We start from the raw sequence: 118,334 nt of genomic DNA on the forward strand, positions 1-118,334 counted from the left end.
CATGCTGTTTGGTATCTTACTACACAGCCTATTCCAGGCCTTTCAACTGTGATTAGTGATCATGGTTCAACCAGTGATTCAGGTATGTACAAAGCGAATCTGCACTGCCTTATGTGAGAAGTGGGAACAAGGGTGTTTTTTTCAAAAAAAAGAAAGTCAAGACAAATCATGTCAGTTTAATACTTTTAAAAAAATTTCTTTGACTCTCGTTTTCTCTTCTCAGATTCTGACAGTGGATTTACACATGGACATATGGGATATGTATTCTCAAAAACGTATAATGTGACAGATGATAAATACGGATGTCTGTCTGGGAATATCCCTGCCTTAGAGTTGATGGCTCTGTATGTGGCTGCAGCCATGCACGATTATGATCACCCAGGAAGGACTAATGCTTTCCTGGTTGCAACTAGTGCTCCTCAGGTAAATCTTTAGATTTTGGTTAGGAGAACTAATTTAAAGATTTCTCAAGAAAGTGAAGTTGAGTGTGATTTATAATAGGCCCCAAGTTAATATAAGCCAAACTATATATAGTCTCATGTTAAAATTCTCAGAGACCATGCTGATTCTGAAAAGAAACCATGGATTCTTCCAAGATTCTAATAGCAGGTATACAACTTTATTATCTGTGGGAATCATTTCTCAGTTTTCTTCCTAGGAAGAAAACCTACTTGAATTCATGTTAATGGACCTCTTCAACAAACAAAAGGCAACCTATACAAAAGCCCCTTTCTGAAAAGATTAGAGAACCAAGTATTTCTTGGACTTTTAAGAATGTAAGGTTTCTTTGTATATAAATACCATTCCTTTGAAATATATTCATTATAACGATTATCATTCTTATGACATATCTATAGGTTGGTAGGATTTTAATATCAATTTATTTCACTGGAGGAATTTTTTTTTTTTTTTTTTTTTGCCTAAACATAGATTCCAAAAACAGTGAATAAATTTAAAGTTCATCTTGGTGTATAATTCTATCTAAGTAAAAAATTCGTCACTGAGTATCTAGACATACCCATTTATACAATCAAATTTAGCCCCTAATTTATTTAATTAGCTGAACCCAAGTTACTAAACATTCTGAGATCCTCTGTTCTTCTACAAGATCTAGAGGCCAGTTTCATTCGATACTGACTTTTCTGTTTTCTTCTTTGCCTCTTATGTTCTATTCCACTGCTTTCCATTTCTGTAGCTGATCTTATGGACTGTTCTATAGTTTTTCTTGAATCTATATACAATAAAAATTATCTGGTAATTTTTTTCTTGACTGTCTACCTTCTTTCCACTTGTCTTTCATACACCAAAATTGTTTTTTCTAAATATAGGCAAAAATCCACTGGCCAGGATAATTTGCCATTCAGATTTTTTTACACATCTACATTTTTATATACCTCTATATTAATATTCAGTGCTTAGTGTTTTCTTTGTGTCCTGTCTTTTTATTTCTCCATAGGCTATCTTGCACACTAGTGTTCAGGCATTTTGTAGGCAAAATTTTAAAAAAATTCTCTAATAAAACTTCTCTCTGCATTATTAGAGAATTTCAGACAAGTAAATGTCATTTTATGTCTTCAAATACTAGATAAAAGGTGATATTTCCTGTGGAGTGGAGTGAAAATGTTTTAAATCAGGAGCATTTGGGGGATTCCGTTCATCTTTAATAGCTATATGTGTTTAAGAGGAGGTAATGCTTATGCCAAATATAGAAAGTAACCTAGTTACCTCTTGAGGTATTGTAGCATTGGTATAATTACATATTTTATATATGTGTATATATATATATATATTTATATATATATTACATATAATTTACATATATATGTAAACATAATTTTTTTCTTCCTCCCTCCTCTTTCTTTTCTATTTGTATATATTTTTTACGTTTAAATTCCTGTACCCTACAAAGAAATCTAAAGAAAAAATCTTTAAAAAAAATCTATTAAGATAGGCTAGTGTCCCCTCACAAGAGTTTGCACTAAGTTTTCAAGGAAATGAATTTATTTTATAAAAAAGGTAAATTTAATCAAGAAAAATAATACCTATTGTACAGTAATAAGTGATTCTTAATAAGCAGGAGTCATATGATTACATTTCTTTGTTGTATGAATAAAAAGCAATTTCAAAAGCATTGCATATGCTCATGATTTTTATGCTTTTTTTCCTTAAAAAGTTAAACTCTTAACTCTCTTATTTTCGTAGGCGGTGCTATATAACGATCGTTCAGTTTTGGAGAATCATCACGCAGCTGCTGCATGGAATCTTTTCATGTCCCGGCCAGAGTATAACTTCTTAGTTAACCTTGACCATGTGGAATTTAAGCATTTCCGTTTCCTTGTCATTGAAGCAATTTTGGCCACTGACCTGAAGAAACACTTTGACTTCGTAGCCAAATTTAATGGCAAGGTAAATAGAGCTGGACCAGTCTTCACTTTTTTTTTTTTTTTTTTTTTTTTTTTTTGAGACAGAGTCTTGCTCCGTTGCCCAGGCTGGAGTGCAGTGGCACGATCTTGGCTCACTGCAACCTCTGCCTCCTGAGTTCAAGCAATTCTCCTGCCTCAGACTGCCAAGTAGCTGGGACTACAGGCTCATGCCACGACACCTGGTTAATTTTTGTATTTTTTTTTTTCAGTGGAGATGGAGTTCCACCATGTTGGCCAGGCTGGTCTCAAACTCCTGACCTCGTGATCTGCCTGCCTTGGCCTCCCAAAGTGCTTGGATTACAGGTGTGAGGCACCGTGCCTGGCTACACCAGTCTTCATTTTATAGACACATTGAAAGATATCATGGAAGTAAACTGTTGAACAAAACATGTTACTATCAACTCTCATATGTCAAATGTGAAAATGGAATACAATAAAATGTTTAACCAGAAGCAGACATATAGGTGTTGATCTGAATCTAGATGCCCAAGAAGCTGAGATGCTTCGTCTATGGATTATGCTTTGTACCACAGAGAAATAACACATTCTGTCATTGTGGTTTTTGATTGATTTAATTTGTTCTCATCTCTATGGTATATTTATATAAATTATCTGGCAGCAGTACAGATCAAAATCTTGAAGCACAATTTTATACCTCAAGAGTAAATGCCCAAATATTAAGTTATGACAATTTTTTATGAACTGTAACTATATTATTTTAATAGTCATTGATAATAAGGCCAAGCGCAATGGCTCACGCCTGTCATCTCAACACTTTGGGAGGCCAAGGTGGGTGGATCACTTGAGGCCAGGAGTTCGAGACCAGTCTGGCTAATATGGCGAAACACCATCCCTACTGAAAGTACAAAATTGGCCAGGTGTGGTGGCGCACACCTGTAGTCCTACCTACTTGGGGGGCTGAGGCAGGAAGATTGCTTGAACCCGGGAGGTGGAGGTTGCAGTGAGCCAAGACTGCACCACGACACTCCAGCCTGAGAGACAGAGCAAGACTCTGTCTCAAAAAAAGAAAAGAAAAGTAATTGATTATATATGCCAGTTTTAAAAAGCATTTGTTGCTAATTCAATAATTAATGATTTTTTTAATTTTCATTTTTGTAGGTACATAGTAGGTGTATATATTTATGGGTTACATTAATAAATTCATATAATGTGTAATAATCACAACAGAGTAAATGGGGTATCTGTCACCTCAAATATTTATCCATTGTGTTACAAACAATCCAGTTATACTCTTTTAGTTATTTTAAAATGTATAATTAAATTATTTTTGACTACACTCACCCTGTCACCCATTATTATTATTTTATCCATAATTCATTATTTTACTTTTTCATGAACTTTTTTTTACCATTAATTTACACAGGCCAATAACATTTTTAAGTAGCTACAGGTTCCCAATTATTTGGTATTATGATCCCTGTATAATATGAAGACAATAAATGTTCTATTGTTTTCTGTTCAACTTTTGTTTTTATCAAAGCAAAACATATTTTAACTTTGTCTCTCAAATAGGTAAATGATGATGTTGGAATAGATTGGACCAATGAAAATGATCGTCTACTGGTTTGTCAAATGTGTATAAAGTTGGCTGATATCAATGGTCCAGCTAAATGTAAAGAACTCCATCTTCAGTGGACAGATGGTATTGTCAATGAATTTTATGAACAGGTAACTGACAACTGTTTAATATAGCTTAATCTATACTTACAGGTTGCTCATGAATTGCTGAAAGCTTCTAACAGCAATGAAAGTGTGATCACTCAATTTATATTCATATTTTTATCAGAAATTGCACTGGTCAATTTTGATCAGGAGATAAAAAGTGACATGTAAAAATTGGACTAAAATATAATCGTAGAACTCTATGATAAAGTTACTTGCAAGCATTTGCGGGGGAAGAAGATACTGAGATAGTGGAAGTCAGACATTAGGAAGATCCTTGAAATACTGCTCTTTATAGATATATTTATTATCATAGAAGGTAGTTTAAATGTATATGGAGTAGCTTATATGTATATGGTAGTTTAAATGTATATGCATATCACATTAATTTCACTTGCTTTCCTAAAAAATTATTTATTATCATAGAAGGTAGTTTAAACATATACGGAATAGTTTATATGTATATGTATATGGTAGTTCAAATGTATCTGCATATTAGATTAACTTCACTTTTGTAAAAAAATTATTAACAGCATTATATGAAAAAGCTAAAAAGAAATAGGCTTTTCATTTGACATGATAATGTGAGAGTTAACAGACTACTCAAAAAGCTACCACAGTTACATAAGCCGGGGTTGATCCTTCTGACATTAGCCTACACCAATCAGAATGCACTTGAACCTTCCTGTTTGGTGCTGTGAACCACTCTTAAAAATAATGTGGAGGTGAAGGAGCATGCATAAAGGACAGGAATAAGTGACAGAAAAGCACATGAAAAAAATGAAGATATTTACTCTTGGGGAAATATAACTGTTTTCAGATATTTAAAGGAGTGACATACTAATTTAGAAATAGGTTAATCATAACATTGCTGTGGAGATTAAAGAAGATAAATTATGTAACATACTTAGCACAGGATCTGATTCATAAAAAAAGTTAGATCCCTCTCTACTGCCCTAAAAAAGGTATGAATATACCAGTCTATAGAAGTTATTGGGAGGTAGAGTTCAGGTCAATGTCAGAAAGAAATTTATATTGCTAAAGCTGTCCAAAATTAGGCTGAGATGCCTTATTAATGATAATAAATTGACTGTCATTGGACATATTTAAACAGATTAGAATGAAATTTTATGGTTACTATAGGTAGGATTCATATATAGAATGAAAGGTTTGTGTTTTTAAAAAATAATGTATTGCCCTTCCTAAGAATGGGATTAATTCATAATCATTCCTGAAATATGGAAATGCAGAAAAATGTAAATTAAAGGGAAAATTCATGTATAATAATACCACTTCTTAGGCGTAATTGTTGCTGATATTTTGGGATGTTTTTAATTTTGCTAGATAACTACTGGTTAAAAATCTCCCTGTTTTCCTCAGAAACATTTGAAGCACTTCAAAGTAAAACATTTGTACGGTAATATTATTAAACATATAGATAAATGAGAATATCAGAAACCACACAATCACAGGAGGTACATTAAAAATTCAAACAAAATCTGGGATAAGGTAACCCCTTGAATTGAGCAATAAATTCTTTAAAGCTTTCTGGAAGCCACAACAAAAAAGGAAAATAGTCTACATTTACATATTTTTAAAGAATTCTTCTCACTATTGCATTTTGTTTTGTTTTGTTTTGAGACAGTCTCACTCTGTCACTCTGTAGTGCAATGGTGTGGTCTCAGCTCACTGCAACCTCCACCTCCTGGGTTCAAGTGATTCTCCTGCCTCAGCCTCCCGAGTAGCTGGGATTACAGGCGCCTGCCACTATGCCCTGCTAATTTTTTGTATTTTTAATAGAGATGGGGTTTCACCATGTTGGTCAGGCTGGTCTCGAACTCCTGACCTTGTGATTTTCCCACCTCGGCCTCCCAAAGTGCTGGGATTACAGGCGTGAGCCACCGCGCCCAGCCTCACCATTGCATTTTAATGCATTTATATTCTCTTATAAATGTGAGACACTGACTTGTGTGATAAAAATATCATCTACTTATACATTAGAATTTAGACTTTCTGTATTTCTCCTTGATAAAAATCAAAAACCTCAAGATCACAAAAGTACTAATTAGCAACAGTGTTTCTATAGGAATCTTAGCAATTGAGGTATGATCCTTTAGCAGTCAAGTAAAGAAATTTGTACATTAATGCCTGGGGTTTTGCATATTTACAAATTTCAGACGCCAGGTGAATGTTGACTTCGCTTGTATTTTGTTTCCAGGGCGATGAAGAGGCCAGCCTTGGGTTACCCATAAGCCCCTTCATGGATCGTTCTGCTCCTCAGCTGGCCAACCTTCAGGAATCCTTCATCTCTCACATTGTGGGGCCTCTGTGCAACTCCTATGATTCAGCAGGACTAATGCCAGGAAAATGGGTGGAAGACAGCGATGAGTCAGGAGATACCGATGACCCAGAAGAAGAGGAGGAAGAAGCAGCACCACCAAATGAAGAGGAAACCTGTGAAAATAATGAATCTCCAAGTAAGTTCTAAAACCTAGTTCTAATGTGTTTTCCCTGGGATTGCTTTCTTACTTTAGATGAATGTTATGCTTCTCATGAAATACAATACTCCAGGTCTACACGTCATTTGCCGAGTTTGATTACAGGTAGCTCCCTTCGCCAATATCATAATAATAGAAATTCCAGACTACAGAATCTATAATAATAACACATATGGTAGAAAGATGATACAAAGATATCTTCTCCATCATGAAGTTAAAAAAAAAAAAAAAAAAAGGATTTGAAGCCTATTCTTCAGGGTAACTGCTTTTTGGGGTTTTTCTTCGGTTTTTTTTTTGAGATGGAGTCTCACTCTGTCGCCCAGGCTGGAGTGCAGTGGCGCCATCTCGGCCCACTGCAAGCTCCACCTCCCAGGTTCACACCATTCTCCTGCCTCAGCCTCCCAAGTAGCTGTGACTACAGGTGCCTGACGCTACACCGGGCAATTTTTTTTTTTTTTTTTTTCTGTATTCTTAGTAGAGACGAGGTTTCACCACGTTAGCCCAATGGTCTCAATCTCCTGACCTTGTGATCCACCAGCCTTGACCTCCCAAAGTGCTGGGATTACAAGCGTGAGCCACCGCGCCCGGCCACTTCACGTTATGTTAGTGATTTAAAAGTGAAAGAGTTTCAGTTACCATGAAGACCAATCATAGGTTTTTATTGGCTTGGTTAGGGGAACTCCATGTGAAGAGATAGGTGGTAGTATTCATTTGTTCATTCAACAGACATTTATTGAGCACCTGCTCTGTGTCAGGCATCCTTCTAGGTACTAGAGATAGAGCTGTGGGGAAAAAAGACCAAAAAAAAAAAAAAAAAAAATCCTTGCCCTTATAGAAATACATTCTAGTGGGATCAGTAGACAATAAGCAAAACAAGTGAGTATATCTATAGTGTGTTAGATACAGTATTATTTACTGTAGTGATAAATACTGAGAAATGTGAGAGTAAAAATAAAAGGAGGGAGATATAAAATATTATAGAGATAGGTTAAAATTTTAGGTAAGATAACCAGTGATAGGAAAGATGTAAACAAGGGAAAGATTTGTAAAAATAAAAAGAAAAGACCTGCAAGAAGTAAGGGAGTGCCCCCTGGGGCTCTATGTGGAAAGAGGATTCCAAAGAGAGAAGAAAGCAACCCGTGCAAACGTCCGGAGGTGTATCTTGGGTGGGGTGTTCACGGAGCAGCAGGAGAACTCGGATAGCCGGAGCAGCAAGACAGAGGCAGTCGGGAACCAAGCTGTCCAAGGGAGAGAATACAGTCATGGGTTCTTAGTTTCTGTTTCTGGTTGGGCCAGTAAAGCCCCTTCCTCATCCCTCTGTTCTGCTTATCACTAGAGACAGAAACTAAAAACCATGGTTTCAGGTGCTGAAAGCCTAAAACAAAACAACACAGAAGAACAGCAACAACAAATAAGTCAGCCTGGACAAGCTTGGAAGATAGGACTCTATAGGTCACGGTAAGAGTTGTGGCTTTTACTCTGAGTAAGATGGGAAATCGTCAGTGGTTTTGAACAGAAGCGTTAGTAGACTCAACTTACATTTTAACTGGACTGCTTCAGCTGCTCTATTGAGAATATGCTTGGGATTGGGAAGGGAGCAAGGATAGACATAGGGGGATCAATCAGTTAGGAGACCGCTGAAATTATCCAAGTGAGAGATGACTGTGACTTTGGACCAGGGCAGTAGCAACAGTGACCATGACAACCTATCACATCTGGTAATTGGCTGGAGTGCATCATGTGGCCAATCTAACCTATTTAGCTTAATCGACGATAAAATCATTTTTATTTATGCCTCTAAAGCTACTCTCCTATTTATCCTGTCATGAAACAAACAGTGACTAATAGCATAATTAGTAAAAATCCGTGACCCTTACAATGACATTACACAAATACTGTTCCTGTTTTTGTAAGAACATAGTATGTGATTTCTGTTTACCTTTACAGATAAAGTACAATCTTAATATTCTTAAAGTTCTTACCAAAAATACAACCAATGAAAGACATTCTGATCATTTTGTGCCTATTTTTATCACAGTCAGGATAATGCACAACTTGGTTCATTCCAACCATCTTGTAAGCAGATTAACCTTATACTGATCCATTTTGCTCTCATATAAAGCACCTTGTTGTAGGCACACATAAGCAAACATAAAGAAGTCATTATCAATTATGAACTTATGAGGTAGAATTTTACAAATTAAACTTTAGGTCAGATCTGGCCTGTGAATGATTTTTTGTAGAATGGGGGAAAATAAAATTTGTTTTTCTTCAATATGCTACTGTCAGAGTAATTATATTTTATTTATCTGATGCACATAAAAAGACTTCCATTAGAAAGTTTGTACTGATCTTGGGATTCAGAGCTAGAAGCCAAGACTTGGATTTCATGGGTTATTCATTCATTTTTTTCACTCAATAAACATGTATTAGTTTTCTCTTTTCATTTGTTTTCATTTCGAAGAGCCAGGTAGTTTGCTGTCTTACTAAGAATAAGACAGTTTTTCCACTGAATGAAGGTATTGTCGGCTTAGCCTCTGGAAAAGCTTTGTTCCCAGGGGCCCTGACTTACTGCTATTTGAACTCAAACACATGGAAAATACAGACACATAGAAAATACGGACACATAGATCCAGGCATTGGGAATTGAAGGACCCAGGCCAGAAGATTTAACAGGCTCAACTTGTCAACCTAGCCTTTAGCAGCAGATGCTACAACCACATATTGCATTTCTTTCTGTTCTGAAGGGTTGGGTTGTCATGCCTTCCCATTTTTATCAAGTTCACTAAAGCAGGAATGAGAGTTTTTGGGGTTCTGTTTGCTCGTGCCTTCCAAAAGTTAACTGACCACATTATATTACAATTTAAAAATATCCCATCCACAATGATTTGATATGTAGCTTTGGAAATAATATCTTTAAAGTATTTCTTTTCAACCAAGAAAATGGTAAATATGGAGCAACATTAGTATTTACTAAATATTGGCCACGTAGAGTAACGGAACTTTAGAAATGAAGGGGGAATCGATGCTTATCAGTTTAGCTGCCTCACTTTACAAAAGATTAAAGTAAGGCTCAGAAATTTAAATAACATCGCAAGGTTGTAGAACCAGAAAGGGAACCTAGGTTTCTTAATTTTTGACTTCAATGCTTTTGGCTCTTAGTAATTTAAATTTCAGAATTCATATTGGCTAAAATGGTTACCTTGACTTTGCCTAATACTTAGGTTTCAGAAAAAAATAAATATGCACAGATATGTTCTGTAGTTTGTAAAACTTGGAGATGTCCCAGGAAACACAGAATAAAATGATTCAATATGGTATCCTAGGAAAAGAAGGTTTTTATCCCACCTTATAATTAAATCTGAAAGATTCCTACAGCGAACTAAGAGGTTTCTAATGAAGTACTAAGCTGCATTTAGAATTTGAGTAATGAAAGGCTCTTTGTTCTCCTTTCAAAAGGTTCCAGTACTGAACAATTTGGCTCCCAATACAGGCATGTTTTAGACCACCTGCGGACTCTAATCTACGCAAATTTATTTGGTACAAACTTTCTTCTACGTCACCTTCTTATTCAGTATAATTCCAGAGAGGTTTATTGCTAACATTTAACAGTATTAATAAGAGGACGCTACTCTCAGGGGGACTGCCCTGGAAGGGAATAAGAGGAAAATTGAGCTTTTGTTAGCTTCCTCCCTATGAATGCACTTCCATCAATGTGTATAACTTTAAGATGAAATAATCACCTTGAACTGAAGAGTGTTTGCTGCAACCGTGATTCAAACCTGTCCATCACACAGGGGTCCTCTGCAACTCTCTTGATTCAAACGATTAGGTTAAAAAGTATATTAACATTTAAAAATTTCTCAATGGAATTTGATTTATAACAAAAACAAAGTAGAAATAGACAAGTAGAGGTAGAAGAGTAATTTTTAATTTGCTTTTAAAAAATCTGATGTATTAATGTATTTTATTGACTTTCATAGAAAGAATTCAAATTTATTTAAATTGCAATTATATCTACTGCCCTTGTTAGGAAGCTTTCAAATGGAAGAACTGATATAAGGAGTCATAGCCTGTGGCCCATACACTTTTGCCTGTGTCCCAGTTCTTCAAACTTTGCTTGGAATACTGCTAGCCCCTTTTCATCCAGTGTATTTAATTCTCATTACTTACATCCAGCCCAGGTACCAGGTCCTTTAAAAAAAATTATACCTAATTTTCCACAGTTTGAGTCTTTTGTGTTGACATGGTTTGATGTATCAAAGATAAATTGCACCAGACATTTGTTAAAAATGGCAACGAAGGCTTTATTCAAGACTCTTGTAATAGGGGAGACAGATTGAACTCTGTTGAAGCAAAAGGCGGGAGAATTGTTAAATGCTGCTGTAAGCTAGTGAAAAAGTGCTGGAAGACGTTATGGGAGCACTGGCTAGTATGATTAAGTCACCTGTTAATTGGTACTTACTAAAGTTAGGCTCCTCCCTCCCCACAGAGACTAGGAGATAGGCCTGCCTGCTAGCCTACCTTTCTTTTTTCCTTCCATCCTTCCTTCCTTCATTGAAATTTTTTTTTTAATTTTAAAATTTAAATTTTATTTTGTAAGATTGTAAAGCTAGTTAGAGGCTGGGAGAAGATTTATCTATATTCCAGAGGGACAGAGAAATAATTTGCTGTTTCAGGTTTTCTAAAGTAAATGCTCTGACAAGAGGGAGGTCAGGGTCCTGTAGTCTAGAAGTCTAAAATTGAGTCAAACTGAGAGAAATGGCAAGCCTGTCTTGGTCACAAGAATATATCTGTCATAAAACATAGCACTTGTATTTCAGTTTTTGTCTTCTTGGCGCGCTCTCTTACAGAGAGTATAAGCTCCTTTAAGGCAAGCTCTGAGCTTAATTGATCTTTGTTTCCAAAGTATCCTGGAAAGTATTTGCCAGTTAGTTTGAGTCTATCTCATGCAGAAATGATGAATATCATAAATATATTTTTTTCCTTTTGACTCTGCCTGTGTTCATTTCCCTCGGCACTCATTCAATTTAATAATTGTCATTCTGTGTCCGTATGGTTCAAAACTAATTCAAGATAATTTAATGTCCTTTTTCTGCACTATGTTTTAAAAATTAATTTTGTTGTTTTGTAGAGTACAAGAAATTTCTGCAGTGCATTGTAATAAAACTGTTAAAAGAATGACTAGCACTTCCACAAAGATGTTGGTAGATGACCTCCAAGTTTCTTTGTCACCTATAGAAACTGACTTTGTTTTTTTGTTTCATTATTGTGCTATTAATACTTTTCTTCTTTTTTTTCTTGCTCCCAGAGTAAGTCATATCTACCTCATTAAGTAGACCCAAATATCCCTTTTGATCTTCCTGCTAACTTGTACTTTTTTTTAAATTGTTTATTTACTTTTGTAGAGACAACAGTCTCACTTCATTTATTTCTGTAGAGACAGGGCCTCACTATGTTTCCCAGGCTGGTTTTGAACCCCTGACCTCAAGTGATCTTCCTGCTTCAGCCTCCCAAGTAGCTAAGATTACAGGCAGCATGATCCACCATAGCCAGCTTGAACTATTAACTCTTTAATGCAGTCTCAATTAGATCAGGATTTCCTGTAGACCACTTTTTCATATTGGTTTTATTTTACCACTTATCAATACTTCATCATTTACCTGGAAATGTGGAACAAAAACTAGAGAGAAAATTACTCATTTAGTAAACTTTTACCAAATGCTTTACTAAAGTCTAGGTCTCCACAGATATTATATATACACAAAAGAAAAGAGAAAAGCCTATATACCAGGTGATATGGTTTGGCTGTGTCCCCACCCAACTCTCATCTTGAATTGTAGTTCCCATAATCCCCATGTGTCATGGGAGGGACCTGGTGGGAGGTAATCGAACCATAGAGTTACCCCCATGCTACTGTTCTCATGATAGTGAGTGAGTTCTTACAAGATCTGCTGGTTTTATAAGGGGCTTTTCCCCCTTTCCCTGGCACTTCTCTGTGCCACCAAGTGAAGAAGGATGCTTACTTCCCCTTCCACCATGATTATAATTTCCTGAGGCCTCCATAGCCCTGAGTCAATTAAATCTCTTTTCTTTCTGAATTACCCAGTCTCGGGCGTTCTTTATAGCAGTGTGAAATGGACTAATACAGTAAGTTGGTACCAGAAGTGGGGTGCTGCTATAAAGATATCCAAAAATGTGGAAGCAGCTTTGGAACAGAGTAACAGGCAGAGGTTGGAACAGTTTGGAGGGCTCAGAAGAAGACAGAAAAATGAAGGAAAGTTTGGAACTTCCTAGAGATTGGAGGGTAATATGGTTTGGCTGTGTCTCCACCTAAGTCTAATCTTGAATTCCCATGTGTTGTGGAGGGACCTGGTGGGAGGTAATTGCATCATGGTGGCAAGTCTTTTCTGTGCTGTTCTTGTAATAGTGAATAAGTCTCACAAGATCTAATGGTTTTAAAAAGAGGAGTTCCCTTGCACAAGTTCTTTTTGGATGTTGCCATCCATGTAAGATATGACTTGCTTCTCCTTGCCTTTCCCCTTGATTGTGAGGCTTCCCCAGCAACATGGAACTGTGAGTTCTCCATTAAATCTCTTTCCTTTGTAAATTGCCCAGTCTCGGGTATGTCTTTGTCAGATGCATGAAAATGGACGAATACAGTAAATTGGTACTGGTAAAGTAGGATGCTGCTGAAAAGATAATCACAAATATGGAAACTGGGTAACAGGAAGAGTTTGGAACAGTTTGGAGGGCTCAGAAGAAAACAAGAAAATGTGGGAAAGTTTGGAATTTTCTGGAGACTTGTTGAATGGCTTTGACAAAAAATGCTGATAGTGATATGCACAATAAAGTCCAGGCTGAGGTGGTCTCAGATAGAGATGAGGAATCTGTTGAGAAACTGGAGCAAATGTGACACTTGTTCTATTTTAGCAAAGAGACTGGCAGCTTATCCCCCTGCCCTAGAGATTTGTGGAACTTTGAACTTGAGAGAGATGACTTAGGGTATCTGGTGAAAGAAATTTCTAAGCAGCAAAGCATTCAAAGGCGACTTGGGTGCTTCTCTTAAAGGCATTCCATTTTATAAGGGAAGCAGAACATAAAAATTCAGAAAATTTGCCATCTGGCAATGCAATAGAAAAGAAAATCCCATTTTCTGAGGATAAATGCAAGCCAGCTGCAGAAATTTACATAAGTAATGAGGAGCCAAATGTTGATCCCCAAGACAATGAGGAAAATGTCTCCAGTATATGTCAGAGGTCTTCATGGAGCCCCTCCTATCACAGGCCTGGGGGCCTAGCAGGAAAAAGTGATTTCATGGGCTGGGTTCAGGGTCCCCGAGCAGTGTGCAGCCTAGGGACTTGGTTCCCTGCATCCCAGCCGCTCCAGTTGTCACTGAAAGAGGCCAAGGTACAGCTTGGGATGTTGCCTGAGAGGATGGAAGCCTCAAGCCTTGGCACCTTCCACATGGTGTTGAGCCTGTGAATACATAGAAGTCAAGAATTGAGGTTTGGGAACCTCCACCTAGATTTCAGAGAATGTATGGAAATTCTTGGATGTTCAGGCAGAAGTTTGCTGCAGGGGTGGGGCTCTCATGGAGAACCTCTGCTAGGGCAGTGCAGAAGGGAAGTATAGGGTCAGAGCTACCACACAGAGTTACTACGGGGGCAGTGCCTAGTGGAACTGTGAGAAGACAGCCACTATCCCCCAGACCCCAGAATGGTAGATCCACCAACAGCTTGCACCGTGTGCCTGAAAAAGCCCACAGACACTCAGTGACAGCCCATGAAAGCAGCCAGGAGGGAGGCTGTACCCTGTAAAGCCACAGGGGCAGAGCTGCCCAAGACTATAGGATGCTCCTCCTTGCCTTCCACCATGATTGTCAGGTCTCTCCAGCCATGTGAAACTGTAAGTCCAGTAAAATTCTTTCTTTTGTAAATTGCCCAATCTTGGGTATGTCTTTATCAGCAGCGTGAAAATGGACTAATACAGAGGACTCAGAAGACAGGAAGATGTGGGAAAGTTTGGAACTTCTAGAGACTTGTTGAATGGCACTGACCAAAATGCTGATAGTGATATAGACAATAAAGTCCAGGCTGAGGTGGTCTCAGATGAAGATGAGGAACTTGTTGAGAACTGGAGTAAAAGTCACTCCTGCTTTGCTTACCCTGCAAAGTCACAGGGGCAAAGCTGCCCAAGGCTGTGGGAGCACACCTCTTGCATCATTTTGACCTGGCTATGATTCATGGCCAGTTTTGAACTTTAAGGTTTAATGACTGCCCTATTGAATTTTAGACTTGCATGGGGCCTGTAGTCCCTTTGTTTTAGCAAAGAGACTGGTGGCATTTTTCCCCAGTCCTAGAGATCTGTGAAACTTTGAACTTGAGAGAGATGATTTAAGGTATCTGGCCAAAGACATCTCTAAGCAGCAAAGCACTCAAGAGGTGACTTTGGTGCTATTAAAAGCATTCAGTTTTATGTATTCAGAAAGACATGGTTTGGAATTGGAACTTAGGTTTAACAGGGAAGCTGAGCATAAAAATTCAGAAAATTTGCAGCCTGAGGATGTGATAGGAAAGAAAAACCCTTTTTTTTTAGGAGAAACTCAAGTCGGCTGTAGAAAATTTGCATAAGTAACAAGGAGCAAAATGTTCATCTCCAAGACAATGGAGAAAATGTCTCCAGGGCATGTCAGAGACCTTAGCAGCAGCCCCTCCTATCATAGACCCAGAGGCCTAGGAGGAAAAAATGACTTTACAGGCCAGGTCCCAGACCCTCTGCTGTGTGCAGCATAGGGACTTGGTGCCATGAGTCCCAGCTGCTTCAGCCATGGTGGAAAGGGGCCAATGTACAGCTCAGTTCATGGCTTCAGAGGGTGCAATCCCCAAGCATTGGCAACTTCCACATCATGTTAGGTCTGTGGTGTTCAAAAGACAGGTATTGAGGTCTAGGAACCTCCACCTAGATTAGAGAGGATGTATGGAAATGCCTGGATGTTCCAGCAGAAGTTTGCTACAGGGGCAGAGCCCTCATGGACAACCTCTGCTAGGGCAGTATGGAAGAGAAATGTGGGGTTGGAGCCACCACACAGAGTTCCCACTGGTGCACTGCCTGGTGGAGCTGTAAGAAGAGGGCCATTGTCTTCCAGATCCCAGAATGGTAGATCCACCAACAGCTTGCACTGTACACCTGGAAAAGCCACAGGCCGTCAATGCCAGCCTGTGAAAGCAGCTGGAGGGGAGGTGCTGTACCCTGCAAAGCCACAGGGGCAAAGCTGTCCAAGGCTGTGGGAGCACACCTCTTGCATCAGTTTGACCTGGATGTGAGACATGGAGTCAAAATAGATCATTTTTGAACTTTAAGGTATAATGACTGCCCTATTGAATTTTAGACTTATATGGGGCCTGTAGCCCCTTTGTTTTGGCAGATTTCTCCCATTTGGAATTACTGTATTTACCCAATGCCTGTACCACCATTTTATCTGGGAAGTAATTAATTTGCTTTTGATTTTGCAGGTTTATAGGCAGAAATGACTGGGCTTGTCTCAGATGAGACCTTGGACTTGGACTTTGGGTTAATGCCGGAATGAATTAAGACTTTGGGGGACTTTTGGAAAGGCAAGCTTGTGTTTTAAAATGTGGGAATATTAGTTTTGGGAGGGGTAAGGGGCAGAATAATATGATTTGGCTATGTTGCCACCCAAATCTCATCTTGAATTGTAGTTCCCATAATCCCCATGTGTTGTGGGAGGGACCCAATCGGAGATAATTGAATCATGGGGGTGGTTATTGTCATGCTGTTCTTGTGATAATGAGTTCTTATGAGATCTAAAGGTTAAAAGGGGCTTTTCCCCCTTTGCTTGGCACTTCTCTCTTCCTGCCGCCATGTGAATAAGGACATGTTTGCTTCCCCTTCCACCATGATTATAAGTTTCCTGAGGCCTCCCCAGCCCTGTGGAACTGTGAGTCAATTAAACCTCTTTCCTTTATAAATTACCCAGTCTTGGGCAGTTTTTTATAGCAGCATGAGAATGGACTAATACACCAGGGAAATTCAGTCTAATGGGAGGATCTTAGCTGAACTTCTGAACTCTTGGCTCAAGTCTAAAGTCGTCACTTAGATGACGGTACTGAGAGTTACATGATATTCTGGTTTCTTGGAAGAGAACAGACCTCTCTTCTAAGCTCTCTACCAGCTGCCTACTTTACCTCTCTACTTAGAGGTCTTCCAGACACCTCATGTTCAGAATACCTCTTATTCATTTTCTTCTGATATGGTTTGGCTGTGTCCTCACCCAAATCTAATTTTGAATTGTAGCTCCAATAACTTTCATGTGTTGTGGAAAGGACCGTGGGAGACACTTGAATCATGAGGGCAGTTTCCCCCATATTGTTCTCCTGGTAGTGAATAAGTCATGGATCTGATGATTTTATAAGAGGTCTCCTCTTTTGCTTGGCTCTCTCATTCTCTTTTTGCCTGATACCATGTAAGACATGCCTTTTGCCTTCTGCCGTGTTTGTGAGACCTCCCCAGCCATGTAGAACTCTTAGTCCATTAAACCTTTTTTTCTTTAAAAATTACCCAGTCTCAGGTATGTCTTTATCAGCAGTGTGAAATGGACTACTACACCTTCAAATCTACTCCTCATTCAACCTTCCCTTTCTCAGTGCATCTTACCAACATGCTCAACTGCTCAGGTCAGAAAACAGGGTTGTCTCTGATTCCTCCCTCTTAATTGCCTACCTCTCATCAGTTGCCAAGTCCTGTTGATTCTACCATACAAATATATCTCATATTTATTGACTTTTCTTCATTTTCATTACCCCTGTCCTAATCCAGCCACCACCTTCATACAATATTGTACCAACTGAGCCATTTCCTTCCCTTTCTGCTGACTTTCAAAGACTCCATAAGACTCAGTATTATTGTGCCTGCTTGTTCACTATCTTTCCACGAGAGTAAAAGCCTGCTGCTGGCAAGCATCATATTTATCTTGTCTGTCAGAGGGTCACTAGAACTGAGGACAACATTTGGTACATACCAGGTGATTCATAAATAAATAAGGATTTAGAAGCCTAAATAGTGAATGCTGATTAAACAGTCTTCTTTAAAATATCTTGTACTTTTTTCTGTTTAAATTGGGTTTATTATTTTTCCTCAGTCAAAGGATATAATCCTGTGAAAATTATTGTTAATATTTCCATGTTGAAAACTCTGAATGATTTGGTCAAAGAAAATGTATTTCTTTTTTAAATGCATATTTGCTGATGTGTCAGATCTGTACAGGTGTGTCCAAGGCTCCCTCAAAGACCCTATAGTCTAGAAGAGAAACTGTTTGGAATATATGAGAATAAGATTTGAGTTTATATTTTTTAAGTAGGGTACTCATTTATTCAGATTAATAGACAGAACTGAATAATTTTCCAAAGTACATGTAAAAATGTATATTCCTATAAGCAATATATTATTTCTAATTGTTAAATTCCTTGTCTACACTTGATTTTTTAGAATCATTTTCATTTTAGCTATTCTAAGTAGGCATAGTTTTCATTTGCATTTCCCTGTCCTATAAGCAACTTTTTGTATTTTTAATCAATACATATTTGTACATATTTATGTGGGGCACATGTGATATTTTGTCACATACATGGAATGTGTAATGATTAAATCAGCATATTTAGAGTATCCCTCACTCTGTTGCCCAGGCTGGAGTGCAGTGGTGCATTCTCGGCTCACCGCATGCTCCACCTCCTGGATTGAAGTGATTCTCCTGCCTCAGCCCCCCAAGTAGCTAGGACAGGCATATGCCACCATGCCCAGCCAATTTTTGTATTTTTAGTAGCATTGGAATTTCTCCGTGTTGGTCAGGCTGCTCTTGAACTCCCGACCTCAGGTGATCCACCCGCCCCGGCCTCCCAAAGTGCTGGGATTACAGGCATGAGCCCGGAGCCACTGCACCCGACCATATTTATCATTTCTATGTGTTGGGAAGTCCCGTCTTCCCACTATTTTGAAGTATGCAATACATTATTAACAGTAGTCACCTTACTCTGCTATCGAAGATAAGAACTTATTTATTCTAACTAGTATGTCTGTACTAATTAATCAGTACCTCTTCATTCCTCCTAACCCCAACCATATACCCTTCTCAGCCTCTGGTGTCTGTCATTCTACTCTCACTTCCATGAGATCAACTTTTCTAGCTCCCACATAAGAGTGAGAACATGCGATATTTGTCTTTCTTTTCTAGGTTTATTTCATTTAACGTAATGATCTCCAGTTCCATTAATGATGCTGCAAATGACATGATTTTATTCTTTTTATGTCTGAATATTATTCCATTGTGTATGTATACCACATTTTCTTTATCCATTCATCAGCTGATGGACACTTAGGTTGATTCCATACCTTTGCTATTGTGAAGACTGCTGCAATAAATATGGGGGCGCAATTATCTTTTTAATATACTAATTTCTTTTCCTTTTGATAAATGCCCAGTAGTGGGGTTACTAGATCATACGGTAGTTCTCTTTTGAGGTTTTGAGAAATCTGCATACTGTTTTCCATAGTGGCTATACTAACTTATATTCCTACAGTGTTATGAGTTCCCTTTTTGCCACGTTCTTGCCAGCATCTGTTGTTTTTTTGTTTTTACTAATAGCCATTCTAACTGGGGTAAGATGATATCTCATTGTGGTTTTGATTTGCATTTTCCTGGTGATTAGTGATGTTGAGCATTTTTTCATATACCTGTTGACCATTTTTATGTCTTCTTTTGAGAAATGTCTATTCGTGTCTTTGCCTACTTTTTAATAGAATTTTTTGTTTTTGTTTTTTAATTGTTTGATTTTCTTGTATATTCTGGATATTAGTCTCTTGTTGTAAGAAAAATTTGCATATATTTTCTTCCATTCTATAGATTTTCTCTTCACTGTGTTGATTCCTTTGCTGTACAGAGGGTTTTAGTGTTTAGTTTAGTCCCATTTGTCTATATTTGTTTTATTTGCCTGGGTTTTTGAGGTCTTAATCATAAAATCTTTGCTTAGGTCAATGTCCTATAGAATCTCCCTTATGTTGTCTTCTAACCATTTTTTAGTTTTGGCCTTACTTAAGTCTTTAATCTGTCTTGAGCTCATTTTTGTATATGGTGAGAAATGGAGTCTAGTTTCATTCTTCTGCATGTGAATATCCAATTTACCCAGCACCACTTAATAAAAAATATGTCCTTTCTTCAATATATATTCTTGGCACCTTTGTCATAAATCAGTTGGCTATAAGTACATGCATTTATTTCTGGAGTCTCTGTTTTCTTGGCCTATGTGTCCCTTTTTATACCAACACCATGCTGTTTTGTTTACTATACCCTTGTGGTATATTTTGAAGTCAGGTAGTGTGATGCCTGCATCTTTGCTCTTTTTGTTCAGGATTGTTTTGGCTATTCAAGCTCTTTTTTGGTTCCATAGAAGTTTTATAATTGTTTTTCCTGTTTTTTGAATAATGTGTTGGTCTTTTTTTTTTTTAAATAAAGATTGCATTTAATCTATACATTGCTTGGGTAGAACAGTCATTTTAAAAATGTTAATACTTCAGATCCATGATCATGGAATGTCTTTGTATTTGTTTGTGTTGTCTTCAACATGTTTCATCAGATTTTTGTAGTTTTCCATGTAGAGGTCTTTATCTACCTTGGTTAAATTTATTTCTAATTATTTTTTAGCTATTGTAAAAGGGATTGCCTTCTTAATTTCTTTGTCAGCTAGTTCATCATTGGTGTATAGAAATACTACTGATTTTTTGTATATTAATTTTTGTATCCTGCAACTTTACTCAATGTATTTATCAGATCTAAGTGTTTTTTGGTGGAGTCTAGGTTTTTCTAGATATAGGACTATATCATCTACAAAGAGGGACAATTTAACTTCCTCTTTTCCAATTTGGATGCCTGATTGCTCTGAGTAGGGCTTCTAGTACAATTTTGAATAGCAGCAGTGATAGTGAGCATCTTGTCCTTTTCCAGTTCTTAGAGGAAAGGCTTTCAACTTTCCATATTCAGATATTAGCTGTGGTTTTATTATGTGTGGTGTTTATTATGTTGAGGCATGTTCCTTCCTAGTATTTTTAGTTTTTATCGTAAAGTGATGTTGAATTTTATCAAATGTTTTTTCTGCATCTATTGAGAGGATAGATAAAGAAAAAGCATTTTTATGCAAAGTCATCCAGTAGTAGACTTTTTATTGTTGGGAGTCTTTATTGTTGATTTAATGTGATTACTTATTATTGGTCTGTTCAGGTTTTCTATTTCTTCCTGATTCAATTTTGGCATATGTTTCCAGGAATTTATCTATTTCATCTAGGTTTTCTAGTTTGCTAATACATACTTGTTCATAATAATCTCTGATAATCTTTTGTATTTCTATGGTATCCGTTATAATGTCTCCTTTTTCATTTCTGATTTTATTTTTGGAGGCCTTCTCTTTTTTCTTGGTTAGTCTACCTAGTGACTTACTCATTTTGTTTATCTTTTCAAAAAACCAACTTTTTGTTTCCTAGATACATTGTGTCTTTAATTTTCTATTGTATTCAGTTCTCTTCTTATCTTTATTATTTCTTTTATTCTACTAATTCATGGCCTAATTAGTTCTTGCTTTTCAAGTTCCTTGAGGTGCATTATTGGGTTGCTTATTTGAAATATTTTTAGTTTTTTGTTGTTGGTATTTATTGTGTTAAACTTCCCTTTGACTACTACTTTGTGTTGTTTCCATTTTCATTTGTTTCAAGAAATTTATTGATTTATTCCTTAATTATCTCTTTAACCAAAAGGTCATTCAGGAACAAATTTTCTAATTTTCGTGTATTTATACAGCTTCCAAAGTTTGTCTTGTTATTGATTTCTAGTTTTATTCATTGTGGTCTAACAAGAAACTTGATATGATTTAGATTTTTAAAAAATGTGTTGAGACTTGTTTTGTGTCCTAACATCTGGTCTATCCTGGAGAATAATTCCATGTGCTAACAATGAGTATTCTGTAGCTGTTCAACAAAATGTTCTGTAAATATCTGTTAGGTCCATTGGTCTAAAATGCAGTTTAAATCCAATGTTTATTTATTAATTTTCTGTCTAGATAAGCTGTCTAGTTCTGAGAGTGGGATGTTGAAGTCCTCAACTATTTTTGTGTTGAAGTGTCTCTCTCTCTCTCTCTCTCTAGATCTATTAATATTTGCTTTGCGTATATCTGGGTGTGATATTGCTTCTCGGCCTCTTGGCTAAGATCAGATTTAGTATCTGGGTGTTAGTGCATATATGTTTAGAACTATTTTATCTTCTTACTGAATTGATCTCTTTTTCATTATATAATGACTATGTCCACTTTTTACTGTTTTGACTTAATTTCTGTTTCATCTAACATAAGTATAGCTACTCTTGATTGTTTTTTGTTTTTGTTTGCATGAAGTATATTTTTTCTTTTACTTCTAGTCTATATCTGTATTTTCTTTTACTTCTAGTCTGTATCTGTCTACAGGAGAGATGAGTTTCTTAGCACATAATTAAGTCATGTTTTTTAATCAATTCACCCATTCTGTGTCTTGTAAGTGGAAATCTTAGTCTGTTTACACTCAAGGTGATTATCGATATATGAGTCCTTATTCCTGTCATTTTGTTAATTGATTTATAATTGTTATGTATATCTTTTGTTCCTTTCTCTCTCTCTCTCATTGTTTATCATTGCAGTTGGGTAGTTTTCTGTAGTGGTAACATTTGATTCCTTTCATTTCCTTATTCATGTTTGTTCCACCAGTGGGTTTTACGCTTTCAAGTGTTTTCATAATGGTAGATACCATCCTTTTGCTTTCATATGTAGGCCTCCCTTAGGTATTTCTTGTAGTGCTGGTCTAGTGGTGATTAATTCTCTGAGTTTTGCTTCTGTGAAAAAAGACTTTATTTTTCCTTCATTTATGAAGGATAACTTGGTTGGGTTTATGGTTTTTTCTTTCAGCAGTTTGAATATATTATCCCATTATCTTCTGGCCTGAAAGATTTCTGCTGAGAAATCTGTTAGTCTGATGGAAGTTTCCTTATAAGTTACCAGATACTTTTCTTTTACTGTTTTTAGAACTCTCTGTGTCTTTGACTTTTGACAGTTTGACTACAGCGCACCATGGAGAAGACCTTGAATTGTATTTTTGTGAGTTTCTCTGAGCTTCCTGCATCTAGATGTCTAAATCTCTGTTTGTTAGAGTTGGGAAGTTTTGACCTATAATTTTGTTAAACAGGTTTTCTGTCCCTTTCATTTTCTTTTCACCTTCTGGGACACTGAAAATTCAAATATGTCATGCAAGCTTTGTTCATTATTATTATTTTTTATGTTTTTAATGTTCATCTGACTGGGTTATGTCAAAAGACCCATCTTCAAATTCTGATTCTTTTTTCAACTTGATGTAGTCTATTGTTAAAACTTTTGAATGTATATGTATTTCTTTCAATGAATTCTTCATTCCAGAGTTTCTCTTTGGTTCCTCTTTTTTCTTTTCTTGATACCTGTCTCTTTAGTAAATTTCTCATTCATATTACGAATTGTTTTTCTTCTTCCTTATATTAGGTATTTCCTGTCATTTCTCTGTTGAATTCAAAATTATATTTTAGATGATAAGTCTGATTACCTACTCAGTCCATTGGTTCTTCTCTGTGGAGGAGGCAAGTACCAGATGTCTCTAGCCTACCATCTTGAAGATGCCAAGATAAGTGTCTTTTTTTTTTTTTTGAGACGGAGTCTCACTCTGTCGCCCAGGCTGGAGTGCAGTGGCCGATCTTGGCTCACTGCAAGCTCCGCCTTCTGGGTTCACACCATTCTCCTGCCTCAGCCTCCTGAGTAGCTGGGACTACAGGTGCCCGCCACCACGCTTGGCTAATTTTTTGTATTTTTAGTAGAGACGGAGTTTTACTGTGTTAGCCAGGATGGTCTCGATCTCATGACCTCATGATCCGCCTGCCTCGACCTCCCAAAGTGCTGGGATTACAGCCATGAGCCACCGCACCTGGCCCAAGATTAGTTTCTTAAAGGAGGTATACTAAGGTAGAACTTTTTTTTTTGTTACAAGTTATAAAATTCCAATGGAATGAGGATATACAAAAAGTGAACATTATTGGTTCATGTAAACATGATGTTGGCTATTATCAGTGCTTATTTGTTCTTGCTTTTGTCTCTGCCTCACCTGCCTAACAGCTTGTTCTTTCAGCTTTGCTTTCTTCATGAGGCTGGAACTATAGCCAGCTGTAAGTTCACTTCATTCCAGATGCATAAGCAAAGGAGAAAGGATCTCCAATTACACCTCTCAAACCCACATTCATTATGTGCAAATGGGAAATATCTCAAGGAAGGACTCAGGCCCAACTTGGGTCACCCACGCAACTATTGGCCAGTCACTGTGATACAATTTTGTAGACCGGTTGTGAGTAAGGAAGTAGAATTTAAAAACCTTTTCTAGAACCACATAATTGAAGGGAGGGGGAAAAGTTCTCTCTAAATGATTTTGGATGCACAGTTACCAGAAGAAGAGATAATAAGGAGAACAAAAGGGAAAAAATAAAAACAGAAACAGTATATACTCTAGGAGGCATATATGGAGTAACATAGAAATTTAGAAGAAAGAGATTATTTCTTAGAAGAATTCAGTGAAATCTGATGGAGTCTTTAAAAAATGAATGGATATATACTCTCAGTGGTTGCAAAGAACATTTCAGAAGGATAGGTAGTACCAGCTTGAAAATATGAGTTCAGTGTAGATGTTTTAAAAATTAAAAAAGCAGGGTATAGTTAACTACATTTTGAAATTAATTTTTTTTTTAGTTTAGTTTAGTTTAGTTTAATTTTTGAGATGGAGTCTTGCTGTCTTCCCAGACTGGAGTGCAGTGGCGCAATCTTAGCTCACTGCAAGCTCCGCCTCCCGGGTTCACGCCATTCTCCTGCCTCAGCCTCCCGAGTACCTGGACTACAGGTGCCCACCACCACACCCAGCTAATTTTTTGTATTTTTAGTAGAGATGAGGTTTCACCGTGTTAGCCAGTATGGTCTTAATCTCCTGACCTCGTGATCCGCCCGCCTCAGCCTCCCAAAGTGCTGGGATTACAGGCCTGAGCCACTGCGCCCAGCCTGAAATTAATTATTTAGTCCACATGAAGCAGATGAGGAACATCAGAACCATCTTTAAATATATCAGTCTTGTAGATGTTTGTGAATTAAATTGACTGACAGAGACAGACATAGCAAGAAGTTATTTCAATGATCTATGTAAAAAGCCTTGAGAGCCTGAATGTAAGGAGAATAATACCAAGATAAAAGCAGAATCTTGCTCTAGACATTGCCAAATATTAAATACCATCCCTAGTTATTTGTGAGTGATATTTTAATGATTATTGCCATTTTCCTCTTTCTTCCCCATTCTCCAAAACTGCATTATTATAATATACAAACCAAGGTTATGGATTACCTCCTCTTAATTATCTTAAAAGAGATAACATTTGTGTGCTCAGCACACAACTAAGTAGTCTAATTTAGTGCATTTTATTTTATTTATTTTAGAAAAGAAGACTTTCAAAAGGAGAAAAATCTACTGCCAAATAACTCAGCACCTCTTACAGAACCACAAGATGTGGAAGAAAGTCATTGAAGAGGAGCAACGGTTGGCAGGTGTTGAAAATCAATCCCTGGACCCGACCCCTCAATCGCACTCTTCAGAACAGATCCAGGCTATCAAGGAAGAAGAAGAAGAGAAAGGGAAACCAAGAGGGGAGGAGATACCAACCCCAAAGCCAGACCAGTGACAATGGATAGAATGGGCTGTGTTTCCAAACAGATTGACTTGTCAAAGACTCTCTTCAAGCCAGCACAACATTTAGACACAACACTGTAGAAATTTGAGAAGATGGGCAAATGGCTATTGCATTTTGGGATTCTTCGCATTTTGTGTGTATATTTTTACAGTGAGGTACATGTTAAAAACTCTTTGCTCAAAGAAGCTTTCACATTGCAACACCAGCTTCTAAGGATTTTTTAAGGAGGGAATATATATGTGTGTGTGTATATAAGCTCCCACATAGATACATGTAAAACGTATTCACACCCATGCACGCACACACATACACACTGAAGGCCAGGATTGCTGGCTCCACAATTTAGTAACATTTATATTAAGATATATAGTGGTCACTGTGATATAATAAATCATAAAGGAAACCAAATCACAAAGGAGATGGTGTGGCTTAGCAAGGAAACAGTGCAGGAAATGTAGGTTACCAACTAAGCAGCTTTTGCTCTTAGTACTGAGGGATGAAAGTTCCAGAGCATTATTTGAATTCTGATACATCCTGCCAACACTGTGTGTGTGTGTGTGTGTGTGTGTGTGTGTGTGTGTGTGTGAAAGACAGACAGAAGGGAACGGTTTGAAAGGGTGCTTGTGTGCATGTGTGTGCATATGATTTTTGTGGTTTCAGTAACTCATAGAATAGCTGTAGCAAATGACTGAGTACATGTGAACAAACAGAAGGAAGTTCACTGTGGAGTGTCTTTGGGAGGCAGCCATTCCAAATGCCCTCCTCCATTTAGCTTCAAATAAAGGGCCTTTTGCAGATGGAGGGCACTGAAGGGCTGGGTGAGAGGGCCACATGTTTGGTATTACATTACTGTTATGCACCACTTGAAGGAGCTCTATCACCAGCCTCAAACCTGGAAGACCGAGGCATTTTCCAGTCTACTTGCCTAATGAATGTATAGGAGCTGTCTGTGATTATGGATGTCACTCAACTGAGATCAAATCACCATTTAAGGGGATGGCATTCTTTATCCATAAACACCTAGGAAAGAGTCAGAGTCAGGTCTTTCAGTCAGGTTAGAATTCTAAATGATGCCAGAGAAGGCTTGGGAAATTGTACTTCAGCGTGATCGCCTGTGTCTTCTTAATTTGCTGCAAAATGTGTGGTAGAGGAAGAAAAGGAAACAGAAAAATCACTCTGGGTTATATAGCAAGAGAGGAAGGAGATTATTTCAACCCAGGGTTTTTGTGTTGATGTAGGAAAAGCCTGATTCTTGGCAACTGTTGTAGTTTGTCTTTCAGGGGCAAAGGTCCCGCTGACAACCCCTGTTGTGGTATCCACACGCCGTTTGTCGGGGTAGCCTCCATCGGCAATCTGGCCCATTGTCAGTCATGCTTCTTCTGGCAGGGGAGATTATAGAGAGATTGTTTGAGGATCGGGTTATTATTGAAAGTCTTTTTGTTTGTTTTGTTTTGGTTTGTTTGTTATCTACACTTGTTTATGCTGTGAGCCAAACCTCTATTTAAAAAGTTGATACTCACTTTCAATATTTTATTTCGTATTATTATATATGTCATGATAGTTATCTTGATGTAAATATGAAGATTTTTTTGTTTCTGTAGATAGTAAACTCTTTTTTTAAAAAAGGAAAAGGGAAACATTTTTATAAAGTTATACTTTAATCACCATTTTTATACATTGTAGTTCTCTCCAAGCCCAGTAAGAGAATGATGATTCATTTGCATGGAGGTCGATGGACAGCCAATCATCTACCTATTATAATTTAAATGATAATCTGATATAGTTTTTTTTTTTTTGCCAATTAAATGAGGATGCTGCAAAGAATGTTTTTTTCACTAGTAACTTTTGCTAACTGAATGAATTCTGGGTCCATATCTCCCAGATGAAAGACTGTTAGCCAATACCATATTTTAATAGTTGGTGTCCATTTCTTTCCAACACTGTTTGGTTATGATTCTTCCTTCAGTACTATATATAGACCTACTCATTATCTAAACAATCTTAGCTTCTATGTAAACTTTGATTGTGATTTCCAGTTTTTATTTTCTCTGACGTAGTAGAAAGAAATGTTTACATTAAAAATACTTTTATTTCTCGTAAATGGATATTGTACTCTCCCCTTTCGAAGCATTATTTTACAGTAATTCACAGCATTTTAAAAAATAAGGCAAAGATAATACAACAAAAAATATTCATGGTTTCAAGGCAAATTCTCCAATAAGTAGGAAAATGTAAAAAGGATCAAGTGGATGCAGCCTCTACCTAAATAATTAAAATATATTTCAGTAGATTTCTGAATTAACACCAGGTCTTCATTTTTTAGAACTTACCTAATTGTTTTCATTTCCTTAGTTTTGCCTGTGTGTCTCTATGTTTGCAAAAATTACTATGAGTCAAATTTTGCCAGTGAATTTAACTATTTTCCTTTCATTGCAATTAAGAGAAGGGGGAGAAAAGCATTTATCTTCTCATACCCCTTGTGTCTAATTACTTAACAAAGCCAATATTTTCCCATCTTCCAAAGCCTGTCCATCTCTAACATAAATATTAATTGAACATAAAGCTACGTTTGGAGTGAGTGGACTGGCAGGACAGTTGGAAGCCCATCACAGTCTGTTGGCAGTTTCATCAAAGCTGTATAGTCCAATTAGCAGGGCATCTTGGCTACTACAGTGGAAGTCTCAGCAAACTGCCTGGTTTTGTTTTTTGTTGTGTTTTAAGGTACAGGAAATAAGAGGAATAATAGTGGCCAAAGTAATTAGAACATCTTCATTCCAGAACTGTGTTCATCAATCCAGGAAGATTGATACATTTTTCTTTAAAAATAAATTACTATTACAGCTAGAAGTCAATTGGGATAAATAAAGGGATGAAGATCCACCAAGTATGTGACTTTCGTACACACCCAGTACATCTCAAAGGATGCTAAGGGACATTTTCTGCCAGTAGAGTTCTCCCCCTTTTAGGTGACAGCAATATTATTGTGTTCACATCCAAATCCAGAGCTTACTTCCTGTGGTGCCAATGTATTTGTTGCAATTTACTACATTTTTATATGAGCCTATTTATAGGTGCCATTAAATAAACTCAGGTCTTTCAAATGAAAGAGTTTCTAGCCCACCTAGGGAAAAAGGTAATTGTTTAGAAAACTATAAAATCAATGGTAGGAAAAGTTGGAACTGGTTACCTGGATGCCATGGTTCTCTGTTAAGTAAAAACCAGGTATATTCTGAGTGTCATCAGTGTTATTTTCAGCATGCTAATAAACGTCTTTCCAGTTATATATTTAAATTAACCTTTAAAATATTGGTTTCCTTGATAAAAGCACCACTTTTGCTTTTGTTAGCTGTAATATTTTTTGTCATTTGTATAAGACCTGGTTTGGCTCTCAATAAAAGATGAAGACGGTAGCTCTGTACAGGGATATATCTATATTAGTCTTCATCTGATGAACGAAGAAATTTTCTCATATTATGTTCAAGAAAGTATTTACTTCCTAAAAACAGAATACCAAATTCTGTCTATTTTGGTTGAATACCAGAACAAATCTTACCGCTGCAATCCCAGTTAAACTAAAGAAAAGGAATATCTTACAGACTGTTCATATTAGATGTATGCAGACTGTTAATTTGCAGTTTCCCCATATTCCCTGCCTATCTTACCCAGAGAACTTTCTTTGAAGGTAAAAGCTGTGCAAAAGGCATGAGACTCAGGCCTACTCTTTGTTTAAATGATGGAAAAATATAAATTATTTTCTAAGTAATAAAAATATAAAAATTATCATTATAAATAAAGTCTAAAGTTTGAAATTATTAATTTATAAAAGTGAACTAATTGTGTGATTATCAAATCTTGATTAATGAGAAGTGAATAATCTAAAAATCATTTATATTCTACTGTGGGAGGTATTCTTGGTGCTTCCATGTCAGTAAGGGGCTCTCCATTGTCCTCGTCATTTATAGTACTTCTAAAATAATAATGGAAACCTCAATAAGGGTCTTGTCCTCTTCTGTCATCCTAACCCTGATTCTAGTTTAATGCCTTTCCTGACTTATATGCCATTTGCAAATCAACTGCCTTTCAAACTGTTAGAACACGCCAATAAAACAAAGTTCTATGAACTTTCATAGTCTAGAAACACCAAGAAGATCCCCCTTATTTAGCGATTATTAGCTAATGTGTGGAAGAAATATCAATAAAAGTTCAAATGCTAATAGCTCAATTCCAGATAATTGAAAGCTAAAATATTTATGTACTTTGAAACGAAACTGTGTTTATTTCATTGATCGAACAAGCAGCAACACATTTTATGACCATTGTCCTAGGTCATTTGTGTCTTTATGAATTTGCTGATATTGTCAGTCCATTTTTTAAATCTTCAACAAAATTCAATTTTAAGATTAAGAAATCAGAAATTTTAGGTAAAGAATATTCCAAAATTAAATTGTTCTTTTTAAGAAATATATCAGTTTTAGGTCCTTTATTCACACATCAATTTGTTCATCTGGAAGATACTCAAATTCTTATTGGGAATGAATTACACTACAAACAATGAGTTAAGCTAAAACTACATATAACTTAAATTGAGATTTCCATACATATTTGTATGTTTCACACCAATGAACCATGCTCAGAGAACAGTAACATGTTTCCCAGTCTATGTTGTGCACCATGGATGTTAGGCAATGTGTGTTATTGCCTACACATTGTATTTGTTAAAATAAATGTTGCTTTTACCTTACCTAATGGTGCTTTTACCTAACTTGAATTGCTCTTTGTGTTCCCACTAGCAAATCATTCTAACAGCAGGCTAACAATGGTGAAATAAAATGAACGTTTTTGGTCCGGGCGCGGTGGCTCTCGCCTGTAATCCCAGCACTTTGGGAGGCCAAGGCGGGTGGATCACCTGAGGTTGGGAGTTCGACACCAGCCTGACCAACATGGAGAAACCCTGTGTTTACTAAAAATACAAAATTATCCGGGCATGGTGGTGCACACGTGTAATCCCAACTACCTGGGAGGCCGAGGCAGGATAATCGCTTGAACCTGGGAGGCAGAGGTTATGATGAGCTGAGATCGCACCATTGCACTCCAGGCTGGGCAACGAGATGTTAAACTTTGCCTCAGAAAAAAAAAAAAAAAAAATTGAGCAAAATATGTTTGAAGACACAAAACTGCTGAAGATTAAGGCTTCATTTCCATAGTGGAACTCAATGTTCACCTGCTGATTCAAAAATACTGACCTAGTATCAACTAGTGTAGGTAAGACCATAAAATACAGTATATGGAATTATGTATAAATGGAAAACAAAATTGGCTTTTGACATATGTGTAAGACTCTAGAAGGAATCCGCATTTTCTTTCTAGGGACAGCTAGTTTTTCTCCACATGTTTTAAAGGTTGATTGCCTTGACACACATTGGTATCCTTAGGTTTCTGCTTCCTTGAAAAGTTGTGGAGCACAGAAGAAAAGCCTTCTCCTAACAGATAAAAATGTTGAACATGTTCATGTTCTGACAATGAAGCAATGATTTCCTCATTGCTTCGCATTAAGAAGTGGTTCTTTAATTATGCAAATAATTCAGTGTAACCAAAAAGGCTTCAAAGAGTAATAATAAATCACCATAGGTAAGTACTCTCAAGAATGTTTAAATTTGATTTATTTTCTTGAAAGTTATTTAATTTTAAAATTTTTCCATTAAAATGAAACCCACAAAACGACATTCCGTGGTACTGAGTATTTTCATATAATCAGAACTGTAAACTACTGATTATTTTCATATAATCAGAGGCTGAATATTTTGATATAATAAGAACTAGTATCATATAACAGAAAACTAGAAAGAAGATTTAATTCTTTTTTTCTAATATTCTACAAGCCTCTGGGGGAAATGTTTTATGAATTATTCAAATACATTAGATAAAAATTAGTGTCAGTAATTTAACTTTGTACAAATTATAGTATGAGGTCTTCTGAGTTTTCATAAGACAAAGGAGTGTATTATCCAGCAATTTATTATGTTTTGTGTTGTTATAAATGTTCTATTAATGTATATTTTATTTTACTAAGTTCTAACACAAAAGGCCAAATATTTATCTGTCCTACTATGAAAAATTAAACCTTATTCATCTTGACTTTCACAGATGAAACACTGACCAGTCAATAAACAACAGCCACTGCATTAATCTGCCCAGCATGATCAGATAGTAGGTTAGAATTTGAAATTCATTAATAAAAAACTAATAACAAAACTTTGTAAGCCTTAATGGTTTAATATTTCAGTGTCATTGAAAGTTCCTATTTCAAATTAAAGTACAGCAGGATAATTTTCCTTTCCTGTTTCAAAACAAAAACCAGATGAAGAAAAAACAAAGACAAACTCATAGGAGGAAAGCATGGCTTCACTTCAATTATACTCCTCTTACTCAATATTAGTAACCAAAAAAATAAGCAGAAATTCTCCTCTGCCATAATAAAAAGAAAGAACGGCCTTCAACTTAAGTTCTAGTTCCTCAAGCCTGCTTTCCTTGTAAAACCGATGGTACTAAGAAGCAAAAAAAGCAAAGCTGTGGATTGGAAGTGAACGCTACGTAAAATTTGCAGGGTATCCATGACACCCCTCCATCTTTGATACAAACCAATTTAGTTACTCTGGAGTGAAATGACTTGTGAATACACAGTTCAACCATTACTTTCTGTATGACAAGGAGCACTTATACATGTTTCCAAATGTGAATTAGCCCTTGAATTAGTTTGAAAACTGCTACTTGAATAACTTTTGAAGAGAAAGATTTTCTTTCCAGTAATTTTACTCCCTAAAAAGGCAAAATACTCAGATGTTAAATGTGAAATTAAAAATAGTTGTTTGAAGTATATATACTTCAATAAATAGTTATTTGTGTATATAAAGTGTTGGTTGATAGCAGTTTCCCTGTCCCTTTTCTTTTTAAAATTCCCAACTGATTACGGGTCCAAAACTCCATCTTCTATCAGAGATTTCATTTTAACTGTAAGTATAATTTAGTATTGTAGTATTGCTAACTTTAATAATTCTAACATATCTATATATTACCTGTTAGTGAAGTTTTAATGGCTTTACTTAATACATATTCATCAGCTTAAAAAATCACTAAATTTTTTATACTCTGTAAATTATTTGCATGGGAATTTTAGCATATTATGTTTGCTTAACCGGTGTTTTTTTCACTTACGACTGTCAGTTTATGTCTTAATATATTGTCACAGAAGAATGCATACCATTTTTGTTCCAACAAGGACAATCTGTTAGTTGATAAGCATTGGTAATAAATATCACTGAACCCACCCAACCCCTGATATTTCTTCCTCAAGATTTCTATCATGCAAGTCACAAAATGAAAATTGGTGCTTTTATAAATATTCAGAAGCTCTCAATGCAAAATAATAAAAGTGAGATTCTCCCTGGTTGTCTATAATATATTAGGATATGTGACTGAAGGAACTTTAATCTAAATTTAGAGTGTTTTGGGTTTTGGTTGGTTTGAATAATTTGATTTGCATTTTGGTATTAAAATGTGCTCTGATTTCTGCAGGCATTTGTTCTGACCAGTCATTACCTCTTCCTGATAGGAAAAAAAAAAAAAAACGACATTGGCAAGTTTTAATAAATATGGCCCAAAAATTGACCTTGAAGGATATTTGTAAACCAAAGAGTATTTAATTAGCTGAATTTACTGTTTCTGAAAAGCAATATTTTCAAATAACTGCCAACCAAAGTGACACTGTAGGGATGTCATTTGTACATGACAATTTTTAACAATGTAATTCTTACCATTCTCAACCGACCTGAACCTGAATATGTTTACTAACTAATAACTTTGCCAAATTTTTCAACTTCTAAAAAAACAAGAGTGAGGCTTTTGAACTTAAGTAATCATTTTGCAATTGAAATAAATCTTATCCTTTCGCCTGTACCTTCCATTTAATATACATAGCAATACTTAGTATCATCCCATCACAAGTATTGTTAAGCGACTGACTTAGTGGCTGGGAAATGTTTGTAAAAAGTAGAATCTGTACAGAAAAAACTATATCAATTGTGTTTATTTTTATTATTTTTTAGCTGAGATACTATGTTGATGCTCCCTTTTTGCCAAAATTACTGGAAGTGCCTCTTGGTTTTATATATATAATATATAAATATTATAGTAAATATATACTCGAAATTATTAAAATTATGTCATAGATTATCTGTCGATGTTATGAGTGAAGATAATGTATAATATAAAAATAATTCTGTGGTATTATGATTTATGTAGTATTTGTACAATCCACTTCCTCCAGTCCTCTGAAGGCATCCTTTCCTCTTATATGCAAATACGGCGGTGTGGTACTTAACTTACTCTGTCATGAGACAGACATCTACTGACCTTCCTACAGTCTCCAAAGAACCTTATGGGGCTTATATTCTCACAGTCACATCTTTCTCACTATCACTAATGAATTCATAGCCACATTTAGTCATCATCTAACTTTCTGCAACTAAGTTGTGTCCTTTCTTTAATCAAATAGCACCGAAGCCAAAATATCCACATTTCTGGCATTCGGCTTTAGAGCCCTATAAAATAGACAGTTGTATTTCTAGCTAAGTTTCCTAAGGAACTGATTCTTCAATCTACACCTATTATTTCCCCATTACCTATGATATCAAATCCCAACTCCTTAGCCTGGTGTTTTCAAATCTCCCTTTGCTCTGGCCTGAAACTACCCTCTCCAGCTTCCTGCTCCAAAAGGAACCTTCCACTTATCATTTATATTTATTTATCTCGGGCAAATACATCAGTTGAGTTAATGCACACTTTCTATATACATATACTTTCTCTCTCTCTCTCACACACACACACACACTCCCAACTATACACAGCACAAGAAGACGAGATTGACTATCTCTTCTTCAGGTGTGTATTTTACTCCTCTCTCAGGATTTTCCTCTTACGGTCATGCCATGGCTCTGAGTGGAAGGGAGATGATTGCTTGGCAGTCTAGTCTGAACCTTTAACGTCATCCTTCAATTAAATATTCTCAAAACAAGTCTTAAGGAAGGAAAATTTAAATTACATGGTGTGAGGGGTCATAATGGGTAAGTTCTAATGGAGACTAACATCCAGGTCAGAGGAGAGGGATTACTATGATCATTACCTAAAATAGGAAGCCTCAGACATCAGATTAGTGTGTCCTTGTTCACACCAATTCACACTTAGTCCAGCTTTACAGGTCACCTCCACGCCTATAAATTCTACCCCATGTGATTCAGCAGGTTTGGGGGTGCTTTCTATCTCTAAAATTTTTGATTCGGCTTGTCCAGATGAAATAATTTCCAAGTAAGGGATACTTTCACCAGAATACACGATGATAATAGTAATGGTACCCTGGAACCAAGGCTACTATTTGGATATTTTGTTGTCTCATATTACTGAACCATCAGAGGAGGAAGTGATTGATCCCAATTTATTAGGCTGAAGTATGGTTTCTGATACAAAATAGTGGCAAGAAAGATTGTGTTTGGAACACAAAGAATTCTCCATGGATCCCTTAATGCTTCCATGTTACATAGTAAGTATAGTGGGACACTGGAGTCACCAAACAAAAACAGAACTACTAAGAAAATTGACCTGGCAAGAATTAACTTGCAGGTCATCCTGTCAGTAAAAATGTTCCACCAAGAGAAGTCCTAGCAGACGGCAATGAAAACATGGAATGGATAGTAGAAAACAAAAGTTTTTATATCAACAATGGCTTCGTAGCCAAATATAGAAAGAAATTTGGAATTTATCCAGTAACACTTTTTAATCTATTTACATATATATATATACACACACACACATACACACACATATATGTATCTGTCTCTGTATCATTTATTTAAAACTCAATATGAAAATTTTCAAATGTATTCAAACCAGAGAGAATAGTAGAGTGAACACCAGGTGCCTATCACCTAGCTCAAACAATTAATATACAGCCAATCTGTTCCATATATACCTCCTAATATTTAGTGCATCTCCTCTAAATTATCTTGAAAATATAAATATATCCTTTTATTAGTAAATGATTTGTAAAAAAAAAAAAAAAAAAAAAGCAATGCTATATTTACCTCTAAAACAATGACACTACCATTATCATGTCTAAAAAAAACTAACACAAATTACTCAATACAACAAATATCCACAGTGTTCTCATTTCTGAGGTTATAAAACTTCTAAGAAGATTACAAAGAAGTCTTGTTATAGTTTGTTTCTCTTTGAATAGGTGTACAAAGTCCGTACATTGTAATTGGTCAGTTCATTTCTTAAGTTAAAATATAAAATTTCTCCCTCATCTCCTTTTCTCCTTGCATTTTTTGGTTGGAAAAAATATTGAGTTATTTGTCCTAAAGAGATTCTTTACTTTCAATTTTGCTGTTTGTATCTTTTGCAGTGTCATTTAGCGTTGTCTTCTCTTCCCTATATTTCTTATGTACTGGTATTTAAATCTAATCTGAGATTTGATAAGATTCGTTTTCTTTGGAAGTAAAAAGGAGGACTATTTCAAAGGTGATGTTTCAAGCTTTTAACTTCCACCAGTATGTTCAAAATGGCTTGAGATTTTTGGTGATAGTATTGGTTATTGATCGCCTTTTGCTAAATTTATTAATTCATTAGGGATTTGAAAATTACACTATTCTCACCTATAAGTGGGACTAAACATTAAGTACACATGGACATAAAAATGGGAACAATAGACATGACACATTACTTGAGGGGGAGATGGAGGAGAAAGGCAAGGGCTGCAAAACTACCTATTGGGTACCATGCTCATTACCATGGATGGAATCATTTTTACCCCAAAACTCAGTGTCTCACAATATACCCATGTAAAAAATCTGCATATATACTCTCTGAATCTTAAATAAAAATTAAAATTATAAAATTAAATATGTAATAGCTTAATTCTTACTAGAAATTAATCTAGTTACATGTAATATAGAATTATAAAAACTACAGAGAGGGTCTGAACTGATCATAGTAACAGAAATTTTTCAAAACCGTTAAGAATTATCCCTGTACAATAACTACTTTCTCAATTTCTCTACTGTGACACAAAAACCAAGCTGTGCAAATAAAACCCATTAGAGTTCTACCAATCTAAAAGCGATTGAAAATTATAGTATATTTGCTACATTTTTTCCTTTAACTGTTGCATTTGACTCAAATAAGTTTAAGGATTTTGTATTTTTAATCTTGTTTTTATTAAAACTGTTCTACAAATAAATTTGTCATCTCTGGAGAATAGTCTTTATTTTCAGACTATTTGTTGGACTGAACCAAGGTTGCACTGGTATTATTTCAGTAAAACTTCAAAACCTTACCAAAATCCTTTCAGGATACTTTAAGATTGAATTACATTTCAATAAATATTAATTACCCTAAGAAAGAAAAGAAAATTATAATATTCTTATTCTCTCATCCTTTTTTTATTAGTTGGAATTCTATGAAGAGAAATTTATCTTTACTCTGTAATAACTCTAAGGAAAGAATGGAATAGGAAAGCTAGGATAAACACACAATTTCTCCCTAAATACCGCTAATTTTGAATATATTAATATTTATATATAATATGATATATATTATATATTATATACTATATAAATATATAAATATTAATATGTTTAAATATATTAATATTTAAGTTGTGTTTAGAATTATTCCAAAATGACCATGTGATGTTTTTATAGTGTTTTTTAACATAAATTTTATTAAAATAATGTTTCAACCATTACCATTTTATATGTTTCAACCATTACAGTCATTCTTACTGATGCTCAAACTTTCCTATATTTGATTAGCAGGAGCCTGTTCAGGCTGGCTTCTGACTCCTATTGGCACAATGTATTCTTCAAGGCATCCTAGCTCCTTTTTTTGACAAGATATTCCAGGCCCATCTTATGTCTTTACAGCTGGTATTAGTCACTTACCAAGGATCCATGGTGCCTTTATTTATGGTGCTAGTTGCACTGATTGCTACTTAGTTGATCATTGTTTCTAGACCTTTTCAGTGGAGAGTGCTAATACACACACACGTAGATCTCTCTCTCTCTCTCTCTCTCTCTCTCTCTCTATATATATATATATATATATCTACTGTATATATGTATACATGTTTCCAGACTGAAAAACTCTTAACTCAAATTTAGGTATATAACATATTGCCTAACCTCACTGGATCTTATATTATAGATTACATTTAAAGCCATGACACCAGATAAGGTCATTAAGGAAGTAAATATAGACAGCAAAAGAAGATATTCCACAGATTGAATTTTGGAACACTCCAGCAATGAAGACTAAGAGCACATGACCACTGAAGTAGGAGGAAAACCAGGGGAGTGTGGTGAAACCAAGTGAATAAAATGTATCCAAGAGAAGGGCACATTAATGACATATAATTCTGCTAATACATCAATTAAAAGGAGGTCTGGATATTGATCACTGGATTTATTACTGTGAATGCCTTTAATGTTATTGATGAAAATATTTGCATTGGAGTGGTAAAGGAAAAAACTGATTAGAGTTGGTGAAAAATGAACTGGAGGAGAGGAAATATATACAAGGAATATGACTAAAATGTGGGCTTAGAAACATGGACTGTAGGAGCAGGAAGGAAGACAGCTAATAGCAATGTACATTTGGGTAGAGAGTGGATGTCATGAGGACAGAGTGTAATATTTCTCCCAATATTTCTGGGGTTTTTTTAGTGAATTTCCTAGGCAAGATCATCAGCTAATAATCAGGGTGCAAACAGAAATGAGGATTTGAGAGAGGTAAAGTGATTGGGTCATTAAAAGGTATTATGTCTAGCAATGCCTCTAGGACTCAGTGAGTTTAGTGGTTATAAATATAAAATAAGCCCTAAGGTCATGTTACTCAGTTGTTCTTCAATCATTCATTTAAAACAGTGCGGATGGAAATACTAAGGAGAAAGAAAGTGGATTCAACTGAGGTGAGGTTTGCCTGGGAAGATCAATAAATTGAAAGAGAAACAGAAGAATTGAGGTTATACAGAAGGAAGTGAGTAAAATAATTGCAGGAAAAAGTTCAAGTAAGGAGGAAAATGAGAATATGAGTGTCCTGGCTTGAATTGTGTCTCCCAAAAAGATATGAGCAAGTCCTGACCCCCTGTACCTGTGAATGTGACCTTTTCTGAAAAGAGAGTCTTTGCAGACCTTATCAAGTTAAGATGAGGTCATTAGGGTGGGCCTTAGTCAAAGATGACTAGTGTCTTTTTAAGAACAGAAAAAAGAGACATAAAGGGAGAAGATGGCCGTGTGGTAACAGAAGCAGCTGTTGGAGTGATACACCTATAAAACAAGGAATTCAGGCTGTCAGCAAACACCAGGAGGTGGAAGAGGTAAGGAGGATTCTTCCCTACAGGTCTCAGAGGGAGCATGGCTCTGCTGACACCTGGATTTTTGATTTCTGGCCTTCAAAAGTGTGAGACAATAAAGTTCCATTTAAGGTCACACAGCTTGTGGTACTTTGTTACTGCAGTCTTAGGAAATGCTTTCATTTTTATATTGTCTGTGGTTAATTTAACACCACAATGGCAGAGGTGGGTGGTTGTGATAGAGATCGCATGGTCCTACAAAGCCTAAAATGTTTATTATTTGTCCCTTTATAGATGTTTGTTAACCCCCTGGTCTAGAGTTTGGAAATGGGAATGAAAGGCTAAAGTAGGCCACCATCCAGTGCAAAGGTGCATATAAGAAGGTCTGAATAAGTGTAAAAATTATGTGCATTCAAAACAGTAACATTAACTGTGGACTCTGGAAATAAGAAAAGGAATCATGTTGGAGAGTGAAATTGAGCCAGTTGGGAATAGACCAAATTACATTCTCAGGGGAGAATTTCATTTCTTGGTGAGGAAAATTATGCCCTTTGGGTTGGTAAATATTATCTCCTCTTTAATAAAACAGTGGCCTGGCCACCTGTTAGACACTGAGAAGTCTAGACTAACACTCAATGTATTCGGATGTTTGCTCACTATTTCCAATGGAAAAGTCTGGTTTGATTGTTAAAGTGAAATATTTGGCCTTTCAGAGTCTGAAAACACCATTGCTTCATTGCAAGGTTTAAGATAAACCTATTTTTCTTTTCTTTCTTTTGTAGTAAAATGTGCTTGAATAATATTGATTAACTATCCTGACCATTATGTGAACCAAATATATATCTCTCTCTATATATATAAAATGATGATACCTTGCAGTCATTTTCTTGCAGCGTGCTTTTGAATACATTATATAATTTAATCCTTAAAACAGCCCTATAAATCTGTTTTTTTTTTAACCAAAAAATTCTGCTTTACAAAGGAAGAAGTTGAGACTCAGTAAAATTAAGTGACCATCCCAGAGTCTCAGCCACTTAAGAGTAGGGTGAATCTTGGATAATTCTTGTAGCAAATTTATTTGTTGGTAGAAAACAAATGCAAACTAATACTGCGTAAGATCCTCTAAAGTTTTTCTCTTGGAAAAAGAATTTATTAGAATTGTAGACTTTCTCAGTGCAAGGATTTCTTTATCCTTGGAATTAGGCAGAATAAACAATGCCAAAAATTCAATGTGTGTGTTTTTTTTTTCTGTTTTCAAAACTCATAGAAATTGTAAATATGAGCAATTGATCATGTCTCTGAGAATTAACTCTTTCTGTACAGAGCACTGCAGAGCTTTGGTGTGACCTGATACTTCGTCCCTAAAGAGTCTAGAATACCAATGGAAAAGAAAACCATGTAGCAAATTAGCCCAAGAACCATTAAAGACAAAACAAAACAAAAACAAACAAACAAAGAAAACACAAGGATCTCAGTGATGTCCCTAAGGAATAGTTGGCTTAAAAACTTTTTGGAAGGAGGAGAGGTCTCTGGTATAAACTTCCGCCCTCCTCTGGCTTCTGTTCCCTTACCCTCTGCCCCCTGCGGAGTTGTGTTTTCTGGGAATCAGCAAGTAAGATCACAAGTGGTCTTTTCTTTTATTCACTCTCTCCCATAAAGAAAGCTTTATCACGTGTGGCCTTAAACTTGCAGCAAATTGCAAAGAAATGGCTCAAAAGCTTCAGCTCTTTCTGTGCCCTGGGAGCTGAGATGCACGTCAGTGGCCTTGCCAGCGTGGCCAATTCTCTGCTGACTGCCAGAAAAAAGAGGCCAGGAGGAAAGAGGAAAGAGAAGAGATTGCTCAGGGGTAAGACCATGCCCTTCATCTTTTATTTCCCCTAATCTGCTCTGCCTGTGTCCACCCACGCTCTCCCCACCTGGCAAAATTGTTCAAAATTGCTGTGGAGTTTACCTCAGTTTCCTCTTTCAGCCTGTGGTGTGTGGTCCATCCTCTTGCTGAGCACATTGAAAGGAACTGGCTATCTTTGATCTCTACCTCCAGGTAAGACTTGGTTCTCTCATTTTATATTTTGTGACTAATACATCAGATTCTTATGGGAGATTAACCCTTAATTTATGTGCTATTTATGTTTTATCCATAAAAATTATCAATGAAACATGATGATCCCCTTGTTAGTTTGATGGAAATAAGACAGAAGATTGGTTAAGGAAATCAGATAAACTCAAATTTGAGTTCACATTTTGAATCTCATGCTTGTAAGTTGTTTAGCTTTTGACGAGTCACTTAATTGCTTTGGGCCATCTAATTTAAACAATGGAATTCTAATACTATGCTTGTTGGGTTGTTTTAAGGATTACAAAAAGTACATACATCACCCAACACAAAAATAGTACTTATTAAATCTGAATCTGACACAAATAATTTGTATTGGTTGGGAAATTAGTTTCTAAACAACACACACTCCTCTCCAGCAAGTGCCATGAGGCTATTTTTTAGCTCGTCTGAAGGGAGGCATCCTGGTATCCAGAAGTCAAGCCGGCACAGAGGTTTTCCTCATGGGAGATGGCCAAGAGAAGACAGGGAGGAGCGTGGTTGCCTTTAGGACTTTCTCTGTGGCAGTCCTTGGGGACTGATTGCTGGACAGAGTCCGAATCAGTTGCAGAGCGGAGGGGTTGAGTACATCTGTGGGATCCAACTACAACCTTCATAAGCCACTTGCTCTCTATATTTAAAATCTGAAGGGTTGATTTTGAAACTCATGAGGATAGATTATTCAATGTTTTTGAACTAAAGCAAGAGAAACTGCTTGGCTTGTTTTTCTTTGGCCTCCAGAATAAGTTATGCTCCAAACCCAGGGTATTGGATGAAAACTGTCATATGTCTTTTCCTGGAAGAATCTATTCAAGTGGCCAGAGATCAATTAAGGATTTGCCAAATGCAAATCATTCTGAATAACTGTGTACTCTTGCTCTACTTCTGCAGTTGCAAATGAAGAGAGAGAGCCTTCAGGCCCCAAGGATCTTTCCATTCATGTCATTGAGCTTCCTTCCCTCTCTTTTTACAGGAGATGAACTGTAGCCTCCTTGGAACATACTACACTTGCAATAATTTGCGCATTAGCCATCAAGACACTTCAGTAAAGCTATGTAGTGCCAATAGTTTAAGCTGGATACTATTTTGCCCTAACACAAAGTGAACTGAGATGACTATATTTATCTTTCGTTATCACATTTGAATTTCAGTTACAGTGATTTTTCTGTCAATACCTCCATATATTAGATAACTTAAAATGTCCTATAGTGTCTCAAGTTTTTCAGTAGTGTTTTTAACATAATTATTTTTTCTCTTTGGCATTAGCATTCTAGATGTAACACTTTGGATCTTTTAAAGATAAATTTAGGATAAGTGATAGCATATTTTATTATTAAACAATTTATTTGTATTTTCTGGCCACTGGCTTTAATATTATGACTGATGAGAAATAATATGATATCTGAATCCCCAAAACAGAAGGCCAATTTGAATTATATAATTTAATCATTTGAAGAAGATTGCAATTTAAGCCATAAATTTAATAATTATCCATTTCTTATTTTAAAACCTTTCTGGTTTGTATATCTCTTGCTTGGCAATGTTTTTACTCATAGTTTTGTAGTAAAGATATCTATTTAACATTGTCATTGTATAACTCTGTGTTTCCCAAACCCTGTTTTCCTTGTCCTAGCAAAATATTGTTCTAGAAAAGTAGTCCTAGTGACTCAGTAGATATAGGAAGTTGGCTTTTGACTAGTAAGGAAGAATCTCTATATTCTTCATTTCTTAAACTTTGTTTTTTAAATCAGTAATAGATGCTGAATTTTATCAACATGTTTTTCATGTACTGAAATTCTATTTTTTATTTTGAATTATTCATGTGGCAATTTAGGGGAATAAATTTCCTGTAATTAACCAATTGTTTCATCTTTTAGAATAATTCTAACCATAGAACAAGAGTTAATTTGGATTTGCTAGCATTTTACTTAGAATTTTTGTAATCTATGGGCTTGATCTGAAGTTTTCCTTTCTGTGCTATCTTTGTGCTGTTTTGTTACCAAGATAATTTTAGTTTTGTCAAACTAATGGAGACAAAGATTATCTGTTTCCATTATCTGCTATCTTTCCTCAAAGAATATCCCTTGATAAAGCACTTCTGGTACATCATCTATCCTTAGTATATTTGTTTAGGGAATAGTTTCAGAGTATTTTTGATAGTGTCTTTCTTGGCTATTTTCTCTTCTGGTTTTTATCAATAAAGGTAATGAATATTTGCTAGAAACTTAACCATTAAGTCAAGATATTAAACTTGCTTCTACATTTGATGCATCTTCTTATGTTTTATACTCCTAAATATCTGCGTTTTATCTCATTAATATGTATTTGTATCTTTGTTTTTTGTCTTGATTAGCGTTATTAGCTCTTTGTTTTGCTTATTTTTTGTTTTTAAATTTTTCTGTTTCACTCACTCTTCTTTTTAAATTAAAAAATTAAAGTTACGCATGCTTATAAAATGAATCTAAAAGCCTAATAATAATTTTTTTGAAACCAGACCCTTGCCTCATCCTTTCTTTACTCATTTCCCACTCCCTGGAGGAATCTAGTTAACTTTTAAATTGTTGAAGTCCTCTGATGTTTTACCTTCTTATTATTAGCACAAAGCAAACCGTTTATACTACTATTACTTGATTTTTCAGTTTGAGAAAGTATGAATTGAAATGATGTTGGATGAGGTTTAGTAAACACAAAACAAGCGTTGCATAAAGTCAAGGTGATATACACATAGTCAGAATAAATTTCTGCCACAATACACGAAATTTGACTCATAACATTATTCCTTTAGGAATAATATTATTCCACTTCTATGATGTGGATATAGAAGTTCTCTATTAATGTACAATTGTATCATCTGACAATATTAGGGAGACTGAGAAATTACTTTGTTGAATTCTTTGATTTAGGTTAGATTAGCAGGCAGGCACTGAGCCATGTGGAATCCTAAAGAAGTAGGGGCACAGGATATGTAAATATTGATGTGAACAGGGAGAAAATAGGTTGAATGTGTGATCCCGTCCTGTGAGGGGCGGTGGGAAATTGAGCATGGGAAGCAAGGCTGTCTTTTTTAAGACTGATCAAAGACTGTTCTTTCACCTGAATTCAATCTAAGCCTGAGGCACAAATCATGTTGCTCCCTTATTTGTCAAACAAAAACAATACACAAATTGGACCTCTTCTCTTTTGTCCTATTTTAAGGCTCACTTTGGGTGCTACAGGAATCATAAGGTGGTATAAGGATCTATAATGAATGTAAAACTTTTCTGTTTGTTTTGCTATGAAGACAGATTTAAAGGCTTTAAAGACTTTATTCTAATGAATCAATATTCAAATAGTTGAATTCCTCTTCTTCCTTTCCTGCTTGCTCCTAGTTTAAACTGGCAAGACCACAAAGTTAGCAAAATTCTGCCTCATTATTTATTCCAAAGGCAACACTTAAATTTATTCTTTGCCATAATGAGGCTTAAACTGGAGGGATTGAGAAAGAATGCTAGCTACAGAGTTCCAATAGCAGGATTAGTTAATCAGATATCCTGGTTGATTTTAATTGAAAACATTTGCCAACTTACTGTGACAACAAAAGGTAGATTCACTTTAAATTGGGTCCATAGAATTGTGGTATACTGTTGAATAAAAAACTTTAATAAATTGTGTAGTATTTATTTATTTATTTATTTTTACTTTAAAAACTAACTTTAACAGATCAGAGTCAAGGAATGTGTTTATAATGGACACTTCATCCAAAGAAAATATCCAGTTATTCTGCAAAACTTCAGTGCAACCTGTTGGAAGGCCTTCTTTTAAAACAGAATATCCCTCCTCAGAGGAAAAGCAACCATGCTGTGGTGAACTAAAGGTAGAGCAACCAAGAAGTAAATAGTGTTGATGCTCTTAGTTTTCTGTCCAGATATCTTCTATATGAAGTTAGAATGAGCATTGTTTTCTCCTTTTTAAAAAACGATCTTAGATGCAATTTACTAAAACCACACCTTGCCAGGCGGTACAAGCAATCTCTACCTGACCATGTCGGTTAAATTACTTTCCAGGGCTCATTTAAATGCCCCTCCTAAACAGAAAAGACAGAAATAGTAGAAACTACTATTTATTGAACTTCTGCCATGTGCCAGATATTACGCCAAGCACAGATACAACATTTAATCTGTGAAACATCACATTACTCCCATTTTGCAAATAAAAATGGGAATAATGTTACAGAGTAAGGAGAAGAGCTGCTTTTTAATGCAGCTTTGTGTGCTCCTATTCTTTCTTTATACAAATATTCGCTCAACAAATCTCTGTTTTTTTCATATAAATGCTAACCTTCCCTATGAATGTTCTGTCACAGTTCCATGTCTAGCAAAATATATAAGCTGGATATCAAAGACATGTTTTCCATTGAGAAAAATATTGGACTATGAATTTAATAAGCATAAACATAAACACAAGGAATAATAGTTGCACTTTTTCAGTCTGTACATTATGTTCCCTGCTGGTGCATGTACCACCCTGTGAAATACATACTCTCAAATGCTGGATGTGTTATAGGATGTCAGGTGTGTGGCTTATGGTTTCATTTACTTTCTTACCAATGAATATCTCACCATACACTGACTCTTTGATGTAAGACTCCTTTGAGTGCCCCTCTGGACCAGAGTGGAAGAAGACAAAGGGAATTCAATACACATTTCGCATAAAAATCAAATATATATTTTAAATTCCAAGAGAATTTGAACTTTTGAAAATGTACATGTGCTTAAGGCTGGTGGAAACCTTGATCAGTGTTTGAATTTCAGCGAGAATAAAGTTGATATCATACATTGTTCTTTGTTGTTTGTTTTGTATTTGTCTGTTTACTTAGTTTCCAACTGTGTGTCACGCTGGAGTCAGACTAAGTGTGACCTGTCATATTTTCCAGGTGTTCTTGGGTGCCTTGTCTTTTGTTTACTTTGCCAAAGCATTGGCAGAAGGCTATCTGAAGAGCACCATCACTCAGATAGAGAGAAGGTTTGATATCCCTTCTTCACTGGTGGGAGTTATTGATGGTAGTTTTGAAATCGGTAGGTATTACAGATGCCTGACTTTAATTTTAAGCCCAAGATCTTATAGGCGTCGCTAAAGGACATCTGCATTCTGTTGTCTGCTGGGATCTGATTCTATTCATAAAATCTTTTTTTGGGGGGGGACAGAATTTGCCATGATCTTATTCTACAGGAGAGGCAATTTTCTCAGAGAAATCAACAGTAAATTTTTCTCCCAAGGTGTTTGGTATTGTATGGTTCACACAATTCAGAGTTCCACATCAGAGTAAGTGACTTTCTTGGCGAAGAGGGTGAGATGCTAATTGGTATTTTGAGTTATAAATATGTAGAAGTGTCTTTACAGAAGAGCAATACACCCTGGGAGCCCTATGATTCAATTTTAGAGATGTGGAATAATCCAAATGCGCTCTACAAGAATTTACTGCAATGATGAAAGAAGTTACATCATAAAAGGGATTTTTCCACCCAGTGGCCAAGAAAGAAGAATAAAGGAATTCTATTACCCAGAGCACAAGATTCGAGCAGGCAATAAAAATTCAAATCTCAGGTGTCTTTGGTTAGCAATTGACTATAGACTCCTTAGAAATTAAAAAGACCGAGTAATTTGAGTCACTGTTTTAGAAGTAATTTAAAGAGGATAATCCTAGTTAGTCTGCTTCCTGAATTGATAAACTAAAAGGCTTTAATTTTTTGTTGAAGTAAACAAAACAGTACCCTCTCTGGTCCTTAAGGCTTGTTTAGATTCAGATATACGCTATAGTAAAACCTCTAACTGCTCCAATTTTAACTTTACCTGGTGAACTTTCAGAACAGTGAATACATATTTTTCAACCCCTTAACAATTTATTTCTTTTTGTACATACTATGTGTTTTGGTTCTCACTCTGAATATCACAAAAAAAATAAAATGAGTAAGTAACCTTTTGCCTTCAGGCATTTGCTTCCCAAATTCATCTTTTGTCATCCTTCCAGAATGACATTTCTTAGTGCCAATCAAATTTTAATGTCCACACAAATTACTGGGCAATCTTTTAAAAATCTTTTTTAAAACCTGATTCGGTAGGAACAGAAAAAAATTCTGAATTTCTAATAAACTCCTAAATGATGCTGATGCTTCAAGTCAGTTGATCACACTTTGTGTAGCAGGTTTCCGAAACATCTGATCACATCAATCTTTTATGTAATTTGCTTAGATTGGCCCAGATGGTTGATTTATTCCTTGAGCCCTGTTCTACTGATGGCCCTGTGCTGAATGAAGGGCCAAAGAGAATCAAGGTAAAGGCTGACACATTATATCATGAAAGGAAACAAGGAGAAAGAGGTAACTGGTGCAGATAAAAGAATAGAGCAGATATGAGCAGGCAAAACATTACATATTATGATGTTTTGATGTTTTTCTCACTCTAGATTATTATATAAAAATATTTCAGAGCTGAAGAGGCATATAAATGATTTGGTCCAAAGCTTTGTTTGGGGTCCCAGGTCCCGATGCAACTTGAGAGAAAAGTCGATAGAGAGTACTAAGTTTTCACCGGAAGTAGCAGAAACCCATGACTCCAAATTCACATTAATTCTTCTAGACTATTCTACGTATATAAATTCTTTATTGGATCAGTTGCCTTAAAATGGCTTAAAAGTTCTCTTACTTCCATTGAAAACCTTCATCCCAAACATCACAGGTTTGCCCTAATTATTTGAATTACATAAATTTCCAGACAAATGACTTTCCTGAACATAATCTTAATTTATTTCTTTTGCCTCTTTTTGCATTCCTTCCTTCCAAGGTTCTGGAACCAACATCACCCTCCATCTTTATGTTATTTGTATGTGGCAACTTTGTTGAAATTCTGTTAGTTTTAATTGATTTTCCATGGAAACTGTAGAGTTTTCTGGACAAATTGTCTGAAACAAAATATAATTTCGTATCTTTCTTTGCAACTCTTAGATCTGTATTTTTTTGTTGTTGTTGTTGTTGTTGTTATTACCTTATTACATTAGCCTCAGTAATATGTTGAAGAGAAGCATTTACAATGGACATCTTTCTCTTCTGTTTGACCTTGATGCAAATACTTTTAAAATTTTAGCATTAAGCAATATGCTTGCTTTGTGGTTTTGATAGATACACTTTAAAAGCTGGTGTGCTCAGATTTGTTTTTCCTACCATAAATGAATGGTTAATTTTATTTAGTACTTTTACGATATCTATTAAGTTAACTGTGGAATTATTCCCCTTCCATTTGTTATATAGTGATTTAATTAATAATTTATTTTTACTTAGTGTTACTCTTGTACTAGTATAATAAATTGCGCTTGGTTAGGATATTTTTATTTTTATATACTATTCAGTTTGCTAATATTTTGTTTAGGATTTTTACATCTATCTTCATAACCAAGTTTAGGCTCTAATTGTCTTTTCTTATATTATCCTTGACCAGTTTTGGTTTTAAGAAAATAGTAGCCTTACAAGATGAATTGAATAGCTTTCTTTCTTTTCTGTTATCTGAAGTGTGTGTGTGTGTGTGTGTGTGTGTGCGCGCGCATGCATGTGTGTGCATAGAGAGAAAAAGAGAGAAGAGAGCAAGAATATGTTACTTTAAAGTTTGGTAAGACATATTTCTAAAACTTTCTGTACCTGTTTTTTTGTGAGAGGCTAATGATGGTAGATACGGAAAAATTTTTATATCCAATTTCATTTTTTAAAGATTTTGTATCATCATTTACATTCCAAGTGTATCTCCTGAGATCTCAGAAAAGATATTAAGGAAGCAAAAACTTTGATAGATACAGTGTGTATGTGTGTGTATATATATATATATGTGTGTATATATATATATATATATTACAGATACTGAACTCATATTGTCTTGTATATGATATGCCCATTAACATAACACAGAAATAGCCTGTAAACAGGAGTCCTTTATTGTGTGGTGTTGGTGAAGTGTAGGCAAGAATAGGAGAGAATTGCTTATAAAGTCACAGTCAACTTTCATTTTCTATTGGTTTGTTTATTGTGGTAAATTAACAAACATATAGATAGATTATCAAAATAATATGATGTACAATGTCTTCTACTAAATTCTTAAATTTCAAATGATAAATCTTGTGCTCAGTTATTAGTTTTTTAATATGAACATTAAGAAGAGCTTAATTCTTCTTGGAGCCATAAAGACTAGGACCACTGTTCAAGTCATGTTTCTCACTATCACTCTTATTATCCTCAAGCCCACAAAAATTACTGCTTTATTTCCAATTTACTAAAGCTGGCAATGTGAGTGAACAGTAGTAAATTAGATGATTGCTTACAGATATAGGGAAACATGCTTTTGCCCCAAAATTGGAAATGAGGAGGACTTCAAAGCAAGGCCATGCATTAGCCATCACAATCAATTGCTGGGAAATTGTTAAGATCTTACTCTATCTAGCACTGTACATCTTAAAAACTAAATATCTCAAATAAATACAGCTAAAGCTTTAAAGTCCCTTGAAGTCTAAAACCTTAACAATGTTTATCAAAGCATGTTCTAGGAATCATCTCCATCAACACACTGGAGTTAGTATTAGAAATGCAGATTTCTTGGCCTGACCCCAGAGCCATGGACTCAGAAACATTTGGTATTTGCCAAGAATCTGCATTTTTAACAAGTTTCCATTTGCTTAACCATTTCCTTTCAGTATTTTTATGCATAGCAAAGCCTGATAGATATTACTTGAAGCGTGTTTAATCACTTATCACCATAATCAACTAAAAGTAATGTATCACATGCTTCAGTAGAGACATTTTGGGAAACCATAATTTCTATTTTCAAAAAAACCCCAAGAGTTTTAAACCATTTTTCACAAAAGAGATAGATGGGCATATTTTATGGAGATTTTGTATTTCATAAAATTTGTGTTATAGACATATGTTGTAGTTATATAATTGATGTATACCTGAAGTTGCCTATGTGGAATAATTTTTATTTCTATTTTGAGTCTTAATCTTTTTGTACAAAGTTTATTAACAAATCATAAAATATCATTTGTGTAAATGTGTTTCATCATTTTATTTCATTTAAAGTGAAGTACAGTCGTGTTTAATTTTTCTATAAAGGATATCAGCTAAATAATTTGTAATGTAGTTCACGAGCAGTTAGAACACTAATAGAAGTTTTCACAGAAATTTTAATGAATAAAGAAAAAATATGAAGTTTACTTCAAAATTACTAAAAAATATTTAAGAGAGAAACTAAAGGAAGCCTTCTAGAATTTGACTTACTGATAAAATATTTTACAAGGACAAATAATTAGAATAATTAGGTTGGGTGAAGTGAGGTAGAAGGATTGAATTAAAATATTTCGATAAAGGGATGAGGTGATTGAAGTAATGAACATGAGAATTTCAAGAGTCATATCGGATTAAAGGAAAAAAATTAAATGATGCAGAGATGGCTTAGTCAAAAGAAAACATTGCTTGGTCTGCTATATACATTCATTGGTTATGCTGTTGACTTCTTTCTAAGTTCTCTAATTTATGATGTTTTATTCTTTTCCTCAAAGGGAATCTCTTAGTTATAACATTTGTTAGCTACTTTGGAGCCAAACTTCACAGGCCAAAAATAATTGGAGCAGGGTGTCTAATAATGGGAGTTGGAACATTGCTCATTGCAATGCCTCAGTTCTTCATGGAGCAGTAAGTCTAAAGCAATCATCTTTTCCTTGCCTTTCCAAACAACTGCATTTCTCCCTTTTATGATGACAATTAATTATGTAAATTTAAGCTTAATGCATGATAACTTTGTCTTACTTTTATTACATTCTCTTTGGATAAAATTTCAGAAGAATTTTATAATTTTTCTTCTGACAATAAACTGTAAAAAAACTGATAGATTACTGTATATTGATATCAACAAGATTAAAGAAAGATTTTACCAACTATGCTTTGAGTCAAATGCTTTAATTTAGCTGTGGAGGCAAAATATGTAACTGAAAATAAATTAACATGTGGTAAATGTCAAATAGGTAATTAATGAACACTACAGATAATAAATTCTGGATTAGGGAACACTGGCTGGTAGATAATTAACTCAGGGATATATTATCAACTCAAACAACTATTCAGTGTCTCAACAGTATCTCTTAGACCTTTATCAATGGAAGCGGGGTGTCTGTATCCTCTAACCCTAAAGCCCACTTTTGGTACTTTTGTTAATACACGCACATGACTTTAGTAGTTCCGAAGATTTTTACCTATATCATTTTTACCCTTATAGTAACCTGTGGGGTAAGAGACATAGTTTATCTTTTTTACTTTAGAGCTAAGGACCAGACACCATGACTTGAAGAGTTTTATGACTTTTGTAAATTTAGGTGTCTTGTAATTATGGAACCAGAACCCTAAAACAGGTCAGTTGACTTATCAAGCAGCAGTCTGCATATATACCCATGTCACTGCCTTTCTCTGTGTTTATCTATTGCTGATAAAGGAAATGACTACCAAAAGGTTTCAAAGTAAGAGAATATTTTAGAAAATTATATTTCAGGCCGGGCGCGGTGGCTCAAGCCTGTAATCCCAGCACTTTGGGAGGCCGAGACGGGCGGATCACGAGGTCAGGAGATCGAGAGACCATCCCGGCTAACATGGTGAAACCCCGTCTCTACTAAATAATACAAAAAACTAGCCGGGCGAGGTGGCGGGCGCCTGTAGTCCCAACTACTCGGGAGGCTGAGGCAGGAGAATGGCGTGAACCCGGGAGGCGGAGCTTGCAGTGAGCTGAGATCCGGCCACTGCACTCCAGCCTGGGCGGCAGAGCGAGACTCCGTCTCAAAAAAAAAAAAAAAAAAAAAAAAAAGAAAATTATATTTCAAGTGATACTTTATTGTCCACTCTAGATCATTGTATCAGAACAGTTTAAAGCTGGAGAGACTTAGAAATGATCTAGTCTGAACTTTTTCTTGAATTTCTAGACCACTTATATAAGTACAGTCAGATTTTGACCTCCCTAGCCAATCTATCAAGGTAGGGCCCAGAATTCTTTGAGAATTTTCTACCCATTGGGGTGAATTCCTGGGACCCTAAATTTTCAGTTGGGGGGGGGTTCTGTGGTTTGGGGCTTCTGCCTGCTCTTTGGACAACCTCCTTCCCTAGGTCAGAAGTTTCCTTGATCATTGAGATTCCACACAAATGTTATATGTGTTCAGCCTGTAGAAAGAATGGAAAAGAAGAATGAGAAAATGGGTCTCCAACCTGCCTAATTCCTGCTTGATCTTAGTTGCTGTTATCTGCCGATTCATTGAGCCTCCATGTGACAGTTTACTCAGGGGGAAAAGCAGTTCCACTACTGAAACAATTAAAAACGTGAAAGTAGTCACATAGGATAGATAAATCCATTACTCTAGACTTAAATCACTCTACAGTGGATCAGTAGCTCTTCCATGTGACAATGGCTACATTACTTAATTTTTCTAGGTCTCACTTTCTGCATCTTAAAACAGGTATTAAAAATAATTCCTAGCTCATAATGCCATTGCAAATATTAAGTGAGATGACACAGGTAAAATGCTTATAATGGTTACCAGCCTAACTAGTAGCTGTGTCATCATTGTTGTCTGTTATCAATCATTTTAGCTAATTAAGCCACCTGGTTTTAACCAGCAATGGTTTTGTCTTAAAGCTGCTGTATACAGATGATTTTATTACTTTAAGTTAGTGACAAATATCGAATACCAATATAAGAAAATCAGAGGAAAAAATGTTTAAAAAAGAAGGTCGGACAACCAGACAGGCTAGTGTTGACAAAGGATATCAAAAGGACAGAGACAGATTCTTATCCAACATTTTTGATATGCTAGAGGATATATTTGTTTATTTATTATTTAATATACTTGCCAGGTACAATGCCAGGTAATGGAGCTATTTCTGTGAGAAAACAAAATAGAACAAACACACACACAATTCTTCCTTCATGAGGCTTGCTCTCTACTGAGGACTATCACTCTAATTTCTTTCCATCTTTACACAACATTAGTCACTAACTGGGTACTTATCCAAAATATGATTTTTGTTCTCTAAGAGATAACTGTGCTCTGTCTCCTTTACAGAAATATCCTTGATGTCCAACAAAAGCTATTAATCATGGATAGCAACTATTGAGGGCCTATTCCTAATAGGCTGTTTAGTTTTATGTGTTAGCTCATTTAACTTATTAATTTAGCAAGTATATATGTATATGTGAAATATATATATACACACATATTTCACACATATATACACACATATATATATTTCACATATATATACATTTCAAATATATATACACACACACACACATATATATATATATAATTTTTCTAGGCAGTCAAGAAAGAGTAGTGACAAAATAATCCCTGCCCTCATAGATCTTCTGAGGAGGAGACAGAAAATAAACAGATAAATACAGTATGTCAGAGAATGGTAAGAACTACAGAGAAAAATAACCCAGTAAAGACACATAAGGAGTATGTGTGGTGGGTTGGGAGTGGTTGCAGTATCAAGTAGGGTAGTCAACGTATGGCTCACAGAGTTCATGATATTTGAAGAAGACCTGATAATAGTAAAGAGGACAGTCATGTGGATATCTGGGGAAGAAGACTTCTAGCCTGAGTGAACAGTGAAGGCAAAGTTTCTTTAGTAGGAGGAAGTGTGGCGCATGGATGACCTGCAAGGAGGCCTGTGTGGCTAAAAGGCAATGACCACAGGGAAAGCACAGAAGATGAATGCTGAGAAGTAAAAGGGAATGAGAGAATATGTCAACGTTGTTTCTCACTTTGATGGGCATTTGAATCACCTGAGGCTCTTGGTAAACTGCAGATTGTGATTCAATGGCCCTGGGGTTGGTGCTGAGATTCAGCTGATGTTGCTGGTCTGCAGACCATCCTTTGAGTCGTAAGGTTAAGACAAGTACAAGTATTTAGTTTGTCCTCTGAATGAGATGCGAAGTTGTGAGAAGGCTTTAAGCAGAGTGACATGATCTTACTTATATTTTTAAAGGATCACACTGACTGCTGCTTGGAGAATTGACTCTGGTGGGCAAGCTTGGAAGCAGGCAGACTATTTAGGAGGCTACTGTAAAATTTCCTACATCAAAGTCAAGAGTGCATCAGTCAGGATTTGAATGCAGGTCGGAACTAAAGCTAAAGCCCCTAATATGAAAGCATTTATAATATTAGTCCCAGATTTACATAGTTACACCTTTGTCTCTTCTTCAACAGAGTTTAGGTACAGACCACATCCATAACTCTCATTTTACAACTAAGTCAATTAAAACCTAAACGTTAATTTTTTTAGAGTATCACAGATAGCAGTTAGTAACAAAAGTGGCACTTAGATAAGGTACCAGTTATTTGAAATCAAAATAATTATGATACTTGCAACAGTAACCTGTTGTCAGCAGGAACTGAGTTAAAATAATGAAAATTTTTCAAAATACTCCATGATCACCATCCGTACTTACTTCAATAGTCTTGAAGCATCATAACAGTCAATAGTTTCTCTGTAATTATTAACAAAATCAAATTATATTTACCATGATTTCAAAGGTAAATGTTTCATGTGTACTTAAGAATCGAAAACAGTCAACCTCATTGAGTGATTCTTAACCTACTATGGTCAGGGAACCTTTGATAAAATTATAAAACCTGTAACCCTCTTCTCTTAAGCATTCACATAAAAACATACATACAAAAATGTTCTTACATTTTCAGTGGGGTTCATCAACCCATTGAGGTGTAGACTGCACAAAACAGATTTAAGGTAACCTATTTATCAACTTGAGTATTTTAATAATGCAATACATCTTTTCTTTACTATGCTGAACAAACTGTTCTTTACTATTAATATGCCAGTGCATATTCCTATGAATACTAGCCTTTGGCCAAATAGTGCCTGAATAAAATGAGAATCAAGATGATACTGGGATGTTTTCTTACCAGATAGCTCTCCCCCAAGGGGTACAAAGAGTGTGGAGAATGTGGCATATGAAGGGTAATTTGAGTGCAAGAGTAGAACTGGGGGATTGTAGATTAGCATTATCACAGGCTGCCCACTAAGCAATGGCCCTTTATCCCAGCTGCTATCATAACCTTATAAACAGGGGAACGGGTGGAATTAGAAGTAACTTGTGGCCGGGCACGGTGGCTCACGCCTGTAATTCCAGCACTTTGGGAGACCGAGGTCAGGAGATCAAGACCATTCTGACCAACACGGTGAAACCCTGTCTGTACTAAAAATACAAAAAGTTAGCCGGGCATGGTGGTGGGTGCCTGTAGTCTCAGATACTCGGGAGGCTGAGGCAGGAGAATGGCATGAACCCAGGAGGCGGAGCTTGCAGTGAGCAGTGATCCTGCCACTGCACTCCAGCCTGGGCGACAGAGCAAGACTCCATGTCTTTAAAAAAATAAAAAAATTTAAAAAAAAAAGTAAGTTGTTGCTATACTAGTAACCAGCAGAGAAAAAGCAGAATATCATCAGGATAAAGGGTACAAAGTGTGTCATTTTCCATTCTCCAGAATCAGCCTTGTAATTCGACTACATTTACAACTTTAAAGTATGCTCATGGCAATACATTGTTTAATTATGGCTCTTTCTCTGACTCAGAAAAAATCATGCTTTTATCAAGTAGAATACTTTTTCACCTAGGGGGGAGGTGATTTATAGTCATTAGTTTGCTTTAAGATGAGCCTCTATGAGTACTTTTTACTTTTATTTTGTGTCATTAATTGACTGGCTCAGGTATGGTGCAAAGCACGGGTGTCCAAATTTTGGCTTCCCTGGGCCACATTGGAAGAAGAAGAATTGTCTTGGGCCATACTTAAAATACACTAACAATAGTTGATGAGCTAAAAAGATTGCAGAAAAAAAATTCATAATGTTTTTAGAAAGTTTATGAATTCATGTTGGGCTGCATTCAAGGCCATCTTGGGCCACATGCGGCCCACAGACCGCGGGTAGGACAAGCTTGGTGTCGAGTCTATGAGCTAGATCTTCTGGTTACCTCTTCAGCAAAATCTGCTGTTAAATGCTGGCTTGGTTTGGTGAATTAGATTCAGAGACAGCTGCAAGCTCAACCTGGCACCCTAACGATTCATAGAGTATACGTATAATATTCTTAGTATGATGTTAATGAGTCTATCATGAAGAAAACATTCTTCTTATACAGGTACAAATATGAAATATATTCTCCTTCCTCCAATTCTACTCTCAGCATCTCTCCATGTCTCCTAGAGTCAAGCAGTCAATTACCAGTTTCAGTGATGGAAAAATCAAAATCCAAAATAAGTAACGGTAAGATCATTTTTTTGACTTGACTAAGCAAGCTTTTTAAAAAAAGACTTTATATGTGCTTTAGGATGGACAAAATTATCTATGATTTTTGCTTCCAAAAGCTTTACTACTTAAATTGAGATATCACAATGCCATAAAAATTCCTAGAATATAAAGCAATGTTTGATTAGATCCTAAGAAAATATACCAGATGATCAAATCTTTTGGAAAAAAAGGAGCATTAATTGATAGCGCCTGGGAAAATCTTTCAATGCTTCTGAATAAGTGGGTCTTGAAAGCAGGGTGAAACTAGTTTAGCACATACAACTCTCAATCCATTGCTCAGCTATGAAAGAAATAAAATTTTTCCCATAAGTCAATTTAATTTCTGTGTTCAGCTACTTTTTGTCAGAAGTACAAATGTAATTCTGACAAAAAATGTAATCTCAATTTGTCCCTAACCTCCCTTTTTGTCCCCAGGGGTTATTTACAATCTAGGGAGCTTACATAAGAGTAAAATGGACACCTGTCGGGGGAGCTCTTGGTGTTATCAGTTCCCTGCCAGCTTAGATATCTAAAACCCTTGTGGTCACAATATTTGGTCATACTTGTCACCATGGGCTATCTTATGTCCATGTTCATACTTTTTTTTCTCACAGCAGCTCTCTCTAGTACGGAAGTGGCCATCTTAGAAACATGGGAATAATTATATTTTTCACCTGAGCTAGGATGCAGGAATTTTATCAAAGCGTCTAGTGTTCTAGATGGCTGATGCATACGGCACAGCAATGCTTTGTCTGAGACACCCTTGGGAATATAGGGATACTCTCTTCTATATCACTGTCGACACCGGAAGTCCCGCGAGTCAAAGGCAGGAATCTGAACTAGACTGAAATAGAGTCTTGCCTCCTGCCTGGGCTTCACCTGGCCAAGGTAACACAGGTTTTCCTTACTCAGAGTAGCCATGAATTTATCCACAGGTGTTTACTGTGTCTCTAGGAGTCAGTACAGGCAGGGAGAGCAAATCCCCTCTTCTCCCTTCAGCTTCCCTTCAGCATCAATATGCTCCACACTCCTTCCCTGCCACCTCCCAATTTCACCCGCTACTCCTAACCGGAGGAACCACACTGTATACAGGCAGAATGGAAGCCTTTTTAAAATTAATATGTACCTGCGATCCATCCAAATCTCTTATCTATTCCACAAGACCTTTTCACTCCCCTAATATTCTCATTAGTACTTTCTGTTGAGATGTCTTTTTTTTTCTGGGCAATGAACCCTGTCTGTTTGAATGAAGGGAGGGGACAAAGGACTAAAAACATATGGAAATGTGGAAGGAGAAGGAAGGCAAGAGCACAGAAATGTAAAAAATTTACCCTCTCCTGCTGTATCAAAAGAAAGAACGCATTCTAGACAAAGAGGAGAATAGGAAAGGGGGTAATAGATATGTTCAGGAGGATGCATTCAAATCAATGGACAAGAACAGCATCCTTGTTTATGTAAAAATGTAACGGATAATAAATATGGCTTAGGTTCAAATAAGAAGGCAGGGAGCTGACTTAAGGGCTTGCAGTTTCATCTGTATACAATGTACAGTGGAAGGTGGTTTGTTTTGAAAGAGACATGATATAATGACAGCACAGCTAGTTAGGAAATAGTTAAACCTGTAATGTAAAAAGGTGAAAGGTGAAACAGAGACTCAGTAATTAAAATGTTTTTAATAAAAGGACAAGTTAGCGGACAGATACAGAGAAAAACAGACAATTATTTTCTTTCCTTCAGGTGAGGTCCTGTTCCCTTAACGTCTGTTTCCTTAAGCATAGTGGACACAAGGCTCACCCTAAAGCTGATAATAAGGATCTTCTCAAAAGTGCTCCACATACAATCCTCATCTCCCCTACAACACTCTACAGCAGAGCTGTCCACAGAACTATCTGTGATAATGGGAATGTCTTATATCTTTGCTGTCCAGTACAGTAGCCCCTAGCTGCAGGCGACAGTTGGGTATTTGAAATATAGCTAGTGTGACAGAAAAACTGAATTTTAATTTTATTTAATTTCAATTTTAAGAGCCACGTGTGGCTTATGGTTACTGTATTAAAAAGCACACGCCTAAGATGTCTACACTTCTCTACTACAAGACTCTCCTACCAACAAGCTTCTTAGAATTACACAATTGCTAGGGCTAGAATATACATTAGAGTTAATTTTAGAAAACAAATTCATATAGTATTTTTGGAAGCAGAATAGAAATCCAGACAAGTGAAAATTCCATGGTCATTTGAACTTTTCTAGAAGAAGCAGAGTCAGATAGAATCCACATGAGTGCAAAGGAGTCTTTTCTGTTAATTATGCAGTCTGATTCACTTGCCCAAAGGTGTTCACCTTGGATCTTCGCATAATCTATTCTTCACAGCCAAAAATTACTTTAAGAGTTTTTAACAGGTAAAGATAACTCCTACTTCATAGGATTGTTAGGAAGATTCAATTAAAAAATGCCTGCAAATCAGTTAGTTCAGCACGTGGCAGAGAAAGAACATTCAGAGTGATGATTGTTGGAGGTTGTTAACATTATCAATTTTATTAAAACACCTAAACCTTCAAAGCTATGTTTCATTTATGATATGAGGGTAATTATCCTAGTGCACATGATCATATTAAGACATGAGTTTTACAAAAGCATTTAAAAATGGTTAGCATTGAATTTTACTCTAAAAATGCTGTCAAAACGTTTTTGTTGGAATAACTATACTGCTAAAGTATAGGGATTTATCATTTTTATGTAAATTTGTTTCTAGAGTCCTAAAAATGGTTATTCACTAACAAACAAATATAAATGTAGGCAATACTGCCCAAATGTTGGAATATCAACCATATAAAAATTCGAATTTCAGATAAAACTGAGTGAACGATAAGATTACTAGTGATTTCTGCTGAAAAACAGAACTAAAAATTAAGGTGAGAAAGACTTTGTTCCAAATTCTCTGTTTTGCGCCAGATAGATATTGAATGTCATTGTAGTGTGGGAACTCAGATAGCTCAGGGCAGGAATGAAATGGAAAGGAGAGAATAAAAAGTAAAGGGATGAGGAGCGAGAAGCAATAGAGTTCCTCGGTGAAGTCTCTCGGAGATTTACTCTGCCTAAAAGGTTGAAGATATAAAACATTTTTAGAACTTGACCAAACTCCCATCAAATTATGACTATTGCACAAAAACTCCTGCGTTCTAGTTCAGTTTAAGATATATTGTAGAAATGTAGAAATGCAGAATAAATATTTAATTTTTATAGTGATCTATTTTCAATCCTCTGGTTTGCCTTTCTTTCAAGAATGTGAAGTGGACACTAGCTCTTCCATGTGGATTTATGTTTTCCTGGGCAATCTTCTTCGCGGAATAGGAGAAACTCCCATTCAGCCTCTGGGCATTGCCTACCTGGATGATTTTGCCAGTGAAGACAATGCAGCTTTCTATATTGGTAATACTGACATATTGCTTCACTTAGCTTCTTGGGAAGAAGGGTGTCTGGTGTTCTGAATTCCACTCTATGCTAGATTAAATGTGGAAGCTTTGTATACTTCATATCCAACTCCTTTGTTTAGCTCACACATTTCTGAAGTGCACACTTAAGATTTGGATGATGAAGACACCATAGTTAGAGGGATCTATTGCATTAGACAGGGAGCATCAGATTAAAAGAAAATAACTGTGAGCTCAACTGCAATGATGTATGACCTTGTGAAGCTTCGTGGGCTTCAGGTTTCATAGGTGATTTTTAGTGGGTTAACTATACAGCTAAAGCATTTAGGTATTTTAGTTTACTTAAAAGTTTGTTTCTTGAGCCCTGGAAACTGCTTTCCATTTGATGAGCCCTAATTATTTTAAGCTATGAGGGATAGACAACGAGAAATCTTGAGATCTCAAAAGCAGGTAGAAATGGATAAAGAGAATTATTAAAAAAAAAAAAAATAGAAGCAAGGCATGAGGCTACCTCATCTCTGGAACACATTCCAGTAAATAGACCAGTAACTAAAAATCTCAAAAACCAAAATAATATAGCAGAGGCAAACTCCTAAGGTAAGATGCATCTACACAGCATTTTTTGGTTTCCTCTGATGTCTTAATATGAAGCTAGAAACACATGTCAGTCTCTTCTTTTTAAATTTTTATTGTACCCTTTCCTACGGTGTTGACACACATCAGTCTTGATTTCTTGAAATTCTGATCTTTTAAAGATCTCACGTTCAGGGACAGAAAGGCAAGATTTAAATTCATTGAGGGGATGCTACAGCTAGGTCCACTGTATAATCTTGCCCGGGCTATGCTCTGCAGGACTCCAAGGGGTGCTGGTTACACCCAGATAGACTATAGTTAAGATCACAGCTCTTATTCTAACAGAAAACTCCAGTAAAATCAGGAACTGGAACTGCAACAAACACTTCATCACCTGCACTAGGCAATTACTCTGGAGACTGGAGGAAAGGTCACAGCCAGGAGAAGCATACAGGTGCGTAGGTGTCCCCTTCTTCCCTAGGAACTCAGGGCTTGTTCTCTTTTCCCTCTGGTAAAAAGTATCTAGTAACTGCTGTTTACTCTTCCAGTTAACTTAATCTCCCATGAATATGTGTGTTTTAAACCTTGTGGTGAAATGAAAGACAGATTGGAGATGTTTGGAAGGGAAGAAGTACCTTTCTGGTTATTAGAAATGGTGTCCTTTAGGCCATCTGTTCCACCTATCTATGAAGGTTGACCTGAATGGTCAAGAGGGTTCCAGAGAACACTTTTCCTGCTCCAAATCCTAGTACCTTTGTTAGCTGGTCTGGGGATCTGCATAGGTCCTGCTCTCACTAATGATCCCACAGAACCTCGGAGTGAATGGATGCAATTTTTTTACTAAGATGGAAGAAATCCTTTTGAATGTCAAGACAAGTCTTATGCTTAACTGAATGTAAAATGTTTTTGACAAACTATCAAAATTAATACAAGTCCAATTTTTATCAATGGGCAATCTAATCCTAGGAAATACAGTTTGTTCCATTTTGGAAAGTTAACTTCCTCAGAGTATTAATGTTATTTTCTTACTAAGACATACTTAATGCCTTAAAATTGTTCATTCTTCTCCCAAAGCAGTGAAGGATTATTTTCTGATTCACTGTGGTTTTAAAGTTGACTAAACACATGCAAATGAGCTAAAACATTTTGAGCTACTGACTGGATCTCACATTTCTTGTTTAAAATTGTATTAATTTATCAAAGTAAAGAAATGACAGCTTTTTTCTTCCTTTTCTTTTATTGGTGCAGGGTGTGTGCAGACAGTTGCAATTATAGGACCAATTTTTGGTTTCCTGCTAGGCTCATTATGTGCCAAACTATATGTTGACATTGGCTTTGTAAACCTAGGTAAGGGAGTTTATTTTTTATTTATTCATTTATTTTAGTTACTGTAACTTTTTAATGGGAACGGTGTGGAAATTATCAAATTGCCTTTTTATAAAATGGCAGTCATAATCTTTCATAAACTAAAAATTTATTATTAATATAGTTACACAGATTAATAAATGGAATACGAAAAATAGGTGATGATTAGAACTGGATGACCAATGATTTGTTATTAAGATGTATCCTTTTTCACATCTGATTTGTCAGTTTAAATGCATTCCAGCATAGTTAAGACTGAAAACTCTAGCTACTTGTTCGTTCTTGTTGGCTTCAGGTGTGTCAACATTTATTACAGTTACGTCAATTAATAATGTATTTGGGGACTTGACAGAAAGACCAAGGATTTAAAGTCTACTGGCAACCAAACAGCCCTTCTTTTTGTTTTTACTCTACAAGTCATTTTTAGGTGGAAACATATTATAGCATATTATCGAGCAAAACTGGCTTTTCTTCTGGGATATTGCTTGTGTAGGAAATAAATGGCAGAAGGGACACTGATCTTTTCATAGCTAATAATTTGTTTCTATCTCTGTGAGATGCACCCTCTAGAAATAGGTGGCACTTGTCAGTTTTTTTTAAAGAGTTCCAAGAGATCCGTTACAAACTAAACAAGTTTCACTTAAAAAACAAATGTGGAATTGCATTTTGAAGTTTCGCATGTTAAAACAGAAAGCAAAATTCTTGCATTTAAATCAAATAAACTACAAGGCAAGCTTCAAAAATGTTATTTACTCATTCACTAGTTCCCGTCCAATTATTTTGCATTTACTTTATGCCAGGTGCTATTCTACAGCTCTGAACAAATCAGTTGAGTTCCTTGACTTCACAAAGTTTAAAATCCACTGATGGATTTTAAAGACAAGAAAGTATAGATGCAATGAGCAGCACAGAGGAAAATTGTTAAGGGGAAGCAATTCACATGCAGTAATAACCTAGTATAAGCATTTTATCCAGTATAATTCAGTGGCAGTTGAGCCTACTTCTCAAGGGACCTGTGTTTATTTTGTTCTCACAGAATGTTATGATAGAATATAATGAAATGTTTTCTAGGTTCTTGCCTAGGAAGAAAACAACACCCACTTGCTTTGATTCAAAAACCTGTCAATACTTATTTTTAGGCAAATCAGAAATGATTTCAAAAACAAAGTTTTTACAACGAATAAAATACTAAAGTTTTGGTTACACATACAAATACCGCTTCGTATCCAGAATAGCTCTGCAGTAATATTAACCACCATTTATTAAAAAATATTCCACTGATTTGAATGAATCTCAAATTTAGTATCATAGTGAGAGGTTTCCACGGGGTTTGGACTGGAGGGTGCAGGGCATAACTCTTCGAGTAAAATCTCACACAGATATTCAATATGCAAATCAAATGAAAGTGGTGCTGATATAGAGGAGTCACCACATGAGGTTTTGAGCCTTCAAAGTTCTCCCCATGGGTTGCCTTCCTTTTACCAGGGGTCTCTCTGCAGAACCTGAGAGCACGGTTTGAAAATCATGAGGCAGGCCGGGCGCGGTGGCTCAAGCCTGTAATCCCAGCACTTTGGGAGGCCGAGGCGGGCGGATCACAAGGTCAGGAGATCGAGAACATCCTGGCTAACACGGTGAAACCCCATCTCTACTAAAAATACAAAAAAATTAGCCGGGCGTGGTGGCGGGCGCCTGTAGTCCCAGCCACCCGGGAGGCTGAGCCAGGAGAATGGTGTGAACCCGGGAGGCGGAGCTTACAGTGAGTGGAGATGGCGCCACTGCACTCCAGCCTGGGCGACAGAGTGAGACTCCGTCTCAAAAAAGAAAAAAAGAAAATCATAAGGCCTCTTCCAGAATTTAGACTCTTTATTTTTAATCTAATGAACAAAAGAAAGTATCTTGCTCCAAAAAGCACTCTCTTTCCTTCAATAACAGAGATAATACAGACATAGCTTGTTTTACTGTGCTTTACTTTATGGCATTTTGCAAATACAATAAAGTAAATTTAAGGTTTGTGGCAACCCTGTGTTGAGCAAGTCTATAGGCACCATTTTTCCAACAGCATGTGTTTACTTTGTGTCTCCGTGTCACATTTTGGTAATTCTCCTAATATCGCAAGCTTTTATTGTTATTTATTATTATTATTATTATTATCATCATCATCATCATCATCATCATCATCATCATACCCGTTATGGAGATCTGTGATGTGTGATATTTGATGTTACTGTTGTAATTGTTTTGGGGCACCACAATTGTGCCTATATAAGACAGCAAATTTAATTGATAAATGTTGCATGTGTTCTGACTGCTCCACTGGCCATTCCCCTGTCTCTCTTTTTGGACTTCCCTATGCCCTGAGACACAATAATATTGAAATTAGGCCAATTAGTAACCCTACAATGACCTCTAGGTGTTCAAGTGAAAGGAAGAGTTGCATGTCTCTCACTTTAAAACAAAAACTGGAAAAGATTAGGCTTAATGAGGAAGGTATGTTGAATGCCAAGACAGGCAAAAATCTAGGCCTCTTGCACCAAACAGTTACCCAAGTTGTGAATGTAAATTCTGGCAGGAAATTACAAAAGTGATACTCTAGCAAACACATGAAGGATAAGAAAGTGAAACAGCCTTATTGAGATAAAGTTTTAGTAGTCTGGAGAGAGGATTAAACCAGCCACAACATTCCCTTAAGCCAAAACCTAATTCAGAACAAGGCCTAACCCTCTTTAATTCTATGAAGGCTGAGAGAGATGAGGAAGCTGCAGAAGAAAAGTTTGAAGCTGGCGGAGATAGGTTCATGAGGTTTTAGGAAAGAAGCTGTCTCCGTAACACAAAAGTGCAAGGTGAAACAGCAAGTGCTGGTGGAGAAGCTGCAGAAAGTTACCCAGAATATTTAACTAGGATTATTGATGAAAGTGGCCATGCTAAATAACAGATTTTCATCCTAGATGAAATAGGCTTCTACTGGAAGAAGATGCCATCTAGGGCTTTCGCAGCCATAGGGGAGAAGTCAATCCTGACTTTAAAGCTTCAAAGGGCAGGGTGATTCTCTTATTGGGGGGCTAAGGCCACTGGTGACTTTAAGTTGAAGCCAATGCTCATTTAACACTCTGAAATTCCTATACATACACTCTTCCTGTGCTCTACAACTAGATCAATAAAGATGTGCTGAATGACAGCACATCTTTTTGTAGCATAGTTTACTAACTATTTGAAGCCCACTGTTGAGATCTACTGCTCAGAATAAAAACAAGATTGCTTTCAAAATATTGCTGCTCATTGACAGTGTGCCTAGCCACCCAAGAGCTCTGACAGAGTTGTACAAATAGATACATATTTTCATGGCTGCTAACATACCATCCATTTTCTACCCCATGGATCAAGGAGTAATTTTGACTTTCAAGTCTTATTATTTAAGAAACATATTTCACAAAGCTATAGCTACAATCAATAGTGATTTCTAATGAATCTAGACAAACTAAATTTAAAAACTTCTGGAAAGGATTCACCATTTTAGATGCCATTAAAAGCATTTGTAATTCATAGGAGGAGGTCAAAATATCCACATTAGCAAGAGTGTGAGAGTAATTGATTTCAACCCTCCTGGATGACTTTGAGGTGTTTAACACTTTAGTGGAGAAAGTAAGTGCATATGTGGTAGAAATAGCAAGACAACTATAATTAGAAATGAAGCTTGAAGATGTGACTGAATTGCTACAATCTCGTGATAAAGCTTGAACAGATGAGGGGTTGCTTCTTGTGGATGAGCAAAGTGAATGGCTTCTTGAGGTGGAATCCACTCCTGATGAAGATGCTGTGTACGTTACTGAAATGACAACAAAAGATTTAGTAAATTACAGAAACTTAGTTGATAAAGCAGTGGCAGGGTTTGAGAGGACTGACTCCAATTCTGAAAGACGTTTGACTGTGGGTAAAATGCTATCAAATAGCATTGCATACTACAGAGAAAACTTTCATGAAGGAAAGAGTTGATCTATGTGACAAACTTCATCATTTCCTTATATTCATACATTGCCACAGTCATCTCAACCTCCAACAACCACTGCCCTCTTTAGTCAGCAGCCATCAATATTGAGATGGCTACTCACTGAAGGCTCAAATGATCATTAGCATTTTTTAGCAATAATATTTTAAATGAAGGTATGTACATTTTTCAGACATAATGCTATTGCATACTTAGTAGACTACAGTATAATTAAACACAACTTTTGTATGCCCTGGGAAACAAAAAAATTCATGTGACTCTCTATTGTGAGATTCACTTCATTGTGATGGTCTGGAGTTGAACCTGCAAAATCTCCAAGGTATGCCTGTGATAATATCCAGATCAAAAAAAAAAAAAAATAGCATAGATGAATTATTAGGTATTTTTATGATGTTATAGAGTTTTGCAATAATTTATTTTTAAGTAGATTATTTTAACATATTAGCTTTGCTGTTTGTATTACTTAGCCATCTCCTCTGTCTTTCAGATCACATAACCATTACCCCAAAAGATCCCCAGTGGGTAGGAGCCTGGTGGCTTGGCTATCTAATAGCAGGAATCATAAGTCTTCTTGCAGCTGTGCCTTTCTGGTATTTACCAAAGAGTTTACCAAGATCCCAAAGTAGAGAGGATTCTAATTCTTCCTCTGAGAAATCCAAGTTTATTAGAGATGATCACACAGACTACCAAACACCCCAGGGAGAAAATGTAAAAATAATGGAAATGGCAAGAGGTAAGTAAAATTCTCGATTTTGAAGTATTTTCATTTTTCTGTTGGGACTTAAGGAGATTTATAAATTATATCCTTCACTTCCCTTCATGTATTAAAAAAATTGAGAAACCATATCAGAAGCAAAACTGGAAAATGATGTCAGCTTTATTACTGAACAACTGATTGCAGTACACGACCAAAGACCAAAGGCTTGACAGCCTTTCCTGCTGATGTCCGCACCCTCTCACATCTCCTCAGTTTAGATCCTACAGTTGTCTGTAGGATTGCTGCTTCCTGTAACTCTGTGTATACAGAAAATAAAAGGCTTAATCTTCAGGGTTGGCAGCCTTTCTACAGATAAGATCTATTCATTTGAGAGATGTATATCAATGCATGTCTCTCACCAATGATCAGAGGGGTGAGTGTTCTGTAGGCAAAAACCCAGTGTTCTAATGAACCCCCTTCATGGAAATGAGGATCCTCTCTTCATGTCCCTTCAAACAATAGTTACATTTGCAGAAATTCTTCACATGTCTAATTGGTAGTCTACATAACAGGAAAAAGGGAAAAGATCAATGCTCATTTCTCACACTAAAATTCACATATTAAATGGAGATAACTCTCAAATTTCTTTCTCTTTGACCACAAGATAAGTTTGAGGAATAGAGACAAGAAAAGTGAAGGTCTTTATGTCCTGCCTGTGACTCCCAGCTGGATGATGAGGGAGTATTCTCATCCTTTTCATCTTTTGCCCACATCAGTTGGAGGAATCTTCTTTTCTGACTCTTACCTTTTAATATAACCTATACTGCACGTCTGTAGAAATGAGTGCCTATGTCTGGATTTGAACCTAGCCAGATCGCAGGCTTGATGCATGCCAGTGGCTTACTATACATAGTGTATGTGTGCGCCAAACTATGACTACTTCCAAACTCTGTGACAATGGAAAGTCCTGCCACCACAGCTACCTCTTCTTCCATGCATGACAGCAACTTTAATTAGTCTGTTATTTTTGTTTTACAGATTTTCTTCCATCACTGAAGAATCTTTTCGGAAATCCAGTATACTTCCTCTATTTATGTACAAGCACTGTTCAGTTCAATTCTCTGTTCGGCATGGTGACGTACAAACCAAAGTACATTGAGCAGCAGTATGGACAGTCATCCTCCAGGGCCAACTTTGTGATCGGTAGGCTCATCTACCTTTCATGCTTCCTCAGAGGGACTCTCTTAGATGTACCTGATTAACTCGGGAATCTTAGAGAAGATCGTTCCAAGATTTAGGTCATTTATGACATTTTAGATGAGCTCAAAAAGTAGCAATAATTTTGTAGCAAGAATTATTCGCATCTGTGGGTAAGTAACCCAGAGAGCACGCAGTTCTTGAAGTGATATCATAGAGATGAAACATGCATTTGATGAGGAATTTGTTCATAATGCTGGATATTTGTCTTTTAAGTGTAGTGAAAGCCTCAAAACAGTGACCATTTACATGAACAGTTTCCAGGATTATATAAAATGGACAATGAGATAGGTTAAAAGATGTTCATTCCAAAACAAAGCTTGCATTTTCACAGTCAAAAAACTTTTCTGACTCCTGGCAACTGGGTTAGTTCAAAGGGTTGTGTTTCTAGCAACATGGTCAATAAAAAGATAGAAAAGTATGAAGAAATGAAAGAAGAGAAACCAGAACCTACAAATACATGATGACTACCACTGTGGAAGTAATTAGATATTAAAAAAAAATCTAGATTCATTTCTTTAATCCACAAAGATATTATTTAATGTTACTATTTCAAGGCATAAAATATTTTGTTTCTTGGGACATACTCCTTTATGATAAGAGACTCCAGTGGTATAAAATAATTTTCTCTTAGTGTTGTAAAAAATCACTCTATATTTCTACCTCTGAAAGAGACCTGGAAGGAGAAAAAAAAAAAAAAAACAGCCAAATGTATTTTAGGAGATATAATTTTTCTATGATAATCTTGGTAATGGGCACATAGCACATGCTAATATAATTGACTCTTAGTTTGAAAGATTTTTCTCCAAAATTCTTGATGTTAAGGTTACATCACTGAACATCTTTACTTTTAACATCGATTGGTTCAAATTAATTTTATTTCTTATTGGCTTATTTATTACTAATTTTATTACTAAAGAAATATTTTGTGGCTTTTTTCTCCAATACCCCATGCATGCTAATCAATGCTTTATATTGATTTCAACATGAATAGATGAGGATTTAAAATTTAAGAGAGACTTTATTTTATTTCATTTTTATGTGTATACTGAGATATAACTTATCAAGAGTAAGTCTACAGACCTTAAACAGTTCAGATGGATACATATATATGTGTGTGTGTGCGTATATATATGTGTGTGTGTGTCACATCCAGCATTCAGAATATATAGAATATTTTAGCTCCCCAGAAAACTTAAATCTCCTACCAGTCAATACTTTTCCCCAAAGCTAATAACTATCCTAAACTATATTATCATAGACCATCCTTGCCTGTTTTTGAAATTCATATAAATTAAATGGTATATTATATACTCTTTTGTGTCCAGCTTTTTTCAACTGAAGTGAAATCTATGAGATTATTTTCTCTTGTATATAGCAGTGGTATATTCTTTTTCATGCTATGTCATATCCTATTACATAAATAAACCACAGTTTGTTTATTCATTTTATAGTTGATGGACATTTCTGTTGTTTTCTGCTTTTAACTAATAGTTATTTATAATATTATAATAGATAATATAATAATATTATAAATAATATACAATTTTATATATTATGAAAATTATATATACATTTATAATAGCATTAGAAATTATGATTTTATATGTATATGTATAGATTATATTATAAATTTATGATAGTATTATAAATTATTACATTATAAAATATATATTTAAACCATGTAATATATATTAATTATGTAATATTTATTAATTATATATTGTATATATTATATGTTATAAAATATAATAATAAATTATATAAAATAAATATATACAACATGACCTATAACTATTGTATATAATATATAAAATAATTATTATAATTGTTTTTATAATTATTATAGCTATTTTTATAACAGTTATTTATAATAGTATTATAATCATATAATTATTATTTATAATAGTATTTTAAATATAAATGTGAAAAAATACAAATAAAAATATTATGTATTTTAATATGTTAATATAATATATAAAATATTATTTATAATTTATTATAGCATATTACACTATATAATAAGATAGTATTATATACTATATTATAATTTAGAGTATATTATATATAATATATATAATATAATATATAAATATATGGTAATACTATAGTAATATAGTAATAATATATGGTATTACATATAGTATATTACATATACTATAATGTATAATAATAATGCTATTATAAATAATATATTTATAATAGTTAAAAGCAGAAAACAACATTCCGCATGTTTATTGGTGGACCACTATGCTCATTTTTCATGGCTATACCCTGAAGTGCAATGGACATTTGTGTTGTTTTCTGCTTTTAGCTAAGAGTTATTTATAGTATTATAATAGATAATATAATATATATAATATATATTATATTGCTAAATGCAGTCGCTAAGTCAGAGGGAGAATATGTGTTTAAATAGAGTAGATATTGCCAAAACACAAGGAAGTTGTGCAAATTTATACTCCTATTAGAAATGTAAGAGCATTCCAGTTGCCCCATATCCTTATCAACACTTGGAATTGTTAATTCTTTTCCTTGTAACCATTCTTATGGGTGGGTTGTGGTATTTCATGGTGGTTTAATTTGCATTTACCTAAAACTCTATTCTTCAAAGTTTCTGACATGTCATGTCTACAGATAATTCAAATACTTTTGTGAGAGATAAGTAATAGTATTTAACAATTTCACATCATTATAGCTAGGATTGTTCCTGAGATCATCTTGGTTTCACATTAGTAAGTATGGGGTGCAGCCGACTAAGGGTAAGCGGGCCAATTATTCAATATCCTCTCACTCTTACTTTGATTATATTTGTACAATGGTGAAAATGAATATATCACTAGGTTGAAATAAAGATGAAAGTATACAGATAAAATGCATGGTAAATGCATATATCTCTCATTCAATAAATATTATTTCTGTCTTTCTTCTTCAACCTTTCTCTTTTTTTCTTAATTTTTTTTTTAACTTGAGCTATGGAATAATGATCTTCCTGCAATAAAATATGAGACAGACACAAAGAAGCATACTTCCTTACTTCTTTGAGAGAAGACATTTGACATACCATGGAGGGGAGAATAAACAGAAATCTCCTGACATGTTCAAGGGCCAACAGTTACAACGACAACTTAGCCTTGCTGTACATGTTTTTAAATGTTAGCCACATTCTTTCTAAAGTTTAGAGACAGCATTTTTTCTCAAGCTAATTACTTTAACTTTGTAGAAAAAATATTAAAGGAAAATAAATGACAATAAAATTTAAATTCAAAGGCCGGAAAGCATATTGTGAAATGATTTGGCTTTTTAAAGTTTGTGGAATTTTTAAAAGATTTTTAATGGAAGAAATTTGGATAGACAGCTAGATTTGCATTTTTTCTTTTGTCATTTATTTATTTATTTTTATTTTTCAACTTTCATTTTGGAATAGGGAGTACATGTACAGTGCAGGTTTGTTACAAAGCTATATTGCATAATGCTGAGGTTTAGGGTATGACTGAACCTGTCGCCCAGGTAGTGAGCATGGGTAACTTTTCAATCTTTCTCTTCTCCTTTCTATCCCTCTCTAGTAGTTCCCAGTGTCTGTTGTTCCCAACTTTATGTCCATGTGTGTTCAATATTTAGCTCCCATTGATATGTGAGAACATGTAGTATTTGGTTTTCTGTTTCTGAGTTAGTTCACTTAGGATAATGGCCTCCAGCTCCATCTGTGTTGCTGCAAAGGGCATGATTTCATTCTTTCTATGATTGCATAATATTCCGTGGTGTATATGTACCACATTTTCTTTATTCAATCCATTGTTGATGGGTGACTGATCCCACATTTTTGTTCTTGTGAATAGAGCTGTGATGAACATATGGGTGCATGTGTCCTTTTGATAGAATACTTTATTTGCTTTTCGACTTATACCCACTGATGGATTGCTAGGTCAAATGTTAGTTCAACTCTTAGTTATTTGAGAAATATCCAAACTGCTCTCCAAAATAGTGGACTGATTTACATTCCCACCAAAAATTGTGCAAGTATTCCCTTTTGTCCTCAGCCTCACCAACATCTGTTATTTTTTGACTTTTTAACAAAAGCCATTTTGACTGGTGTGAGATGGTTTCTCATTGTGGTTTTTATTTGCATTTCTGTGATGATTATTTCTGAGAGCATTTCTTCATATCTCTGTTGGCTGCTTAAATGTTTTTTTGTTTGTTTGTTTGTTTTTGGGTTTATTTGTTTGTTTGTTTTTGAGACGGAGTCTCTCTCTCTCTATTGCTCAGGCTGGAGTGCAGTGGCCCGATCTCAGCTCATTGCAAGCTCCGACTCCCGGGCTCACACCATTCTCCTGCCTCAGCCTCCCGAGTAGCTGGGACTACAGGTGCCCGCCACCACGCCCGGCTGATTTTTTGTTTTTTTAGTAGAGACGGGGTTTCACCGTGTTAGCCAGGATGGTGTCAATCTCCTGACCTCATGATCCGCCCGCCTCGACTCCCCAAAGTGCTGGGATTACAGGCATGAGCCACCACACCCAGCTACATATTTTCTTTTGTGAAGTGTCTGTACTTGTCCGTTGTCTATTTCTTAATTGAGTTATATGCTATTTTCTTGTTGTTTTAAGTCTGGATATTAGATCTTCATCAAATGCATAGTTCATGAATATTTTCTCCCATTCTGTAGAATTTCTGTTTACTTCCTTGATGGTGTCTCTTGCTGTGCAAGCTCTTTAGTTTAATTAACTTACCAATTTTTGGTTTTGTTGCAGTTGCTTTTGAGGACAAAGACATAAATTGTTTGCCAAGTGTGATACTGAGAAGGGTATTTACTAGGCTTTCTTCAGGATTTTTATAGTTTAGATTCTTACCCATAAGTCTTTAATCCATGTTGAGTTAATTTTTATATATGATGATAAGAAGGGGTCCAGTTTCATTCTTTTGCATATGACTAGCCAGTTATCACAGTACCATTTATTGAACACAGAGTCCTTTTTCCATTTCTTGTTTTTGTCAGCGTTATTGAAGATGAAATGGTTGTAGGTGTGTGGCTTTATTTCAATTTAAGCTTCTCCTATAAATATTAAGTTACATACAAATGATCTTATCTTTTCCTTCTCAATACAGAGACTGTAATAATTTAGTAATTTTTGCTTAATTTCTTAGAATGCCTTTTGTAGACCTCTAGTAGACAAGATATATCAACTATCATTTATGACAATGATTATCACTGTCAATTTTTGGAGGTGTTACACAGACAAGTAAGAAAAAATTAAGATAATTATTTGAAGGACAGTTGCTTATAAAAAACATTATTATTATTCTTGTGAAAGTCCAGGATATAACATCAAGTTTACTAGGAGAAAAATTCTAAAACATCTCCAAGTACTATTATTATAACTCATAACTATTTCAATCCAAGGCATCGGTATGGAAATCAAAGTTTCTAATTCCTAGTCTACTATAATCTAGTCAAACATTTTACATATCCCTTATAACTCCTTTTTACATCAGTCTCAAGGAATAAGATCTTTAACCTGATGAGTGTGCTAAAACACTAATAATTATGTAATAAAATAAAACAATATAATAAATGCGCTTTTAAATTTCTCTAAGTTTTTCTGATATTTGGGTAAATATGCATGTTGAATTCAAAAGAAAACACAGAAAATAAATTGAAACAAATTTCAGACACTAGTGTAAATCAATATTTCCATTTGGGATACTTCCTTGATGGTAGATGGTAAAAATTTTTAGATCAACACATTTTATGATGTGGGTGGAGAATAAATCAAAGTTTAATTTCTATCTCACTAAATGATTTAAAAATACCTAAAATGAAAGAGAAGCCTGGGGAGGGAAGAAACACATCTTATATGATGTAAAGGAAATTTGTCATCAACTTGACCCACCATGGACAACTTAATACATCCTGTGAAATTTGAAAGGGAGAATCAAACCAACATTATATTTGAAATGTACTAATATTTTTTGGAATTGTATTATAATTTAGTTATCTTGAAATAGGAGAGTAAGATATCAGGAGAGGTGCTATAAATTAATACACTAAGGTTTATTCATTTAGCACATTTTATTGGAAACCGTTGAAGAACATGGGATTCAATTCAATTCACCGTTCTTTCTTTGAGGGTTTGGTTGGAGGTTGGGATACATGAATTGAAAAAACTAGCAGGTAATTGTTAAAGCATCAAGTCTGCTGCCTCTGGGCCCCTGCACAAGGAACACCTGATGAGTGAGAAAATGAGGTTCTGATGACCAAGTTGTGAGTCCTGGTGCCAAATGTGTCCCCTGGAAGCCCCATATGACTGGTGGAACCTGTGAGGAGGAACTCTACTTGGGGGAAGCTCAGAGTACTCTGGGAGAACAAACCTAATCTTGGAGCCAGGAAGAATTCTCAAGCAGAAGATGATGATACCTGAATCAAGAGAAAAGGATAAGAAAGTATTAAAAGATGAAAATGTGAGAAAGAGGGTAGAGGTTTTTATCAAAGCAAATATCTTGTGCGGAAGGATCTGGAGTCAAGAAATATTCTGGAAGTTTCAAGGAAACACTGTTCACCAAAAAGAGGTAAATCAGGAAAGGATATTCCTGATTTTTAATAATTTATACTGAGGGTGCAGATGTCCCCAGGATTATCTCATTTCAGTTCTCAGGCTATTCTAGGCTGCTGGGGGTGGGGGATGTCAATGGAATCCAACATGGCACATAGCTACAGACAAGGCTACACCTTGTGTTATTACTCCTTAAGTACCAGATTCAATTGGTACTTTACAAAATAAAATAAAATGCTAGAAAGATGCTCTGAAGGTTTCAGTTCGGAGTTTGGTTTTCAGAAGATACTTTTTTCATAAACCAATTTGGAGATGGAATTGAGAGTGAAAATGTAGGACTCTGTTGTTTGTGTCAGCTTTGGCTTTGTGGAAGGCATTCATAGTCAGGTACTATGTTTTATATATTCATTGCATGTATATGTGTGTGTAAAAGTAGGCACTTCAAGGATATATATCAAATTCATAGCAGCACTTACTTCGGGAGAAGGAAGATGAAACCTGAAACAAAGGGAAAACTAATTTTATCTACTTCCACATTTTAAAAAATCAGAAAATTTAGGAGAAAACATTAACATTAATTAATTGGGCCCTAAATAACTGGGTTTGTTGATATATTTTCTATAATCTATTCATTGTTTTTAAAATAGTAATCAGGTGCCTCTAAGTTGACTTTTGGCTGTTCAGGTTTCCAGATTTTCATCTCTGCTGCTTACCATACCCAGGAACTTCAGTTCAGATGGAAAAGCAAAAGTTAGCATTTCTTCTCTTTTTCATTTCGCTAACTTCATGATCATGCCCCCTTTAAGGTGGGCTGATTTCTAATATGATAATTTAAATGTTAACTTATACAACCTATGGTCAAATAAAAACAGATGAATCAAAATGTCCCTTTGTTATCATCTGTGCATGTTAGAAATATTTTGCGGGGCTCTGTCCTGCAGTCCCCAGCTGCATGACAGCTGAGACACGTACTCAGACACAGATAATCACTATAACAGTGGGCCAGGGGGCTGCCAGCACTACGGGCCCAAGAGAGTTTGCTGCCCCTCCAAGCTGGTAATGCTTGCATTTGTTTAGTACAGATTTAATTGGCAAAGGCTTTGAGTCAACACACCTGTGAGTAATTAACCTGGTTGCCCCCCACCCCGGAGATGGCCATCCTGCCTGCGATCAAAGGTTGATTTTAGGATCACATGAGTAAATAAGCTATTTAGATAAACTCCCCTATATTCCTTTGTATCTGCACGCTAAGCTATCTGGTTCCTGAAAAGAGAATCTGGCTGCCTTCAGCCAAACTATCTGAAGTTATGCAAACCACGCTAGGTCTTCCAAGAGGGTCTGCTTCTTTCTATTCTTATAATTTCTTCTGCCACTCTGACTGATCTCCCACAATATATTTTTTTAAATAATGTAATAGCAAGCCAAAGACCATTGTATGTTGATATTTGGGGTTCTATGATGCTTTGTTAAGAAACTAAATATATAAACTTAAAAAGAACAAAAAAAAAAAAGAGAAAGAAAGAAGAAAATTTGCATGTCATTATCACTAGATGTCAGTATTTTCATTTTTATTTTACAATTTCACATTGGGTTGTAAGTCAGACTTGTGTTCTTGAGATTATTTTTTACTACAGCAAATGCTGATTTTGTCTTTGAACCTTATCTGTTGACTAGAGTACATGCAAACTTTAGCCCTTTCATTATTTGAAAGAGATGGATTATCTCAAAACCTCGAGAAAACATGGACATCAATGACTGATAGGTAGACAATATGAGAAATAAATTCTAATTAGCAGAGAATTTATTTATTGTTGAGTGCCAGATTGTTCTTCTTTAGAGTTATACCATTTATAATCCAACATATGGCACCAAAGTGCCTCTTTTCCCAAGTCTTTTGCAATACAAGGGTTCCATTCCCCACCCCACCTCCAATATTTTCATCTTCGTAAATCGAATGGATAGAAATTAATTGCATGATATTTTTGTGCTAAACGTTGTGCTGATAACTCTTCATAAATAATGGAATTTAGTTACCTCTACAATGCTATTATTACCTCCATATTGTAGGTGAGGAGACAGGTTTAGAGACATTCAAAGAATTACCTGCAGTTGCACAGCTATTCAGCAGTGGAACTGAGATCTAAACCCAGGCAGCTGGGATTCCAGAGTCTAAGCTCTTAACTACTAAGTTGAACCTCTTCCTAGTATTGTTTACAGCTCACAGTTATTAGATTACTAGTGAGGTTGCACATCTATCAAAAAAGATAACATACATCTATTTATCAAGGATACTATTTCCCAAACCCCTGAAGGAGAGGCAACATAGCAGTGATTGAAAGCGTAGGAATTGACATCAGACTCTCTGCATTCAAAGCTGCTTTGCCCACTTACTAACTGTGACTGTGAACAAATAGCTCTCTGAAGTGAAGCTAATAATATGCCTACTCTTAAGGTTGTGGTGAAAATTCAATGTGATAATGTTAACATATCAAATGCTCAGTTCAGTGGCTGGTACATTATAAGCAAATAAATATAGGTGGTAGTGGTTGTTATTAGGAAGGATACCACACTCAAAGCTAAGAAGATGGCTCAACAAAAACAAATTTTGCCAGGGTGGGAGGCAGAAAATAGAAACCAAGACTTAAAAAAAAAAGTTTTCTATATTCTATGTGCCTGTTATTTTTTATATACAATGTTAAAGAACATTAATGAGCACCTAATTGTGCTTGTTAATGCTGGAATTGGACCAGAAAGACCAGAAAGATGTATTGATTCATTTGGTATTTATTAATTTAATACTCTGTGCTAGACATTGTGCTAGACAGAACCTGAGGCTGTACAGTTGTACCACCATTAATCTATAACCTAGACACTCATCATACACCCTTTGTATATGTCAGTAGATGATAGTGACTGAATATTTCTATAATTTAAAGTGACAAAATAATCTTTAGAAAGTTTGTGTTAGTGCACTCAGATCTTTTTTAGAGATTCACAAATGATATATTTTTCTCATTTCTCAGGGCTCATCAACATTCCAGCAGTGGCCCTTGGAATATTCTCTGGGGGGATAGCTATGAAAAAATTCAGAATCAGTGTGTGTGGAGCTGCAAAACTCTACTTGGGATCATCTGTCTTTGGTTACCTCCTATTCCTTTCCCTGTTTGCACTGGGCTGTGAAAATTCTGATGTGGCAGGACTAACTGTCTCCTACCAAGGGTATGTTCCCTCATTAAATAGTTTGAGGATATTGGTTTGTTTAACTAAATCAATTATTGGTGGAGCTGCAAAAAGGAATTTGATTTTTAAACATCACAACTATGGAATAACTGACAATATTTAGAATCTGTTATTGTCACCAGAATTTGTCATCTCCTTTGATTTTAGAGAAATACAAAAATTGCTAAACCCGTATTTTACACTAGAGAACCAACCTGATTAATTTAGAAAAACATGATAGTGGAAATACAAACCTTGAATCATGCCTCTGTCTATTCTTAATGAAATGATGTACATATGGTTTAAACTAATCCAGTTTCAATTTTCCCATCTTAAAAACAGAATAACTACCTTTTAAACCTTTGTAGGGTTTAAGCAAGCTAACATACATGAAAGTGAATACTACTTGCCTGACACAAAATAAATGTGCCATTCATGGAAACAATAGTTTTTTTCTCCTTTGGATATCTGAGGAACTGGAGTTACCTCTTTGCAATCCTCCATAGTTGCTGTTGTGCTTGAATCATGTAAAATTTCAGGAAAGAGTGTCTGTCCTTCAACCCAGTGCTCCCCATAAAAGTTCTCTTTAGCTGAGAGTCTTGCAATTGGTCAGGAGAATATTTAGTGATGCCCTCAGGCCTGTCATCTTGTATGAGGTGGGTGATTACATTGCTTGGTTTCCAGAGTCTCTCTCAATACAACGTTGGATCTTGTAGGGACTATATTGTCCTTGCCCATTGAGAGTCTTTCCCATCACTCTACCACTTAACATGAGTTTCCAGAGGTAACTCTCTTCATCATTTCACCTATATATGCATTATTTGTTTTCTAAAAAAATATCAAGCCTCCATCCTGTGCCACGAAGGCCTCTCCAAGTGTATCTGCCTAGCCACCTGAAACTCTGCCTGTGGCTCAAAGGCAAACACTCCTGACACTATATTCTGTTTCCTGCCTATTCTGTGGCTTCTTGCTTACAGCCTGCTGTCCATCTCCCTTCCTACTCTTGCTTCACTGCTTATCTGTCTTGTCTCTATGTTCCAACTTCCATCACCTTTATTAACCTGGTTTCACCTGCTGCTAAATGAGCACCTGTTATAGTTTTGGCCGTCTACAATGTTCAGGAAAATTGGTTAATGCAAAGTTCATAAGTTATGGCTTCTGGGAGTTATCACAGCCACATTGTTAGACTCAGATTTCTTCCATTTGGAGACAGCAGAAGCCCAGCGCCATCTTTAACTGTCCCAGAAATCCTCACAGTAGAGGGACAGTTGTTGAGGACTTTATAGTTTGTGATTTCCAAAACACCTTAACTTTCATGATCTCATTTCTATCCTCAGAACACCTTGATGAGGTTAGTTTTGTTATCCTTGTTTAAAGGCAACTGCATGGATCTGGGACTTGAACACAGGCATGACTCAAAGTAGAACGTTCTTTCTACATTATAATTTCTAAGCCAAAAGTAAACACAAAGCAGACAACAAAAGTAAACTTTGAGATTCCCATTAAAAGTATTCCCGCATAATCAAAGATTAAATATTTTAAAGAAACAAAAGGTAACATTTACATTGAGTGAGTACTAGTCTCTTCAAAGCAGTCACTTTGAAAGACTATAACTATTGCAGTAATGCTATTGTTGTTTAAAACATTCTAAGGCTCTTCTTTTGAAATTTCTTTGTATATTTTTGAGAATATTCTTAACAAGGGCAAAGATTTAACCTTTAAGGAAAAGCTCTCATCTTTCAAAATAACTATTTTGAAAGAAAATCTCATTTGGGTATAAACATTCTGGCATATTTGTCAAAACTCTTCTTATAATTAAAATTCTAAATTACAAATCTACTGTCAGCACATCCTTCAGAAAACATGTATGTTGTTGATTCCTGCTCCTGGTGATAAATTAAACTTACTCTCAATAATATAAAATATTTTTCTTTATAAAATATAAAATGGTTCCCATGGGTTTTTCCATGTTGCATTATTCCAAACGCTGTCTTGACCTGGATATTCAATAGGAAAACTGAAGACAAGCCTTAGATATGATAATGGAGGAAATCTCTCTTCTGCAATAACAAGGATAACTCTGATGTGACATAGGAATTTACAATCAAGAGGGCTTGCAGGATTCTGTTTCCAGGTTTGTTACTAGCAAGCAGTGTGAATTTGAGCAAGTTTTATACTTTCAGATATTACAAACAGTCTCAGTTAACAATTAAAATTTTATGGAAGGGAATAGGATTAAACATTCCTATAGCACATCTCGGAAGGCCTAGTGCAGTACCCGTTCACACTATTTGGAGACATCTCAGAGGTCTTTGGTTTGTACTTTTGAGGTGACAGAATTCATCATACCAGCTCTACTAGACGGAGTATTATATTGATTAAGAAATTATGGTTGCCATCATTAATGACAATACTTCTCAGAGGCAGAATCCCAAGTGATTAATTTCTCTCTCCAAAATAAAGTATCTTTTTTTTTTTTATTGACTAACTTACTAGAAGTTTTGTTTCTTAGCTAGCTGTGTGACAGGAATTATTCTTGGTTCTGGAGATATGGGAGTGAATAAAAAAGTAGTTCCTACCTCTGTTGATTGTATATTTCAGTGTATTTCTTGTTTGTTTAAGCTCCTCAAATATTTTTTTTAAAAATGGGGGAGGAAGAGGAGGAATAAACAAATAAATAAACACATTTGAAAATAAGGAACAGAAAGAATGAAGTATGGAGGACCAGTGAATGGCATATATGGTGCAGATAGAAATGACTTACCATTGCAAAAGTTCCCTTTGAGAAGAATAGAGGGATATGAATAATAAAAAGGATAAAAGCAGAAGAATTAGGCCATTCATGTGACAGAAAAAAAAAGTGAGGGAGAGAGAATACTGGGAGAGATGAAGGGTAAATATAAGAGCAAATGGCAGAGAACAAAAAAAAATGAAGGAGAAAAGAAAGAATGCAATCAAAATTTTGTGTAATAACTCAAAAAAGTCCATTGAAGGGGGACAAATTTTGTCTCATTAATATTTGTAACTATCTCCTATTCTCCCAGAGCTAGCACTTATTAGGCTTCCAGTAAAATTTTATGAACAAATAAATGTGTAAGTCATTGAACTTACTTGTGAATTTGAGCAAGAAAGGATGCTATCAGCTAAGAAAGAGCACTACACACTGGTAGGATACACGGGAGAAAGGTTGAATGAACTGGGAATGCACTTATTGGTAACACATATGCAAGAGGTCATGTAACTCCTGCAAACACTGAAAGAGAATTAACTGATAACTGATTGGCTATTTTTGCTTTTACTGGACCATTAGCAACAGCCATTTCACTCACACTTAGACAACAATTCTGAATGAAATTTGCGCACAAACACACACACACACACACACCTGTGATGCATTTAAGTAATGTCATAAATTGCTCTAAAAGTTTACTCTTCTACCTTGTTAGCTATTTTTGTACACCTTTGCACAGAAATATATTAGACGATCCTAGGGGCAGTAGACTGAAACCTATAAGCTAAGAATTGGACATCATGTGAATTTGTAAACCTCTAAAGATAACTTTCAAAAGAAAGTTTTTTATTAGTAAACTTATATTTCATGACCAGAAGCTGGCATTTCTGATGACAACTGTGTTTCTAAAAGGCAAATTTTGTTGGTAGTATCATTTATATCACTCAAGAACATTGATTTTTTTGAAAATATTCGGGTGCTACCTGCCAAGAGGTAATATTTTATATTGTTATATTTCTTTTCAGAACCAAACCTGTCTCTTATCATGAACGAGCTCTCTTTTCAGATTGCAACTCAAGATGCAAATGTTCAGAGACAAAATGGGAACCCATGTGTGGTGAAAATGGAATCACATATGTATCAGCTTGTCTTGCTGGTTGTCAAACCTCCAACAGGAGTGGAAAAAATATTGTAAGAAATCACCTCTCAAGTTTATGGCGATGGTCCTGGTACAATATAAACAACAAAACTCTATGGGGGCTCACAGCAGACCACTACTAGTGGGAGGCTTACCCCTCTGCTGCCTGGTCCTTTTATGTAGAAAAAGAAAATGTTATAACTATTCCTAGTAGTACTAGAGTTGCTGAAAAAGTTGGAGTGAGTGAGGATTAGAGTCACGAAATAGGGTGGAAGAACTTTTGTAATTATGTAGTCTATTTCTCTCATTTTGCTTTTAAGAAGTGTTAGCCCTGAATGAGAATGTCTGTCATATGATCATATAATAAGATACGCTTTCAGATCCCTGTCTTCTGACCCCAAGACCAGTGGTCCTTGGAGGTTTTAGGGGATGGACAAATAGATGCCAGTATTAGGAGGCTTAGGTCCAGAGATTCTAGACCTTGGGGTCAGGGATCTGATTATGAGGAGATTGATGGTTCTAGGACAACTTTGTTTGGAAAATCAAGCCAATTTGTATAATAATGAAAGGGCAGGTGGGCTGGAATGGAGGGTTTCCATAGGGCAGAAGAGGGAGAAGAGGTAGGAAATATAGGTAGGAATCTGTTTTAGTCAGTCCAGGCTGCTATGACAAATATACCATAGAATGGGTGGCTTCAAACATTTATTTCTCATAGTTCTGGATGATGGGAAGCCCAAGATCAAGGTGCCAGCAGATATGGTGCCTGGCGAGGACCCGCTTTCTGGTTTGTAGATGGCCATCTTCACCTTCTATCCTGACAGGGCAGAGAGCAGGCAGGGAGAGACAGGTCTCCTGTCTCTTTCTATAAGGGCACTAAAATCACATTCATGAGGACTCCACCTTCATGAACTAATTACCTCCTAAATGCTGTACTCCAAATACCATCACATTGAAGGTTAGGATTTCAACATACGAACTTTGGACAAATATTCAATCCTTAGCAGACAGCAATTGTGAGGGATATAAAGTACTTAAATCGTTAACAGATTCATTCTTCTAAGCACACCTTTCCATTCTTGTCCCAGACTTTTCCTTATCCTTGCTCTTTGAGACTGCTTCCTATTTGTGACTGATTAAATTTGCCTTTATTTGACAATCCTAGAGGGCAGAAAATTAGACCATACATATATTTCATGTATTTACAAATCCTATTTCATTTATTTACATATGCCTTTATTTGACAATCCTAGAGGGCAGAAAATTAGACCACACATGTATTTCATTTATTTACATATGCCTTTATTTGACAATCCTAGAGGGCAGAAAATTAGACCACACATATATTTCATTTATTTACATATTAGATATGAATGCTTAGGCTGTATATCCACAGATATATAGCTATGTTTGTTGATTGACTCTGTTCATTGTATTATTATTTTGACTTATTTAGAGCAGAAAGGATTGGTTTCTAGCAACGATGAATAAGACTACTTATCTGAAATACGTTTTCATGCTTCTCTTTTCTTCCTGTCTTTGCTTTCTTTCTTTGTTATTTTTCTTTCAGCTACTGTTATTTTTGCTCACAGCTGCATGAAGGCTTTTCATAATGAGAGCTACCATTTATAAAAGACATTATAAGGAAGGGCTAAAGATTGGTGTTCTAAGAACAAAATTACATTCAAATCTCATGGTCCTAAAATAATTTGCATTATTTTCAGTATTTTCTTCATATGAGAACTGAGGCACTGAGATATAAAGGACTTGCTTAACTCATCTACCTAGTGGGCAACCAGAATTAAGATTCAAAGGTTTCAACTTGACATTACAAAAAAATCTATATTACTACTATTTTAGAAAAGGAAATTCCAGCTTTATTTATTGTCTAAAAACTCACAAACTCTTTTGTGATTAAAATGATAACATTATATTACACATTCATAAATAAAATTTACAGAAATAAACTATTGAGTTTACTCAATAATAAACTATTGGGTTATACAAATTGTCTCTCTTCAGTCCAAATTTAGTTTAGTTTTATTCACCAGAATCATTGTTTTCTCACAGCCACTGTAAATTATGTCATATCCTCAAATTGTGCCCATTTACTTAACCAAGTTTTGTCAAATGCCTAAGATGAGAGCCTATTCCATTCCCTGGTTGCGTAATAACAAAGCAGCAGTTTCTGCTTTCATAGAGGTTACATTCTGTTGGGAAAGTATATTTTAAAAATAAGTAAATATAGGATATCCTGATAGGCAGCAAGAAGCCCTGTAAAAAAAAAAAGACATAAATTAGAATAAGAAAAAGGAGAGATGGGAGTTTTTTTTTTTTTTTTTTTAATGGGTAGTCATGGAAGTTCTCTATTAAAACCTCTGTAAAGAGAACTAAGGTATGGATGCCAGCTGTGTAATCACCAAGGAGAAGAGCTACCTGGGCAGAGAAAATAGCAGGGCCATGAGGCATGGATAAACTTGCCAGGTTTGAGGGGAAGTTTGGAAAGGGCAAAATGGGGCCTTTGCAAGGATCACGTGTGTGGCTGACACAAAAGAAGAGAGGGAAGATCACTGAATGAAGAGATTAGAGTGGCATGCAGGTGCTACATGATGGAGAAAGTGTAAACTGTTATAAGGATGTGGGGTTTCATGCAAGTATAATGAGAAACCACTGGCAGGTTGAGGGTATTGATGCAGTCTGACTGTCATGTTTAAAGGTTCACTTTGCTTACTGGGTGGAAAACAGATTCTAGCTAGGTAAGAGTGGAAACGAGTTGAGCATAAAGGGAGCATTGTAACAATCTAGGCAAGAAATAATGATTACTTAGAATTGGAAGTGGTAGTGAAGGAGATAAGGTATGGTTAGATTAGGCAGGATTTGCTTTGAGATTGTTGTATAGGATTAGTAGTTTGTAGATCAACCATCTGCTATTTAGATAATGAAATGTTGTATCTGTATAGATTTTGCTTTGCTCAATATACTCTAAAACAGAAAAATAAAAGAATATTTCCTCATTGTTTATGTAATGCATGGCTATGGTGCTGTAAAAATTTTTATAGTGACTATCTTTAATTTTATTTAAATGTTACTGAAATAATTGGACTTTTCCCTATTGTGTTACAGATATTTTACAACTGCACATGTGTGGGAATTGCAGCTTCTAAATCCGGAAATTCCTCAGGCATAGTGGGAAGATGTCAGAAAGACAATGGATGTCCCCAAATGTTTCTGTATTTCCTTGTAATTTCAGTCATCACATCCTATACTTTATCCCTAGGTGGCATACCTGGATACATATTACTTCTGAGGTGAGTACTGATTCTCCCTATTCTAACTTTAATATAAGACACAATCATCTCGAGCAATGATTTAAATTTTTTTCTGTGGAATCGTTATGATTCCTCTTAGTTTTTTTCAAGAAACTTGTCCCATATCCTTGTTTCACTTTTATATGTTATTGCACTTTGGGTATTTATACAAAAATGTGGCTGAATAGAAGTTTTCTTAGTTAAAAATGTTTGCAAACTATTGGTCTAGGAGGCAATGTTAGTGCCTACATCACTAGAATTGCTTAATAAATGTAGTATCCAACTTCTAACGCTGGTGATAATATTAATTAGCATAGGTAACATGCATTTTAGATTAAATATAGTTTCACCAAATCATGGGAAATACAATTTATAAAATATTTTAAGGCTCATCTAATACAATAATATTAGAATTTATTATATATATTGCTTTATCTGTATATTTTTGCCATGACTGGAATTATCTGTGGGGGATTTCATGGCTTTTGGGTAAATTGAGGCTTCTAATCCATGATGTTAATGACTGTATTATTACATTTTCACACTGATAGAAAGAAATACCTGAGATGGGGTAATTTATAAAGGAAAGAAATACCTGAGATGGGGTAATTTGTAAAGGAAAGAGGTTTAATTGTCTCACAGTTCCGCATGGCTGGAGAGGCCTTAGGAAACTTACAATAGTCAGGGGAGGGGAAACAAGGCACAGGAGAGAGAAGTACAGAGTGAAGAGGGAAGAACCTCTTACAACACCATCAGATCTTGTGAGAACTCACTATCACAAGAACATCATGGGGGAGCCACACCCATGAGCCAATCACCTCCAAAGAGGTCCCTCTCCCAACATGCGGGGATTAAAATTTGGATTGCAATTCAAGATGAGATTTGGGTGGGAACACAGAGCCAGACCATATCAATGACTTCAACCATTTTTGCTTATAAAACCCTAAAAAAATTTGTAAAAGTATGTAGCTTCTTGCATATTTATAATTTGACACATAAAATCTTTATCATAAGTTTAAATAGTAACTAAATTGATTTCTGGCATATTATAAATATTTCTATTTTAAAAATAACGGTTTTAAATGTAAGTCACTTTCTAACGTAATTAATGGGATCTAAAACATAGTGATTTGTTAACCAACATCACCTGAGTGAGAATTGTATAACTACTTTAACAGTGACAAGCATTACATATTTCCTTGTTCCTGTATTTATATCTCCATTCAAATTCCCTATAACGTTTTTCTTATATTAAAGCAGAATTTGTGCTCGAATTTTTTTTACTGATTATGCTATCATACACCTGTAAAAATTATATGACTCCAAATTGTAAATAGTTTTGAAAACAGGAGCCTCAGTTATAATATTTTCAACCTAATTGAGCTAGCTTTAGCTTTGCAAATGTTTCTATATATTTATGAGATGGACTGGGTGATTTTCAAATTAATTCATATATTTAAGGATGAATACTAATTTTTTTCCTAAAGTAAGACTAAGCAAAGTATTGTGTACATTTTTTTTATTTCCCACAATTTTTATCTGGAAATTGTTTAGAAATGACAAACAGAAAATAGAACTTATTAACCACAAACCTGCTATTCTCAAAACAGCTTTCATCAAATCATGGGAAATACAGCATGGAGAACGTGAGATAGTTACATTTACAAATGGCAGCCTGAGTTTGACAAAATGGCAAAACATTGTCCTAGACTTTCCAGAACATTGTGGCTACTTCTTCAACATCTTCTTATATTGTGCCAAGTGTAGAATCAGGTTACTTACCACAGAAAGCATCTTTCTAACCACTAGTCCGTCATATTAACTATTGTGAATTTTGATGTCAGAAGAAAAGGCGTGTCTTTTTCTTTTTTGCCTCTTTTAAACAGAAACTAAAAGATATAATATGTAAGAAGTAGTTAATACCATGGTTAACACTCAGCAGTTATTTTATATATCACCATGATTATTACTATTAAATTTCATAGGCCAATCAGTTTAAGCTTTACAGTCATATTAATGACACTCTTATTATTTAGGTGTTTTTGCACTTTTCTGATTTTTTAAAATTCCCTCTATTTAGCAACAACTTTTTAGCATGCCACAGTGATTATATCAACGCTGATCAATTTGGCCCTGTGCTTTTAGACAAAAAGCCATAAAAATTGTAGGCTATTAATTATTTATTGTTGCTTCAAATTCTAACAATTTCTTAGAAATTTGAGTTTTATTCTGAATCTTTGCATTTTGGTGATTACACTTATATTTGACTTTATTGGCACCATATGAATATGGCATGTATGGGTGATTTAGTTTCTAGAAATATTAATTATAAACTTCTTATAGCATTGCATGAAATGGAATATGGCTTTTACATATTTTGCCCTCCCTATGTTAGCACAATAATGGGTTCAACATAAATGGCACTTGAATTCTAACATGATTTCATGCATGTTAGGCAGATTATCATTCAAATTTCTATTTGCTTTAATGGATTATATATTTCTTGTAATGGTGCTTTTGTTGATTTTAGGTGTATTAAGCCACAGCTTAAGTCTTTTGCCTTGGGTATCTACACATTATCAATAAGAGTTCTTGGTAAGTTAACCTATGCTTTAATTTATGGTAGCCACCATAAGTGTATTTTGAAGACTTTTCTAAATATTTTTACAGAATTGCCATGCATAAATATATGTTGTAGGTAGCAAAGTTCATAGTCTTTTTTATTCCTTTCTTCATTTATTTATTCCCTTCCTCCTTTTCTTGACTCCTTTCTTCTTTTGTTACAGAAATGTGTTGCCTATTTTGTGCTCCAGATATAACAGAGATTTTGTGAGATTAATAATAATTAATCACAATTTTTGTTTAACAATCTTACCTTTTCTAGCACTTGTGTGTTCTCAGAAAACCCATGGCTTTTACAAGACAGCTCTCAGAAATTAATGAGTAAGAAAGGCTGAAGCCTAAATATAATTTTTTCAATTCCTAAAATGGAAATAATTATTTTGAGTTACTCTCAATGCTTATCCCTTATGTCATTAGGGAGAAAGATAAGGTATTATTTAAACCAAGCAAATAAATTTGAGTAGGTCATACTTTAAATTGCAATTGAAATGTTTTTTGTGACTACCAAATTTTTAAATATATATTGGTTAAAACCCATAGGAAACAGTGAATGAGACAAAGTTTGTATCCTTAAAGAGTTTTATCCTTAAACAGTTTTATTGTTAAAGAGTTTTATCCTTAAACAGTGAATGAGACAAATAAGGTTTTTATCCTTAAAGTTTTACCCTTGAAGAGTTTATATATTAAAGAATAAAATAAAATAATTTTGAATATTTCACTGCCATTTGTCAGAAAGGAACAACCCAGAAACAAGAACAAACTCAAAGCTTTAAAAATCTGAAATTAAATTTGGTTTACATAGATATTGTTGTAAAATGGTTGCATAGCAAGATAATAGAATCCTGACAACACTGAAAAAGAAACAAAAATAGGGTTATGTGGCATCATGACTGGCCCTAATTCTACAATATGAAAATAGGTATTAGCTAGAAAAGTGTCATATATTGAGCCTGTAGTATATGCTTGGCAAGAATTGGCCCCCATATCTACCTGTCTTTGGGAATACAGATGGAGCCTACAGAGCAAAAATTGTTCCAACATAAACAAATGGTTTACAAAATTGATTTGACAAAAATAATATTTGAAATTGGCAAAAGTATCATAAGCAAAGTCAAACGGCAAATGACGAACTTGTAATTTATGTAACAGACAATTGCCTAATATTCCTATTATAAAGAAAATCCTAAGTTTTGAGAAGAAAAAAACAAGCAACAAAGTAGAAAAACGAGCCAAAGATGTGAATTTTTCATGGAAAAATAAATGTAATTGCCATTTAATATATAGAAAGATGCTCAAATCCACTCATAAAAAGAGCCAAGTTAGAACCACCTTTCTTATCAGGTTGACAAATTGCCAAATTTTGTTTGCAATGTATGGAAAAATAGATTATGCTTACACGTTGCTGTTGGAAAATGATGTTCTTTATTGGGCAATAACAGGTAAAATTACATACATATATATATATTTACCTTTTAACCTAATATCTTTACTTCTAAGAATTATACCAAAAATTTGCTAGCAAAAATTATAAAATAAATTTAATCATTATGAATAGGTGCAATAATTGTGACTTTTTATAATAACAAAAAACTGGAAGTGACCTAAATGTCCATTGGTAGGAGATTGGTTGAATAAACTGTAGTACACACACATAACAGAGCTGTAAGGATGAATGGGGAAAATCTATCTAATGTTACCAACCGATCTCTACTATATAGTATTAAGTAAAAAGAAACAAAATGGAGAACAATTTTTATTGTATGATGTTTTTGGTGTTACGTGTGGAACCGTGTAAACATTATATGCATGTGCAAAGGCATTTTGCTCTTTTTTATAAAAGAAAAATGGAAGCATAAACTAAAAACAAATTTTTAAAAATGGTTATACCTGTAGGAGAAGAAAGGGAAGAGGGATAAAGTTCAGGATGGAAGTAAGACTTTGTAAATGTAACTTTTTATGTGATTGTTTAATCAAAATTATACAAAGTTTTAATATAACTGAAAATAAAATTTAAAATAACCAAATATTAAACTGAAACTGTTTAACGTAAGCATATGTTGGTTAAATAAGCATACATGAAAAACTTTAAATGCCTTAAAAAATAAAAGTTTTTACCAAATCCTCATAGATTAACTGGATTTGTAGTTATTATTAGTACTAATATCAATATTTTTATGTTGAAACTATTATATTTTTAAGATAAAGCAATTGAAATATGTTAAGATTACTTGGAATCAATATTTTTAGTAAAACAGAAAAGTGATACAAGAATAAAATTAAAAAATTTAAAGGCCGGGTGTGGTGGCTAACGCCTGTAATCCCAGCACTTTGGGAAGCTGAGGCAGGCAGATCAACTGAGGTCGAGAGTTCGGATCAGCCTGGCCAACATGGTGAAACCCCATCTCTACTAAAAATACAAAAATTAGCTGGGCGTGGTGGCGCGTGCCTGCAATCCCAGCTACTAGGGAGGCTGAGGCAGGAGAATTGCTTGAACCCAGGAGGCAGAAGTTACAGTGAGCCAAGATCGTGCCACTGCACTCCAGCCTGGGTGACAGAGCAAGACTCCAACTAAAAAAAAAAAAGAAAATTAAATAAATCTCATTCTTAAATTTGAACTCACATATTTTTATTTTAAAATAATGTGTATTTTATAGCTCCATCTCCTGAAAACTCTAGAAACTTTGAAACCCAGAAGAAATGAACACCACAACACTTAATCTGTGATATCTAAATATAATCTCGCAGTAAAAGATATGGCACCTTGGAGAAATGACTGGTTCAAGGCCTAGGGTAGAAAATGCATAAGATGATTATGGGACATCTTTTTATACTAGAAAATGAATGCGCTATCACAGCCTAAGAAGGATATATCACAAGGGAACAGAACCAATTTGAGGAGATTGGCCTCAAGGTGAGATAAATTGAAACTCAAAATAGTTGTAGCAGTAGTAACAATAATGGCTGCAGTTTATTGAAATACATAGAATATATTAAAACACATGAGTTTATAATGATATTTTTAAAATTTGGAGAATATCAGGACATCAAGTCATTATTCTGAAAATTGAGAAATAAAGGAGAAAAAAATGATTTATCCTGCCTTTCTTCTATTAACTGTATGTCAAAGTATCCAAATTAGTCAATTAAGGAAAATACCTTTTTAGAGAAAAACCCAAAAATACTTTCTGAAGAAATATAGATTTAAAAAAAAAAAAAATCCTGTCTTGTGGCCTTAAAAATAGTTAAAAGCTTAAGCTGAAAGTTGATGAACAGCTTCATAATGGAGGGATCTGACTGGCCTAGTCTGAACTTCATGCCCATCTTAGCATTACTAAGAGTGGCAACTAAGTTGCATGTGCCTTCTAACTGGGACAGAATAAAAAAATACACAGTACGTTTGCCTGAAGTAAATTGAACCTGAATCTAACAAGACTTAACTACCAGATTCTAGGAAAGATGGGTGATAGGGGAATAAATTAAATAATGTTATAAAGAAGCAATGAAATCCAGACTGTGGCATATCCTATAGGACTTGGTGGTGTCTTTTTTTCAAAAACCATTAGTAAGAAAAAGAAGTGAAGAGTGTATATTGCTATAAAGAGTCATCAACTAAATATAATGTATTTATTTGGTTTGGATCCTTATAAAAACAAATGAATTAAAAAAATCCTTGGAGACAATCCAAAAACTTGAATATGTGCTACATTTTATATAAAACTATGAAAGTATTACAAAACGTGTTAGGTGTGAGAATGACATAGCAGTCATGTTTTTAAAAAATGTCATCAGTAGAGATGCATGCTGAAATATACATAATTGAAATGACATGGTGTCTCAGATTGCCTTTAAAATATTAAAACAAGAGTTCAGGCTGGGCACAGTTGTTCATGCCTACAATCCCAGCACTTTGGGAGGCTGAAGCGGGTGGATCTCTTGAAGCCAGGAGTTCGAGACCAGCCTAGTTTCAACATAGCTAAACCCCAATCTCTACTAAAAATACAAAAATTAGCCTGGCATGGTGGCGCACGCTTGTGTTCCGAGATACTCAGGGAGTCTGAGTCACAAGAATTGCTTGAACCCAGGAGGCAGAGGTTGCAGTGAGCTGAGATTGTGCCACTGTACTCCAGCTTGGGTGACAGAGGCAGACTCTGTCTCAAAAAAAAAAAAAAAAAAAAAAAAAAAGAGTTCAGAGTGGAGAGAGAGAGGAAACAGCAATGGCAAAACATTAATAATTGTCAAAGCTATGATGGTACATGAGGATTAATTATATCATTCTCTCTGCTTTTGTGAATCTTTGAAAATGTTCTATTACAATAATCTTAAACCATGTATAGAAAACGGCGAACATTTGAATCTTTTGGCTTGTCTTCATGGGGTTTCATGCAAAATAGATTAAATTAGATATTCCTATAATCATTTGTTATTTAAAATGTAAACATGTACAAAGATAGCAAGAACTTTCTTTGTATACAGCAAAGATAACAATGAACTCCCATTTATCCATTACCCATTTTCAACAGTTATCAATGCACAGCTCATCTTAGGACATCTGTGTGCCTAACTACTTACCCCAACTAGCTTATTTTGAAGTAAGTCTTAGACTACTGCATTTCTTCTATAACATGTTTGGTGTGCTCTTCTAATCAAAACCATAATGACTTGTTTTAATCTGGTGATTCTTGCATCTTAAAAAATAACTTCTTAATATTAGCAAATACCCAATTACTGCTCAAATTCTTTAAATTATCTGATGTTTCTTTATACATGTACGTTTCAATCAAGAACCAAACAAGGTCCACAATTGCATTTAGGTGATATATTGCTAAAATCTTTTTTAATCCATAGGTTTCACTTCCCTCTTTCTTTCTCTCCCATTTGTTGTGAAAATTTGAAATCTACAAAACAAAAATTTAAATGACAATGAATAATTATAAAACTTTTACTGGGATTTATCAACTGTGTCCAAAAACCAGAAATCTCTCTCCTCTGTTTCTCTGAGCATACAAATATTTTGCTGAATCATTTGAAAATAAGTAGTGAACATGCTGACACTTCAGTCCTAAAGTCCTTGACTTGTATTCTTCTACAAGAGCACTTCTGTCGTCCTGTATAACCACAATACCATTCTCACACTTCAGAAATTCAACATTGATATGCTACTCTGTCTAATACAATTCCTCATTCAAATTTCTTTCATTATAACAATAGTGTCTTCTATAGTATTTTATTTTCTCTTTTGATCCAAAGTCAAAGACCACATATTGTGTTTAGTTACCCTTTTTATCTCCAAAAATTCCTCATTCTTCTTTTTTTGTTCTTTTGCAACATTTACATTTTTTTTTCAAGAGGCAAAGCCAGTTGTTTTATAAAATATCCCACCTATTGGATGTGTTTGCTTTTGAGTATGTCCAGGTAAAATATTGTTGGTGGCAATACTACACAGATGATTTGCATGATGCTTAATAAATCACATCAGGAAGCACATCAATTCAGTTTATGCCATCATTGGAATTTTAATTTTGGTCCCTTGGTGAAGGTGGTGTCCACCAGTTTTCTCCATTGTAACAATCCTTCTGCAGTTAATAAGTTATCTATAATTTGACACTTCGAGATTATGTCACCATTCTGTTTCCCAAAAATCTTTCACTCAAAACTTTGGCAGCCACCCATGAGTCTGGATTGAATCAATTTTTTACATGAGTATTTGCAAAGTTTAGGTAAACCTTTACATAAATATATGTGTGTGTGTGTGTGTGTATATATATATATATATATATTCGGTTGTTTTTTTTTTTTTTGAGACGGGGTCTTGCTGAGTTGCCCAGGCTGGAGCGCAGTGGTGCGCTCTCTGCTCACTGCAAGCTCTGCCTCCCAGGTTCACGCCATTCTCCCGCCTCAGCCTCCTGAGTAGCTGGGAGTACACCCACCCACCACCACACCTGGCTAATTTTTTTTTTTTTTTTGTATTTTTAGTAGAGATGGGGTTTCACCATGTTAGCCAGGATGGTCTCTATCCTGACCTCGTGATCCACCCTCCTTGGCCTCCCAAAGTGCTGGGATTATAGGCGTGAGCTACCGCGCCCGGCCAGAAAATATTTTGAAATATTTTCATTTGTTTTCAAATAACAAATGGATAATCTCTGAAATTTAGAAGTATCATAAATATTATTAGATGATTTTAAAAATTTAGTGAGATTATTTTATTCAATATAAGCCTACAAAGAAATTTTATAACCGAAGAAAACATATAAAAAGGTTAAAACTCAAATGCCAGAAACAAGCAGGCTGTTGATGGAAATGAGTGATGTAGGCAGAGAGAAAGCTGTATGGACTCGCGGTAGACTCCAAGTGTAGGCAGCGGGTGAGGAGTGAGGCATGGAGGCAGCTCCTGCTCAACTCCAGCCAACTATGACCATGAACTGCCAGACAATATAGTTCTTAAGAGAACTAAATAACAGATGTTAATGAACCACCAATTTAGAACACGTAAAATATACCCTGAGCTATGAACAACTACTTAAGATACTTTCATTAATATTTGTACACTAGAGATACCTTTTCTCTTAAGGAGGGATTAAAGTCTGAACATTTTCTGAGGGTTTACAGCTTGAAAAAGAAGGACAGATTTCTTACCATGGTGAGCTTATAGTCTAGCAGAGAAGGCAATTCGACAAGCTATTACAGGAGTATTAAAAGTTTTATGAGATGTAAAACAAGTTTAGTTCATCAAAATAGCCTCCATGAAGGAAAACGTTCAAACTGAGATTTTAAAAGTGAGTGTGTATTAAGAAGGTAAAGAAGAGAAAAGTATTGCTTGGGATAAAGGAAACTACACAAGGCATTGAGACAAGAGGAGAGAACATTTTAGTCACTGAAAGAAATCCAAGAAAATTGCATTCTGAAATATAAGACAACAATCTTGCCCAAAGCGAGGCCACAAAAGTAGAATAACCCAATGTTCAGTTAACTACTCTTCTTTTGGAAGTGATGTCTTGGGAAGTCACCTACTTAATTCAGTGATGCAATCTCTGTATGATGGATAGATTCGAGAAGGTTAATGAAGGAAGCCAAGAAATCATGAATTGGCTGTTGCTTTATGTTAGGGTAGAAGGAGTGGCAGTGGGAATGGAAAGAAGAGAAACTGTTTAAGATATACCTACTAGGTAGAATTGGTATGTTTGAGGGATAAATTAAATATAGTGATAGCCAGACAGAGGAGAGAAAGAAGGCTCAATGATGACTCCCAAGTCTGCTTTAATGACTGGGCTTCCACTGATAAAGGGACAGGTCTGTAGGGGAAGAAGTTGAGCTCATGTTGAGTTTGAAGTACCTGAGTGACATGCTTCTGGAGAAAAATAAATGGCAGTTACTGCATGATTCTGGAGCTTATGAGAAAAGACTGGATTAGAGAGAGGTTTTGGAGATTTCAGCATGTAACTGATGGCCTTTCATCTCCAAAACAGTAATTAAATTAAAGTAAGTGGTTTCAGATAATCATTCATAGACAAAAAGATGTGCATATGTTTTTTTAACAGCAGTTGTTTTTCTCACAGCAGGAATCCCAGCTCCAGTATATTTTGGAGTTTTGATTGATACTTCATGCCTCAAATGGGGATTTAAAAGATGTGGAAGTAGAGGATCATGCAGATTATATGATTCAAATGTCTTCAGGTACCAAATCAAAAGCATTCCCGCGTCTCACTGCTACAGCATCCCAGATTTACACAATGCCACTGACACTAACAAGTTTTCATGTCATTTCACTGCTTGTAAGGTAAAGAATAGTCTAATCAAAAAGTGTGATCTGTAATCATAGAATAATTATATTATTATTTGATTAGATCTTTGATTTTTGTCCCTATTCATTACCTTGACTCCCATTTTAAATGAGTAATCATTTTTAAAATATGACAAAAATGTCCAGAATAGAGTAGAATTTTGAAAGTTTATGCACACAAATGGGCAAGTATTTCCCTGAAATTCAGAGGCATTTAAATTTAGGTCACATTTTGGGTTTGATTTTATTCTTTTTCAAACTGAGCCAAACTGTACCACTTACGTCAGATATAATCCCCCTGGGCAAGAGTTGGATTTGGCTCTAAATCTGTCCGGCTTTTATTGCCAAACTGATGTTCAATTATTCTCGTACTTGAAATGCACAAAAGTAAAAGGTTTTCTCTGTGTGGGTGAGTGTATATGGGGGTTGGGTGGCATGGCTTTTTCACTATGGTGTCATTCAGTTCAGCTCATCAAACATTTAGTCCCTTATTGCTTAAAGCAATGCTTCAATGGCTTAAAAGCAAGGAAGATTGTTTAAAAGACTTACAAGCTGAGCATTTTCTAGAGAAATAAACCTGGTACTGAACCATCTTAGTTGGATGTGAATTGGGTACACCATTTCAAATAAATCTGTTTGAGTTAATAGGTTTTGATGCTATGCGTGAAATTTATTTTGGTTTTTGAAAGGGACCCAATCTGTGAGTATAATTTAGGATTTCCTCACATTTTTGCTAAGGCTGTATTAACTGTAATGTAGAGACAATGCAACTCAATCAGAGATTGAGAGTATGTTTTCAAGGTAACCAGAATGAGACATGCAACCTGCCCTTCCATATCTTAGCATCTTCTGACAAAGCATAGAACTATAGGTTTCTCATGAAATAAACTGATTTAAATAACTGGTTTATTCTGAAATCACTCTGCTTTACTCAGAGCTCCAGTTCCCCTTAGCATTGCTTCATGCAAGTTTTCCAAAGAAATGAAGTTGGGAAAGGTCTGAGGATAGGGTAGCCACATAATTTATTATTCAAAACTGGGTACTTTTGAATGTGAAAAGGAGCACTATAAAAATTACACTGGGCCAACACCAGCATAAACCGGGGCTGTTCTAGGCAAACAGGGATATGGTTACCTGGTCTAAGGAAATAATTTACAGAAAGGATAAAACTGATTATGTAATTAGTAGTAACTGAAAATGATGGTGCTACTAAGACATTGCTTTATTTTGTAAACTGCCTTCAACGGTCTGTCAGTATTCATAAAATCGTCTTTTATATAAACCACCAAATCTGCATTCTTAAAGAAAAGCATCAGAATGATATTATTACCTACCTTTTAAATTTTCTCTGAAGTTGGGTAGTTGCAATAATTCTAACAGAGATTCTCTCTTCTTCTAGACATATATATCTGGGACTAACTGTGATACTGGGCACAGTGTCAATTTTCCTAAGCATTGCAGTACTTTTCATTTTAAAGAAAAATTATGTTTCAAAACACAGAAATTTTATAACGAAGAGAGAAAGAACAATGGTGTCTACAAGATTCCAAAAGGAAAATTGCACTACAAGTGATCATCTGCTACAACCCAAATACTGGCCAGGCAAGGAAACTCAACTTTAGAAACATGATAACTGGAAGTCATGTGTTCTAATTGGTGGACAATTTGCAAACAAATAAATTGTAATCAAAAGAGCTCTAAATTTGTAATTTCTTTCTCCTTTCAAAAATGTCTACTTTGTTTTTGGCCCTAGGCATTAGATAATATAACTGATAACAAATATACTGAAACATATAATGGAAGATGCAGATGATAAAACTAATTTTGAACTTTTTAATTTATATGAATTTTTTATATCATTTACTTATTTCACTTTATTTTGCCTTGTGCTTATTGATATATATTAGCTGTACTTCTAGAAGAACAATTGTCTCTATTGTCACACATGGTTATATTCAAAGTAATTTCTGAACTGTGTCATGTGTCTAGAGTAAGAAAATACTGCTAAAAATTAACTCATACTTTGGGCTCCTTCAAGTATTACTTCTATAGTATTTTCTCCCATAGCTGTCTTCATCTGTGTATTTTAATAATGAACTTAGGATGGAGCAGAACATGGAGAGGAAGATTTCATTTTAAGCATCTCCTTTTCTTTGAAATACAGTAATTTATATAGAAATGTATAGCAGCAAATTATATTGGGGATTAGAATTTGGAATTAATAGCTCTCCTACTATTCATTTACATGTGCTTTTTGTGTGGCGCTATAAGTGACTACGGTTGTAAAGTAATAAAATTGATGTTAACATGCCTTATTGTTCTTTTATGAATTCAGTGAATTTAAAACTATTGTAAAATATAATGCTGCCCCTAATTTAATATATGTAAGCAACTTCCTACTTACATACATGACGTGTTCCTAAAACATGTTTGAAAGGTGAATTTCTGAACGTCTACAATAAATGTAGGTGTTACAACAGGAATAGAGAGTGATGGATGCGTGATGGGAAGTCTGAGTGTGGCACCTTTTGGTGCTCCACCTGCCCGCATCACAGGGCCGAGGGACTCCTGCGCAGGGAGTTGCCACGGGGACAGCTTGCCAGATAGCCCTGTTTCTCTGCAACTGAAAAAGTCAAGCCAAGAGTTTTTTTTTCTTTTTCTTTTTTTTTTTTTCAGACAGAGTCTCGCTCTGTCGCTCAATCTGGAGTGCAGTGGCGCGATCTCCGCTCACTGCAAGCTCCGCCTCCCGGGTTCCCGCCATTCTCCTGCCTCGGCCCCCAGAGTAGCTGGGACTACAGGCGCCCGCCACCTCGCCCGGCTAATTTTTTTGTATTTTTAGTAGAGATGGGGTTTCACCGTATTAGCCATGATGGTCTCGACTTTCTGACCTCGTGATCCGCCCACGTCGGCCTCCCAAAGTGCTGAGATTACAGGCGTGAGCCACCGCGCCCGGCCAAGAGTTTCTTCTTTCCTGACTTCCTGGTGCTCTTCTGATGGGGGTTGGTAGGTTCAGCAGTCAAAAATCTTTAATCTTTAGCTCTATTATGTACTATATGTTTCCTCCTCCACCATAGCTGTAAAGAAAGGCTTAATCCTTCCAAGAAAAGCAGACTTAAGACAGAGACCACCCTAGTGAGGTATCCTGTTCAGCTACTACTGGCTCACCATCCAATTCTGTCCGCATTCTGTTAGTCCGGTACAATCCGGAGAAGACTAGATGAAAGGAAAAGTTGGATTAGAAAAGATAACCTGAAGGACACTGCAGCCTAAGTGAGGCCACAGAGTCCTTCAAATGCACAGGAGGACCCTTACTTAGGAGATTTTCAAGGCTACAATGGGAACCCATAATTCTACTATGTACCAGCCACACCAAAAATTGTGTTACTTAATCTGTACAGCACTCCTAGTATCTGAATCCCCGTTTTGCAATGAAACAGGCTAAGAGAGGTTAGATACATTGCTTAACCTTGGAGGGGTACAGAGAGGATTAAAACCAGGTTGAATCTGAAGTTATCTTTCCACCATACCAACATGACCCTATAATGTTACAATAAACTGCTACTGTCATTTGTAATGTCTCTGCATTATTTTATTTCACTGAATCAGTTTGCTCCTATAGTTGTCTTCATTGCGTATTTCAGTACCATGCAGGTCATCAACAACTACTATAAACCACACAAATAATTTCTTTAGCATATTGTTTTCTCCAAATGTTGTTGATTTATATTTTGAAATACTGTAGTGCTAACAAAGAAGCCCAAAACATTTAAGTCTGATGATCAAAGATAATCCTTTAGAATTATGGAAACTTGGAATTGCAACACAATTTTAGTAGCCTTTAGAACAATCAGCACAAGTCAACAGAACACTCCAACCAGAGCAGTCTGTTTGAGGCATTTCTTGAAGCCTAAATTCAACAAGAAGGCCCAGCTCAAAAATATGGGGGCCTCATTCACGTTGCCCCATTATGTTGCCTTCCAATTCCTGAGCTCAACCGATGCACGTACTTCAGTCTCCCCAGTAGCTAGGACTAGGACTACAGGTGCAAGCTACTGCTCCTTCAGGTGAAGTGATCATACAGTACAACCAAAATCATTTGCATTCTTTTAATTTTATATCAATCTTGCAAATACTAATGGGAGAAAAGGAGATGGAAAATTTGGAATTGGAGAAAGAAGGAAATGTTCTCTAAATGTATATTAACTTTGTCAATTTATTTGAATTGGTGATGTTCAATTGTTTTGTATTTTGCTATTTTTGAAAATAAAGACTTTTAAATTTTTATTTACACTTTCGTTTCCAGCAGGCCTACTTCAGACCTGCTGCTCCCCTGCTAGTTTATGAGCAAGAATCCTTTTTGTCATCCCTGTATGAATCTTACCCATATAAATATTTACTGAATGGGTGAGTGAGTACACTTGCCAAGAGTTTTCTTTGTAGAGATATAATTAAAGTTCGAAGTCTTAATCCTGCCTCCTACATCCTCATTATTTTTCAAGGCTTTTTGTCACAATACCTTGAAAAATAACTTCTTTGCAAGTAAATTTCCAAACAGAATAGTTTCCAATTTATTCTTGAATAACTTGAAAAATAAAAAAACAACACAAAGGATGAATAAACAATGATCTTTTTATGAAAGAACTGAAGGTCAGTTTAAAGGAAGCATATTTTTATGCACAACCATTAATTTTACAGTGGAATTACACATATTAAACTCAGCTGTATAACAAATGAGGGTATCATTTAGCAGGAAATTGAATTTACTAAGAGGAACGCTCATATTTTAGATAAGTAAACTCATTTGACAGAGGTAAGCAGACTTGTTATGCCTCAGAAAGCACGATTAGTTTTTTTTTTTTTTTTTTTTTCAACAAACCAAGCTCCATTTCAGAAGTCAAGGAAATTCCCTCAGTTCCAAGACCAAACTTTTGAGGTAGAGCTGTAATTGATGTGTAGGATCCCACAATTTCTCCAAGTTTAATGGGCAACATTATTCTCTTATTCTGCAGCCATGGGCCCTAGAGGTGACCAGCATCCCCACTGAACATCTGATTCACTATAACCTTCCTACAGGTAAAGCTCCAGCAATGTCATTTTATAGGGGGAGTGACTTAAATTGGATTAAATGACTTTCCCAATGTGGGTGTGTGAAAGCCAATACTGGGTTCTTTCATTACATCATGATTCCTACTACAAACAAAAAACAAACATTCTGAAGCCTCTAAAAACTGCTGGACCATTAGTATTTATAGAATTTATAGTATTTATAGAATCTACACTTAAATATTACATACCTATACCTATACTTGTGCATAGAGATTCAAGAGATAAATTGACATATACTTGAGACATATACTTGAGAATTGACACATACTTGATAATAACATATTCACTATTATATTAAATGAAACAATTTATATTAAGTACCCTCTGTATGTGTGCTAAATGCCTTAGATATTCTCAGTTTTAAAGATTAAAATAGCTTTATGTGTAAGGTATTATTACTGACATTTTCAGAGAAACAAATTGAGTCTTAAAGAGTTAGTGGTTTGTCCAAAGCCAATCAGTTTTAGCAGTTGGTAGAGCCAAGACTTAAACTGAAGGTTATCAGGTTCAAAAAGCCATGTTGTGCCTTCATTAATCTATACCCTAAATCACTGGCTTTCACTAACTCTGCTAAAAATCAAAATTTGGACATCGCTATTAGAAAAGTTTTAACACACTAAAACATATACATGGTTTAAAAAATGAAAAAAATTTGAAATGAGAAGTAATAGCCCTCTACCCCACCTTGACTTCTATTCCTGAAAGGCAACAACTAACTACTCACTAGTTTCGGTTGTGGGCTTTTCTTTTCCTGTTTCTTTCTTTTTTTTTTTTTTTTTAATTATTATTTTTAGAAACAAAGGTCTCACTATGTTGCCTCTGAACTCCTGGGCTCAAGCCATGCACCTGCCTCAGCCCCCTAAATAGGAGGACAGGTGTGAGTCACTGTGCCTGGCTTGTTTGTTGGTTTTTCGAAGGTCACTTTCATATCTTTAAATGTATGCTCATATGACTAGTCTTGATTTACCAACTTTGGGCAATGTCTGTTGACTGTCTACTCTGATAGATTGGTACTAATGTCACTCATAAATCCTCCGTTGTTCTTCTGTTCTCTGTACATAGTAAGGTCACTAAGTACACAGGTCACTATGTGCATTTTGCAAAATGAAGAACTTAGAACTTCCTAACTTTTCTCCAGGTCTTCAAATTCTCTTCTATCTCCCTCTTTATGCTAGCTGTACCTTTACTTTTACATTGTCGAGAATAACATTTTTAGTCAGCTCTGTAGTCAGTCATACTAATCTAGGAAAGGCCTGAATAGTCACCATGAAGATCAATGCCATCCACTTTCCATGGTATGAAAGCTCAGCACTTGAAAACAGAATGAGAGAGGGTAAAACAAACAAACAAACAAACAAACTAAAATTTATTGAGGACCTACTACGTATCAGGCATTAGAGACATAACATTTAAATATTAGTAAGTGTAATATAAAAATATGTTTTCTGTCCAAATAATTTTGGAATATGTTGAGTTAATAACACTTATAACTGCAGAATCATAGATTCTTCAATATGATGGTGTACATTGTTGAACTTCTACAGGGGATGATTATCTCACACTTCTTTGGCATTGAATCCATTTTTCTATAACAAGTCTTGAACATAATTTTCAATAAAATATATTTAAAAATACAATTTCATCCTTTTTTGTATTTTGCCATCTTTGTCAAATTCTGATATCAGGATTATACAGCTTTATAAAATTAACTAGAAAACTACTTAATTAATATCTTGGAACAATTTTTATAGCATAAGAATTATCTGTTCCTTTTATGTTGGAAAGAATGTCTTAGTCTTTTTGAAAAATAATACTTTGAAAAGCTTTTGATTGGTCATTGTGGTTTTTCAAAAGTATATGCTTATTAGTTTAACTTTGAAAATTTGTACTTTTTCTAGAAAAATTTACATATATATATATATATTTTTTTTTTTTTTTGAGACGGAGTTTTGCTCTGTCACCCAAGCTGGAATACAGTGGTGCTATCTCGGCTCACTGCAAGCTCTGCCTCCTAGGTTAACGTCATTCTCCTGCCTCAGCCTCCCAAGTAGCTGGGGTTACAGGCACCCGCCCCCACACCCAGCTAATTTTTTGTATTTTTAGTAGAGATGGGGTTTCACTGTGTTAGTCAGGATGGTCTTGATCTCCTGACCTTGTGATCTGGCCCGCCTCAGCCTCCCAAAGTGCTGAGATTACAAGGATGAGGCACCGTGCTGGCCAAAAATTTAGATTTAAAAAAAAATAATTTTAGCTTTATAAACTTGGAGCATCGAAACTTAGTATTTCTTATTATGGTGCTTCTTTATTCCTAATTTGGTGTATTGAGTTTGTCTTTTGTGCATTATGCTTGTCAATTACTTATTTCATTGAATTTTTCAAAGAAATGGCTTTTAAATTGTTTCCTTGCTACCTAATTGATTAATTTTTTGTTTAATTTTGTTACTTTCTTTCTTCTATTTTCTTTAGACATACTTTTAAAAATATTTTCCTAAATGATTGGTTTGTAGGCTTGTAACTGTATTCTCTAGTTTAGTAATTCAAACATTAATTTGCTGCAATGTGCAGCTTTATGATTCATAAGGTTGAACATGCTGTAGCAGCAATGATGTTTCTTGAATTGTTTACAAATGGGTTCTTGATTTTCTATTTGATTGAAAATTTCTATTTACTCTAGAAGGAGAATATTTAAACATTTTCTTGTGCTTGGATATTTTAATTTAAATTTGCCTTTTAAAATCATCAATTTGTAAAAATGTTTTGGATTTTGAAGAAAAAGTATTTCTCTTATCATAGAGGAAAATAATGGAAATATATTTATCAAATCTAATTATACTATTTGCATATTTGGTACTTATATTCTTTTCTGTTTTCTCTCTTGAGAGTAGTAATATGCTAAAATTTTCCAATATAATCGAGTTTTGTGAATTGTTTCCATTAAAAAGTTATTTTTATTTGTAGAATTTAATATTATGTCTTGTAACTATCATATTATGTATAGATTTGATTTTAAAAACTGTTGTTATTCTTAATTTTTTAAATTCTATGTATCTTTGGTCCTCCCTTTACTTTTTAAATTTTCCTGTGTTTTGTTCATGGTTAGTTATTTTTTAACAGCAAGAAATTTGATTTTATCTTTACTTTATCTAAAATTTTCTCTATTATTAAAGAAGTTTAATTGTCATATCAGATGTTTGCCTTTACTTCTGTTTTATTGTTTATTACTTTGTAAATGTTTCATTATGGTTTTTCTTTATTCTTTCATATGCTAAATGTACCATATTATTACTTTTTATCTTTTTACTAGAAATGTGGAAGTATTTTAGCAAACTGAAAATTATTTTGTAATTAATGACCCACAAATTATAAAAATCTGTCTTAACAATAACTATCTCTACTTAGAAATACCAAGAATTGAATAATAAATACTATTGATTCCCTTTGTATAAGATTAAAAATCTTAAGTATTTTACTTCCTGTCTCCTTTTTTACCCACAATGCCAAGATTTTTTGCTAATATAATCAAGAATCTAAGAACTAAATTATTAATAAATTATTTCTACTTTATATGTTTTCTATTGGCTATATAAACAAATCTACAAAGAATATTTTATGCACTTGCCTTTTTTCCTATCTTCATTTATTTCTTTAAAATGGATTCCTGGAGACACTGTTTCAAATAGATTAACCAACAGCATTCAAGAAAGGAATGGTAATAGAGTATAACACAAACAGCATTTAAAAGATTAGCTTCTCCTAAACTTTCACCAAGTTACGGATTTATAAGTTAAAAATAGCATTTCAATGTTTTACTTTTCATGTATTTGCATGAAAATACATGAAATTGTGTATTTGCACAAATACACAATTTGTGAATAGTGAGTTTGAACTTTTATTAGTGCACTGGTCATATCTACTTTTTTGATAAATAAGTTCACTGTCTTTTAAAATATTTTTATTTGAGTATTTATCTTATCAATGATATTAGCCTTTGGCAGGTCCCATGTATCATAATGATGTTTTCCAATTTGAAGTCTTAATTTAAAATTTTATTTTATGTAATTTTGACTCACAGTTTTTAAAAATGTTTATATAATTTTATATCTCCTTTTTAAACAGATTTTATATTTGCATGTGTGCTTAAAATTGTTTTCTTACCTTTAGATGGATAATTACCTACATTTATCTGCATTTTATGATATAATTTCTAAAATTAAGATGTTTAATACACATGGATTTATTTTGACATTCTATTTCGAAATAAGGAAACGTTATTTGGATGATGGTTGGCCACTTGTCCCAGATCTGATTATTGAAAAATCCCTGTTTTCTATACTTAAGAACTACTATATTATGAGTGTTTGGAGACTTATGAATCTCAACAATATGCCTATTTCTGACCATGGTTATACCATGTAAGAATTACATATGTAAATTATAAAAATACATTTTAATTTCTGGCAGCTCGTATCCTCCTTTGAATGATTCAAAAATTTCTTAAATATATTCATTCATATTTATTTCTTCTGGATATATTCAAGATTATTTTTTCAGGTTCTAATAGTACCAAGGTTGGGCATGGTTGCTCATGTCTGTAATTCTAACATTTTGTGAGGCTGAGGTGGAAGGATCAATCACTGAAGGCCAGGGGTTCGAGGTTACAGTGAGCTATAATCATGCCACTGCACTCTAGACTGGGCAACAGAGAAGGACACTGTCTCTTTTTTAAAAAAGTTTCCAGCCAGGGGTGGTGGCTCACGCCTGTAATCCCAGCACTTTGAGAGGCCAACAAGGGCGGATCACAAGGTTAAGAGATCGAGACCATCCTGGCCAATATGGTGAAACCCCATCTCTACTAAAAATACAAAAATTAGCTGGGTGTGGTGCCTGCAGTCCCAGCTGCTTGGGTGGCTGAGGTAGGAGAATCACTTGAACCGGGAGGCAGAGGTTGCAGTGAGCCAAGATTGCGCCACTGCACTCCAGCCTGGTGACAGAGCAAGACTACGTCTCAAAAAAGAAAAGAAAAAAGACAGAAAAAATATTCCAATGAAGCAGAAACCAAAGACATGCAGTAGTAGCTATGTTTATATAAGACAAAAAGACTTTAAGCAAAAATAAAATAAAATAAAAATATAAAAGAAAACAAAAATGGTCATTATTTTACGATAAAGGGCTCAATTCAGCAAGAGAATATACCAATCGTAAATATATATGCCCCCAACACTAGAACACACAGATATATAAATATTATTACAGCTAAAAAGAGAGACAGACCTCAATGCAGTAATAGCTGGACACTTCAATAACCCACTTTAAACAATTCGATAGATCATCTAGACAGAAATTCGACTAGGAAACATCAGGCTTAATCTGCACCACCGACCAAATGGACCTAACAGACATTTAAAGAACATTATTTCCAACAGCTGCCGAATACACATTATTCTCATTAGCACATGAAACATTCTCTAGGATAGACTATATGTTAGTCCATCAAACAAGTTTCAACATACTTTTAAAAATCAAAATCTTATCAAGTATGTTCTCAGGACATAATGAACTAGAAGTGTAAATTAATAACAAGAGGAAGTTTAGAAACTGTACAAACACATGTAAATTAAGAAACATCCTCCTGACTGATCATTAGGTCAGTGAAGAAATTAAGAAGAAAATTTAAAACAAATTATTGAAAGAAAAATGAAAACACAACATACAAAAATCTATGAGATACAGCAAAAGCAGTGCTAAGACAGGTCAACTTATAGCAATTAATAAATAACAGCTATTTTTCACACTGTTATAAAGAAATAAAAGGAATTCTTCTCACAGTATTTCAAAAAACATTGATGAGGGAATTCCTACTGAGTAATTCTATAAGGCTAACATTACTCACATTTGAAAACCACACACGAGCACAAAAAACAACAAAAACAAACTACACAAAACTATCCCTGATGAACATAGACAAAAAAGTCTTTAACAAAATACTTGTCCATTGAATTCAAAAGCCCATCAAAAAGATAACACACCATAATCATGTGGGATTTGTCCCAGAGATGCAAGGATGATTCAACATATGCCAATCAATAATTGTGATACATCACATCAATAGAACAAAAAACAAAAACTAAATGATCATCTCAATAGATGCAGAAAAGTATTTGATAAAATTAAACATCCTTCTCATGATAAAACCTCAACAAATTAGGCACTGAAGGAACATATTTCAGCATAATAAATGCCATATATGACAAACCCAGAGCTAACATCATACAGAATGGAGAATAGCAGAAAGCCTTTCGTCTAAGCACTGGAAGATAAGAATGTCTAATTTCAAGGCTCCCATTCAATATAGTAATGACTGGACGTTCTAACCAGAGCAGTTAGGAAAGAAAATGAAATAAAAGACATGAAAATTCAAAAAGAGGAAGTCAAATGATCACTCTTTGCAGATGGCATGACCTTATATATAGAAAACCCTAAAGGTTCCACAAAAAACTCTTATAACTGATAAAACAAATTTACTAAAGTTCCTAGGCATAAAATCAACATGCAAAAGTCAGTAGCATTTGTATATATCAGGAACAAACTAGCTGGAAAATAAATCAAGACAACAACTACATTTACAATTGCTACAACAACAACAAAAGATAACTACTCTAGAAATAAATGTAACCATGGAGGTAAAGACCTCTTCAAAGAAAACCACAAAAGAAATGAAGAGGATACAAATGGAAATACATCCCAAGGCTTAATATTGGACATTACTATCCAATTCAATCTACAGATCCAATGTAATCCCTAAATAACATTCTTCATAGAGATAGAAAAATATTCTAAAATTCCTGTGGCACCATTAAAGATACCACATAACCAAAGCAATCCTGAGCACAAAGGACAGAGCTGAGGCACCACACTACTTGACTTCAAATTATACTACAAAGCTATAGTAGTCAAAACAGCGTGGTATTATAAAAAACAGACACATAGGCCAATGGAACAGAATAGAGAATCTATAAATAAACCCACATAGTTACAGCCAACTGATTTTTGAGTGCCAAGAACATACACTGTGGAAACGGTACCCCTCAATAAATGGTAATGGTGAAACTGGATTTCCCATATATAGAAGAATAAAACTAGACCCAATTTTCTCACCATATACAAAAATCAACACTAAATGTATTAAAGACTTAACTTAAATATAAGACCCAAAGCTATAAAACATCTTCAAGGAAATGTAGAGGAAGTGCTTCAGAACATTGCTCTAGGCAATGATTTTATGGCTAAAACTTCAAAAACACAAAACAACAAAAGGAAAGACAGACAAGAGGCACAAACTAGACTATATTAAACTAAAAAGATTCTCTGCAGCAAAATAATCAACAGAGTGAAGAAAAAATCTATAGAATGGAAAAAAATATTTGCAAACTATTGATCCAACAAGGGACTAATATCCAGAATACACAAGAAATTCAAACAACTCAACAGTAATAAAAAGAAGAACAACAAAAACACCATCTTATCCCATGTGGGCTGGCAATTACTAAAAAGAAGCAAAGTAAAAGATTCTGATGAGAATGCAAAGAAAAGGGAACTTTTATACACTATTAGTAGGAATGGAATATAAATTAGTATAGCTGTTATGGAAACAGTGTGAAGTTTCCTCAAGAAAACTAAAACTAGAACTACCATATGATCCAGCAATTCAACTACTGGCTACTTATTCAAAGGAAACTAAGTAGTCATATCAAAGGTATACCTGTACCCCATTTTTATTGCAGCACTAAATTCACAATAAGAAAGATATGGAATCAACCTAAGTGGCCATTAACAAATGAGTGGATGAAGAAAATGTGTATGTACATAATAGAGTAGTATTCAGTCATAAAAAGAATGAAAATCTTCCATTGGCAGAACATGAATGGAATTAAAGGTCTTTATGGTTAGTAAAATAAGCCAGGCCAGAAAGACAAAGATCGCATGTTTTCACTCATGTGGGAGCTAGAAAAGTTGATCTCATGCAGGTAGAGAGTATATTAGTAGTTACTAGAGGCTTTTGGAAGGGTTTGCAGTGGTGGGTCTGAAGAAAGGTTGGTAAATGGTGCAAGCATGCAGATATAGTTTGTGTTGAATAGCACAGTGGGGCAACTATGGTTGACAATAATTTACTTTATGTTTCAAAATAACTAGTAGGAAGATTTGAAATGTTCTCAACACAAAGAATGATAAATGTTTGAGGTGATGAATATCCTAAATGCTCTGATTTGATAATTACACATGATATGCATGTATGAAAATATCATATATATGCCATAAATATATACAGTTATGATGTATCAATAAAAAATATAAAAATACAACACAAGCACACACACACAAAGAATCAACTTACCCCTTAAAATTGTGTATAGATGTCACAAAATAGAAGGTAAAAACTGTTTTTTAAAAATGTATTTTTAATTTTTGTGGGTAAATAGTAGGTAGATATATTTATGGGGTACGTGAGATATTTTGGTACAGGCATACAATGCATGATAATCACCTCATGGAAAATGGAATAGCTGTCCTCTCAAACATTTATCCTGTGTGTTAACAAACAATCTATTAGTTATTTAAAAATGTACAATTAAATTGTTATTGACTATAGTCCCCTGTTGTGCTATCAAACACTAGGTCTTCTTCATTTTTTTATTTTTTTCTACCATTAAACATTGCCACCTCACTCCTTCCCTCCCCCTTCCCCACCAACTTTTGGTAACCATCGTTCTATTCTGTATCTCCATCAGTTCAAATGGTTTTGATTTTTTAGATCCTACAGATAAGTGAGAACACGCGATATTTGTCTTTCTGTGCCTAGCTTATGTCACATAATATAATGACTTTTCATTTCATCCATGTTTCATCCATGTTATTGCAAATGATAGGATCTCATTCTTTTTGTATTCTTTTGAATAGCAGTCCATTGTGTATAAGTACCACATTTGTTTAATCCATTCATTGGCTGATGGACACTTGGGTTGCTTCCAAATCTTGGCTGTTGTTAACAGTGCTACAACAAACGTGGGAATACAGGTATCTCTTCTATATACTTTCTTTGGGGGTACAACAGGCCAAACAGTGGGATTACTGGGTCATATGTTAGCTCTATTTTTAGTGTTCCAAGGAACTGCCAATCTGTTCTCCATAGTGTTTATACTAATTTACAGTTTCACCAATAGTGTATAAGGGTTCCCTTTTCTCCACATCCTCACTGGCATTTGTTATTGCCTAACTTTTCAATAAAAGCCATTTTAATGGGGGTGAAGTGATATCTCGTTGTAGTTTTGATCTGCATTTCTCTGATGATCAGTGATGTTGAGCACCTTTTCATATACCTGTGTGCCATTTGTATGTCTTCTTTTGAGAAATGTCTATTCAAATCTGCCTATTTGTAAAACAAATTACTAGATTTTTTCCTATAGAGTTATTTGAGCTCCTTATATATTGTATTAATCCCTTGTCAGATGAGTATCTTGCAAATAGCTTCTCTCATTCTGTGGGCTGACTGTTCACGTTGTTGATTGTTTCCTTTGATGTGCAGACAGTTTTGAACTTGATGTGTTCACATTTGTCCATTTTTGCTTTTGTTTTCTGTGCTTGGGGGGTATTACTCAAGAAATTTTTGACCAGACCAATGTCCCAGAGAGTTTCCCACTGTTTTCTGTTCTTAGTTTTGTAGTATAAGGTCTTAGATTTAAATCTTTAATCCATTTTGATTTTATATTTGCATAAGGAGGGAGATGGAGATCCAGTTTCATTCTTTTGCTTATGGATATCCAGGTTTCCCAGCACAGTTTATTGAAAAGACTGTCTTTTCCCCATTGTATTTCCATGGCATCTGATGTGCTTTGGCTCTGTGTCTCCATCCAGATCTCATCTTGTAGTTCCCATAATTCCTACATGTTGTGGAAGAAACCCAGTGGGAAATGATTGAATCATGGGGAAGGGTCTGTGCCTTGCTACTCTTGTGATGGTGAATGAGTTTCATGAGATCTGATGGTTTTAAAAACAGAGTTTCCCTACACAAGCTCTCTCTTTTTGTCTGCCACCATCCATCTAAGATGTGACTTGCTTTTCCTTGCCTTCCAACATGATTATAAAACCTCCCCAGCCATGTGGAACTGTAAGTCCATTAAACCCCTTTTCCTGTATGAATTTCCAAGTCTCAGGTATGTCTTTGTCAGCAGTATGAAATGGACTAATACAATAAGATGTACCAGTAGAGTGGGGCGCTGCTGAAAAGATACCAGAATATGTGGAAGTGACATTGGAACTGGATAACAGGCAGAGGATGGAACAGTTTGGAGGACTCAGAAGAAGACAGGAAAAGGTGGGAAAGTTTGGAATACTCTAGACACTTCTTGAATGGCTTTGACCAAAGTGCTGATAATGAAATGGATAGTGAAATTCAGGCTGAGGTGGTCTCAAATGGAGATGAGGAACTTCTTGGGAACTGGAGCAAAGGTGACTCTTGTTATGTTTTAGCAAAGAGACTGGTGGCATTTTGCTCCTGCCCTAGAGATTTGTACTACTTTGAACTTGAGAGAGATGATTTAGAGTATCTGGCAGAGAAATTTCTAAGCAGCAAAGCATTCAATAGGTGACTTGGGTGCTGTTAAAGGCATTCAGTTTCAAAAGGGAAACAGAGCATAAAAGTTCAGAAGATGTGCAGCCTGACAATGCAGTAGAAAAGAAAATTCCATTTTCTGAGAAGAAATTCAAGCCAGCTGCAGAAATTTGCATAAGTAATGAGGAGCCAAATGTTAATCTCCAAAAAAGAAAAAAAATGGGGAAATGTCTCAAGGGCATGTCAGAGACCTTTGAGGTAGCTCCTCCCATCACAGGCCCAGAAGCCTAGGAGGAAAAAATTGTTTCATAGGCTGGGCCCAGGGCATCCCTGCTGTGTGCAGTTCAGGGACTTCGTGCCCTGTACTCCAGATGCTCCAGCCATGACTAAAGAGGCCAAGGGATAGCTTAGGCCATGGCTTCAGAGGGTGTGAGTGCAATCCCCAAGCCTTGGCAGCTTTCACATGGTATTGAGTCTGCAGGTGTACAGAAGTCAAGAATTGGGGTTTGGGGAACCTGCTTAGATTTCAGAAGATTTATGGAAACACCTGGATGTCCATGCAGAAGTTTGCTGCAGGGGTAGGGCCCTCATGGAGAACCTTTGCTAGGGCAATGTGAAAGGAAAATGTGGGGTTGGAGTCCTCACACAGAGTCCCTACTAGGACACCACCTAGTAGAGCTGTGAGAAGAGGGTTCCCATTCTCCAGGCCCCATAATGATAGATCCACCAACAGCTGCACTGTGCACCTGGAAAAGCTGCAGACACTCAATGCCAACCCATGAAAACCCTGCAAAATTATAGGGGCGGAGCTGCCCAAGACCATAGGAACCAACCTCTTGCATCAGCATGACCCAGATGTGAGACAGGGTGTCAAAAGATATCATTTTGAAGCTTTAAGATTTGACTGCCCCACTGGATTTTGGATTTGCCTGGGGCCTGTAGCCCCTTGATTTTGGTCAGTCTCTCCCATTTGGCACATCTGTACTTACCCAATGCCTCTACCCCCATTGTATCTAGGAAGTAAGTAACTTGCTTTGGATTTTACTGGCTTATAGGTGGAAGGAACTTGTCTAGTCTCAGATGACATTTTGGATTGAATCATGGGGGTGGGTCTCTCCCATGCTTTTCTTGTGATGGTGAATGAATCTCACGAGATCTGATGGTTTTAAAAATTGGAGTTTCCCTGCACAAGCTCTCTCTTTTTGCCGGCCACCATCCATGTAAGATGTGACTTGCTTCTGCTTGCCTTCTGCCATGATTATGAGGCCTCTCCTGCCATGTGGAACTGTAAGTCCATTAAACCCTTTTTCCTGTATAAATTACCCAGTCTCTGGTATGTCTTTATCAGCAGTGTGAAAATGAACTAATAGAGCATCTTTGTCAAAAATGAGTTAACTGTAGCTGTGTGGATTTTTTCTGGGGTCGCTATTCTTTTCCATTGATCTCTATATCTGTTTTTATGCCTGTACCATGGTGTTTAGCTTCTTATATCTCTGTAGTATAGTTTTAAGTCAGTAATGTGATTCCTCTGGTTGTGTTCTTTTTGCTCAGGATGCTTTGGCTATTCTATGTCTTTTGTGAATCCAAATATATTTTAGGATTGTTTTTTCTATTTCTGTGAGGAATGTCATTGGTATTTTGATAGAGATTGCATTGAATCTGTAAATTGTTTTGGATAGTAGGAACATTTTAACAATATTGGTTCTTTTAATCCATGAACATGGAATATCTTTCCATTTTTTAGTATCCTCTTCAATTTCTTTCATCAGTGTTTTACAGTTTTCATCGGAGAGATCTTTCACTTTGTCAATTCCTAGGTATTTAAATTTATTTGTGCCTATTTTTAAATGCAATTTGAAAAAATTTCTTTTTCAGATTGTTCATTGTTTGCATATAGAAATGGTACTGATTTATGTATGGTAATTTTGTATTCTGCAATTTTACTGAATTTGTTTATTAGTTCTAATAGTTGTTTTTTGGTGGAGTCTTTAGGATTTTCCAAATATAAGATAATTATCATCTGCAAACAAAGAAAGTTTGATTTCTTCTTTACCAATTTGGATACCCTCTCCCTCTGTTTATTTCTGTTTTCTGGTTTTTCTAGCTAAGACTTTCTGTACTGTGTTGAATAACAGTGGTGAATATTGGCATACTTGTCATGCTCCAGATCTAAGAGAAAAAGCCTTAGTTGCTCCCCATATAGTGCAATACTAGCTGTAGGTCTATCATATATGACTTTTATTGTGTTGAAGTATATTCCTTCTGTACTCAGTTTTTTGAAGTTTTTTTTTTTTTTATCATGAAGGGATGTTGAACTTTATAAATGCTTTTTCAGCATCATTTAAAATGATATGTTTTCTGTGCTTCCTTCTGTTAATATAATGTATCAATTGATTTGAGTAAGTTGAAACCATCCTTACCTTCCAGGGATAAACCCTACTTGGTCATGATGAATGGTCTTTCTGATGTATTGTTGAATTTGTTTTGTTAGTATTTAGTTGATGACATTTGTGTCAATATGCATCAGAGATATTGGCCTTCTTTCTTTCTTTCTCTCTCTTTCTTTCTTTCTCTTTCTTTCTTTCTTTCTTTCTTTCTTTCTTTCTTTCTTTCTTTCTTTCTTTCTTTCTTTCTTGCTTTCTTTTTCTTTCTTTTCTTTTCTTTTCTTTTCTTTCTTTATGTTTGTTTGTTTGTTTGTCTGGTTTCTTCTTTTTTGATGTAAGTACTTATAGCTATACATTTCCCTCCTCCTCCTACTTTTGCTGTATCCTATACGTTTTGGTATACTGTTTTTCCATTATCATATGTTTGAAGATATTTTTCAATTTCCTTCTTAATATCTTCGTTGACTCATGGTCATTCAGAAGCATTTATAAAAAATTCTGATGTGTTTGTATTATATCCACAATTTCTCTTATTATTGATTTCTACTTTTATTCCATGGTGGACAGAGAAGATGCTAGATATTATTTTAATTTCAGAATGTTTTGAGACTTGTTTTGTGAACTACCAGATAATCTATCCTTGAGAATGAACCATGTTTTGAAGAAATAATGTGTATTCTGCAGCCCTTGGATAAAATGTTCTCTAAATGTCTACTAGTTCCATTTATTCTATAGTGCAGATTAAGTCCAATATTTCTTTGTTGATTTTCTTTCTGGGAGATCTGCCCAATGCTGAAAGTGAGGCATTGAAGTCTCCAGCTATTATTGTATTGGTGTCTATCTCTCTCTTTAGCTCTAATACTATTTTCTTTATAGATTTGGATGCCTCAGTGTTTGGTGCATATATATTTATAATCATAAATATGCATGATTTTTGATTTATGCAAAATCATAATTGACCCCTTTATTGACCCCCTTATTATTACATAATTACCTTCTTTGTCTTTTCTTATTTTGACCCCCCTTATTATTTAACCCCCGTATTATTACATAATTACCTTCTTTGTCTCTTCTTACAGTTCTTGTCTTGAAATCTATTTTGTCTGATATAAGTATAGATAATCCTGCTCTTTTTTTGGATTCCATTGACATGTAATATCTTTTTCTACCCTTTTATTTTCAGTCTTTGTGTATCTTCATAGGTGAAGTGTATTTCCTGCAGGACACAGTTCATTAGGTATTGTTCTTTCATCCATTCAGCCACTTTATGTCTTTTGATTGGAGAGTTCAGTTCATTTACATTCAATGCTATTATTGATGAGTAAGGACTTACTCCTATCATTTTATTATTTGTTTTCTGATTGCTATGTGGTCTTCTCTTTCTTCTTTTCTTCCTTCCTGTCTTCCTTTTAGTAAAGGTAATTTTCATTGGTGGTACACATTAATTTCTTGCTTTTTATTTTTTGCATATCTGTTGTATGTTTTTTCCATTTGCGTTTACAATGAAGCTTACAGATACTATCTTATAACCCATTATTTAAACTGATGAAAACATAACTGATTAGTTAAACAAACAAACATGTAGAGAGGAAACTAATAAAAATTCTACGCTTTAACTTTGTCTTCCCAATTTTTAACATTTTGTTGTTTCTCTTTATGTCTTTTGTTACTACGTGTTGAAATGTTGTAGTTGTTATTTTTTATTCATTCATCATTTAGTCTTTCTATTTAAGTCGAGAAGCTTACATACCACAATTACAGTGTTACACTAATCTGTGATTTTCTGTCTGTTAACTAGTACCAGTGAGTTTTTACCTTCTGATGATATCTTCTTGCTCATTGACACATTTTTATTTTAGCATGAATAACTCCTATTAGCATTTCTTGTAGGACAGGTCTGGTGTTGATGAAATCCCTCAGCTTTCATTTCTTGGGAAGGTCTTTGGGTTTTTTCATACTTACAGTGTGTTTTCAATGGATATACTATTCTAAGGTAACATTTTTTTTTTTTCAGCACTTAAAGTATATCATGCCATTCTCTCCTGACCTGTAAAGTTTCCACTGAAAAGTCTGCTGAACAAAACATTGGAGCTCTATTGTATGTTATTTGTTTCATTTCTCTTGATGCTTTTAGGATCCTTTCTTTTTCCTTGACCTTTGACAGTTTGCTTATAAAATGCCTTGAGGTAGTCTTCTTTGGGTTGAATCTGCTTGGTGTTCTATAACCTTCTTGTATTTGTATTTTGATATCTTTCTCAATGTTTGGAAAATTCTCTGATATTTTCCCTTTGAATAAACTTTCTACTTCTATCTTTTTCTCCACCTCCTCTTTAAGGATAATAACTCTTAGGTTTATCCTTTTGGGGCTATTTTCTAGATCTTGTAGGCTTGCTTCATTGTTTCTCATTATTTTTTGTCTCCTCTGATTATGTATTTACAAGTAGCTTATTTTCTAGCTCACGAATTCTTTCTTCAGTTTGATCAATTCTGCTGTTAAGAGACTGGTACATTCTTCAGCATGTCAGCTGCATTTTTTCATGTCTATAATTTCTACTTAATTCTTCTTAATTATTTCAATCTCTGTTAAATGTATCTGATAACATTCTAAATTCTTTCTCTGTATTATCTTGAATGTCTTTTAGTTACCTCTAAACAACTATTTTGAATTCTCTGCCTGAAAGGTCATTTATCTCTGTTTCTTCAAGATTGGTCCTTACTGTCTTATTTAGTTGATTTGGTGAGGTTATGTTTTTCTGGATGGTATTGATGCTTGTAGGTGTTCTTTGATGTCTGGGCATTGAAGAATTAGGTATTTATTGTAATCTTCACAGTCTGGGCTTGTTTGTGCCTGTACTTCTTGGGAAGGCTTTCTAGGTGTTTGAACGGATTTGCGCCCCAGCCCAATGACACTGTGGTGTTTGCAGACTCATAGAGGTACCACCTTGGTAGCCTTGGATAAGATCTGGAAGAATTCTCTGGATTACCAGGCAGAGACTCTTGTTCTTTTCCCTTACTTTCCCCCAAACATATGGAGTCTCTCTTTCTGTGCTGAGTCACCTGGAACTGAAGCTATGGTGATGCAAGCATGCTATTGCCACAACTGGGACTGTGCCTATTCAGACCTGAAGACAGCACAGCAGTGGGCTTTGTGCAAGGCCCTTTCCTTTAGGGTGGTGAGTTACCCAATGCTGTGGTCATGTCTGGAGATGCTGTTTGAGAGTCAGGAATTGGAGTAAAAAATCTTAGTAATTTACCTGATGTTCTATTCTTCTGCAGCAAAACTGGCACTCAAACCACAATACAAAGTCCTTTCCACTCTTCTCTCCTTTCCACAGGCAGAGTTGCCTCTCCCTGTGGCCACCATCACTGCTAGTCTACAGGGATTTCTCCTAGGCCACCTCCCATGTTTGCTTAAAGCCCACGAGTTCTTCCATCAGCTTGTGGTGAATAATGCCAAGCCCTAGGTCTCATTCTTCAAGGCAATGGGCTCCCGTCTGGCCCAGGCAGGTCCAGAAATGCTGTCCAAGAGCCTAGGCCTGTACTTGGGGACCCCAAGAGCCTGCTTGTTGGTCTATCCCTCTGTGGCTGAGCTGGTCCTAGAATGCAAGATGAAGGCCTATTTACTTTTCCCCCTGCTTTCCTCAACAGCAGGAGTCCTTCATCTTGGTCACCACAGCTGGGAATATGCTGGGTCTCCCCTGAAGCCAGCACATCTCAGAGCCCAAGGCCCATGGTGTACTTCCTCAGTATCGCTTCTGGTTATTCAGGGCCCAAGGGCATTTTAGTCAGCAGATGATTTTTCCTGGTAGGACTGGGTCCTTCCCATCAAGGTTATCTGGTTCCCTTTTGTCCCAGGATGTCTCTACAAATGTCAGGGCATAGAATGGGGGCCTCATGACTCTGCCTGGTGCCTTATCCTACTGTGGTTGAGCTGGTGTGCAAAATGCAAGACAAAGTCCTCTTTACTTTTCACTCTCTTCTCCTTAAGATGAAGGAATCACTTTTATTGTTATGAGCTTCACTGCCTGCAGTTGGGGAACGGATGGAGCAAGCCCTTCTTTAGCTGTGTCAACTAGTGTCTACCTAGGTCATGTGGCAACCTAATTCACTGACTCTAAGCATAGCCTAACCCTAGGAGTTGCCTAGAAATTGCAGTCCTTGTATCTTATGCTGCCTTTCAAGTTTTCTTAGGATCTCAGAACGCTTCACTCTGTGGTAGCATGGCTTGCTGAGTAACTCAATTTCCAACAGCTGGGATGGCTGAATCCCCTTTGGCTAGGACTGGTCCAAATTTTCCCTCTGTGCATTGGTGCAGGCTGATTTCAGCATGATTTTATTCTCCACTGTGACAGAGCAGCAGTGAGTTTAATGTAAAGTCCCCCAGTTGCTGTTCTTTCCCTCCCCATGGTGCACAGGTTCTCTCTGCTTCCCTCAGGTTGCTGCCAGAAATGTGGAAGGGGTAGCATTGGCAATTTGAAACTGTTGCTCCTGCCCTCTTCAATGCCTCTTCCCATGACACAAAGTTAAAAGCAGATACTGTGATTGCTCACCTGAATTTTGGTTCTTGTGATGGTGCTTTTGTGTGTGCAAATAGGTTTTAAAATGCAATGTTCCAGCAAGGAGGATGGACTGTGCAGGCTTCTATTCCACATCTTGCTCCACTTCAGTAACAACCTTTTAACTCATAAGTTTTACATGACGGATTCCTACAAAAAGGGCTTATTAAGGTATTATTTACAATTAATTTGAATTTACTGCTGAGGCTACTCAGGTGGATCCACACATAAGATCCTTTAATAGATTGTATTTTCTAACATTCAGCCTCCAACATTTTATAGTTCTTTGGAAATTCTCGGCTACCCAGGAGTATCAAGAGCTGCTAACATCAAAACATGTTATAGTTCTTTGGAAATTCTCGGCTACCCAGGAGTATCAAGAGCTGCTAACATCAAAACATGTTATAGTTCTTTGGAAATTCTCGGCTACCCAGGAGTATCAAGAGCTGCTAATGTACAAAAAAGAGGTGTGGCACTCTAGTATGCCATATTCTGAGATAGCCAAGACACGCTGTCTACCTGAACGCAACACACGTTAATTGTACAAAACACTGTAATCTGATTTCCAGATAATGAAGTTTCCTATTCAATAAATAAATTTTAGGCTTCATTTTTTCAATCTTTCTTCAGAACTATCTTTAATTTTTTTTTTTTTTTTTTTTTTTTTTTTGAGATGCAGTCTTGCTCTGTTGCCCAGGCTGGAGTGCAGTGGCGCAATCTCAGCTCACT

At 35.4% G+C, this 118,334-nt stretch overlaps 2 protein-coding genes across 8 annotated transcripts in view; both read left to right on the forward strand.

The window, feature by feature from the left end:
* PDE3A (phosphodiesterase 3A) overlaps positions 1-32,862 on the forward strand; it is a 315,011-nt gene extending 282,149 nt beyond the window's left edge. Inside the window, exons 11-16 of the mRNA XM_005570302.5 lie at positions 1-82; positions 224-423; positions 2,203-2,406; positions 3,957-4,112; positions 6,325-6,583; positions 25,183-32,862. The exon at positions 1-82 is cut by the window's left edge and continues 32 nt beyond it. Coding sequence (XP_005570359.3) covers positions 1-82; positions 224-423; positions 2,203-2,406; positions 3,957-4,112; positions 6,325-6,583; positions 25,183-25,424 — 1,143 coding nt within the window. The 3' untranslated portion in view covers positions 25,425-32,862. The remainder of the gene's footprint in view (positions 83-223; positions 424-2,202; positions 2,407-3,956; positions 4,113-6,324; positions 6,584-25,182) is intronic.
* A 7,713-nt stretch (positions 32,863-40,575) lies between these two features.
* SLCO1C1 (solute carrier organic anion transporter family member 1C1) lies at positions 40,576-98,524 on the forward strand. Of its 7 annotated transcripts, none has more exons than XM_005570304.5 (16): positions 40,576-40,681; positions 40,805-40,876; positions 44,627-44,780; positions 45,840-45,981; positions 50,502-50,634; positions 56,138-56,262; positions 59,570-59,716; positions 61,540-61,638; positions 66,147-66,392; positions 67,395-67,559; positions 77,185-77,380; positions 81,137-81,302; positions 84,370-84,554; positions 87,085-87,149; positions 94,730-94,950; positions 96,353-98,524. In XM_005570304.5, the coding sequence occupies exons 3-16, from the start codon at positions 44,652-44,654 to the stop codon at positions 96,524-96,526; spliced, it is 2,193 nt and encodes a 730-aa protein (XP_005570361.2). In that variant the 5' UTR covers positions 40,576-40,681; positions 40,805-40,876; positions 44,627-44,651; the 3' UTR covers positions 96,527-98,524. The 7 variants fall into 7 exon arrangements, with proteins under 7 accessions (XP_005570361.2, XP_065379923.1, XP_015285950.2 ...); XM_065523851.2 differs by having other exon boundaries at positions 94,730-94,847; XM_015430464.4 differs by having other exon boundaries at positions 94,733-94,950.
* The last annotated feature ends 19,810 nt before the right edge of the window (positions 98,525-118,334 follow it).

The sequence above is a fragment of the Macaca fascicularis genome, chromosome 11 (assembly GCF_037993035.2).
Source record: "Macaca fascicularis isolate 582-1 chromosome 11, T2T-MFA8v1.1".
NCBI lineage: Eukaryota > Metazoa > Chordata > Mammalia > Primates > Cercopithecidae > Macaca > Macaca fascicularis.

Excerpts from the sequence above, each read along its gene's own strand:
- SLCO1C1 (XM_005570304.5), top strand. The coding sequence starts at position 44,652 with ATGGACACTTCATCCAAAGAAAATATCCAGTTATTCTGCAAAACTTCA. Across the intron at positions 50,635-56,137 it reads CCTCAGTTCTTCATGGAGCA|GTACAAATATGAAATATATT; the intron begins GTAAGTCTAAAG and ends CTTCTTATACAG. Across the intron at positions 61,639-66,146 it reads CATTGGCTTTGTAAACCTAG|ATCACATAACCATTACCCCA; the intron begins GTAAGGGAGTTT and ends TCTGTCTTTCAG.